General features: G+C 37.5%; 2 protein-coding genes and 1 pseudogene across 2 annotated transcripts; 2 read left to right on the top strand and 1 right to left on the bottom strand.

Annotated features, from left to right (window-relative positions):
* The first annotated feature begins 20229 nt into the window (after positions 1-20229).
* Positions 20230-21640, top strand: LOC150068982 (centrosomal protein of 57 kDa pseudogene; annotated as a pseudogene).
* A 26921-nt stretch (positions 21641-48561) lies between these two features.
* Positions 48562-113251, top strand: Ccdc39 (coiled-coil domain 39 molecular ruler complex subunit). The gene is made up of 20 exons (XM_090342498.1): positions 48562-48769; positions 55884-56003; positions 57891-58037; positions 61064-61222; positions 66372-66464; positions 66559-66687; positions 71326-71517; positions 81870-81973; positions 82776-82908; positions 86348-86542; positions 90311-90475; positions 92971-93108; positions 95077-95285; positions 101725-101848; positions 107341-107500; positions 108359-108465; positions 110568-110708; positions 111055-111234; positions 111443-111525; positions 112989-113251. The coding sequence occupies exons 1-20, from the start codon at positions 48680-48682 to the stop codon at positions 113116-113118; spliced, it is 2799 nt and encodes a 932-aa protein (XP_090198624.1). The 5' UTR covers positions 48562-48679; the 3' UTR covers positions 113119-113251.
* A 3102-nt stretch (positions 113252-116353) lies between these two features.
* Positions 116354-130624, bottom strand: Ttc14 (tetratricopeptide repeat domain 14). Its single transcript, XM_090342493.1, has 12 exons — positions 130363-130624; positions 129566-129690; positions 129276-129475; positions 127113-127197; positions 126796-126925; positions 125818-125973; positions 124949-125020; positions 124395-124514; positions 124168-124290; positions 119683-119800; positions 118738-118847; positions 116354-117738 (listed from the first exon to the last, which is right to left on the bottom strand). The coding sequence occupies exons 1-12, from the start codon at positions 130521-130523 to the stop codon at positions 116829-116831; spliced, it is 2310 nt and encodes a 769-aa protein (XP_090198619.1). The 5' UTR covers positions 130524-130624; the 3' UTR covers positions 116354-116828.
* Positions 130625-144179: the final 13555 nt, after the last annotated feature.

Raw genomic sequence — 144179 nt, 5'->3', positions numbered from 1 at the left:
TTCAGCCCCAGGACTGGCAAAAAAAGAGATATTACTACAAGCCTTTGTAAAATGCCAAATCTCTTCTAGCTCCAGATATTATACAGACTCTACAAAGTAGAGTGATACTCACGTGTATGTTTAGCCCCCCACAATAAATTACAATGTGCCATAAGCTTGCTGATGAGTTTGGATTAGTCATCAATCCTCTGCATCGCTAAACTCACATACTTCCTTCAGGAAAGTTGACAAATCTTTTATGACTGGTCAACCAACTTGAGGCTCAATGCCTATTAAATCTTTAGCTTATTCTTTTTTATGATAAAAATAAATGTGTAGGGCTGGGAGTGTGGCCTAGTGGTAAAGTACTTACTTAGCATACATGAAGCCCTGAGTTCAATTCCTAGGCACCACATACACAGAAAAAGCCAGAAGCAGTGCATTAGCTCAAGTGGTAGAGTAGCTAGTCTTGAGCAAAAAAAAAGCTCAGGGACAATGCCCAGGTCCTGCATTCAAGCCCAATAACTGGCAATAAATAATATATACATGCATACATACATACATACATACATACATACATACGTACGTACGTACGTACATACATACATACATACATACATACATACATACATACATAAATGTGTGTTCTTTAAATATTATTTTGTGCTCTCTTGACCTGTGGGTGCCCATCCAGGAATCTATTGGCTAGATATCAGTTATGAGCTGGTAAAAAAATAAAACACAAACACAACTTATATACAAACCTAAATAATTTTTTCCCTAGAAAAACAGCATGGGAGAACATAACAAAACACATGATAAATTATGCTAGCCGCAATGTTGCCATGAATGTGATGGTCCCTGTTGTTCCTAGACACAGGGATAATTATGAACCTTACAACCACAGTCACTATCACAAAGGAAAGATAGTTAAAGCTAAAGTAGAAACTGAGGCAATGGTAAATCCATGATTACTTCTCCTACTTAAAAATCACAACTAGAAATTGTGCCCATGCATGGTACAAAGCAAAAACCAAAACAAGACAACACTACATCAAGTATTATATTAAATATTTCTCTTTTTATTTTATTTTTTATTATGGATGTAATATATAGAGGGGTTACATTTACCAGAAAGTAGGTGCATTACTTCTCACACATCGATACCCCTTCTTATGTTTTTGTCTCAATTTCCCTCTATATTAAATATTTCCATATCAACTCACAGCAGCAAAATTGAGCTGCTTTTAGATTAAAATAAAAATAGTTACATTCAGATATCTAAATTCTTGACAAGTATAGTCAACCTTAGACTTTCTAAGGACTAAACTTTCAAAACTAAATCCTTCAAATAATTCTTACAATAAATCCTTACAATAATTCTCGGTGGAACTTCCTTTATTCTGAGTTTTACCCATTTACTTAACTATGCAAACATTCACAGACCTTCAGTAGAGGACGCCCCAGAGGCTAAGACCTTTAACTATATCCTTAAAGGTTTGTATATACTTTCCTGTTCTGATCTATTTGTCTTATTTTTGTGGTGATTCTATTTTGCCTTCTTTTATACTGTCATTCTTGCTAATATACCAACGTCTACTCATAAAAAAGGTCCTTCACTTCTTGCCTAATTTGCTGTTCCAAATCAGTTTTGGCCTTGAAACAAGTTAGAATATCCATTTAAAGCTAGATTGATTTAAAAATTAGAAACATATATACATATTTTTTATTGTAAAGGTGATGAACAATGAGTTTACAGTTATGTAAGTAGAGTAATGAGTGCATTTCTTTTTGTTCCTTTTTAAAATTGTAATTAATAGAAGGGTTACAGTTATATTCACCAGATAGAAAGTGCATTACTTCAGACACATTGATACCCTTTCTTATGTTTTTGTCCCCATTTCCTTTCCTCCACCCCTTCTCATCTTGTTTTCCCCCCCCCCGTTCCCTGTCTTAGTTCAAATAAACAAATAAACGTTTATACAATATACCAGATAACAAGGTAAGATACTACAACAATATGAGAGTAACCAAGAGACAACAAAAGAGATGAGAAATAACATAGTACATTAAGAACAATGATCACACATTATACAGCCCTTATTTTCATATTCTGGAGGTCCTTTTATTTAGCTTCATTCTATATGGCCTTATGTATCTAGGTGTTGAGCTATTGTAATCCTCTGCTAAGAGAGTCCAAGATTTGTACTAATTATTACAAATGAGGGAAACCATGGAGCCTATGTTCCTTTGAGTCTGGTTTACTTCACTTGATATGATTTTCCCCAAATCTTTCCATTTCCTTACAAATGGGGCAATGTCATTCTTTCTGACAGCAGCATAGAATTCCATTGTGTATAAATACCACATCTTGTTGATCCACTCATCAACTGAGGGACATCTGGGTTGGTTCCATAACTTTGCTATGGTAAATAGTGCTGCAATGAACATTGTTGTGCTAGTGGCTTTAGTATGTCCTTGTTTCTGGACATTTGGGTAAATGCCAAGTACTGGAATTGCTGGGAGCTCTATGTTTAGTCTTTTGAGGAAAGGCCATACTGCTTTCAATAGTGGTTGAACAAGTTTACACTCCCACAAACAGGGTAGTAGTGATCCCTCCTGGCCACATCCCTGCCAGCATCTGTTGTTATTAGATTTCTTGATCCTGGCCATTCTAACTGGAGTGAGGTGGAATCTCAGAGTTATTTTGATTTGCATTTTGTTTAAGAGTACATTTCTTTTTAAACACTGTTACTCCCTCCCTCATTTCCCACTACTGATACCTCACCTGCAAGTTGTATAGTTCACTTCCAATATCCTGTCAAGTGAGTATCTTTGTTGCATTAGATCATTCTTTGTCCTGCTGTTTTCCCTTCCAGGTATGGGATAAACCTATATACAAGACAAAGAAAACTAAAACAGAAAAAATAGAGTAATAACTGTATTGTACATAATAAGCATCTCTTGTTGGGCCAGGAGTGTGGCTAGTGGTAGAGTGCTTGCTTAGCGTGAGCAAAAGCCCTGCATTTCATTCTTAGGTATCATATATACAGAAAAAGCCAGAAATGGTGCTGTTGCTCAAATAATAGAGTGCTAGCCTTAGGAAGCTCGAGGACACTGCCCAGACTCTGAATTCAAGCCCTAGGACAGGCCAAAAATAAATAAATAAATAAATAGGTGGAGATCATGGCATACTGGTAGAATCCTTGCCTAGCATGCATGAAGCTCTGTGTTCGATTCCTGGGTACCATATACACAGAAAAAGCCAGAAGTGGTGCTGTGCCTCAAGTGGTACTAGCCTTGAGAAAGCCTAAGGACAGTGCTCAGGCCCTGAGTGCAAGCCCTAGGATTAGTGAAAGGAAGAAAGAAAGAAAAAAAGAAAGAATGGAGGTATCTCTTGTGTCCAATTCTCAGAATTCATGTTGATTAAACTTCATTATATATGCACCGTAAGCAAATTGAAAAAGAGCAACAAGCCAAACCCAAACCCAGTAGACATAAACTAATAATTAAAATTAAATAACAATTAAATGAATTAGAGTAAAAAAGCCATAGAAAGAATAAAAACAAAGAGTTGATTCTTTGAAAAAATTAACAAAATTGACAAATCTAACAAAAAAAGAACATATCCAAATAAACAAAATCAATTATGACAACCAAACCGTCATGACAGAAACAAGCAAGAACGTTATAAAGGAATACTTTGCAAATCTTTATGCTAACAAATTCAAGAACTTGGAAGAAATGGAAGAATTTCTAGCAAATATTGATATGCCCTAACTAAACCAAGAAAATTTAAAACAACTAAATACACTCATATCAAGGAATGAAATAGAAACAGCAATAAGAGACCTCCTATTTAAAAAATGTCCAGAACCAGATAGATTCATAGCCAAATTCTGTAAGATCTTCAAAGGGGAATTCATTCTAATACTCCTCAAACTTGTCAATGAATTTGGAAGCGAAAGTTCACTACCAAACTCATTCTCTGAAGCCAGCATTACCTGCATCCCTAAACCAAACAGGGACTCATCAGAGAAAGGGACCTATTCCTTTGATGAACATCAGTGCAAAACTTCTTAATAAAATTCTGGCCAATTGACTTCAACAACTCATCAAGAAAATTAATACGCTTTGAACAAACTGGATTCATTCCAGGGATGCAAAGCTGGTTCAATATACGCAAGTCAGCTAATATAATTCAACACATTAATAGGAGCAAAGACAAAAACTACATGATCATCTCCATAAACATAGAGAAAAACATTTGACAAGATCCAAGCCCCTTTATGATGAAAGCTACATTAGTTTTTATTAATGGCCTAAAACCTCTCTTGAGATCAGAGTGATATAATGAATGTTTTTATCTCACGGCTTTTGTGTCTTGGTTGTGGGATTGATGGAAGGCCAGAGATCAGGCCTCTAAATCGGGGGAAAATCTGGTTCAGTGTTCCCTTCTCTCATGCTGACATTCTATCAATGTATTCCTTCAAACCTGTTGAATCTTGAGGTTGATCATTGAGTTTTAAACTCTTCAGGGTAATTATAACATATCCATTATTTCTTATGTTAATTTTTTTCAGAATAAGGCATTTGAAAAAGTATTAAAACATCCTAAGATATACCAAGGAAATATTCTGCATTGAAAAATGAATGACATCTACAGAATTTTTATAATTCTTTCATTCTAAACCCATTATTGACTAATAATAGACTACAATTTCTTTTCGTTTTTTTGCTTCAGCAACTCAGAGTTGTTCCCTAAATTTTTGGTTGAAATAAGGTGTAAATAAGTGACATACTAAGTGAATAAAATGTGTTTATTTTTAGACCTTCCCTATGATCCAGCCATAACACTCCTAGGCTCTACCCTGAGCATCATAACCCAGAATATGTTAAGGACACCCGTTCAGCCTTGTTTATCTCTGCACTATTCACAATAGCCAAGTGATGGAAAAAAACCCAGATGCCCTACTATGGATGAAAGGATACAAAAAATGTGATCTATAGGTAGATAGATGTTGCTCTCCAGCAACACCGGTATAAGAGGGACACCCAGGGCCAGCCTGTAGTCCCGGGGGAGAAAACAACATTGAGCCAAGAGCTGTGTCAGCCATGAAAGCACAGCAAATCTCTCCTTTAATTGCCATCAAGCACTTAGTTATATACTTTGGGGAAAGAGGAGGTAGGGAAAGGGAAAAGGAACCAATAGAAAAAGGCCACAGTGCTATTACCAAGGGTCAGGGCAAACTTTCAGGTTTTGAAATACTGGGTGGGACTGGTGCAGGAAAGCATGCACAGGCTGAGGACCTGTGCTGGGGAGTTCATGTACATGGAGTACATGAAATACCTCAAGAGAGCTATGCAAGGAATGTAAATACCTTAAGAGAGGTATGCGAGGAATGCAAATACCTCAAGAGAGGTATGCGAGGGATGCCTAGCCAAAGCCCTTTAATGGTGGCTGAGCCGGAATGGTGAACAGGCCCCAGAGAACAGGCCCCTGGCCCCAACAGATAAATAGATCTCTCTCTATACATCAAGCTATCTATCTATATATGTGTATATATAAGCACATATATATGTATATACATATACACATAGGTATAAATATTTATATAGATATCTATTTAAATTTATATATAGATATATTTATAGATAGGTATATGTAGATACGTATAAATATTTATATATCTATATATTTACACACACACACACACACACACACACACACACACACACACACAATGGAGTTCTACACAGCCACCAGACAAGGTAAAATAATGGCATTCACTGGAAAGTAAATGGAACTAGAGCAAATAATGTTGAGCGAGATAAGCCAAAGACCACAGGAACAAAAGGTGTATGGTCTCTTTGATATGTGGGTATTAGATCCAAACGATAAAAGAACTATGACTCAATAATCAGGTACTCCAGGTCACTGATATGAATTTGGAGATACCAATGTATCTATATGCTAGATAGATCGATATGTATCTATGACATACAAAGACTCAGTTTAATTTTAATTATATTCTTAAATTTATGTGCCAGTGATTACACATAGAGTTTCCCTTCTTGAATACTTACTTATCATAGTAACTTTGAATTTTTTGAATACTTAACCAGAACTAGAGTTAATGATGTTGATATTGAGGTATAGTTAATAACAGATTTTTTCAAGCATATTTGTCCATTTGTGTTTGTGGGCGGGGGTAGAGATAGACAGAAAGAGAGAGAGAGAAGTCAGGGCCTAGGTACTATCTCTGAGATTTTTGTTCAAGTCTTCTACCACTTGAGTCACACTTGCACTTCGAGCCTTTTGGTAACTGGAGATAAAAGTGGACTTTTCTAAGTCCACTTTCCTAAGTGGACTGTCTTTGAACCTCAGTCCTTAGATCTCAGCCTTCTTTATTTTATTTTATTTATTGTTGGGGTGATGTACAGAGAGGTTACAGTTACATTCATCACGTAGTGGGTACATTACTTCTTGAACATTGTTCAAGAATTGCTGGTAAGAGTTTCACAGACTTTTCCATCTGAGATGTCTTTAAACTATGATCCCCAGACCTCAGCCTCGTGAGATTACAGAATGAAAGGCAAGATGAGCTGTATGAAGTAGGTGGCTGTGAGACTGATCAGGTCACTCTCACAGTGGTAATTGGCGGAACTGAAGAGGAGTGCTGAATTTAGTCAAATATTTAAGCGTCCCATATGTCATGTTTTGGGTACAGTTTATAAAATTCCTTCATGTACAAAAATGTTTAATTAAAACACACTAATTGATAGCCGACTAATTAAAATTGAAATCAGAAGAGTCTATCAAGGATCTCAGAGTAGGTTTGAATAGGACCTAGTGTGTGACTTATTTTCTTTCTGAACCACTCACTGGTATTTTTTTTTTTTTTTACTGTTCAAGCAATGGGCCCAGGAATATTGTAGACCTGGTAGTGGCAATGCAGTAGCTGTTATGTGTGTATGAACCATCCATTTAACTAGGAATAAGAAGAGATCATAAAAAGGAGTGGAAAGGGGCCTGGTGCAGTAGCTCACGCCTGTAATCCTAGCTACTCAGGAGGCTGAAATCTGAGGATCGAGGTTCAAAGCCAGCCTAGGCACTAAAGTCCATGAGATTCTTACCTCCAATCAACCACCAGAAAAACAAAAGTGGCGCTGTGGCTCAAGGCACATGGTGGTATCCTTGACCTGAAGAGCTCAGGGACAACGCCCAGTCCCAGAGTTCAAGTCCCACGACCAAAAAGAAATAAATAAAAAGGAGTGGAAAGATGAGTCATTTTCCTCCTAAACAGTCTGCAAGATGATTCAAGATTCAGTTTAGGTCTGTAGTTCTTCATCCACAAGGGCAAAGAAGACTAAAACAGATAAGGAATTCTACCTTGTCTCTTTGAATATTGGGGAAATCCTTAGGATGAAATAGCACATATCAATACATATAACATTTATAATAACCAGTCCTTTGTCCTTCAGAACCTAATTTCTTTTTTTATTTAGCACAGGGCATAGTCTAGAAACTTAGTAAAGGACATACTACAATATTAAGAATTCTATAATTAATGTTGGCCAGATTTGAATTTAAATCCTTTACTTTTCAGGGTCTAATTAAAGTCAGACATTATTGTGAATGTAATAAGACATTTTCCTGATCAACCGTATATTAATGGTTTAATGCATAAGGATTTCATGTTAAAAGTTTAAAACATATTTGGAATAATGTGCTTCCCTTTGAAGTCAGGAAACGTGCAAAATTATTTGTCTTGACATAAAAGGAAATCACCTTTGATAAAAAGTAGTTCTATTAGAATAGATATTATTTTTCTATCTTTACAATTCTCAGTAGATTGTAAATATAATTAAAGACAAGTTTAGTGGCCTTTGGTGCTTAATTATTAATTTATTCTAGATGACATTTTTAGCTGTTGAGCTATTTATTTGGGCAACAATGTTAGTATCTACAGAAAGCTTAGCTGCATAATTGAGATATGACAATTATGTATTCAAGTGCTTAATTTTGCTGTTTACTGGGATTATGAATGATAGTTTAATATATGGCTTTAAAAGTATACAAAATAATTGTTGATGCTTACAATGCACTCTAGGAAGGAAATACTATTCATTTTCAAGCAACTTTTTTTCCCAGAACTGTAAGTTGTATGAGTAACATTAATACCTTAAATGATGACTTTATCCTTAATAATTCAGGTGTATCTATATGTATTATTTCATTGTAGCCCAATCTCAAACAAATAAGCTTCATCATATTTCAAACCCATATATCTATGTTCATTGAAAATATCACTGTAGAAACTTAACCTCAAATAAAAATTCATATCAGAAATCTACAAATTGTAAAATCCAGACAAGTGTTTCATTAAGATATTTTCATGCATCCTAATAATGTTCCCATTCAAATTTACTCTTTATCACTCCCCCTCATTCTTCCCTCATGAAATAAAAAAATACAAAAAAGCAAAATCTCTAACACTCATTTAATTAAAGAATATTCTTCAAATTTCACAGAGTGAAAATGTTCTGTAAAACACCAATCATATTAAATGAAATCATTAGGCATAAATAAAATGGCCAAAAATGTTATTAGTTGCATTTTAAATTCTAATATAAATGGTTTTTATGCTTAAGCAAGCTTATAATCTTCTGTCCCACTCCTTCCCTGATCTCAGAAAGAATCAAAGTATTTGCTGTCATCTCTGTTTTGTCAAAATAAAAATCATAATTTCAGAATGGAGCAAGGAAGTAAAATGAAGGGCAAAGCTGATAGCCAAATGATCTGAAAAGAAGGTTAAATTCATTTCTAAAATACTAATGTTCTGTGGAGTTGGCTTAGCAATCTGTAACAATTGTATAATTTCCACTCATTTCTTTCATCTTACTGAAACAAGAGTTGGCTTATTAATTTTCAGAAGACAATAACTGTCACAAAGCGCTGAGATTTTAATCCAGTATACTGGACACACACACACACACACACACACACACACACACACATACGCATTTAGAAATGTGAACATTAAGATCGAACCTGGACAAATTTACCTTTCAATTCTCACTATCAGAAAAAGAAATCCTGATATTGAATCTCTTAAAACATTGCTATATCTCTTTTTAGCAGCACAAAGGTTATGTTTTTTTAAACACCTTGTCCTGAACTAATGCCACTATTCCAAACCCTAGAAAGTTATTTAAGAGAGCATAATGCAGAACTAAATTCTCCTGTTGAACTTATCACAACTCAAAACTATAAAGAAATATAAGAAGGCTGCCAAACTGTTTTGCTGATGCCCTCCTTCCAAGAGAAAAGACACAAATGAGAGATTTACAAAGCAAACTAAAGTCTATGGAATATATAAGTATATATATATGTATATATACATATATATTACTTTTTTAAAACCTCCATTTTGCATTTTTGTCTTATTTTCATAAGCACAAATCACTTTCAAGTTAATGCCAGAGAAAAAGGCAATCTTCCCTGAGATGACTTGCTGGAAAGCTCCTGGTATTTGTTTGATAATGGATTTTAGTCATTGTCATGTACTTCGCTCTTCATCAGCAGGAGCACTTCAGGGTAAAGAAACAGGCTTTTACCACACTGGAACAAAAGCTATATAAGGGAGAAAAAAAATCCAGAGCAGATAGAATATTATTTGCATTTGCACAAATAGTGCTTTTTAGCACAATTCGTATTTCTTCCATTGTGAGCTAAAGTAAGCCAGATGTGTCGACAGCACACTGCAGTCTCAAGAATCGGCTTTTTGTTTGTTAGACTCAGAGGTCCCAACCTTAGGATATCTTCATACTTGTATATCCATTAGTTTTATTTCAGTGACTTATCAGAAATGAAAGGAAGAAAATGGCACTAGGTATTTAAGAGGACCATTGCATAGAGAGCCAAATTAACTTTTTTATTTTTATGAATGAAGTTCAAATAGGTTCCAGGTATCTGAATGTCCATCTAGAGATTTCAATGATAGTGCAAAATTAAAATACAGAATGTGTGATAAATTTCATTTCTTTACAATTCACATTAAAGAATCTTTGACATTTTCTTAAGTGTCCAATGAACAAAGATGAGTGTATGATTTGACAAGTTAAGTAGTCAGGTTGCAAACAAATCTTTAATATGAGCTCTGGCATTTTTACTTTATAAATCAGGAAGTTGAGGTCTGGAGGTGAGAGGAAGGTAAAGATGGCCCAGCAGTATTGGAATCTTATCCTCTAACCCCAAACACAATTATCTCGTCATATTCCAGCACTTTCTAAAATGTCTTACTTGGGGTCCAAGATCAAATGGGTTTAGCAATTCAGACTCCACATATGCTTAACAAACATTTGTGTTATATCTCTCCAAAAGTAAGAATAAAAAATAGCCACATTTTCCTAAGTAACAGACCAGAACTTTCTTTTTCCACAACACATATCAAGGACTTCTTGTTCTGAAGAATGTGAGCTGGGGATTGCAGAACTGAAGTACTGTACTTTTCTGCTTTGAAAAGACAAAAGATATCCATTCAACTCAGAATCTACAAAAGCTACAGAGTCATTAACTCTCATTTTCTTCCTGGAGAGCAAGATATATTTCTATCATTTTTTATTTCTCCCTACTTCAACTCTGTTAGACTAAAATAGATACTAGTTGAAACTAAAAAAAAAAAAAAAAAAGACCTTGAGGGCCGGGAGTTTGGCCTAGTGGTAGTGCTTGTCTAGCATGCACAAAGACCGGGGTTCAATTCCTTGGTACCACATACTTAGAAAAAGCCAGAAGTGGTGCTGAGGCTCAAGTGGTAGAGCTCTAGCTTTGAGAAAAATCCAAGGACAGTGCTCAGGGCCCTGAGCTTAAGCCCAGGACTGGCAAAAAAAAGGACCTTGAATAAAATTAGAGAAACCATGGGGGCTGGGGACAAGAAGCCTTCACATTTTGGTAAAGATGCACTTTACCAAATGTACTTAGTTGAATTAAAAGTGGCATTTGCAAAGATTGCTAGAAATAACTTTATTAATTTACTAGTTCTCGGTTTCTTAATAAGTCCTTAATTTCCAGGTAAGAGAATTCTTTTTATAAAATACTATGTGCCCAACAAATCAAAGAAAGGTTGGACAAATGGAATTGCCTTAAACTGAAAAGCTTCTGCATGGCAAAGGCCATAGCTAGTAAGGTAAATAGAAAGCCCATAGACTGAGCAAAGATCTTCACTAGCCCTATAATAGAGAAGGACCTCATATCTAAAACATATCTGCAACTCAAGAAATTAAATTCCCTAAAAACAACCCCCCAAAGAAACAGCCACTCCCATTGAAAAATGAATTGAAGATTTTAAAGAGACATCTCTGAAGAGCAAATATGAATGGCTAAAAGATACATGAAAAAATGCCCAACATATCTGGAGTTCTATGCTTCCACCAGAAAGAATGACCTTTCCTCATTCATCAGAAAGTAGAATGACTTGGAAAAAATCATTGTTAAGCAAAGACAGCTAGACCCAAAGAAAAGTAGGTTTCACTGTTGTAAGGTGAGAATACAGAGAAGCCACATTTTGAGGGTTTGAATCTTGGGAGTCTTTCTCATAAGAACAGTGACTGCATGGTGGACTTGTGTCTCAAAGTGCAGCAGTCAGAAAATACATTTAAAATAGCTAGGAAACAGGCCAGAGAGGACAGAAATAAACAAATAAACAAAAACAATACCAGCAAGCTAATTCGGCTCCAATGGAGAGCTGAATTGGGATGTCATAGAGACCAGATAACAACCAGGAGTCAAGGCCTAGGACTTGAACATGGAGACAGAAGGCATGGCATAATGGCATTTTCTTTGGTCTAGGCCTAAATATGGTCAGGGCAGGGTCACACGAAACTCCCCATTCCAGGACTGACAGGTCTAGCAACCTATCAGTCAAGTGCTCAGGGATTCAAGCATACCCATTACCTAGGAGGAGGGACATTTATCTTCCCCACTAAGAGGACAAATGCTAGACCTTCATTCTCCATAGGCAAAGCTTTCCTGAGGCTATGTCATCTGCATTTTTCTGAAGCAGAGCCCTCCAAGCTCACTTTGATCTAGGCATGTGCATTTAATGAATAGACTCTCTCACCTCCAGTCTTTTTAGCTCTCTGTGGAGAATTTTTTTCACCCAGCAAGAGGTACCAGGATGGCTACCAAGAAGTTACTCAGGCTAAGCCTCCTTACTTCAGCATAATTCCCTTCATTTGTAAGGACTAAAATACTCCCAAGGTATTCATAACAAGGAATCCGATAACCCAATTGTGTAGTACATAGGACCATATATAATGAAGTATACCGACATGAACTCCATGATATGGAAAACATATCATGGATATAGAGTTTTTTTCTCTTTCTTTTTCATTTCTCTTAGCTTTCTGTACCTTGTGTCTGGCATGTAAGATTATTTGACATGTAGAAGGAAAAGGGAACAGAAAAAGTAGGGCAAAGGATGGAGCAATGCAACATTGATACTCATTTGACTCTATGTTGGATATGAACCCTACAACTTGGGAGGGGAGGAGGGAATAGGGAAGGATAAGAGGGAGAAAATGAGGGATGGGATAACAATGAACACAAAAACGTACTCAACATCTTAACTATGTACCTGGATTACTGAGGAAAGATTTATCATGGGTCTGTATGAAGTTTGAAGTTTGAGCACTGGTCCCCAGTTCCACAGATTACAAATATTGTAAGAGATATTTGTAAAGTGGACCCAGTCCAAAGCCTGTGTATGCCAGGCAAGCGCTCTATCACCAAAACATGCTTCAAGTACTTAAAAATGTATATTAAGTTGTACATAGTAAGGAATTTTGCTATGACCTTTCTATATATGCAGATACTGTACCTTTTTTTTTGAGATAGAGTCTGTTAGAAAATCTGGACTCATCTTCACCTTGTGATCCTCCTGCCATCTCATCCTGAACATTTGGGATTATAGATAGGCATGAACTACTATACTTATTTAACTGCTGTATAAAACCTCAGGGGCTAGATAAATGTTGACATGTCTGTTTCTACAAATAATAAAATATGGAGAAAAAAGAAAACAAAATTGGAAAGGTGAACCAAGCATCATAGAGATAGTATGATTATGCAGTAATGGCTTTTGTTTTATGATAGAGATGATCTATTTCCCATCATCTTTTACTTCTCATTTTGAAATAAGTAACTGTGAATAATCTCATCCATATTAAATGCTTTAAACACTGGTATAGGTATATGTCTTATCTCTATATCTCCTGTGATCTTCCTATAGCAGAACTTTATTCATAACTCTGTCTTGGATATCAATAGGCATTTCAAGTTGAACATGAATTTTACATTTTCAGTCAACTTTTCCTCCTATACTTGCTCAAGTTAACTTGATTTCAGAATCTTTGATGTTTTACTGCTACTTAACATTTAAAATACTTTTTAAAAATCACTTGAGAGGAAAAGTTCTCTTCCTAGAATATTGATTGAATCCTTTTCCTTTGCCTCTCTTCTGCTATTGACTTAATTAAGATTTTCAATTATTTTTAACTTAGAATATTGCTTTCTATTGGTACAGAAGGGAATAGCATAGAAAGGATTTAGTAGAAGAACTTAAGTATTAAAGTTGAACAAAACTTCAGTATATCATTTCTGACACAGTAGCTTACAAAACCTTTAAAATTTACTTAATTCATGGCTTTTGCTTTTGTAAAATAATCAATGACATATTTATGTTTCCAGATTAATAGATTTAATATGATAATTCCCATAGAGTAACCATCACCATATCTAGTAGGAATGAGTGTTTAATGAATGACAGATACTTTTTATATTAGTTGAGCCTTTTTTCCAGTCATTGAGAAAAAGACATGTGGTTCAAGGTCATTTAAATGAAAAAAATCATGAATTTCTGTATGTAACCAGAGATTTCAGATACTATTGGTTCAAGACTGAAGCATTGTCAGGAGAGTTATACCTGTCTCTTCCTTTCACCTTCATTTTTCTTGCTTCTTAGCTTTAATTTAACACAATTTACAGTTGAGATCTCTTACTGTCTAGAATAGCTGTCTAAAGGACACATGTATTAAGCATCAAAAAGAAACTCAGATTTGTGCACTTGTATTGTATGTTACATATCAAAAACATTCACCTCAGCTCGTGCTAGCACAGACACTGTGATTGACATTTCTATCAGCAACTCACAAGTGAAGAAGTTCTCCTTAGGAAATGAAGATGTTCCAAAAAAAAAAATACTACATGCTCACATGAAAGCCAAGAAGCAATGATAATCAGATGGAAAGAGGATAATAGAGTCAGACAACAATGAGAGCCCGGGTTATTCTAGATCTTGCTTCAAGAGTGCCATACCAATGGAAAGTGTTTTTGTTTTGTTTTGTTATGTTTCCCTCAAGTCCTTTGAACAGACCCTCTATCACTTCAAAGAAGCTTCTGGATTCAGTTTAAATATTTCCTCATCTAAAAGGCCTTTCTGGACAATACCTTATACTGTTTACCAACTACCTTTTAGAAGTCAAACACAAGTATTTACACATTCCTCCCTGCCTCCTTCCTTCCCTCTCTCCTTTCCTCCTTCTTCCCTCTCTCCTTCCTTCCTCCTTCTTTCTTTCCTTATTTTTCTTCTCCTTCTTCCCTCCCTTCCTCTTTCATGCTAGCATGTTTGTCTTCATGGTAGACTTTTTTCCTACTGAGTGAGGATAGTAAGTAATAGTTTTCAAAAATGTTCTTGCAATTGAATTGCTAAAAGATATTAAAAGAAATGTGCCTTTTATTTTGCCATGTATTGTTCACTCTCTATCCCAAATCCTGTATTGATGATTGACTCAGAAATGATGCAAAATATTTCACTGAAAATGTAGCCAAAAATTAGAAAATATAAGCTGTACTCAAAGCGGAAAATAGGGTTACATATTTAAATAATGAACTCAAGCCATTTCTATGTCTTACCTCTAAATAGCAGGTACAAATTGGTTTATTTGCATTTTCTTGGTTAATTACACATTTTGGAATGATCTTTCCATGTGGAAGTCATTGATAACAGGATCTAATTCCAGAGACCAAAGTGACATTAGTTTCATTGAATTGAAACATTTTCAAAGGTTGGAGTCAAAGCTTGGGAATTAGAACTCGTGGGTCTTAATTACATCTTGGCCACAGATTGGTTGTTTTCTTGGAAGCACACAACCTCAAAAAATTCAAGTGCCTGGAAAAATGACGATGAGAATATTTGCATTTTCAATATCAGTCCTTTATGTAGTTTAATGAAATATTATCTATAAATGCCTCTGAAATACTAACATGGTGTTGATTACTTTCCTAAGACCTTCAATTTTAGCATCATGGACAAACAGGTAAATGGGTTATGCTTTTATGATCCTCTTTTATTAAAATTATTACTGTCTGCTCTGATTCAGTGGTGTACAAAGTCCAGTTGTTTATAGGAAAACATGTGTGTTTGTGGCAGGAGAGAAATCTATCTTGAACTTGATTCCTACTTTTTGGGCTGGGTATTAGGCTGCACTCTTCATTTACTTTTTTTAATTAAAGAATTTATTAATGTTGATTTTTACATCATATTTTAAATGACAAGTTAAACAAGTGTTCAAGAAGGGAATCTCTATTTACAATCACTGGGACTTAGTATTTAGAACTTAATCAAAATTAAGCTAAGGGTTTGTATGTCATAGTTAATTTACTTTCAATAAGTTAAAAAAAGTGATTTGGAAATGCCTTTGATTCACAATGAAATTGAATCTTAGACACCTTAAGTTATCTTCTTCATGATTGTATAACACAGCAATTGCATCTCTATGACTCTGGGAAGTCTATATGTGATCTTTGGCAGAATTAAGATGCAAAAAGAACTATATTTTTTTATTCTGGCAGACTTGTAATATTTTATTTTGTATCTTTAATAAAAACTAACTACTCAAGTGGTGCCATGGCTCAAGGGGTGGGGCAGTAGCCTTGAGCTGAAGAGATCAGGGACAGCACCCAGGCCCAGAGTTCAAGCCCTATGACCAACAAAAAACAAAAACTAAAACTAAATACTCATTACAAATATCTCATAAAAAGTGATGTTATACATTTTGTGTTAACTATCAGGGCAAACTTTGCACTTCAGGGTATGCTTTGCTCAATCAGAGTGGTTCAGAAATTCAGATGTTGTCCTTTGATTTTCTCTATGTCTTGGCCTCTCTCTCTCTCTCTCTCTCTCTCTCTCTCTCTCTCTCTCTCTCTCTCTCTCTCTCTCTCGTGTGTGTGTGTGTGTGTGTGTGTGTGTGTGTGTGTGTACGTGTGTGTGTACGTGTGTGTGTACGTGTGTGGAGGACAGAGAGAGAGAAAGAGTGAGGGAAAGTGAGAGAGTATACTGGGAGCTTGAACTCTGGTCCTAGTACTGCCTCTTAGCCTTTTCATTCAAGGCTAGTACTCTACCAACTGAGCCACAGCTTCACTTCTGGCTTGTTAATCAATGATAAGAGTTATTTAGATTTGTCTGCTCAGGCTAGCTTCACACCACAATCCTCAGATCTGAGTAGCTAGGATTATAGATGCAAGTCATAAATTCCTGGAGAGTCTGTCTCCTGATGGTACTGTAGGCATGCTGTGGGTAGTCATTCTTAAACTGCAGATCAGATTCACTGGTGAAGCCTATTAAAAGAAAAATCCACGTTGAATCTACTGTTTGTTGTCCGTGGCTTTGCAATGTCTCTGGAGCATATCAACAATTGTTGAAGAATGAAAAACTCTCCATGAGAAAATTAAAGTCAGCCCTGTCCAGGTATATACATATGGAAACCCTACAAAACCTAGGTCCTTCTTATGGACACCTGGAGTCATCCTCAAATCACCCCTTCCTTTACTCTCTCCTAGCTTTTCCCTCCCATCCCCCTATACAAGTTGTATAGTTTATTTCCAACACAGTATCTAGTGAGCACCACTGCTGTGTTGGTCTACCCTTTGTCTCCCTCCTTTTCTGTGCCCCCTTACTCTCCCAAAGAAAAATAAACAGAAAAGGAAAAAAGAAATGGAAACAAAAACAGCAAAAAAGGGGAGAAAACCCTCTTGTTTCCACTTCTTGGAGTGTTCATTTTGATAAAATATTATTTTATGTGGTCAGATCCACAGATGGTACACTAAAGCACAACCATGTTTATTTACTGCAGTATTGTTACACAATAGCCAAGACATGGACTCAACCCAAAGACCCCTCAGTGGATGAATGGATCAAGAAAATGTTGCATATATATATATATATATACACACAATAGAATTCTATTAAATCAGAAAGAATGATATTGAACCATTTGTAAGGAGATGGAAAAAATTAGAGAAATATTAAGTGAAGTAAGCCAGACCCAAAGAAACAGGTTGTATGGTTTCCCTCACTTGTAGTAATTAGAATATATCTGTAAATGTATGAATAAGCATACTGGACGGTAAAGAGGAAAAAAACCCACTGGGGCATGATATAGATCTCTAGGCATTCACATACAATGAGACCAAACAGGATATTCTTAGGAAAGATCACATAGGTGCAATAGCTTTGTGCATCTGACCAAAACCACTTTGCTAGTGGTTTCTCAGTGGCTTCTCAATTGGCTTCTATATTGGCCTGCTGTCCATATAACACAATTGGCAGGGTAATTACTAATTTCAACATATTCTTGTGTCTTTTTCTGGAGCAGGTTGGAGCCAAAACAGTTAACAGAGGTGAGGAGGAAGCACTCATGGTAAATATATGAAGCAGCTAACTGGAGAATCCTTTGGCAACAATCTAAAACCTTACCAGGGAGGCTGCACCCCATTCAACCACTAGATAAGACAGGATAATACCTCCATGTTTCACTTGGCCAGTTCATAATGTGCTACTCAAAAAGAATCCAGTCTGTCAAGCTTGTGTCTGTATTATCTGATTTTCCTCAATCTGCTCCTTCCATCTCCCCATTGTGTCAAAAGTGGATTATATGTTGGAGCAGACAAGCTCAGCCCCCAAGACCAGTGGGTCCTGTTGGATTCCCTTGGAAAGCAGTGAGGCTCAACTAATGTGGGAGCGGGGAGAGGCCCAGAGACGGTTAACAACTCAAGCTCCGCATTGCTCGCACGACCATATGCAGTTGAAAAGCCAGTTCTGATTTGGGTTTAACAATTCTATTGGTAAGAGACAGCCAAAAGTTTCCTCAAGGCTGGTTTCTCTTGAGCTTTAGAGAGTAGTGTTAAGGGGAAGTGAATAACATTCTCTTATTGAAAAGAGATCTTTTGTGTATCCGTGTGTGTTCATTCATCACTATTCCCTATACTAGAATGAAGAAGTTGGTGGTCTCTTTTTGAAATAGCTATAGAGGATAAAGCTGTTTATTTTATTGATAATTATTTCTTGCCTGTATGAAACAAAATTTATCCATGGAAACTGACAGTAGTCAAGCAATATCCCATGGGTTTCTGATGAGAAGTAGAGTATATATGGTTCACGTGGTAATTAAGGAACTGTATTTATGTACAGTTCTCATATACTGTATCTAAGGCACAGTAAAACAATTGGTATATATTGACTCTGAATAATTGACTCTAAAATCTGAATAATTCTATAGAAATAATTTATTTAATACACTGATGATAAAAAAGCTTGCTTTATAAAACCTCCAGAATAATTTTAACTATAGGCAGTCTAATGGATTTAAGCAGATCTTGTTATAGATAATACCTTTTAAAAATGTCATTCCTCAGGCATGAATTTAGGGCCTGGGAGCAGACCCTGAAGAACATTTTTGCTCAAGGCTAGCACTCTACCACTGGATCCACAGCTCCACTTCTAGCTTTTGCGAGGTAAATTAGAGTTTCAAGATCTTTTCTGTCCAGACTGGCTTAAAACCATGATCCTCAGATCTTAGCCTCTTGAGAAGCCAGGATTACAGGCATGAGCCACAGCACCTGATTATGGCTGTTATATGATGTCATACTTTCATACTTCCCCTAAATTAAATTCTTCAGGTAAGAGCTTGGTCACTTTCACTAGAGCATATGCATTCAATAATGAGCGGGTTTATACTGACTAGAGGATCTACTCAAGAGGTGATCTAAATTTTGCAGTTCAAAGCCAGCTTAAGTTGGAAAGTCCAAGAGATTCTCATCTCTGGTTAACCACCCAAAAGCCGAAAGTGTAGTTGTAACTTAAGTGGTAGAACCCTATCCCTGCATGGCAAAGCTAAGGAATAGCACCCAGGGCCTTAGTTCAAGTACAAAAGGAAAAAAAAAGAAAAGAAAAAAACAAAAGACCACTGGAGAATAATAAACAATAATAAAAGTAGCTGCCATTTATCGAGTACTAAGTACACAACACCCAAGTAAGTAGAACTCTACATCCAGTACCTCAATTATTTCAAAATCCTTGTGAACTGAATGAGGAAAATCTTGGTTCTGAAGGTCAAGGTTCTATAGTGTGAATGAGTGGCAGACTTGGGAATGAACAAGGCACTTAACTGTTAGGCTAAAGTTGAATTGCTAAAATCTCCAGCACAACCAGGGTTATGTCAAGAGGAGTTAAATGGCTCTTTTTATTTGTTTTTGTCAGTCATGGGGCTTGAACTCCAGGCCTGGGCACTGTTTCTGAGCTTTTTTTTTGCTCAAGGATAGTGCTCTACCACTTGAGTCACAACTCCATTTTGGAGGGATAATTGGGGATAAGAGTCTTATGGACCATCCTGCCTAGCCTGGCTTTAAACCATGGTCTTCAGGCCTTGGGCTCCTGAGCAGCTAGGATTATAGGTGTGAGCCAACAGGCCTAGCATAAGTGACTTCATCTTATTGATTGATCTAGGGAGAAGTTCTTCAAATTCCTGTTTGTTACTTCTTAAAATCACATCAAATGAAGCAATCTTCTTTACTTGATTGCCTGGCATCAATCAATAGAGGATAGTCCAGGATGATTAGTTTTAACAAACATGTGCTCCAAGCATAGTTGTTCTTATTCAAGGTAACAAGGGGAAAAGGACTCCAGATACACTCAATTATAACCTCTTTACATTGCTTAAAAAATGATACTATGGGCACTGGGCTAGGTCATTCTTGCGGGGTGTGAGGTGGGGGCTCCGGACCCCTCTGGACCTCTCTCCAGCAGGCTGCCCCCTCCACCTGGCGTCTGCTTAGGTCGCCCCTGGCGGGCAGCTCTCAAACCTGGGAGACCGCCCTGGAGCTGCAGAGGCTGGTGAGGGATAGGCAGGAAGATGGCGACGGCGTCGGTCTCCGCGGCTTCGGATGCTCGGTTCTTGAACATCATAGCTCAGCCATCTTCATCTCCAGATGTGTTATACCCACCCGAGAAGCCTTTCCTTCATGGTGATCTGAGACTCTCTCCACATAAGCCCACGCTTGCCTACCCAGAGAGCAACACCAGGGCCATATTTTCTGCGTTGAAGAATCTTCAAGATAAGATTCCACGCTTAGAGCTTGAAAGGATTCAGGCAGAAGAAAGTGTGAAAACTTTGTCTAGAGAAACAATCGAATATAAGAAAGTACTGGATGAAAAGATACAAGAAAGGGAGGATTCACAAAGCACAATCAAGAGCTGGCATCCCAGTTGTTAGCTGCAGAAAATAAATGCAATCCTTTAGAGAAACAATTGGAGTACATGCGGAATATGATTAAGCATGCAGAAATGGAGAGGACATGTGTCTTTGAGAAGCAGGTGTCCCTGGAAAGAGAGAGGCAGCGTGATCAAACACATGTTCTGAGTCAACTTGAAAAGCTGGATCTTCTGGAACAGGAGCGTAACAAACTTACCACATGCAGGCCCTTGCTGAGAAAATAAATGCAAGAGTTGGAAGCAAAACTCCATGAACAAGAGGAGGAAGGAAAACACATGCAAGCAAAGGCAGCTGAGTTGCAGACTGGTCTAGAAACAAGTAGACTGATCTTTGAAGATAAGGTATCTTCATCTGCATGTGTTCCCAGTACAAGAAAAACATTTTTTAAAAAGGCAAAGCCAGCAGATATGAAAGGTCCTAGGAACTATTCTGGTACACAACCACATTATAGATTGTGCTTGGGTGATATGCCATTCGTTGCAGGAAAGTCCACTAGTCCTAGCGAAGCTGTGGTAGACAACATTCAGTACGTCTTGCATCTGATGAAGCAGCACACTAAAGAGCTGTGCAATGATGGGGTAGCCAACAGGGTTCCTTTGGCAAAGCAAGTGTCTTTGAGGAGTTGTTAAGAATAACAAGTTGGGGGCGCTGCCCTCCACCAGCAACATTGCAGGATGAATTTGGGTAAATGAGCTTTGATCACCAGCAGCTTGCAAAACTCATCCAGGAGCCACCAATGGTGGAACTTAGAGTGTGAACTGGAGGCTCTCCCTTGGGGAAGATGGAGGCAAAAGCTAGTCAGATAACTAAAGTTCGAAAATACCAAGCTGAAGAAACAGAAGACTAATAGGTAGAAGAAAGAATCCAAAGCTAACAAAAAGACTGTTGAAGAAGAAGGAAATAGCAGTAACCATTCCCCTGGAATCACAGGGACCACAAGGAAGGGATTTTGCCAGAGACCTGGAAAAAAAGCAGGAAAAATCTGCAGTTACTGAAGGACATGCAAACCATACTGAATTTATTACAAAGCAGTCATTTGTGTTGGGATTAATGATGTACTAGGTCATAAATTTTCTTCAGATAATGTGTACTTCATCAATCAGATGTTGAAAGTTTACTTTCCAAGGTTCACACCTGGCTGATTTGGGATGAAAATCAGGTATCAAAGGGGCCCAAGCTTCATACGTAAGCTTCTTGTGTTACTCAGCATAACTAAATGTTAGACCATTTAAAGGAAAATCAAAGGACTTTTGAAGCTAGGAAAGCCACTGTTTCTTTGAGATGAATTTGCTGTACTGATATTTTGCACTTTCTAAACAAATGACCAGTTTTTTACTTTGGGTGTGGTTTTTTAAAACTAGCTTTTTGTACAGGTAAATTATGTTTAAAATTTGAAAATATGAGGCTGATCTATAGGCAGTGTTTCCTTGAAAAGTCTCATTTTTGAATCTTTCCCTGGCATGAAGTACCCACTTCCCATACTACCTGACTGGAGGATTTTTATATTTTAATATTTATATATTTAAGATGTTTTGTTTTACTTTTTTGATAGCTCAGACATTAATCATTATTAATACATTAATCAGTATTAAATACATTTGTATTGCTTTTTAATCCATTATATTTTTAAAGCCCTGATCATTTTAAGTCACTGCCTATAAAAAGTACAGAATCATTTTTTTGGTAAAGACAAGTTAATGAGATTTTGAAATAGAATGAGGGAAGATGTACAACTTCAGCATTTGCAGTTTTTAGATACCTATTTGTAATGATGCTATTTGAGGCATTGTGGTTTTTATTATTAGTGAACCCCTTGAATTTTTGGTATGCACCATAAACTCTACACACACATTTGTCAGTTGTGTTAATATAAATTATACCTTTGAATAGATCAAGATATGTTAGCTTCTTACAAATTTACTATGGATGGCAATAAAGCAGCTTTTTTTTTAAAGAAAGGAAATACTGAAACTTTCCTTAACAGCCTATTTAACAAAGGCTTTGTTGTAATTTCTCAAGAATGTTATTCTAAGTTAGGATATTTAGTATCTTGATAAGCCTGAGCTATGGTATCCAGTATATAATGTGAATTCTTATTCTTATTACATAGAAGCTAAGCTGAAAAAGCTTAAACTGCCAGGTGGTGTGTAGAGACTGAGTGGGTTTACTTACTAAAGGAACAGCTTTAATGATTCCCTTTCCTGGAACTAACGACACAGAGGATGAAGATTATACAAAGGCAGCCAATATGAATTGTTTCAGATACTAGACAGACAGTAGGTTTGTCAAAACTCTTGAATTAGTCATTCAAGTTGAATTAATGCTTCCCTAGTTAAGAATTACTAATTTAGCATTCTTAGATTTTGAGATATTTGTGAATCTCCTGAAACTGTATGTAAACTTTTGCTTGTGTGTGCAGTTTTCTGATGAGCAGGTTTGCAACACTACTGCATTGACAAGTGAGACCCAGTGAAGGTGAGAAACTACTCTGGTGACATGGTAAATATTTCTTATGTCTCAATCACCATTTTAATCATTAAACTTCTGTTATCTACTTAAAAAATGATACTAGGGTTCAAACTCAGGACTTTGCACTTAATTTGGTTCTGGTTATTTTTGAGATAGGGACTTACTTTTTATACTGCCCCTCCCCACACAATGAAACAAATAAAATTAGAGGGTAACAGTGTTTAAAAGAAATGTATGTCACTGTCGCTAAATGAAAGGACATCCAGGATATAGAAACAAAAGCCATACAATTAGTGATTATTGTCCTTAATGTACTATGTTATCTCTCATCTCTTTTGCTATCTCTTGGTTATCTCATATTGTTACAATATTTTACCTTGTTATCTGATATATTGTATACATATTTATTTGGTTATTTGAAATAGGATAAGGAAGAGGGGAAAACAAGATGAGGGATGGTAGTGGGGAGAGGGAAATGGGGACCAAAACATGAGAAAGGGTATCAATGTTGAATATAATGTAACCTTTCTATTAATTACAATAAAATATATGAAAAATATAAATAGAAAGCAAAAAAGAGAGAAATGTATGTCACTGTAAAGCCTGAATATCATCTTTACAATTAAATAAAATAAAAATTTTTAAAAGCTTAAGGATTTCACTTTTGCCCAAAGTAGCTTGCACTATGAGCCTCCTACTTTCTTCCCTGCTATATCAAAGATAACAGGCATGAGTTGCTGCACACAGCTATTGGCTGAAATAGAGTCTCAGGAGCTTTTGCTCAGGTAGGCCTCAAACCTACCAACTTCCAATCCTGAGGAGCTAACATCAGAGATGTGAGCCACTAACATCTGCTTTACATTGCTTTTGAATTGAATTGTTATTTAGCAATATACTCTCATTATTTTAAACATAAAACAAGCATATTTAAGAAAAAAAATCATCATCATCTAGTCATCCAGAGACCAGGGTTTATTTCTTGCTTTTGTATTTTTCTACTGCATTTTTATGTCCATCCACAGAGGTCTACTTTTGGGAATAAAAATTAAGGTACAGGCTGGGAGCATGGGCTTGTAGTAGAGTGCTTTCCTAGCATGCATGAAGCCCTGGGTTCAATTCCTCAGTACCACATACACAGAAAAAACCAGAAGTGGCACTGTGGCTCAAGTGGTAGAAGGCTAACCTTGAGAAAGTTCAAGGACAGTGCCCAGGTTCTGAGTTCAAGCCCCAGGACTGGCAAAAAAATTAAGGTATGTCATAAGATTTACTATTAACTTCAATAATTCTGTATACTATCAATAATATAAATGACACCATACTTCTTTTATAAGAAAGTGTTCATGGATTTTCCATAAACACATACTACTGGACATTTTTTTCACATTTTGACTACATAAGCAGAGCTATAATGAACATTCTTCTACAGATCTACAATTATTTGTCAAGGATCAGTTCCCAGAATGAAGCACTCTGAAGTATGTAACAAAGGACTTGGATTCTGCAGCCACAAGCTGGCTTCACACCTACTAAGCTGTGACTGGGGGAGGGATTCAGAAAGCTAATTGATTTACTTTGCCTTTCTCCACAATGAAGAGGTTAGTACCTACCTCATAATTCCGACATAAAATTTCTTGCCTTTGTTCCCAAAGTAATTGGCAAAACACTTAGAGCAGTAGTGATGTTTACAAATAGAAGAGTAACTGATGAAATGAAGCAGATGCAGCCTTTTAAGGCCTCTGATACATATTACAAGTCTACCTTTCAGAAATTTAACCCATGTACATGTCTTCTGGCTACGTATAAGTGATGTGTCCATTTTCCTGATGGAGGGCTTAGTGACCAAGAGTATAGGAGATTAGATCATTCTACCATCCAAACCTGTTTCTCACTCAGTAGTTATAATTTCTTGGGAAGGTTTTTTTAATTTTTAAAATTTAAAAAATTTTATTGTCAGGGTAATGTATGGAGGGGTTACAGTTATATTCATCAGATAGTAGGTGTATTACTTCTTGAACATTAATACCCCTTCTCATGCTTTTGTTCCTCTTTCCCTCCTCCCACCTCTCCCAATCATCTTGTTTTTCCCCCTTCCCGTTCCTATTTCAAATGAACAATTGAACAAATATGCAATACACAAGGAAAGATTATTTAACTAAACTTGTGTGTGTGTGTGTGTGTGTGTGTATGTGTGTGTGCTAACAAGGAGGTGACTAAGTATCTACCCCATGAGGTTGTTGAGAAACAACAACAAAATGAAAGAAAACAAAAGGATCAGAAAGTACTATGTCTACCACCGAAGCACTAGGGGTCAGGTCAATATGCCATAAGAAATCAGTTAACAAAAAAGGAGAAATATTTGGTTCTAGGTTGTCAATATTTTTGTTTACTTCATTTTTTTTGTCAGTTGTGGGGCTTAAACTCTGGTCCTGGGTGCTGTCCTTGAGCTCTTCAGCTCAAGGCTAGAACTCTATCACTTGAGTCACAGTGCCACTTCTGGTTTTCTGGTGGTTAATTGGAAATAGGAGTCTCATGGACTTTTGTGCCCAGGCTGGCTTTGAACCTTGATCCTCACATCTTAGCTTCCTGAGTAGCTAGGATTACAGGCATGAACCACCAGCTCCCACCAGAGTGGGGAGCAGGGTTTGGATGGTAGAATGATCTCATCTCCTAGACTTTTAATCACTAGACCTTAGATCAGGAAAATAGACATATCACTTACAAGTAGCCAGAAGACATGTACATGGGTTGAGTTTCTGAAAGGTAGATTTGTAATATGTATCAGAGTCCTTAAAAGAATACATCTGCTAAATTCCATCAGGTACTCTTTTATTTGTATTGTTTGTCAATATTGTTGTGCCTGATCAACCCACATGGGTAATAACTCCAGAACAACTATCCAGCATGCCTTAGTTGTGCTCAGTGTCTAGCATATGTAAAGCAGTGACATAGACAATGGAATGAAATATATGTTCATTAAATTTGTCATTATAAGTGTGGCATGGCAAAAAAACTACATCTTTCACAAAGAATCAATACAACAAAAATTAATGTGGCTGTTTACTTAAAGAGAAAAAGCAGTTTTGCAAGCATCAATTACAAAATGCTATTAATTATTCTGTGGTAGCAAACAAAAAGCCACAAGACTCTGACAATGCCTTTAAGCCAGTAAATGAAAATTAATTAGGACACTTGAGTGGACAGATTAGAAAGTGGGTGCTGTCCTGTCATTTGGGGCACCTTCTATATCACATGAAGAACTCAGTTTCCTAATAAGAGATGATCTCCTAGAATATGGAACTCATGAGGAGATCACTTATACCAATGGCTGAAAGACACAAACTATCTGACATTACTCATTAAAATTTTTAAGAGGGAAAATTTTATTTTTTAAAGGAAAGGCAAGACTGCTAAAGAGGAAAGTGTCGAATTATTTATTTCCACTGAAATGCAACAGTATGAAATGAATATCGAGGTGAAACAGGGAAGATTTAAGCTGGAATAACTGAAAAATGTATTTGCAATGTGCCTTGTAAAACACTACAGATGATTACCAAGAAATAAAGCTGCAAGTATTTAAAATAGTACTTTTTTTTCTTTTTGGTTTCAAATTATTTTAGTGGATTTTAGCTAAAGACAGGAGAATAGACTAGGTAGACGCTCAAGGTTCCTTTATGATTTGATGATAAAAAAAACTTGATCCTATAAAGATTGCTCTGGCTTTTCTATTGCGGCTACCCAAGGAATAGCTGTTGCCTTGACAACAAGGGACCTTCTTAGGTTCCTCGTATGCTAATAGGAAAACGGCCAATTTTCTTGTTCATAAAAGAAAACTGTTGGTTAATGTCTGTCTCTCTCCCTCTCATCATTACTATCCATTCTGCAATGAACCTGAATGAAAAGCAGACAACAAGAAAGGAAAGAATAACTCGCTTGTTTCTTCAGAAATCCTGCATGGAAAACTTAAGAAACTCATATGCAAAAGACTTCGGAATAAAACAGGAGAATAGGAAGAGAAGAATAAATCCACGCCCAGTGTGGGGAGGAAAAAAAATAGCTTAAGATTCTTAATCTGAGGTAGACTATGGGTATGAAACAGATTCCAAGAGGAAGGAGTAGTATACAGGATGATCATCGTAGAACAGGTGTTCGTATAACTACTTCAGCTATTTAGGCACACATAGGCAGATACCATCCGCTTTGGAATAAACTGACTTCACTGTATTGAAATATAGTTTTATGTTGGACATATATCAATAATGCTACAGACAGACAGAATACTGATTCATGAGTGTCAGAAGCGGCCATTACTTCCTTCAGGGCAAAAGCCAATCAATGCTTTCTGCTTTGCTCCTGGAAACATAGCTTAAGAGGGGCTGAGAGATAGATTGACAGATGATAACAAGTGTGGTGAGGAAATGTATCCACATATTATGTGTGGAGAGCTAGAATAAAAGCTACAGTTCACAGAATAAAAAAGTTCACAGAATAAAAGCTAGCCACCTCTCTGTAGTATTTCTTAAAACCTTAACTACTAGCCACGTGCTTCAGCCCAGGGCACGGTTGCTTTCTATGTCTAGCAGTGTGGAAAAGTCAAGCTGCAGTCTGATGGCATACAGAATCATGACAGACATAAACTCTCTTGGATCTTTTCCTCTGTAAAGTTTTCTATATAGTAGTTACACAGCATGCATGCTTTTGGTCTGTTTTTTGAAAGATTTTATTAACATTGATTTTACATCATTATTTCAAATGTCATGTTTAATAAACAATGTCTGGTTTTCTTTTTGCCAGTCCTGGAGCTTAAAATCAGGGCCTGAGCATTGTCCTTGGGCTTTCCTCAAGGTTAGCGCTCTACCACCTGAGCCACAGCACCACTTTCAGCTTTTTTCCATGTATATGGTATGGAGGAATTGAACCCAGATCTTTGTGCATGCTAAGCAAGCACTGTACCACTAGGCCAAACTCCCATGCATGTTTTTTATTTGCTGTTTTCACTACACTTTACTACTTCCAAGGATAATTTTTGTTTTGTTTATTACTATTGTTAAAAAATACTTTTTGGAGCCAGGAGCATGGCCTAGTGGTAGAGTGCCTGGCAAGCATGCAAGAAACCCTGGGTTCGATTCCTTAGTATCACATAATCAGAAAAAGCTGAAAGTGGCCTGTGACTTAATTGGCAGAGCTCTAGCCTTGAGAAAGCCCAACGACAGTTCCTAGGCTCTGAGTTCAAGCCCCAGGACTGGCAACAAAACATAAAAACAGTCTCGAGGCTTGTATCCAATGCCTGGAACTGTTGCTGAGCTCTTTTGCTCAAGGCTACAGCTCTACACTTCGAGCCACGACATCACTTCTGGTTTTCTACTGGTTAACTGGCGGTGAGTCTTATGGACTTTCCCCAACCAGGCTGCCTTCAAACTGTGATCCTCAGCTGTCAGCCTCCTGAGTAGCTAGGGTTACAGGTATGAGCCACGAATGCCTGGATACTTTTAATTTTAAAAGTAATTCAGGCTCATTGTAAAGAATATGAAGAAAGTGCAAAAAAAGAACAAATAATGAAAAATGGCATTATTTTAGTGGAGCAATATTGAAAACAAAGAGGGTTGTTGGCAAGATTTCTTTTGGCATCTGTTAGGGCTGTCAGAGGACAGTCACCATGGACACTGCTGAGGACAGCGCCTTTGAGATGCACTGGCAGCAGCTGCAACTCTGGACATAAGATGGAGTACAGGTCAGGGATATGGGGTCAATGCGGTCTAGTCTCCTCCCGTGGCTCCTATTCTGGATAAAAGTCTTACTGGATTAGACAAGCAGATCTCAATCTGGTTTGTGCACAGCTGCACAGCTGCATCACTGACTTTAGAGAACCTACCACATATCAGGTGCTCCATGACAGGAAGGAAGGAAGGAGGGAAGGAAGGAAGGAAGGAAGAAAGGAAGGAAGGACTCGAGAACCTATCACACATCAGGTGCTCAATGATATGAATGAAGGAATGAATGAATGAATGCATGTCTACACCTAGTGCTAGTGAGCAAAAGTAAAATGGCTTAGATGTCATGATAGTGAAAATATAATGGGTACGGATCATATTTAAGTCAGAGAACATTGACATTAGCAGAGAATATACAGGAAGAGTACCAAGCAGAGAGACAGGTGTTTGAAGTGAGAAGGAAGTTAAGGAAAAGGAAAATGTGTTAGCTGGGCTGGAATTTTCCGCATGAGAGTGGAATTGGAAGCTGAGGAGAGGTGGAGGGCAGTTCACGAGCGCTTTTTAGACATGTTGTGAAGACGTGGAGAACTACAAAGGAGGTTTTTTGGGGTTTTTTTTGAGAAGGCTAATGTGCTTAGCATTGAGGTGTAGTAGAATTACTTGGGTTGAGATTTCTGTAGAGATGGTATCAGTGAGATCAATTAGGGAGTTCGAAACACTAAGGAGACAGATAAACTGTCTCTAATTTTAGTTCCCCACTTTCCCCGAAGGAAAAGAAAATCATGCTTTCAATGTTGTTGAAAAAAATTCTTATTAAAAAAAAAGCAAGAGTAAGACTCTAGTTTAAGCCTGATGTGGTGGCTCACGCCTGTAATCCTAGCTACGCAGGAGGCTGAGATTTGAGGATCGCAGTTCAAAGCCAGCCCGGGCATTAAAGTCCATGAGACTCTTGTCCAATTTTTTTAACCATTAGAAAACTGGAAGTGGCGCTGTGGTTCAAGGGGTAGGGCAATAGTCTTGAGCTGAAGAGTGCAGGGACAACATTCAGACTCAAAGTTCAAGCCCTATGACCAAAAAAAAAAAAAAAACCTCAAACCTGAGCACATTCGAAACCATTGCTTGTTTACTTGTTTACTCAGGATATGACAGCTATAATCACTACTTGATGGAGAAGATAACTGACACTGATGACAACGGAAATGCTCAGTCTCACCATAAATAACTTCAGTTCTAAAAGAACTGAAAGAAGTGAAAGAACCAATTCTAACATAATTAAGGCAATATAAATGGGAGAGAGAAAAAAAAACACAGAGAGAGACAGACAGAGACAGAGATATTGAGAATTACATCAGACTGCCAGTCACTGGATTAAGGCCCTGAGGTTTCTCCAAGTTACGTAACATATAAGGAGTAGAGCTCTGCCTTTTTTAGTTTGTTCAAGGACTGATCAAATACTTAATGAAGACAGGGATGAGGCAAGCATAAATTTCAAAGTGGTTATCTGAAAGGTCACTTGACTTTTTGGAACTTGTACTAGAGTCTGTCTTTAAAAGACTAGAGGATGGGGTAAGGGAAAGGGGGACAAAAACACGAGAAGGATATCAGTGTTCAAGAAGTAATGCATCCATTACCTGATGAATGCAACTGGAACCCCTCTGTATATTACTCTAACAATAAAATACAATAACAAAAGACTATAATTTATTAAGCAAAATTACTTCAGTAAGCCTTAAATTAACAATCTACCCTGTGTATACTACTCATAAATAACCACAGTTCTCACTTTTTTATACAATGAGAAAAATAAACTTTAAAGGACCTCTTGAAATCATATTATAGATAAAAATAAAAATAATGAAATCAAAACAAAATACTAAATAATGAAATAAAAAATAAAAATAATGAAACCAAAATTTAATATAATAAACAATGGTAGTGAAGCTGTTTAATTCTGGCTTTATACAAGTAGTTGATGCTACTCTTATTCTTGATTAACAATGACACTTACAAACATTTTGAATACATGAGATAATAGCACATTACACATCTTCCTGATAAAAAGACAAAAATGGGTAACTTCCAATTCTAATTATATGTTAACTTTAGTTGTTTAGAATTAATAAGTAGCAAAATAATTATGGGTTTCTGGGCTACATGGATTAATTTGTGTTGAAACCTACATGTGGTCCTTATTTTTTATGTTTTTGGTCTTTAATGATTCGTAATGAAACATTAATATGTGTAGTTAGCTTAGTCATTGATTCAACAACAAACTTTATGTTTATAAATTTTTACAGGCCTAGGTTTTTAGGTATATATATATGCATATATATATATGCAATCATCCTAAAAGGTTTATTTACACATTTATCTATTACAATCTTAAATTTAAACTTTGGTCACTAATTATTATCATTATTGTAGTTGCATTTTGACAATAGCAACTAGAAATATTTAGAAGAATAAAAGGGCCTATGATTTTGCATCTGGATGTCCTTTAGCAGAATGATATACTTCTATGTGAAAACCAAAGGAAGGAAGATGTTAATAGGTTTTAGATTGGCATTTCTACTATTTCTAGAGTGTTTTCTTCTTAAGTATATCTCTAATGTTGTACCTAAATATTTGGCTCAGAAGATTCGGAGTTATAATCTTCATTATAATAGCAGACCTTGATGAGATCTCTAGATTAAAAAAAGGGAGAAGGAAAGAATGAAAAAAGAAAAGGCAGGAAAAGAAAAAAAGGCACTTGTGATATTTTACATATACAGACATGTAGCACCATCTACTGGATTCGAGTTTGTGAGTAAAGTATGTGTTTTTATTAGTAAAAGTGTGACCCTCTGAGTATCAAAACTTCTATTTGTGATTATGAATGTCTCAGAAGAAGATTTTTGAAAGTCTGTAATTAGAGTCATCTTTTCTCTACTGTTATTCTACATTAGAAAATGTTTTCTTTAAATATAGCTATGACCTCTTATTATCATTAATGATAATCCACTTATTAATTCAGCAGCTTTACTCAAGAGATCAACAAGAACCAGCAATACTAATTAAAATGCCGCAAACCCAATATGACATCAGAAGTATTTCCTAAGTTTTGGCTGTTGAGTCAGTGCTCCTTTATCAAAAGTTGGATCCATCTTTTTCATCAAACCGATATGACAGAATAGCTAATTTAAAATGTGTTTCCTGGGGCCGGGAGTTTGGCCTAGTGGTTAAAGTGCTTGCCTAGCATGCATGAAGACCTGGGTTCGATTCCTTGGTACCACATACATAGAAAAAAAAAGCCAGAAGTGGTGCTGAGACTCAAGTGGTAGAGCTCTAGCCTTGAGAAAGTCCAAGGACAGTGCTCAGGCCCTGAGCTCAAGCCCAGGACTGGCAAAAAAAAAAAAATAAATAAATAAAATGTGTTTCCTCAGTAGATAGGAAAGCTTAATCAGCAGAAATATAATTCAGATAAATGTCTTGTATTGGGGGGCAGTAGTGGAGGTGTCTTCTAATTCTGAGGTTCCGTAAAATGCCCTGAATCTAATCCTAAGCAACTATATTAAGAAGTACATTCAAAAAGATAAGACTACATAGAAGCATTTAGCATGTTTCTGCTTACTTAGCAAGACAAGAAAATGAAAGTTTTAATTCTTCTTAAATTATTTTGCATATTTATTAAAATTCTCTAACCTCTCACTATTAAAAACAAGAATGGCAATAACAAAAACCTTGCTGGTAGATAATGCCTATAACACTGATAGATAACACTGTAATACTGATAGATAATGCCTCTAATACTAGCTACTAAGGAGACTAAGATCTGCACATTGCAGTCAAAGCCAGCCTGCAGAAGGAAAGTCTGTGAAATTCTTATCTCTAATCTAGCACCAAAAAAGCTGGAAGGGGACCTGTGGCTCAAGTAGTAGAGCACTAACCTTAAGCCTAAGAATCTCAGGGATAGTGTTGAGGCCCTGAGTTCAAGCCTCAGGACTAGCACAAAAAAACAAATAACAACAAAACCACCAAATCAACAGCAACAACAACAAAAAGCCATCCACAACAAAAAGTCAAACTTAACAACTTGATTCCAAAATGTTAAAGTTCATTTGGAAGGATTGAATTGTTGAAAGATAGATGAAAGAGTTGTGATGGTGGTGACAGATGGTAACCTGACCGACCATGTGAAAAAGCCACACTACTCAAATCCATGTGGTACTTTTGCAGAAATAAATCAGACATCCAGAAATGTATTTTTCCATATATGAGAATCAAATACATACAAACAATGCATTTTAATCACAGAGATAAACTATGTGCTAAATAGTCTATTGATATTTGTTTTAAAAACAAGTCATGCATCCATTTCTTTCACAAACATAAATTTCACACAAAATTTTAAAGTCTTTATTTTGAGTGGTTCTGAGTATTGAGCTTAGGGAGTCACATTTGCTGGGAACTATTTTTAACACTTGAGTTTCACCCCTGTCTTTATTTTTTAGTTTGTTTTCCAGTTAGGGTTTCATGCCTTTTCCCCCTGGCTTACCTGAAGTGATTCTCCAGTCCACACCTCTTGAGGAGCTAGAATTACAGTCATGTTCCAGCCATGTTCAGCTTCTTAATTAAAACTTGTAGTATAGAAAATATAATTACAAAAAATAGTAAAAGAATCATCTCAAGCCATTTTGTAGTTTTCTGTGAAAATCCTTCTTTTACTGTGATAAAAACCATAAAAGTCAGTGGGTGCTGTGGCTCATGCTTGTAATCCTAGCTGCTCAGGTCGCTGAGATGTGAGGTTTCAAAGCTAGCATGGATAGGCAAGTCCTTAAGTCTCTTAGCTCTTAACCACCAAAAACCCAGAAGTGGAGCTGTTGCTCAAGTAATAGCGCAGTAGCCTTGAACCAAAAGTGTCAGGGACTATGCTCAGGCCCTGAGTTCAAGTGTTAGTTCTGGCACAAAACAGCACCAAAACATAAAAGTCATTGAAGAACCCAATACATTCCACTCCCAAGCTCTTAGAACTAATAAACCACTTTGGCAAAGTGGCAGGTTACAAAATCAATCTTCCAAAAATCACTAACCTTTCTCGATACCAACAATACACAAACAGAAGGAAAAATCAAGAAAATGATCCCATTTGCAATAGCTTCTGAAAGAATAAAATATTTAGGAATTAACCTAACCAAAGATGTAAAGGAATTATTTAATGGAAACTATAAAAGCCTAAAGAAAGAAATTAAAGAGGATACCAGAAAGTAGAAAGACCTCCCATGCTCATGGATAGAGAGAATCAACATTGTGAAAATAGTATTACTGCCAAAACTGATATACAATTTCAATGCAATCCCCATCAAAATCCCAAGGGTATTCTTTACTGAAATAGAGAAAATAACCCAAAAATTCATTTGGAACAACAAAAGACCTCGAATAGCCAAAGCAATTATAGGCAAAAGAGCAGTGCATGTGATATTACAATACTAGACTTCAAACTCCATTACAGAGCAATAATAACAAAAACAGCATGGCCCTGGCCCCAAAATAGATGAGAAGATCAATGGGACAGAATAGAAGATCCAGAAATAAAGCCAAATATACTTATAAACAAGTTATATTTGACCAAGGAGGTAGACATATGCAGTGGAATAAACAAAGCCTTTTCAATTATTGGTGCTGGAAAAAGTGGGCAGCCAAATGCAGAGAACTAAAAGTTGATGCCAACCTGTCACTATACATGAACATTAACTCAAAATGGCTCAAAGACCTTAATATCAAACCTGAAACTCTGAAACTGCTACATGATAGAGTAGGAGAGGCACTAGCACTCATAGGCACAGGCAAAAAACTTCCTGAAGAGAGCCCCAGAGTCACAACAGATTGGAGAGAGACTTGGCAAATGGAACTATGTAAAAATAAAAGAATTCTGCACAGTGAAAGACATAGTTACTAAAACAGAAAGACAGCCAACCAATTAGGAAAAGATATTTACCAACAGTACATCAGACAAAAACTTAATATTCAATATCTACAGGGAACTTAAAATAACTAATCCCCCCAAACCCAACAAACCAATCACTAAATGGGCAAGGGAACTAAAGAGAGACTTATCAGAGGAAGAGGTAAAAATTGCAAAGAAACATATGAGAAAATACTCATCATCCATGGCCATAAAGGAAATACAAATAAAAACAACCCCAAGATACCACCTTACCTTAATCAGAATAGTCAATATTCTGAATTCAGACAACAACAAATATTGGTGGGGATGTGGAGAAAGAGGAACCCTACTGCACTGCTGGTGAGAATGTAAACTAGTTCAGCCACTGTGGAAGGCAGTTTGGAGGTTTCTCATAGACTTTTCCTATGACCCAGGTATACCACTCCTGGGCATCTACCCTGAGCATCATAACCCAGGATGTGATAAGGACACCTGCTCAGCCATGTTCATCTCTGCACTGTTCACAATAGCCAAGTGATGGAAACAACCCAGATGCCCCACTATAGATGAATGCATACAAAAAATGTGGTACATATACACAATGAAATTCTACATAGACAAGATAAAATAATGGCATTTTCTGGGGAGTGTATGGAACTAGAGCAAATCATGTTGAGTGAGAGCAAAAGAATGTGTCACATGGCTTCCTTGAGATGTGGTTATTTAATCTAAACAATACAAGAGTGATGACTCAATACTCTGATATTCCAGGTCAATGACATGAATTTGGAGATAGAAATATACCTATATAGACATAAAGGTTTATGGTAGGATTTATACTCTATAGACATATATTATTAGATTATATAGATTGATATGTATTTATAAAGTAAAAAGATTCAGCTTAATTTTAATTATGTTCTTAAATTTATGTGCCAGTGATTGCATATAGGGACTTTTTTCCATGAAAACTTTTTTATAGAACATAAAACAATATAAAAATTCAGTTTTAATAAAAAGTTTTAATAAGAAAGATTAAAAAGTCATTGAAAAAAGGGCTAACTTATTTAACTAACTAAAACTCCATCTTCCTCCTCTTATTTCTTTATTCTCTAGAACTATTTTTTGAGCCTTACTGTTGGATTACTTCAGTTTCTGTGGCTAGGTTGTACAAACTGCCTATCATTTCTACTATAATGCATCTTAAAATCTAGGAGTAAAGACAGAAAAATATAAACAAGTGATAAAGATAAAAGATGGCATGAGATATGGGGATGGAAAAATAAGCTGAAGTTGGATCACATAGGATTTAGTCTGGATTTAATTCTAATTAACACAGGAAACCAGTGAAGAATTTTAGCCCGGAAAGAGTTTGGCTTTAGTGCTTTTTAAAGGTAAACCTTAAGCCTGGAATGGTGGCTCATGCCTGTAATCCTAGATACTCAGGAGGCTGAGATGTGAGGATTGAGGTTCAAAGACAGCCTGGCACTAAAAAGTCCATGAGACTCATCTCCAATTAATCACCAGAAAATCGGAAGTGGCATTGTGGCACTTGAGCTGAAGAGCTCAGGAACAGCACCCAGGCCCAGAGTTCAAGTCTAAGGATTGACAAAAAAAAAAAAAAAAGCTAAACCTTAAAATGGGCCAACTGCTTAGGAAAAAATTCTTAAGACTAAACACATAGTTGGTCTTAGGTCAGAAATTGTTCCCCTTAGTATTTACTCAATACAGACATCACTAAGCTAGGGACCAAACTGCTGCTCTCTATTAGTGTTTAGCATATACAGATAGACACAAAATCAGTTATAGAGGTGGATGAATTTGTGGGTTTATATTGCCCAGGTATTATTTAGTTCTTCTAAGTAGTCACTTGTTGTCCCAGAATTTAACATCAGTCTGGCCAACATAATTAGACCTTGTCCTCATATACACAGAGAGGAAGGAAAAGCAACCATATCCTCTTACAATAATGACATCCAGAGCGATTTTGAAGCCCTACTTTCAAGTGTTGGGAACAAGGCTCCTTACAGAAATGGCTGATTCTTCAGATGAGCTAAGAAAAATAAAAGATCAACTTGATCAAAACATCAAAAAGAAAAGATCGATAAAAGACCAAGTTTGGCTATGATAAGAAAGTGAGGAATATTGAGAGCCAAAAATAGAGACAGAAGAAAAGAGGCATATTAAAGCTACACAGACACATGAGCCAATGCTGGTGATGGAACAAATTAAGCAAACAAAACAAACCAATAGCATAGTTTGTATTATAAACCAAAATATAAAATGTACACACCCATATTGGTATACGGAAATACTGTGTCTATTTTTCAAATAATATATGTGTATGAGATATTCTTCCCTTATGCAGCAAGCTCAATCTTTCTCCTTCAAGGGCAGGCTGGACTTCATGGGTTGCTTTCAATGAATAGAGAAGGGAAAGACAAAAATGCTAGTTTTACAGTGGAGAAACCTGGCCAACACTACCTTGGCAAAAGGAAGGTCAAGTCTCCAGAGATGTCACTGAGACTTTTGTGCTCCTTGTATTTTGTGATGAGAAAGACATCTCTGAGATTTCTCTCCAACGTTAGTAAGTTCAGCCAAATCATGAGACAATCATCAGACAAAACTTAATTGACTTATAAGCACCTGAATAGTATTACTCCATATTGTCAGGAAATAAAAAGAAAAAAGGAAAAAGTCTGAAAACTTGTCATAGAGCAGGAGAAACTAAGGAGGTGTGATAATGAAGTACTAGACTGGTTCCTGGAATTGAAAAAAAAAACATTTATGCCAGCCACCAGTGTCCAAGGCCTGCAATCCTGGCTCCTTGGATCATTGTTCAAAGCCAACTTGGACAGGAAAGACTCTTATCTCCTATTAAAGAGAGAGAAAAAAAGTGTCAGAAGTGGAGTTGTGGCTCAAGGGGTTAAATGCTAGCTTTGAGCAGAAAGCTCAGGGAGAATGCTCAGGCTCTGAGTTCAAGCCTCAGGACTGTTGTATGTGTGTGCAACATACAGTCACACACATACCCCTCTAAATTATAGAACCTCTAAATTATAGAACCCTCTCAAAAGAATCAAGCATAGTAAGAAAGAGGCCCCTGTAGGGCTCACTGAATGATGAAAGTTGTTTTGGTGTTGATGAAATCTGTCCTTGGTACTGGGGGTTTTGTGAATGGATGCCCCACAGGAGGCACCTGCTATGAAACTGCCCCGGTTGGTGTGGGTGAGGGAGCTAAGAAAAGCTGCAGGGAGCTGCAGGTGGCAGATACTACAGAGGCAGGGGAACTGGAGAAGCCACACAAGCCAGCCAGACTGCCAGGTGGGACCAGGGTGAGCCAGCCCTTTCCTCCTGCAGTGTCGCTCTTGTGCCCTCTACCGAGACAGCTTGATAGCGTTTACTGTCAGAACTGACAGGAAAACTATGTGAATTTGAATACAAATAACAAGAATCAATAACAGGCTTTGAGGGAGAGAAAAAAATGATTTATGAAATAGCTGCCTCTGATGGTTGAATGAGTCTGGGTAGTCATCTTATATCTTGAGAGATTTCAAGTGGCTAGTTGGAAGAATTTGTCAAAACTCCACATTGGTGAATTTCTTTAAATGTAAATTTTTCTATACAGGAAAAATAGGAACAATAGTAAGTATATGAGTATGTGGGAGAGAGGTGTATTTTGAAATGCTTTGAGAAATAGTGTGAATTAGGCTGGGAGGAGGGATTCAGGTTGCTCAAGTTATAGAGTACCATCTGTTTAGTAAGACAGCAAGAGGTCCTAATTAAACCCTGACACTTTGAAAGACCGGGGGTGGGGGGACAGAGAGAGAGAGAAGAGAGAGAGAGAGAGAGAGAGAGAGAGAGAGAGAGAGAGAGAGAGAGAGAGAGAGACAGACAGACAGACAGACAGACAGACAGACAGACAGAGGGAGACAGAGAGACAGACAGAGACAGACAGACAGACAGAGGGAGACAGAGAGACAGACAGAGACAGACAGAGACAGAGAGAGAGACAGAGACAGAGAGAGACAGAGAGACAGAGAGACAGAGACAGAGAGAGACAGAGACAGAAAGAGACACAGACAGACAGACAGAGAAAGACAGAGAGATAGAGTATGGAGCAGGAGGAAGAGGAGAAGGAGGAAGGGAAGGAAGAGGAGAAGTATGAGGAAGGAGAGTGACGGAGGTGGATGGATACAGAGATGGATGACTAAAATGTCAGAACAGTAAAATGTCAATCTCAAGATATAGGCGCACCTAGATCTAGGAGACACAGGTGCTCCTGGCAAAAATATTTTTGCCCTTCTTGATCTTAGAAATATTAACAGTGAATATGGTGTCCCAGGAGTTCCATGGTTCTTGGGGTACACAGATCTAAGATTAAGATTCTGTACTGGTGCAGCAAAAGAATCACAAAAAATAAGACCATAGGCCAAGAATGGTATTTATTAGGAAGGCAGAATTACTCATTAAGGGTTGAGGCAAGAAGTCTGGGTGAAAATGTGGAGACATGGGGTTTAATCCAGCAGGCCAGATATTTGAGACATCACAGTGAAGCTGCCAAGCAAACAGTTGAATTTGTGTTTGGAAGGCATAGAAGAGATCTGGGCTAGAGAAAATGTTAATGGGAGCCATTAAGAAAATAACAGTTCTGTTGGACTTAATTGTTTTCTTTGCCCCAACCAAAAAATTCACAATTTAAAGTCTGAACTGCTGATGTAATGGGATTTTTTTCTTGTATTGTTTTATTAAAGAATTTATTAACATCGATTTTTACATCATATTTCAAATGATGTGTTTAACAAACAAGTATTCAAGAAGGGAATCTCTACATACAATCACTGGCACTTAGATTTTAGAACATAATTAAAATTAGGCTGAGGATTTGTATGTCACAGATACATATTAATCTATGTAATAAAACATTATGTCTGTAGAGTCATAAATTTTTATGTCTATGTAATTGTGTTTATGTTTCCAATACCATGTCCATAGCATTGGGTACACAAATATTGAGTCGGCGCTCTTACACTGTTTGGAACTAGTAGCCACATATTAAAGATACCATGTGCCTTTTGTTCCTTTGGTCTTGACTTATCTCACTCAACATGATTTGCTCTAGATTCACCCTCTCACTTGCAAATGCCATTATTTTATCTTGTCTGTTGGCTATGTAGAATTCCATTGTGTATATATACCACATTTTTTGTATCCATTCATTTGCAGTAGCGCGTCTGGATTGTTTCCATTGCTTGGCTATTGTGAATAGTGCAGAGACAAACATAGCTGAGCAGGTGTCCTTATGATATCCTGGGTCATGATGTTCAGGATAGATGCCCAGAAGTGGTATGGCAGGATCACAGGGAAAGTCTATTTTCAGTTCTTTAAGAAACCTCCACACTGCTTTCCAGAGTGGCTGAACTAGTTTATAATCGCACCAGCAGTGCAGTAGGGTAATGTAATGGGATTTTGAGAAAAAATCTTTTAGGAGATAATAGAAGTTAAATGCCATCTTATTATGGGGTTCTCATCATAGTACTAATGCATATCCTTAGTGGAAGAGGGGAAGCACGGGGATGAGTGCACGAAGTCAGTGCAGGCATAGTGAGGTTCATTTCTGAGTTGACGAGAGGCCATATCAGAAGCCAGCCCTGCCAGTATCTTTCTTTCTTAAATTTTATTGTTGGGGTGATGTACAGAGCGGTTACAGTTACATTCATCGGGTAGTGATGAACATCTCAGCTCTTCCCAGGTTTTACTCCCACTTCACCCCGCCACCACTGCCCACTCATCTTATTTTTCACTTACCTTCTGTTTTTCAAATAAACAAATAAACATGTATACAATACATCAGGTACCACATTCAGATACAGTAACAACATGAGATAAACCATAAGGGGAAAAGAAAAGAAATAGCTTCACATAGTACATTACGAACAACAATCACAGAGATAAACCTTTTGTGTCCATATCCGAAGTTCATTTTGCTTCCAATTATACTATATGGCCATATGTACATAGCTTTTGGCTATTATGATCCTATGTTTGGAGAATCCTAGATGTATACTAATTGTTACAAATGAGGGAAATCATGGAGCCTATTTCTTTGGGTCTGGATTACTTAATATGATTTTTTCCAAGTCTTTTCATTTCCTTACAAATGTGGCAATGTTATTCTTTCTGATGACAGCACAGAATTTCATGGTGTAAATATACCACATCTTCATGATCCATTCATTTACTGAGGGGCATCTGGGTTGGTTTCATATCTTAGCTCTAGTAAATAATGATGCAATGATCATGGTTGTGCTGGCAGGTTTGGTATGGCCTTGTTTCTGGACATTTGGGTAAATTCCAGGAGTAAGATTGCTGGAGTAAGTTTACTGGGTCATAGAGTAGCCCTATGTTTAGTCTTTTGCTGCTTTCCAGAGTAGTTGAACAAATTTGCACTCCCACCAATAATGCAGTAGCGATCCCTTCTGGCCACATCCCCGCCAGCATCTGTTGTAATTAGATTTCTTGATAATGGCCATTCTAACTGGAATGAGATGAAACCCCAAAGTTGTTTTGATTTGCATTTATTTTATGGCCAGATTATCAAATCATGTATCTATTGGCCATTTTTATATCTTGAGCTAACACAAAACTTTGGTAAAGTAGCAGGGTGTAAAATTAACCAAAGAAGTAAAGAACCTCTATGACAAAAACTTTAAAAATCTGAAAAAGGATTAAGAGATCTAAGGAAGTGGAATAACTTCCCATGAATCTGGATTCGAAGAATTAACATCGTGAAAATGGCAATACTGCCAAAGGCTATGTACAAATTGTATGCAATACACACCAATATCCCAACATCATTCTTTCACAAAATAGAGGAAGCAATCCATAAATTTGTATGGAACAATAAAAGACTCCAAATAGCAAAAGCAATCTTTAGCAGAAAGAACAGCATTGAAGGAATACAAATACCAAACTTCAAACTCTACTACAAAGCTATAGTAATAAAAACAGCTTGATACTGGCACAAGAACAGGCCCAAGGACCAATGGAATAGAACTGAAGACCTAGAAATCACCCACAGACATATATGGCCACCTAATCTTCCATAAAGGAGCCAAGGATACTGGCTGGAAGACAGCCTCTTCAACAAATGGTGCTGGCAGAACTGGCTAAAAACATATAGAAAACTAAAGTTGGATCCTTATCTGTCATCCTACACCAGAATCAACTCCAAATGGATCAAAGACCTTGAGGCAAAAGCTGATACCCTGAATTTTTTACAGGAAGAAATAGGAGACACACTTGGGATCCTTGGCATGGGTTGAAACTTCCTTAATAAAGGCCCAGAAACACAACAAATCAAAGAAAGTTTGGACAAATTGGACTGCATTAAACTGTAGAGCTTCTGTATGGCAAAGGACATAGCCAGCAAGATAAATAGAAACCCACAGATTGGGAAAAGATATTCACTAGCTATACAACAGACAAGGGTCTTATATTTAAAAGATACCCACAACTCAAGAAATTAAATCTCTCAAAAACAAATCCTCAAAAAAGCAACCATCCCATTAAAGGGGGGGGAGGGATGTCAGCAACTTCATCTTGGATTTCTAGACTCTACAAACTTGAGAAAACAAGGTGGTTTCCCCACCCCCCTTTGGTAAGTCACCCAGTTCATGGTATTTTCTTATGGCAGTTCTAGCAAATTAATATCCCAGTATGTAGAGCTATAAAAACAGATATGATCACGCTAAGAACAAGAGGAAAACAAGTTGAGAAAGAAAATTATTGTCTCTAGAAAGACCAATAGTTAGTGGCTCTGAATGAGAAGATAAGACAACAAATGAGACAGATAGGGTCCATGACAAACTTGTTCTTATGACATAGAAAATTTACAAAAGCCAAGAGAAAAAAATGTTTTAGTAGAACAACTGTGTTCAATGTCCCTGGCTATACTGGGTAAATCAATGATGAGTCAGTCCAGTAGTGTAAACTGTATGATGATAACAAGATCAAGAGAACAGAGTGGAATTAAAACATCCAGCCCACACACACACACAGCTATGATTGATATGTTCATCATAGTATCCCATCATGGTATTTCCATCATGGTATTTCTATAGTCCATTAAGGCAAATTAATAGGGAAAAATAGAGAATAGGGACAAAGAGGAAACATAGGACATGTTCTATGATACTACTCTTGGGAGACAATTCAGGAGACCTGGAGAATTATAGCTTAAGGCTAGCCTAGATCAAAAGTTAGAGGGATCTTATATCTCAGTGATATAGGCATCGTGGTACAAACTTGTGATCTTATCTACAGGTATAAAAATCTGAGGTAGAAGAATTGCAATCCAAGGAAAAATTTGACATCCTATTTAAAAAATAACTGAAGCAAAAAAAAAATAGGCCTGGGGATATGGCTCAGGTGCTAGAGTATCTCAAGTTCAAACCCTGTTAACTACCAAGCAAAAATAATTATTTTCCAGCTCAGAATCACTTGAGATGAGTGGAATATCAATGAAATAATACATTTTGCCTTTGGGTTATGGATATGTATTACTTCATGATATATAGAGTACTCAAAGATACACTCATCTTGTTTATGTAAGACTTTCATGAAAGACAATTTATTGTTATCTGTTAAAGCAAAATTATTTATACCTGTTTGCCATTAATTTTAATTATATGAATATATATTGCAGAAACACATAGGTATGTTTCGGGTGATACATCTTTTTTCATATATTTTTATTTGAATAAATAGAAGGGTTAGATTATATTCACCAGATAGAAGGTGCATTACTTCATATACATTGATACCCTTTCTCATGTCATGGACCCCATTACCCTCCCCCCACCCTGTCACTCATGTTGTTTTCCTCCCTTGCCTATCCAATTTCAAACAACCAATCAAGCATATATACAATATATCAGTTAGCAAGGTGAAATACTGTAACAATATGAGATAACCAAAGGACAGCAAAAGAGATGAGAGATAACATAGTACATTAAGGACAACAATCACTCATTATATGTCTTTTGTTTCTATATCCTGGAGGTCCTTTCATTTAGCCTCATCCTATATGGCCTTATGTATCTAGGTTTTGAACTACTGTAGTTCTCTGCTAGGAGAGTCCTAGGTTTGTACTAATTATTAAAAATGAGGGAAACCATTGGGCCTATGTTCCTTTGAGTCTGGCTTACTTCACTTAATATGATTTTTTCTAAGTCTTTTGGAGGGATTCAATTTTTTTAGCTGTTGATATATTTTAGATATGAGGCCTTTGTCTGTTGTATGGTTAGTGAAGATCTTCTCCCACTCTGTAGGCTTTCTAGTTAATTTGTTAGCTATGTCCTAGCCATATTGTTAAGTGAAAAATAAATTTTTAAGAAGAATGTTTAGTTCTATTTCTTTTTTTTTTTTTTGCCAGTCCTGGACTTAGCTCAGGGCCTGAGCCTTGTCCTTGGACTTTCTCAAGGCTAGAGCTCTACCACTTGAGCCTCAGCACCACTTCCAGCTTTTTTTTCTCTGTATGTGGTACCGAGGAATGGAACCTGTGTCTTCGTGCATGCTAGGCAAGCACTCTACCACTACGCCAAACTCCCAGCCCCTATAATAGGATTCTATTTCTGTAGGACAATAATTCATATAATAACATGTACAGCTTCATTTTGAAGAGCACCAACCAGTGGTAATCTTGTGGATCTGCATGCAAGTAAAAGATTTTTTTTTCCTTTTATTTTGTACATGCATGTGTTTTCTATTTTTAAAAAAGATACCATTATTTGGGGTAAACAACAATTCTCTTTGAATTTAGTCTGAACAATCAGATTTGGGAAAAGTTAAATTCATGAAAACAAAAACCTAAATTAGTCTATGTATGTTTAGATCTGAAATTTGAGGTTCAGCAATAAGGCTCACAGAACTGGCCTTGCTTTTGAATTGACATGGGAATGAACTCACATAGAGTTATGATTTAGAACCCACAGAGTTGTAAGAGTGACCACAAGGTAATGCAGGGTGCGGGAACTAGATGTTAAAGTTATGGGTCAGTATCACTAGAAATGTGAACTGTAGAATTTAGAGAAATCATGAACATTTCAGCTAGCAGTATTATATAATCGTCACCCATAAACTGAGGAAATGGGATCCTTGAGTTGTGTGACATGAGCTTCTTGGCAGGGCATCAACTATGAGATGTATGCCTGTGAGGCAAGGGGAGGGACGTGCCTGCAAAGATCTGTAGTCATGCAGTAGAACACTGAGGTAAGGTCACTAATTGGCATCAGATGGCATCTCAGGAGCCACATTATTAACTGGGGATAGACATTAGTAAGGTAATGCTTAAGATGAGCATAACCAACACCAGCAACTTTAAGAAGCATTTTTACAATTAATCTTTCAAGGATAAATAGCCATGTACTAGCTTAATGTAAACTATTAACAGTTTCATCATTATTAGGAATGATTAAACTATTGTAAGTATTGATCATCTGAAAGGCATTTGGATTTTCAAACCCCACTACTTCATAAAAGTTGAGTATTCCTCTACAACCACCTTGGTGATTTAGGTACTGTATAAGTGAGGTATAAAATTCTTGGTTAATCCTAGACTTATTTTAAATTTTTATTATAAAGGTGATGTGCAGAGAAGTTAGTTATATAAATCAGACAAGTACATTTCTTTTTAGACAATGTCACCCCTTCTAATTTTTCCATCCCATCCCCACCCATAAGTTGTACAATTCATTTTCAACATAGTGTCTTAGTGAGTATCACTGCTACATTTGTTTACCCTTTCTTCTTCCATTTCTGTGCTGGTCTTACCTCCCTCAAAGATAGCTAAACAAACAAACAAACAAAAATCAAAAAGAAAAAAAAAACCTTTTGTTTTCATTTTCTTGAATTTATTTCCATAAATATTATTTTATATGATCAGAGGCACATAAGCATTACATCTGTTTCTCCGCTAAGAGTAGTATCTTCTTTGGCTTTACTGTCTGTGAATGCCTAGAGTCCTGTATAAATTATCATATCCCAGTGTAGATCTAACATATGAGAGAAAACATGTCTTTCTGATTTTGTCTGACCTCACTTAACATGATTTGTTCTAGGACCATGCATTTCCCTTCAAATGACATAAAATTATTCTTTCTGATGGCTGTGTAAAATACTATTGTGTATAGCTACCACATTTTTTGGATCAGCTCATCTACTGTAGGGTATCTGGCTGTTTCCATACCTTGGCTATTGTGACTAGCACAACAATGAACATGGATGTGTTTGTGTCTTTATGGTATTGTGACTTGTAATGCTTTGGGTAAATGCCCACCAACATTGCAATAGGGTTCCTCTCTGCCTATATCCTCACCACTATTTGTTGTTGTTCAAGTTCATGATGTTGTACAATCTACCTGGGGGGAGATGGAATCTGAGTTCGTTGATTTGCATTGCCTTTATGGTCAGGGATGTTGAGCACGACCTCAAATATTTCTTTGCTAGTCTTACCGCTTCTTCAGACAAGCATCTCCTTAGCTCCCCTATCCACTTAGAGCTTGGTTTATTAGGTTTTTTTTTTGGGGGGGGTTGTCGTTTCTTGAGCTCCTTGTATAGTTTGGATATTACAGTTATTGGATCTTTTGCTGGTGAAGATCTTTTCCTTGTCTGTTGGCTGTCTTTCTAGTTAAGTAACTATGTCCTTAGCTGTGAAGAAACCTTTTATTTTGATGTAATCCCATCTGTTAAGTCTCTCTCCTATCTGCTGTCCCCTGGGACTTTTTTTCACCAGTCCTGGGGCTTGAACTCAGGGCCTGAGCACTGTCCTTGAGCTTTTCTCAAGGCTAGAGCTCTACCACTTGAGCCACAGCTCCACTTCCAGCTTTTTTCTATGTATGTGGTACAGAGGAATGGAATCTAGGTCTCTGTGCATGCTAGGCAAGCACTCTACCACTAGGCCAAACCTCACCCCGCTGCCCTTCCCCCGGACTCTTTTCAAAAAGTTCCTGTCCTACACTCTCTTGTGATAATTTCAAGGTTTCAGGTCTGACACTGAGTCTTTGACCCACTTTGAGTTGATATTAGTGCATTGTGACAAACAGGCATCCACTCTTGGTTTTCTGCATATAGGTGCCTAGTTTTTTTCAACACCAATTATTGAAGAGGCAATTTATTTCTACCATTATATCTTTGATTCCACTAGCAGATATCAGATAACTCAAAAGTATATTATTTTATATATCTCTTCTGGTAAATACCATTTATCTTTAGGTCTATTTTTGTGCCAGTACCAAGCTGTTTTATTGTTATTACAGCTCTGTAGTAGTGGTTACTGTTTTTTGGCTATTTGAGGTCTTTTGTTGTTCTATATGAAGTTTTAGATTGTTTTGTCACTGGACAGAGACCATGTTTAGTGGCTTGTCTTTAAATATAAGAACTCTTCATTTAGAGTCCTTGACTTCAATTGCAGAATAAGAACTTTTGGACAAGTCACTATGGTAAGAAAACTTAGCAGAGCTCTATTGAGTAAATAAACAAATAGGCAATCATACAATAGACAAAAAGCAGACAGAATGGCAGGGGCATACTTTTACAGAGTGTGGGCTCTCATAGGGAGATAGAGAAGTACACAGCTCCTTGGGTTGCTGGGGTATTTATAGGGTAAAGGCAAGGGGTCTGGCTTCAATAATATATGAAGACAGGTGCTTTGCTCTAATTACATCTGCTGTTACTTTGAGTTTCCAAGTAAGAATGCATCCTGCCATAAAACAGAAGCTTGAGACAAGGAAGTCCCCTGTTATCTGTATTTTAGGAAGGTAGCTTGAATATTCTGTCAGGTAGCTGTTAAGTTGGGTGAGATATACATCCCTCAGGAAGAAATGCATTCTGTTATCTCCCTTTGAGTTTCTGTTATCTCTCTTTGAGTTTCTGTTATCTCTTTTTGAGTTGCCTTCACAGGCCTCAGTTTCCTTAAAGTTATTCTGCTTCATTTTCCCTAAAACGACTTTTATTCCCTTAATCTTTTTTAAACTATTTTTATTAAAGAATTTATTAACATTGATTTTTTACATCATATTTCAAATGGTGTATTGAACAAAGAAGTATTCAAGAAGTATTCCCTTAATCTTAAGGGATGTACATGAAGAAATATCTCCTGTATTTGCTGTGCGCATTTCCTTAGTCTATCTCCCTTCAGTTTTCTCTATCTCTGTAAAGAATATGATTGATATTTTGACAGGAATTGTGTAATTCTGGATTTCAAAGACAGTAACTCCCTGAGATAAAATTCGGAGAAAAAATGTAGACGTAGTCACAAAGCAACTGTAAAAGGATGTTTTCACGACAACAGAGGAGATATGCACATAGGCTGATTCTCAGGTGATAGTAAAGAAGTTAATTTTGTTAGGGAACATTAACCGTAGAGGAGCCCCGTGGCTATTGTTTCGTGTTTTAAGTCGATCTGGAGACTGCACGGGTTACCTTTGTCGTTTTTTTAGTTCCGAGGAACTACAGAGGCCACAAGGCAAAGGCCTGGGCATGAAGTTCAGACGCCATGGGCGAAGTCCTGTGGAGAGGCGCCTTTCTCTGGCCTGGCGGTCTTTTTAGAGAGAGGGGAAGGGAGGCTGGCTTCTCAGTGCACGGTCACATTCTTCCACATTACAGGTGTAGGGGGCGTAGGAGCGTCGGGCACCCAAACCGGGGCCGCGGGGACGTCAATCGGGAAGAGATTGTGGGTGGTGGTGGTGGTGGTGGTGGTGTGTGTGTGTGGATGCAGGTGGAGCACAGGTTGGAACCTGGAACCCACAGCCGGAAGTCCCGCCCTCGGCCCAAGCGAGGGCCTGTTTGGTAACTAAGGACGCCCGGCGGTTGCTAAGGGTCCGGTGGAGACCGCACAGGTTCCCGCCTGGGATTAGGGGAGGCTGCGGGTCCCTCGCGGGGGACCCGGCGCGGTGAGGGGTCCGCTTCCTGTCGGTCTGGGATTCCGTTCGCCATGAGCAGTGAATTCCTGGCGGAGCTGCGCTGGGAGGATGGCTTCGCCATCCCCGTGGCCAACAAGGAGAACCAGCAGCTGGAAGAGCAGGTGAGCGGCCAGCCCGGCCCCTCCTCTCCCTCAGCCTCCACACCTCGCCCCGCGCGCCCATCCCTCCCGGGGTCCGGGGACTCTGAGCCTCCTTTAGCTCAAGGCTAACCCTCCACCACTTGAGCCACCACCCCACTTGCTTTTTCTTTCTTTCTTCTTCTGTTTTGGTGGTGGAAATAATCTCAAGGATTGTCCTGCCTGGGCTGGCTTTGAACTATGCTCCTTAGATCTCAGGCTCCAGAGCAGCTGGATTGCAGGTTGGAGCCACCGTCCCTGGCACACTTGCCTTTTTTTTAATCGAAACTCTAACTGGTACTAATTAGAAACGCAAATTGTCCCTCCTTCACTTCTGCCCCTTCCAGGGTTTCTAGCCTCCTGAGACCGCTTTTTCAGCTTTGCCTTCTCTCAAAATTTAGCGCCTCTTGAAATGGAGCTCAGAGGTTGCCTAGCAATGCCTACTTAAAGCATGTTTATAAACAAAACGCATTATGGCGGGTATTTCTTTCTGGGTAACATTCAGTAAAAATGTCACCTGGGCAGTTTAAATGTTTTTGTAATTCTCGCCATGATATGTATCTCATAAGATTTTATATACATATTACTTAGGTTAACTGTTCAAAAAAATTACACAGTGAAAAGAGGAAAAATGAGGACCATAATTGCTTCACCTCAATAAAGTCTGTCACTAAAAAAGCAGCTCTTGCAAATGCGAGGCAGAATTCAATTCCCAGTGCTTCAAAAACAAAAGAGCAACTCTCTTAAGTCTAAGACTTTCCAAGAAAAGAGGGGACAAAAACTCGAAATATAAAAAATGACTCCAACAAAATATCCACTGTTGGCAGATGTGTTCATCACTGCAATAAACACATATTTCAAATAGTTATAATAGAGCAACAGAGAAAGAAGAGACAAACAGGAGTATTATAAAAATAGAAATGCAAATCCTTGCAAGGAAAGGAAATTTAGGTATTACTTGACTGTAAGAGATATTGATGGTTAAAAACTCCCCTAGCTACTTCACTTGAGAAAAAATAAGTAATTGTTTTGAACTGTTTCAATTATAGACAGTATTTATTGACTATTTTTATTTTTTATGTCAAAATTCTTTTCTTCATGATATTTCCAAGTTTTGTCTACCACATACATGATATAAAAACAGACTCAGAGATAAATGTGCACATGGTGATTTTATTGCCAGGAACATTTCATTTTAAATTTTAAAGGATATGATCAGATTGCCTTTTTAATGCTGTGGCAGTTTACATTCCTATTGTTTGTAATTAACAGAACCGTTCTTCACAACCCGACAAGCAGGTGAATTGGGGTTCACTGACTATTTTTTAAAGACCAAATGATGAGTGCTCTTATGCTTTTTCACATCTTTTCCATACTAAAGTATTCACAACCCGACAAGCAGGTGAATTGGGGTTCACTGACTATTTTTTAAAGACCAAATGATGAGTGCTCTTATGCTTTTTCACATCTTTTCCATACTAAAGTATTATTTTTATATTACCAATATTTCTTAAATGTACATTACATTTATCATATGTCTTTAGTCTTAGTTTTATATTTAAATTAATTTAGTGGTTATCACTGTAGTCATTTTTATTCTTTTTATCTTTTCTTGATGATTTATTTTCATACATCTTTTGGCTGACCTGATTTAATCTTGAAATGAGTGTTTGAAGAGGGCGGAAAGTGTTCTGTTTCGAGTGCCTGCATCCTAGATTGCCAGTCTGATGCCTTGCATTTCTGCTTTAAGTTTATGTACCTAAGTGAAGGTTTCAGACTTTTAAGATACATTAACCACTCTCCCTTCCTACCTGCCCTCCACTGGAGTCTTGTGTTTCTTAATACAGTCTAATTTTCCACAGGTATACTTCCCCAATGTTAACTTGGAGATTTCTTTTATTCCTCTACTGCTTCTCAACTTGAATGCCATTTTCCTTGAATAATTTCTTAACTTCCATAGAATACTTTCTTTATAGTTTCTGTTATAGTTTAGCTGTGAAGTGTATCGCAAAAGGCTTGTGTGTGAGGAAGGTTTGTCCCAGCTGGTGGTGCTATTGACAGGTGATATGATTAGGAAGATGCTAAATTCATCAGTGATTTAACCCCTGGATGAGCTCAGAGCTCAGTGGGCCATGAGGAGGTGGGGTCTGTAGAAAGTAAATCACCATGACTTGCAATGTCTATTTTGCTCTGAACTTTTGCTTACTCTGTTACTGCTTTCTGTCTTCCATGAGCTAAGCAGCTTTGCTTCACCACTTGCTCCCTGACATGTGTTCTGCCTCAACATATCTCCATGTCCTCTTTCTGTCTCTCCCTCTATCTCTCCCCTCCTTCCTCCTTCATTCCTCTCTCCCTCCCTCCCTCCCTCCCTCCCTCCCTCCCTCCCTCCCTCCCTGTCTCTTCTTTTTTCTTTCTTTACCTTCTTGCCTTCTTTCCTTCCATCTTTCCTTTTCTTCCTTTCTTTCTGTCTTTCTCTTATTTCTGTCTTCTCTTGCTCTTTCCTTACTTTTTTTCTTTCTTTCTTTCTTTCTTTCTTTCTTTCTTTCTTTCTTTCTTTCTTTCTTTCTTTCTTTCTTTCTTTCTTTCTTTCTTTCTTTCTCTCTGTCTTCCTGTCTTCTTTTCTCTCCTCCCTTCTCTTTCTTGTAATACTGGGGTTTGAACTTGGTCTCAAGCTTGCTCAGCTGGTGTGCTCACTTGACTGGCGCTCTACCATTTGAGCCTTACCCCCATCAACATTTTTTGATAGTTCTTTTGGAGACAAAGTCTAAGTGGGCTTTTCTGTGAGGACTGGTCTTGAATCCTCATCCTTTGGATGCCAGCCACCTGAGAAGCTTGGATTGCAGATGTGAGACCCTGGAACACACTTGCTTAGGTATTTTGTCACAACAACAGAAAGTGCCTAATGCCCTCCTAAAGAAGGTGCATAGGAAATCAATATTCTAAATTTTTGAACCACAAAAAATACCTTTATTTTCATATTTGATGGAATGGAAAATTTGAAAATATTTTTTTCCTATTGTTGAATAATCTGATTTTCATCTCTGCAGGTTACCTGGAAGCATTTAGAGTTCTTCCTTTCATTTTTTTCCTTAGTACTGGACTACAGTTTATCCTTCTATCCTGCTTTATTTTTGCCAACTATATTGATAAATTGCATTTCTAAAATCTTTGCTTATTTTTACTCTTTGGAACATTATGATCTTATTTTAGCAGTTCAGTAATATTTCTGATTTGTCTCTGTATAGGTGTGTGTGTGTGTGTGTGTGTGTGTGTGTGTGTGTGTGTGTGTAGGTGTGTAAGTACATGCTTACTTCTTGACTTTTGTGTTGTAAATTGTCTTTCCTTGGAATGTTGTTTGCTTATTTTGATATCCTTCAACAAATTCCTGGTGATCTCTATCCATTTATATTTAAGAAAGAAACAATAAAAGTTTGAAAACTCTGTGAGGGAGGGCTTGTCTACTTACAAATTAAATTATGCTTTTGTTCATAGGCAAAGTTTTATTCTACAGACATTATGTCATGATGAAAAGCATGATTGGTGAATAAGTAGAAACTGCAAAGCTGTATGCAAAAATGGCTAATAAAACAGAGCTATTAAAAGTTTAAATACACATTAAAAATGCAGTTATAGTAAATTATTTCATTAATGAACTCCTTAGAGTTAGACAAGCACAATGGACAAAGATAAGAATCTGAGTAGTACAATAAAAGAACATATATCCCTTAAAGAGAATATATTCTTTAAAACATGATCTTGAAACATTTAAGAGTGGACTTTGTTACTACAAAACCTTAATGCTTTAGAAGTGAGTGATAAAAAAGTGAACAGTATACCTTGAAAGCATCATGATAAGCGATATGAATCACACACAAAAGAACAAATATTGAATGGTCACCCTTTCATGAAGCACCTGGAAGGAAAGTAGAATGGTGGGATTGGAAGGAATGGGGATTCGGCATTTCACATCTTTCCCTCCTACAAAAGTGTGAGGTACATGCTTGTGGAGAGTACACAAAATCTTGTAAACACTGTATGGAGTACACAGTTGTGCAGGGTACACCATTGTATGGGGGTATTCACTTTCAATAGGAGAAGATAGAAAAGTTCTGGAGAAGGATTGTGATGTGGCCACACAATAATACAGTTGTTCCTAGTGTCATGGAGCTGGACACTTAAAATGATGAAAATGGCCAATTTTTATTAAGTATGTTTGACAAACTCGTTCAACCACTATGGAAAGTAGTATGGCAGTTACTCAAAAGGCTAAACATAGAGCTCCCCTATGACCCAGCAATTCCACTACTTGGCATTTACCCAACCATCCAGAAACAAGGAACTACTAAAGCCACTAGTACAATGATGTTCATTGCAACACTATTTACCATAACAAAGATATGGAACCAACCCAGATGTCCCTTAGTTGATGAGTGGATTAACAAGATGTGGTATTTATACACAATGGAATTCTATGCTGCCATCAGAAAGAATGACATTGTCCCATTTGTAAGGAACTGGAAAGACTTAGAAAAAATCATATTAAGTGAAGTAAGCCAGACTCAATAGTCTCCCTCATTTGTCATAATCAGTAGAAACCTTGGGCTCTCCTACCAGAGATTTACAATAGAACAAAATCTAGAGACATTAGGCCAAATAGTATGACACTAAATGTAAGGACCTCCAGGATAAGGAAACAAAAGCCATATAACGAGTGACTGTTGTCTTTAATGTACTATGTTATCACTCATCTCTTTTGCTATCCCTTGGTTATCTCATATTGTTACAGTATTTCACCTTGTTATCTGATATATTTTATGTGTGCTTAATTGGTTATTTGAAATTGTATAGGGAAGGGGGGAAATCAAGATAAGCAGGGGGCGGGGAGGAAGGGACCATGTCATGAGAAATGGTATCAATGTTTGTGAAGTTATGCACCATTTATCTGGTGAATATAATGTAACCCTTCTATTAATCACAATAAAATTATTTAAAAAGTATGTTTGACCACAATTAACATATTTACAACCCCTAAGACACTATATAAATACAAATTTCATGGGTCACATTCTTTGAAAGCCTATAGAATTTACAATCAGTAAATTTAAAAAAACTTTAGAGTTTTAAAATGATCCTGTATCATAATTTATGATTTTGGAAAAGGAGTTCAGGGAGAAAAAATATTATATTTGGTACATATCCATTATGTATGCTTAAGATATCTCATGAGTTAGTTATGAAATATATTCCCATTTTTGCCTGACAAGAATGTAGTACTGCCTTATGAAAAATGTAATTTAGTGATGATCCCTAGGATTGCTCTAAACCTAAGGAAGATTTCTGCTTTGTGTAATATGATGTTAATTTCCCCAAGTAACAATGTTACTATTTTATATATTTTTACTTATTTTTATTGAAATGTATAAAAGGGTTACAGTTACATTCACCAGACAGAGGGTACATCACTTCTCACATATTCACACCCCCTCTCTCTCATGTTTTGTACCCATTTCCCTCCCCCCGACACACCTCCCAATCATCTGTTTTCCCATTCCCTTTCCTATTTCAAATAAGTGAATAGACATATATATATATATATAATATATCAGGTAACAAAGTCAGATACAGTAACTGTATGAGATTAATCAAAGGGCAACAAAAGAGAAGAGAAATAACATAGTACATTAAGAACAACAATCACATAATATAAAGCTCTTGTTTCCACATCCTTTCTTTTTAGCTTCATCCTATATGGCCTTATGTATCTAGGTTTTGAATTATTGTAGTTCTCTGCTAGGAGAGTCCTAGGTTTGTACTAATTATTACAAATGAGGGAAGCCATTGAGCCTATGTTCCTTTGAGTCTGGCTTACTTCACTTAATATGATTTTTTCCAAGTCTTTCCATTTCCTTACAAATGGGGCAATGTCATTCTTTCTGATGGCAGCATAGAGTTCTATTGTGCATAAATAACACATTTTGTTGATTCATTCATCTATTGAGGGGTTTGTTCCCTATCTTTGTTATGGTAAATAGTGTTGCAATGAACATCATTGTACTAGTGGCTTTAGTATTTCCTTGTTTCTGGACAATTGGGTAAATGCCAAGTAGTGGAATTGCTGGGTCGTAGGGGAGCTCTATGTTTAGCCTTTTGAGTAACTGCCATACTGCTTTCCATAGTGGTTGAATGAGTTTACGTTCCCACCAACAGTGTAGTAGTGATCCCTCCTGGCCACAACCCTGCCAGCATCTTGATCATGGCCATTCTAACTGGAGTGAGGTGGAATCTCAGAGTTATTTTGATTTGCATTTCTTTTATGGCCAGAGATGTTGAGCATTTTTTCATGTGTCTATAGGCCATTCTTATTTCTTCTTCAGGGAAGACTCTCTTTAAGTCTTTGGCCCATCTTTGAATGGGATGGTTGTTCCTTTAAAAGTTTGTTTTGGAGAGATTCAATTTTTTTTAGCTATAGATATATTTTAGATATGAGGCCTTTGTTGTATGGTTAGTGAGGATCTTCTCCCACTCTATGGGGCTTTCTGTTTAACTTGCTAGCTATGTTCTTTGCCATACATAAGCTCTGCAGTTTAATGCAGTAGCATTGGTCCAAAGTTTCTTTAGTTTATTGTGTTTCTGGGTCTTTATTAAGAAAGTTTCAGCCTGTGCCAAAAAGGCCTAGTATATCTCCTATTCTTTCTTGTAAAGTTTTCAGGGTATCTGCCTTTACTTCAAGGTCTTTGATCCAGGAATTAATCCTGGTTCAGGTGACAAAGAAGGATCCAACTTCAGTTTTCTGTGGTGCTTAACCAATTCTGCTAGCACCATTTGTTGAAGAGGCTGTCTTTCTTCCATTCTATTTATTTTGGCTCCCTTATCAAAGCTTGGGTGGCCATAGGAATGCAGGCTGATTTCTGGGTCTTCAGTTCTGTTTAATTGGTGCTCAGGCCTCTTCTTGTGCCAGTACAAAGCTGTTTTGGTTACTCTAGCTCTGTAATAGTCTGAAGTGAAGTTGAGTGAAGATTTAATTTCCATTGATTTGAGGGTTTTCAATATTGCAAAACTTAATAGAGCTTTGGGTAACCAATGCGTTTATTATTTACAGTTACTAAAGCTGCAGGATGAAAGATCAAGATTGCAAGAGGAGCTACATGTCTTTGAAGAGAGAATTAATGCCATGACTTCCCACTTCAAAAATGTCAAGCAAGAATTCGCATTTACACAGGTACGATAATGTTGAAATTTATGCTGATCATCTCAGGGATAGTCCTGGAACATTTTGTAGTGCTCTTGTATCTGAGATTTAATTTTAGAGATATAACAGGTCAGATCATCATAATCAAACTTTTGGGAATACAACCTTGAGCCTGAAAGTTAATAGAAAAAGGTGTTAAGGAACTAACTACTTGTTACCCATTTGAAACCCAAATTTATTTATGTGGGGGTAGAAATCATCACTTAAAATGTCATGTGGAACAGCAAAAAATAAAGTATGAGAAGCAGCTAATGAAAGCAGTGAGCAGCAGTAGCCACAAGCAGAAACAGAGCTGATGGAATACTAATAGAGATTTATTTTTCTCAGTCCTGGGGCTTATACTCAGAGTCTGGGCACTGTCCCTGAGAATCTTTTGCTCAAGACTATCACTTTACCACTTGAGCCACAGCACCACTTCTGGCTTTTCCTGTGTATGTGGTACCAAGGAATCAAACCCAGGGCCTTGTGCATGTGAGGCAAGCACTCTACCACTAGGCCAAACTCCCAACCCTACTAAAGCTTCTATTTCCCTTGAAACTTCAGGACAACCCACTGGGATGATTTTTAGTGAAGGATAATAGTTTATCCAGTTCAGTTACCTCCGTGGCTGCATTAGTGTAGTTCAATATTGTTTTTTTGAGACACAGTCTCATTATATAGCTGTGGATGGCCTTGAACTCTCAGTTCATATTCTTTAACATCCAAAGTGCTGGGATTATAGTCACGCACTGCGACATCTGGCTTCAGGTCTTTTGAAATTGGTGATGCTACTAAGATTAATAAATTCAAATAAATTTAGGAAATGTGATAATAACAAAAGAAGACAAAATTAATACTAGAAATACAAATGCAAATTAAATTAGAATACAGACATAAATTAGTTTAAATTTGTAAAGTATGTTTTTGTTTTAGAAATAATCCATTTAAGTATAGAACTCTCTCCTCAAAGATGTGAAGCAAACCAGACAGGTGGAATATCAGCACTGGACAGTTTACCAACTTCCATATTAAACTATTTTTTTTCTAAATTCATCCATCTTCCTGAGAAAACAGTAGTAATTTAAAGACAAGAACAAAGCCACCTTTTATTTTATGGCTCCCAAATCGCATTAGAAAGTTACATATTTAATGAGCTTTTAAAAACAATACTCAGGATTCTGGGAATCCTGGTTATCAGTAAATGATTGGAATAATATTTTCCCTAAAGATACTAAACTACTGAGTTGGGGATTTGAAAGATCAAGATTCTCTATATGTTTATTTTATTGCCATCAAACCTGGATTAAATTGACAAATCTGAATTAAATGAACACAAAAGATAATAAACTACCTACAGCAGTGGCATCTTTAGAAATGTAAAATTAGTACTAAAAGTATTAGCTTTGAGCTCTATATGACCATTAATGAAAAAAATGTTCTTTTCGTTAACAGAACCAGATCCAAAGGCAGGATTGCATACTAATATATGTTAGGAAATACTTATAACCATCAGTGCTTAAATATTTAGAAATTATCTCTTATTAGCATATACAATTGATTTGATGTAATTCTATTTGTTGACTGTTTTTAATTGAAATTTTTCATTTATGGCTGAAGAATGAGTTATAGCTTCTAAGTTGGCTTTTTTAGTTTCCTTAAATCAAGGCAGTATCTGAAAATGGATGACAGTCTTTCCTTTGGCAGTTTATTGACTGATTTCCTTACGACGAGTGAGCTATGCCAATTACAGTCTACTCCTGGTGAAATGTGGTGTGGGTTCTATAGTAATGCAGTTAATAGTCCTTGATCTAAGCATGGTGCGGGAACTTTTCTTGTCTGAAGAATTATTATAATAAATGCTTTGCAATTATTTCATAGTGTCTTTACAAAGCAAGGGAACGCGAAATTGAAAGTGAAGAACATTTTAAGGCCATTGCCTTACGAGAATTAGGCCGAGTGAAGGATGAAGTCCAACGACTCAAAAATGAGATGGATATAATACGAGAGAAGAAAAGTGACAAGGAAGTACGTGCTGAAATATGGCCTGATGTTCTAAGCTACTATTGTAGGCCTCTCTTTCTTACTTTCATTGACTTTTTTCCTCTACATGACAGGCATTCATTTCTTTCTTTCTTTCTTTTTTTTTTTTTTTGCCAGTCCTGGGCTTGAGCTCAGTGCCTGAGCACTGTCCTTGGACTTTCTCAAGGCTAGAGCTGTACCACTTGAGCCTCAGCACCACTTCCAGCCTTTTTCTATGTATGTGGTACCGAGGAATGGAACCTGGGTCTTCGTGCATGCTAGGCAAGCACTCTACCACAAGGCCAAACTCCCGGCCCATGGCATTCATTTCTGTGTGTGTGTTTGTATGTGTCTGTGTCTGTGTCTGTGTCTGTATGTCTGTGTGTGTGCCAGTTCTCAGGGCCTGGGCACTGTCCCTGAGCTTTTTGTCTCAAGGATACCTCTCTACTATTTAGCCACAGCTACACTTGCAACTTTTTACTGGTTCATTGAAGGTGAGAGTTTTATAGACTTTCCTGCCTGGAATGAGTTTGTACCATAGAGTCCTCAAATCTCAGCCTCCTGAGTAGCCAGGATTACAGGCTTGAGCCACTGGCACAGGTACTTAGTATACTTACAATGTTTTCTAGACAAAGAAAGTACACGAAGCTGTGATTTCAGTGCAGTTGAGTATTACATTCCCCTCCTAATTACTTATCTACTACCTACTTATGGGTACTTACTAAGTGCAGAGAATCATGCTGACAACCAGGTACAAAATGAACAGCATGGTTTCCTGCCAGTGCTTCATTTTCAAATAAATTTGAAACCTAATATGAGATTACCTTTCTTACTAACTTGTTAAGTTAGTATGTCTAATCTTAAGCTACTTCAACCTATCTCTTATTTTTATTTTCAATGACTTCATTGAGAGCTCATTCTAAATATAGATTTTTCTCTTTGTATGTGTATTCTGAGTATACCATGGAACCACACACACATGTATACATTTACAAGCATGAATATTTTCATACAGTTTTGTAAGGCAATATTTACAAATATAATATAAATAAGCATATGCAATATCTATATATTATATGCAATATTGAAAATAAGGTACATAAGGTAAATAATACCTAAATATACATATGTATTCATTTGTATTTGCTTATATTTTTAAAATCAATGTAGATTCAGCATATGACTTAAGTTTACAGAAATATTTTTATCTCCTTTACTATATTTGCTTCAATTAAGACTGTTCCCAAAATTTCTGTGTAAGAGACCTCTTAAAAGAAGCAAGTATTGCTTGGGAATGGGCAGAAGGGAACTTGGTATGGGTTTTCACTAAGTGTATCAGTGACATTGTTTTGACTAATATTATATATGTCTTTGGGAGCTTAGAGGAGTTATCTGGTGAAATTATTATAGGGAGCTATCCTAAAGCCCCTCCCCCACTTCAATACTAATGTTTGAACTGCTGCTAAGCAAGCACTCTACCCCTTGATGTCCTCTTCTTGTCAGCCCCTTTTGCTTTAGCTGTTTTGGGGGTATGGCGAGTCTTGTACTTTTGCTCATGTTAGTGTGGTCTGAGATCAATTTACAAACTTTTTGCCTAGGATGGTTCTCAATTATGAGCTGTCCTACCTCTACCTACTGAGTAGCTGGGATTATATGAGTAAGCCACCAAACTGAACTTACCTAAAGTCTTTTCAAGACACATTGTTTTGGACAATAAATGAAGTAATAATTTATTTTTAACTCACATGAATTTCTTTATTCCAGATAAAGTGGAGTATAGAAGGTTTTATGAAATAGGAACAGTGGTCAGGAAAACACTTTAGTTAACTACTTTATCTCTTACATGAGCGAATTGAAAGAAAAACTGCCTTACATCCTTAGTTCTTGTGCATGCTGAGAAAAGCAATATGACTTAGAGGAGTAAAATTCCGAAGATAAGGGCTCATCTCTTAGTTTAATGCCTTTGTCTGTGAAGGTGCAAGGTTGACTCATAGGTGTGTCAGAGGGGAAAGATCTAAGAGCCTTGGGTGAGTATACACCAGCCAGCCTCTAATAGCTACAGAGCTTGGCAACCTCGAGTATTATTACTGAAGTCATCTTTGAAAGATGATTTATGATTCCTGGTTTTCTTTCATTTTTTTTGCTAGAAAAATGGGAGAACTGCCCAGATACCTGTAATCAGAACAGTATTTTTTCTGAAATTACAATGAGAAAAAAGTTGGATATTTAAAGGAAATCCTTTCATGCTGCCTGCCTAATAGTACAACTCTCATTCTTTAATTCAGAAGTTCTCAAACTCTAGTTTGAAATTCCATAATGTTAGAGGAACTTGCTAGAATTATGGAAATTTCTACAAAGGGTTGATTTTTTTTCCCCTACAAAATCATACACGAGTAATCCTAGTTACTCAGGAGGCTGATATCTGAGGATCATGGTTCAAAGCCAACCAGGGCACTAAAGACTGTGAAACTGATTAACCACCAGAAAACCGGAATTGGTGCTATGGCTCAATATGGTAGGGTGGTAGCTTTGAGTTGAAGAGCTCCGGAACAGCACCCAGGCTGAGGGTTGAAGCCCCACAACCAACCAAAAAAGAAAAATCATACACATGTGTGAAATCAATTTTTAAATATTCCATGATCTTGAGTAGTTTAAATGTCTTTGTAAGAGGATACATGATCATCTTTGCTATTTATATTGTGAAGACATCTTATATCTGTACCATATTTTTGAAATTTTGTCACCTGACATGGAGTAAAAGCAATGCATGTGCAATTAGAACATTTGTCTATGATCATACCACCCTGAGTGAAGATACTTTTTGACTCAGTTACTGGTCTTGCTATTTTACCCTGAAGAATTGAAATACAAGTATGGTAGTAGTGTACAATGAAATATGGTATATAGTCCCTCTGAAATGTGGGGACAAGATTTCTTATGAATAGATTCTGTAGTGTATAATATTATGTCTCAGTTTGTATAGCAGATAATAGTTTATAATTCGCCTTTCTCTTGTGTTCCTTGGAAATTAGAATAGCATATTTAAGGCAACTCAGAAATTGGATGGTTTGAAATGTCAGATGAACTGGGATCAGCAAGCCCTGGAGGCCTGGCTGGAAGAGTCAGCTCACAGAGACAGCGATGCCCTCACACTACAGAAGTACTCAAAACAAGATGATAACAAGATTAGGGTAAGAAATTGTACATTGTTTCCTCTAAATCTATAATACGTCAACTTTTTAAACCTAAAATTATTTTTTTTGCCAGTCCTGGGGCTTGGCCTCAGGGCCTAGGCACTGTCCTTGGACATGTTTTGCTCAAGGCTAACACTCTGATACTTGAGCCACAATGTCACTTCCACCTTTTTCTATGTATGTGGTACCGAGGAATTGAACCCAGGGCTTCATACATGCTAGGTGTGCACTTTATCACTAGGCTACGCTCCTGGCCCCATTCTTAATGATTTTTAAAAGCAGTAGATATTATTAACATTCTGGAGGGCTAGAACTCCTCTGAAAATTCATTAAAGCCAAGTTCCTTCCTCATAGAAAAAAATGACTATACTAGCTGGGCACGGTGGCTCACGCCTGTAATCCTAGGTACTCAGGAAGCTGAGATCTGAGGATCGAGATTCAAAGCAAGCCTGGACACTAAAGAACATGAGACTTTTTTTTATTGTAATTAGTAAAAGGGTTACATGATATTTGCCAGATAGAAGGTGCATTAATTCACATACATTGATACCCTTTCACATGTCTTGGTACCCGTTTCCCTCCCCCCCCACACCCCCCACCCGTCTTGGTTTTCCCCCCTTCCCTATCAAATTTCAAATATCCAAATACAAATAAATTCAATATATCAGATAACAAAGTGAGATACTATACCAATATGACATAACCAAGGGATAGCAAAGGAGGTGAGAGACAACATACTACATTAAGGACAACAATCATTCATTATATGGCTTTTGTTTCACTATCCTGGAGGTCCTTTCAATTAGCTTCATATTATATGGCCTTATGTATCAAGATTTTGCTCTATTGCAGATCTCTGCTAGTAGAGCCCAAGGTTTCTACTGATTATGACGAATGAGGGAAACCATTGAGCCTAAGTTCCTTTGAGTCTGGCTTACTTCACTTAATATGATTTTTTCTAAGTCTTTCCATTTCCTAACAAATGGGGCAATGTCATTCTTTCTGACAGCAGCATAGAATTCCATTGTGTACAAATACCACAACTTGTTGATCCACTCATCAACTGAGGGACATCTAGGTTGGTTCCATATCTTTGCTATGGTGAATAGTGCTGCAATAAACATTGTTGTGCTAGTGGGTTTAGTATGTCCTTGTTTCTGGGTGGTTGGGTAAATGCCGAGTAGTGGAATTGCTGGGTCATAGTGGATTTCTATGTTTAGCCTTTTGAGGCACTGCCACACTGCTTTCCATAGTGGTTGAATGAGTTTGCACTCCCACCAACAGTGTAGTAGTGATCCCTCCTGGCCACATCCCCTCCAGCATCTGTTGTCATTCGTTTTCCTGATCCTGGCCATTCTAACTGGAGTGAGGTGGAATCTTAGAGTTGTTTTGATTTGCATTTCTTTTATGACCAGAGATGTTGAGCATTTCTTCATGTGTCTATAGGCCATTTTTGTTTCTTCTTCAGAGAAGACTCTCTTTAAGTCTTTGGCCCATTTTTTAATGGGATGGTTGTTACTTTGGAGGTTAGTTTTGGAGTGATTCAATTTTTTGAGTTGTTGATATATTTTAGATATGAGGCCTTTGTCCGTTGTTTGGTTGGTGAAGATCTTCTCCCACTCTGTAGGCTTCCTGATTAGTTTACTAGCTATGTCCTTTGCCATACAAAAGCTCTGCAGTTTAATGCAGTCCCACTTATCCAGCCTTTCTCTGATTTGTTGTGATTCTTGGTCCTTATTAAGAAAGTTTCGACCTGTGCCAAGGAGGCTTAGTGTATCTCCTATTCCTTCCTGTAGAGTTTTCAGTGTGTCAGCTTTTACCTCCAGGTCTTTGATCCATTTGGAGTTAATTCTAGTGCAAGGTGACAAAGAAGGATCCAGCTTTAGTTTTCTGCAGGTGCTTAACCAGTTCTGCCAGCACAACTTGTTGAAGAGGCTGTCTTTCTTCCATTCTATTTTTTTTTGGCTCCCTTGTCAAAGATTAGGTGGCCATAGGTCTGTGGTTTAATATCTGGGTCCTCAGTTCTATTCCATTGGTCTTCAGGCCTGTTCCTGTGCCAGTACCAAGCTGTTTTGAGAATTATAGCTCTGTAATAGAGTCTAAAGTTTGGTATTGAAATTCCTCCAGCGCTGTTCTTTCTGCTAAGAAGTGTTTTTGCTATACAGGGTCTTTTATTATTCCATATGAAATTTTGGATTGCCTCTTCTATTTCTTTAAAGAATGACATTGGGATGTTGATGGGTATTGCATTGAATTTGTAGATAGCTCTTGGCAAGATTGTCATTTTCACAATGTTGATTCTTCCAATCCAGGAGCATGGGAGGTTTTTCCATTTCCTTAGTTCTGCTTTAATTTCCTTTTTTAGGGTTTTAAAGTTTTCGTCAAAAAGGTCCTTTACATTCTTAGTTAAGCTAATTCCTAGGTACTTTATTTTCTTTGAGGCTATTGTGAAAGGAGTTTCTTTCCTGATTATTGCCTCGTTCCTCTCACTGTTGGCATAAAGGAAGGCAGTTGATTTTTGAGGGTTGATTTTATAGCCTGCTACTCTTCCAAAGTTTTGAATCAGCTCAAGGAGCTTGGGAGTAGAGTCTTTAGGATTCTTTAAATACAGAATCATGTCATCTGCAAAGAGGGATAGTTTTATTTCCTCTTTCCCTACTTGGATCCCCTTTATGCTTGCTTCTTGCCTTATTGCTCTGGCAAGGAATTCTAGTACTATGTTAAAGAGGAGTGGAGAGAGTGGGCATCCTTGTCTCATTCCTGATTTTAGAGGGAATGGCTTTAGATTTTCACCATTAAGTGTAATGCTAGCAGTAGGTTCCTCATACACAGCCTTTATTACATTGAGGAATGTTCCATGGATTCCTAGTTTCTCCAGAGCTTTTAACATGAAGGGGTGTTGGATCTTGTCAAATGCCTTTTCCGCGTCTATTGAGACAATCATGTGATTTTTGTCCTTGCTCCTGTTGATGTGTTGAATTATATTAATTGATTTGCATATGTTGAACCAGCTTTGCCTTCCTGTGATGAATCCAGTTTGATCATAGTGTATAATTTTTTTGATGAGTTGTTGTAGACGGTTGGCCAGTATTTTGTTGAGAAGTTTTGCATCGATGTTCATCAAAGATATAGGTCTATAGTTCTCTTTCTTTGATGAATCTCTGTCTGGTTTGGGGATGAGGGTTATACTGGCTTCATAGAATGAGTTTGGTAAGGAACCTTCATTTTCAATTTCGTTGAAGAGCTTGAGGAGTATTGGTGTGAGCTCTGCTTTGAAGACCTTATAGAATTCAGCTGTGAATCCATCTGGCCCTGGGCTTTTCTTAGGTGGAAGTTCTCTAATTGCCATTTCTATTTCAGAGCTTGAAATAGGCCTGTTGAGTTGGCTTAGTTCTTCTTGGTTCAGTGTGGGTATGTTAATATTTGCTAGGAATTCATCCATTTCATCTAGATTCTCAAATTTGTTGGCATAAAGGTTTGAGAAGTATTCCCTCATGATATTCTGGATCTTGGTAATTTCTGTCGTGATATTACCATTTTCATCTGCGATTTTGTTTATTTCGATATACTCTCTTCTTTTTTTGGTAAGATTTGCTAAGGGCTTGTCAATTTTGTTAATTCTTTCAAAGAACCAACTCCTTGTTTTGTTGATTCTTTCTATAGTTTTTTTGGATTCCAAATCATTTAATTCTGCTTTGATTTTAATTATTTGCTTTCTTCTACTGGGATTAGGGTTGGTTTGTTGCTCTTTTTCCAGGAGCTTAAGGTGAGACATTAACTTGTTGGTTTGCAATTTTTCCAACTTGTTGTAGGCACTCAGTGCTATAAATTTTCCTCTGAGTACTGCCTTTGCTTGTGTCCCAAAGGAGTTGGTATTTTGTGTGCTCCTTATTGTTAAATTTCATAAACTGTTGGATTTCTGTTCTGATCTCTTTGATGACCCATTGGTGATTCAACAATGTGTTGTTCAGTCTCCATGAGTTACAGGGTTTTCGTTGGTGGAGATGTGTGTTCAGTTCCAGTTTGATGCCTTTGTGGTCTGAGAGTGTGCATGGAATAATTTCTGTGTTTCTGAATCTGTCCAGGTTTGTTTTATGGCCTAAGATGTGATCTATTTTGGAAACATGAGACTTTTATCTCCAATTAATCTCTAGAAAATGGGAAGTGGGGCTGTGGCTCAAGGGGTAGGTCGGTAGCCTTGAGCTGAAGAGCTCAGGGACAATGCCCAGGCCCAAAGTTCAAGCCCTATGGCCCACAAAAAAAAAGAAAGAAAGAAAGGAAGGAAGGAAGGAAGGAAGGAAGGAAGGAAGGAAGGAAAAGAAAACATGACTATACTAAAAACACACATAAATTTTTACTAACATTGATCAAGATGTCAAGATGCATGGTACTTCACAAACTGAAATGTTGAATTGAAATTCTTTCATACAAGTACTTAAAGATAAAAATAAGGGAGTCAGGTCTTTGGCCTATTGGTAGAGTGCTTGCCTAGCATACACAGAAAAAGCCAGAAGTGGTGCTGTGGCTCAAGTGGTAGATCTCTAGCCTTGAGAAAGCCCAAGGACAATACTCAGGCCCTGAGTTCATGCAAGCCCCAGGATTGGCAAATAAATAAATAAATGAAAATAAGAAACTTTGCTGAATTGGTTGTACAGATCCACTGAAACGTTTTGACCAATTAAGGATCTGTGTAACTCCAAGTTAGAGATAATCTGATTTAGATATAGTCTTCAAAATATTTTAAATTAAAATTTGTACTAGAACTATGTTTTATTGTTGAGCTATTTTTTCAAGTATAATTCGAATATTACTTGTAGGGTTTTTCTTAATTAGAGCCTGTAGTATTGATTCATTTTTTCATAGCCATCAATAAAAATCTACTTACATCTGTTAATATAATAAAGTTACTATCATAAAACATGCCACATCTAGCCAATTGAATACAAGTGTATTATTTTAAGTATTTTCAAATAGATTGTAATTTCACCTTCTTTTTAAAATGTGCTTTAAATGTATTAACAGTCACTTGAGAAACAAGTTAATTTACGGGAACCTATATCCAAACAGTCCTTTGGAGTTAAAAGATAATAAATTATATTACTTCTTAATAACTATTGATAATGAATATTTTCTAATTACACCATAGGTACTGACCCTGAAATTAGAAAGACTAACTTTAGAATGTCATCAGAAAAGAAAGATTCTTGACAGCGAACTCACAGAAACTTTAAGTGCTCAGGTTGGTGTGGTGTGGCTTTTTATTTCTTAATCTTGAAGGAAGTGTTGAAAATCACTTACATTAACAGAGATATTATTTGCTTTCTTCTTGACAGTTACAATTGGATAAAGCAGCACAAGATTTTCGTAGGATTCACAGTGAAAGACAAGAGCTCATTAAACAATGGGAGAACACAATAGAGCAGATGCAGAAGAGAGATGGCGACATAGACAAATGTGCCTTGGTAAAGTAGTTCACTTCTTGTAATGTCAGCTGTATTTGTGTTCTTTCTATTTAAGTCATTATTTCAGATGTAAATCACACTGTTATTTGCAAGTCATTTTTGAAACAGAATGAATAGTTATGATAAATGTTTTTCAAAGCTGAACCAAAAGTCACATTTAGTAATGCAACTTTATGAAGATTATCTACTTAATACTTTATTATTTGTTACAGTTTCCAGAGACTGGATCCTCCCAACTTTGAATTATTGAACAAATATTACTGAAGTAGAACTGATGCCCCAACTTACACGTGGTTACTGTAGTGCCTTAGATTTACTCAGTATGCTACATGGAAGTAAGTCGGTCACACATGTTGACAGGAGAAGGGAGTCAGAAAAAAAATCCCTAGACAGTCAGAGCATTTCATTTTTGAATTGATACAATAATAAAAAAGCTCAGAAAGGAAGGGGATGGTGCAGTGGCAACATGAACCTAGTATTCTCACTTGTTAAATCTAGGGATAATTGAGAAGAATATTTTGGAGATATCATTAAAGAATTAAATATTAGGGACTAAAAGTGAGATCATTAGCAGGAGGGAAGTGAAGAGAAGAAGAAATTGAGGAGAAAAAGAACAAGCAAGAGATGTTTGGTTCTGAATCTACTCCATTCTGGAAAGGCAAGCAGTGAAGTTAACTAGAAATTTAAAATTCTGAAAGACTAGAAATCAGGATATGATTCGTTTATGATTCTTGTAGTTTAAATTTCTGCAAGAAACCAATGTTTTACTGACAAAATGGGATGCCCCCATACCTCATAAAACCAATATTATTATGTGGTCTTCTTAATTTTCAATATCCTATTGATATTGACATCTGTTTCTTAACTTCATATTACTTTCATCATGAAGTTCTTACTGCTGCTTCTGTGGGAATCAGATCTGCCAAAGACAGCTTTACTCTCCAAATTCCCACTGATAAATGGAGGAAACTTGTTGAACTAACAGAAAGCAAAACTGTCTTAGTGACAAAGATTCATTTTTTTCTTTTTTTAACTTAAAACAATTTATTGTTATTATAAAAATGCCATACAGTGGGCTTACAGTTAAATGTCAGGTAAAGGGTATATTTCTTTTTGGACAATATCACTCTCTCACTAATTTTTTTTTCTGTTCATGTAAAATAATATTTATCGAAATTAACTCTGGGAAATGAAAACAAAGCATTTTGTTTTGCTTTCTTTATTGTTGTTTTATTCTTTTCTTTTTGTCTTTTTTGTTGTTTGTTTATCTGACCCTGGGAGGGTAAGTGGAGGCACAGAAGTTGAAAGGACAAAGCTCTCACTAATTTTTGAATTAAATACTATTTCATTTTTTAGAGGTAAGGAAATAAACTAAGTACATGATTGCAGAACTTATTACTCTCTATTAGCCTTTGATATGTCTGTAATTAATACATTAGTGGGATTCACTGTGATATGCCCATGTACACATATTTTTTCATATATTTTTATTGCAATTAACAGAAGGGTTACATTATATTCACCAGATAGAAGGTGCATTACTTCACATACATTGATACCCTTTCTCATGTCTTAGCCCCCATTTCCCTCTCCCTATCCCCACCCCTCATCTTGTTTTCCTCCCTTCCCTATCTTATTTCAAATAACCAAATAAACACATATACAATATATCAGATAACAAGGTAAAATACTGTAAAAATATGAGATAACCAAGAGACAGCAAAAGAGATGAGAGATAACATAGTACATTAAGGACAACAATCACTCATTATATGGCTTTTGTTTCTATATCCTGGAGGTCCTTTCATTTAGCATCATACTACATGGCCTTATGTATCTAGGTTTTGCTCTATCGTAAATCTCTGCTAGGAGAGCCCACGGTTTCTATTGATTATGACAAATGAGGGAAACCATTGAACCTATGTTCCTTTGAGTCTGGCTTACTTCACTTAATATGATTTTTTCTAAGTCTTTCCATTTCCTTATAAATGGGGCAATGTCGTTCTTTCTGACAAAGAATTCCATTGTGTATAAATACCACATCTTGTTGATCCACTCATCTGGGTTGATTCCATATCTTTACTATGGCAAATAGTGCTGCAATCAACATCATTGTGCTAGTGGATTTAGTATCTGGACGATTGGGTAAATGCCAAGTAGTGGAATTGCTGGGTCATAGGGGAGCTCTATGTTTAGTCTTTTGAGGCACTGCCATACTGCTTTCCATAGTGGTTGAATGAGTTTGCACTCCCACCAACAGTGTAGTAGTGATCCCTCCTGGCCACATCCCCTCCAGCATCTGTTGTTATTAGATTTCTTGATCCTGGCCATTCTTACTGTAGAGAGGGGGAATCTTAGAGTTGTTTTGATTTGCATTTCTTTTATGGCCAGAGATGTCGAGCATTTCTTCATGTGCCTATAAGACATTCTTATTTTGGTTTGACATTTCCTTAAATCTGCATGGTCCCAGAGACTTGGAGAAATGGTTTCTTTAGGCAATGGGTTGCTTCTAAGGCTTGAACAACTGTCCTCTAAAGATGAAAAGAAATAAAACATAGAAAATACAACTCCACAGACCTTGCCTACCTGTTCTATTTCTGTGGTACAATGATTTCCACACTAATGTGACATCATTGAACACAAAATTGAGAAGAGATAACAAAATTAGTTGTTGTGAGTCAGCGACTTGATACCATCAGAGGATTTAGATTCTGTAAGAAGCATACATTTTTTTTCTCTTTTAAGGGTTTCTGGGTAGTAATGACCTAAAACAGATTAATAGGTGAAAAGTGTCTGCATATTATTTACACATACAGAGAGAGCCCTCACAAGAAAAGTGAAGACTCTCAGAAGTAGTTCCGCTAAGGGCTATTCCGGTTGAATCTAGGGACAATTGTGGGAAAATAAGAAGAGGGAGATTTGTTTGTCTAAATCTCCTTTGACCTTGATTCACTGCCTTTGGTGAAAAGAAAAAATCAAAGCCCTCCCTGGTACAGGCAGCATCTATCAGAATATAGGAGTTTCCTGTTTTGCTTTCAGAGAGAGAGAGAGGAAAAACACACAAAGAAGATGAGTGTATATCCTCCTTGGGCTTTGCTATTTTTCAAGTGCTTTTAATTCAAAATAGTCACCATCCTGAAGGGGGACTGTTTTGGGATCCTGTAGTTTAGTCCTCTGCTGCTGAGATTGCACTTTTTTATCTCTCGTCCTTCAAAATGACAACTACCTTCTAAGCGCCTGCATGGCAGAAGTGGGCCCACACAATCCCAAAACAATGTTGGGAATAGGAAAGTTAGAATATTAGTTATAAGCATCATCTGTATGAAAAGTTAACCATGAATTGCAGTGTTAAAAAATATGGAATTTAAGCTGGGCACTGGCAGCTCACGCCTGTAATCCTAGCTACTCAGGAGGCTGAGATCTGAGGATTACAATTCAAAGCCAGCCAGGGCCACTAGAATACTAGAAGTGGCGCTGTGGCTCAGGTAGTATATATAATTTCATATATATATATATATATGTATAGTTAATTGCTGCTGGCTCACATACCCAGGCCCTAAGTTCAAGCCGTCTTTAACATGGCATTTGAATTTTTTTGCATTTGTTTTAAATTTAATTTTCTTGTCAGGGTGATGTACAGAGGGGTTACAGTTACATACATAAGGCAGTGAGTACATTTCTTGTTGAACATGGTTACTCCCTCCCATGTTTCTCTCCCACTTTCCCTTCCCTGCACCACCCCCTCCAACTTGTTAAATTCATTTCCAACACATTGTCTTGTGGTACAATGTATTGTCTTGCTATTACATTGGTTTATCCTTTGTCCTTTGTTCATCATGTTTTTACAGTTTTGTCCTAAGTCCTACCTTTCCAGTCTTCTCCCCTTCCCTACCATCCTGTGCTTTACCCATATCCATAGAAACATCCCTATTCATTTTTATAGTTCTGAATTACATAGTACCTCAAATGTCTAGGAACTTCTCTTGGGTAGATTTCATCACCTCTTTGTACCTCCAAATACTTTGCTCACATTTTAGCTACAGTACTTTGGCATTTTGTTTATTATTATATCTTTAAAATCAGAAAGAAAAGCCTATGTTCAAGATATTACTACTGAAATAAATAAATAAAATGTAATTGCTTTTTTGAGGTGGGATCTTATAGTATAGCCCAAGCTAGCCTCAAATTCAAAATCCCTCTGCCTCAGTCTCCCAAGCACTGGGGTCCAGGTATGGGCCACCATACCTAGTAAAGTGTTACATTCCAAAGATGAAAAATATGAGTTGGTAAGATATTTGGAAATTTTCACTGAAACCCAAATCTCTATATGACAAATAAATATTACATTTACTGAGCCTAACACTTCATTCATAAAAGCCTAATTGTTTACATCAGTACTTTAGCAAAGTTTCAGATAGGCAAAAACTAATAAAGAGATCTTCAATGATACGAGTTTCTACATCTTGGTGTACAGCATATTAATGGTTTGTATTTATTCATTTAATAGTCTATCTTTAAAGCTGTTTTCTTAAAGTTTTTCCTGAGAAATGCTGACCATACTAATGGAAAAATAAAAAACTCAATTTCTTTCAGATTTGTCATATTAAAATATAATGCACTCATGTGTTTCAATCCTAGGCATTAGCAAAAGTAAAACATCAAATACGAGAGAAAGAAAATGTGGCGAAACAAAAGATCAAGTTTTTAGAGAATGAGATTGGGAATAACCAAGAATATGAGAAAAGAATTTCTGCTGCTGACCGTAAAGTTTTAAAATGTAGGACAGAATACCAGCAACATGAAGCGAGTAGAAATCAGCTGAAGGATGAGGTAGGTCAATTACAAAGACTGGTTTATGTGTTTGTCATGATACTACAATAGTCATAGCATGATGCCTCTCCTTTGACTAAGAAACTGTCTTCTACTTGGTTTTTGTTGTAATTTTAGGATGCTCCCTTGAGCGCAGGGTGCTGAGGTTGCATGCAGGATCCCCCTAGAAATTGCGCAGTGTTTAACACTGCTGCTAGACATAGTGTCCTGTGAGGGATTCAAGGCTAAGTGCTGTCTGTCTATCTGTCTGTCTGTCTGTCTGTCTGTCTATCTGTCTGTCTGTCTGTCTATCTATCCAGCCCTGGGACTTAGGCTCAGGGCCTTCACATTGCCTTGAGCTTTTGCTCAAGGCTAGCACTCTACCACTTGAACCATAGTTCTACTTCTTTTCTGTTTATGTTGGACTGAGGAATCGAACCCGGGTTTTTGTACATGCTAGGCAAACACTCTACCAATTAAGTCACATTCCCAGCCCACTACCAGTCTATCTTGATGGGAAATCCTAATGATAAAACAATAGGCAAATAGTACTAGGAGTGAATACTTGCAATGTCGTCCAAGTACTCTAGGAGCAGATGTCATTTCTACCTTTCAGAGTCTATTGATACCATGTGACCAAGTTTATTTTCAGTATTTCTAGTAGGGTAATGTGATAAAACATCTTGGAACAAAATAAGAGAATGAATCTTCTGTCTTGTTCTTTTGTGGAGATTTTTGGGAATTAGACTATTTCATGGAGAGGAAGTGATCGTGCTGGCAATAAAGTGATCTTTATGAAATGTCTGTTTTGGAGGCTACAGTTATCCTAACTTACTACTATGAAGGTAGAAACTCAGAGTGTTATAGACCATTTCATTCTCTAAGTCCTTATACTTTTGACCTCTGACAAAAGTATTCTATTTTTTATTATAGAATTTGAAAAATATATAATTTCTTACTTAAATTGTATTTCCCTACTTATAGATTATTCTTTAAGCTCCAGAATTTAAATGAGCTGCAGAAAAATACTACAGTGATTGATGGATTCATTCTGCTTATTGAGATATAATTTGTGTGCCATAATCTATCCTTTTACATTATATACTTCAGTGGTTGTTAGTAGATTTGTGTAGTTGTGGAAACATAACGACTACTTCTATTAGAGTATTTTTCACTTCCTTCCCAAATTCCATGTCCCTTGTTAGTCATTCCTAATCTCTCCTTCTAACCCTGACAACTACTGGTCTACTTTCTGTCTCTACAGTTTGGCCTAATCTGAATATGAATTAAATCATGTACTCTGTAGTGATTGTGTCCTTGGGTATAATATTTTCATGCTTCATCTAGGTTATACCATTTTTTTAAAATGCAGAGTAATATATTCCATTATGGATATTCCTCATGGTTTATAAATTTGTTAGTGGATGACTGTTTAGTAGTTTCTCCTTTTTGAAATGTTTTGAATACTATCACAGAGAACATTCAAGTTTTTATATGGAAAAAAAATTTTGTTGTTTTTTCACCAATATCAGGGCTTGAACTCAAGGCCTCATGCTCACTAGGCTTGCTTGTTTATGGCTAGAACTCTACCCTTTGAACCATACCTTCAGCACAGTGTGGGGGAGGGGTGGTTTTTGCTACTTATTTTGGAGATGGCATCTTGCAGACTTTCCTGTCTGAGATGATCTCAGACGCCTCAGAAGCTAGAATTGCAGATGTGAGCCATTGGCCCCTAGGTATTTTGGAAATAATTTTATCACTAGTGTATTAGAATCTCAGTTTTTTTTTTTTTTTTTTTTTTTGCCAGTCCTGGGCTTGAGCTCAGGGCCTGAGCACTGTCCTTGGACTTTCTCAAGGCTAGAGCTCTACCACTTGAGCCTCAGCACCACTTCCGGCTTTTTTCTATGTATGTGGTACCGAGGAATCGAACCTGGGTCTTCATGCATGGTAGGCAAGCACTTTAACCACTAGGCCAAACTCCTGGCCCCTAGAATCTCAGTTTTATGTTGGGGTAGTTATTTCTTCATACTCTTTAATAGATGGCAAAATTTCTTTAAAAATATATATTTCCCTCTGGGCGCTGGTGGCTCATGCCTGTAATCCTAGCTACTCAGGAAGCTGAGCCTGTGCACAAAACGTCCATGAGACCTTATCTCCAATTAACTGCCAGAAAATGTGGAAGTGGTGCTGTGGCTAAAGGGGTAGGTCAGTAGCCTTGATCTGAACAGCTCAGGGACAATGCCCAGGCCCAGAGTTCAAGTCCTGTGATCAACCAAATATATGTATATATATATATATATATATATGTGTGTGTGTGTGTGTGTGAATCCCTTTTCTAGCAATATTGAGGGTATCACTGACAAATAAAAATTATATATGTATATATTCAGCTGTAAAATGTGAAGTCTGACACACGCATATGTGATGTGAAATGATTATCATAAACAATCATGATTATCTCACAGAACTACTTTTCACTGGTGAGAATACTTATAGTCTATTCTTTAAGACATAAGCATAAAAGGTGGACTGTCTTGGGGGGGGCATTAGTAAGAAGGGAGGTGGGGAGGGAGGAGGAGAAAAGTTCCAGTGGTTGAAGTATACACATACAAAGATAGCATAATGAAATTCACTAAAGCATGTTTGAGAAGGGGTAAGGGGAAGGGAGAAGGCCTGAGGGAATATGAAGAAAGGGGAACTGTACACATCTCTTCAAATATGACACTGGCCCCCCCTGTACAATTGGTGTATATTAAACTCTTCATTCTCTTAGCCAATTTCAAGGATATAATGACTGTTAAGCATACTGTCCTTTAGATTTTGAGAACTTACTCATCTTGTAACTGGAGATTTATAGGTTTTGATCATTATCCCTTCTCTAGTCTACCAATCACCATTTGGTATAGGTGAATATGGGCTTGATTTTATTTTTTTACTTTTAGATTCCATATCTAAGTGAAATCATGAAGCACTAGTATTTCTGTGTTTAGCTTATTTCAAGTAATGTAACGTCTTCAAAGTTTATCCTTGTTATTGCAGATGGAAGGAGTATTTCTTTTTTATTTTTATTTTTATTTATTTAGTTTTGGCCAGTCTTGGGGCTTGAACTCAGGGCTTGAGCACTGTCGTTGGGCTTTTTTAAGGCTAGAGCTCTACCATTTGAACTACAGTACCACTTCTAACTTTTTCTATGTATGTGGTACTGAGGAGTTGAACCCGGGTCTGCATGCATACTAGGTAGGCAAGCACTGTCATTGGGCCAAACTCCCAGCCCAGTATTTCCCTTTTAAAGGTGATCTAATATTCCATTATGTAGGTATGACCATTGCATTATCCATTCATATGTTTATGAACACTTGGCTGGTTCCCCCCTCATGGCTGTCATAAACATCACTATAAGAGGTTCAGATAATATGAAAAAGAAGAGGTTCAGATATTTCTTTGACATAAAATTTAATTTCCTTTGAATATATACTCAGAAGTTGGACTACTGGAACATTTTTTGAGGATCCTCTGTACTGCTTTTCATAATAACCGCATACTTCACATTCCTGCCAGCAGTATCCAAGTGTTTTGTTTTATCCATAACCTTGCCAGCACTTATTTTTGACTTTTTGATAATTGCCATCTTATTATATGTATGGTTATCATTTGATTTACATTTCCCAAATGATTAGTGATCTTTTTCATATTCGTGCTGGCCATTTGGTCTCCTACTCGAAGCAAAAGTCTATTTAAGTTTTGCTCATTTTAAAAGTGTGTTATTGTTTTTGTTATTGTTGCTATGACTTACTTTTATGTATTTAGAGATTAACTATTTTTTAATTTTATTTTTTATTGTCGGGGTAATGGATAGAAGGTTTATAGTTACATTCACCAGATGGTAGGTGCATTACTTCTCACACATTGATACCCCTTCTCGTGTTTTTGTCCCCATTTCCCTCTCCCTGCCCCTCCCAATCATCTTGTTTTCACCCCTTCCATTTCCTATTTCAAATAAACAAATAAATGTATATACAATACGCCAGGTAACAAAGTCAGATACAGTAACAATATGACAATAACCAAAGGGTAAAAAAAGATAAGAGAAATAACATAGTACATTATTAACAACAATCACACAAGATAGAGCTCTTGTTTCCATATCTTAGAGATCCTTTCCTTTAGTCTCATCCTATATGACCTTATGTACCTAGGTTTTGAGCTATTATAATTCTCTGCTAGGAGAGTCCTAAATGTGTACTAATTATTACAAATGAGGGAAACTATGGAGCCTATGTTCCTTTGGGTCTGGCTTACTTCACTTAATATAATTTTTTTCTGTCTTTCCATTTCCTTACAAATGGGGCGATGCCATTCTTTTTGATGGCAGCCTAGAATTCCATGGTGTATAAATGCCACATTTTCTTGATCCATTCGTCAACTGAGGGGCATGTGGGTTAGTTCCATATCTTAGCTTTGCTAAATAATTCTCCAGTAATCATGGTTGTGCTGATAGCTTTAGTATGGCCTTGTTTCTGGATATTTGGGTAAATGCCCAGGAATGGGATTGCTGGGTTATAAAGAAGCTCTATGTTTAGTCTTTTGAGGAATCTCCATATTGTTTCCCAGAGTGGTTGAATAAGTTTACCCTCCCACCAAAAAGGTGGACTAAAGACTTGAAGAGAGCCGGGCCTGGTTGTTCACTCCTGTAATCCTTGCTGCTCAGGAAGCTGGATCTGAGGATCATGGTTCAAAGCCAGCCTGGGCACTAAAAAGTCCATGAGACCCCTATCTCCAATTAATCACCAGAAAATGGGAAGTGGCTCTGTGGCCCAACTGATAGGGTGGTAGCCTTGTGCTGAAGATCTCAGGGATAATGCCCAGGCCCAGATTTCAAGTCCCATAACCAAAAGAGAGAAAGAAAGAGAGACAGAGAGAGACAGACAGAGAGACAGAGAGAGACAGAGAGAGAGAGACAGAGAGAGAGAGACAGAGGACAGAGAGAGAGACAGAGACAGAGAGACAGAGACAGAGAGAGACAGAGAGACAGAGACAGAGAGACAGAGAAAGAGAAATTTAATTGTACTGCTTCTTCTGAGACCTGTGTGTTTAATTCATTTGCTGATATGTTGATTGGATTATTTGCTCCTGGCTGTTAAATTTTTGATTTCTTTATTCTCGATAATTGTTCTTTTTCAGCTGAATAGCTGCAAAGATTTTTTTCCATTCTGTCAGCCATCTCTTACCTTGATCATTGTTTCCATTAGTGTGCAGAAGCTTTGTAATCTCATTCAGTCTCATTAGTTAAAATTTGCTGTTATTTTCTGAGCTTTAGGAGTTCTCTTCAGAAAGTAGTTGCCTATGCTTGATCTTGAAGTGTTTTCCCTGTGGTTTTTTTTGAAATTTTATTTTATTGCCAGGATGATATATAGAGGGTTATAGTTACATTAGTAACTGAGTGAGTAGATTACTTCTTCTTCTTCTTCTTCTTCTTCTTCTTCTTCTTCTTCTTCTTCTTCTTCTTCTTCTTCTTCTTCTTCTTCTTCTTCTTCTTCTTCTTTTTGAGCTCAGGGCCTGAGCACTGTCCTTGTACTTTCTCAAGGCTAGAGCCCTACCACTTGAGCCACAGCACCACTTCTGGCTTTTTTCTATGTATGTGGTATCTAAGAATGGAACCCAGGTCTTTGTGCATATTAGGCAAGCCCTCTACCACTAGGCTAAACTCCTGGCCCTTCCCTATGATTTTCTATTGCAGTTTCAAAGTTTCAAGTCTTACCTTGAAGTCTTTGATCTGATTTGAGATGCTTTTTGTACAGTCATCTGCTTGTAGATATCCAGTTTACCCAGCACCACTTGTCAAGGAGGCTTTCTTTTCTCCAGCATACAATTCTGGCACATATAATGAGAATCAAGTGGCGGAAGCTGTGTGTGTTTATTTCTGGGTTCTCTATTCGATTTCACTGGTCTATGTGTTTATCAATGTGTCAGTGCCATGCTCTAGTATTGCTCTTTTCTGCTCAGGATTGCTTTGGGGTCGTTTGAACATCCATATGAACTTTAGTATTGTATTTTTTTTCTATTTCTGTGAAAAAAGATATTGGAGTTCGATGGGGATTGAATTGGATCTGTAGATCACTTTTGTTATTTAGACATCTGAATATTCTGCCAATTTGTGAACATGGGAGGTCAGCTATCTTATATTGTCATCCAATTTCTTCAATATAGAGTTTTCTTTCATTTTGCAGTTATTTTACTTAGATTTATTCCTATGTAATTTTTTGAGGCCATTGTGAATGAAAATGTTTTCCTCAGCATTCTCCTTATTAAGTAGGAAAGCTGCAAAATCCATGTTTTTTTGTGTGTGGTACATGTGTGGGTCCTGGACTTGAACTCAGGGCCTGAATGCTGTCCCTGAGCATTTTTTTTTTCCTGGAGGCCAGCACACTACCATAGATCCACTTTTGGATTTTTGGTAGTTAATTGGCCAAGTAAGAGTCTCATTAACTTCCCTGCCCGAGCTGGCTTCAAACATCAATCCTCAAATCTCAGCTTTTGAGTAGCGAGGACTGCTGATGTGAGCTGCCACTGCCTTGTAATATATTGATTTTATGTTATCTGCAAGTGAGGATAACTTCCAGGATGCGGTTCTTTTATTTTTTCTTGGCTTATTTCTCTGATTAAGAATTAAAACACTATATTGGTCTGGGATTTAGGCCTAGTGGTAGAAGGCTTGCCCAGCACGCGCAAAGACCCAGGTTTGGTTCCTTGTTACCATATACATAGAAGTGCTGTGGCTCAGGTGGTAGACTACCAGCCTTGAGAAAGTCCAAGGACAGTGCTTAGGCTCTGAGTTCAAGCCCCCAGACTGGCCAAAAAAAAAAAAAAGAATTAAAACACTGTACAGTTGTTCCCTATTTTAAAGGAAATGCTTTCAGTTTTTCCTAACTTAGTATAATGAAGTCTAAAAGTGTGTCGTAACGTCTTGATGTATGTTCCATTTCTAGTATCTTTAGAGTTATTATCATTAAGCAATGTTGGATTTAGGCAAACTTTTTTCTGCATATTTCCACTTGTTGAGCTACTGAGAGTTTTCATATCTTTACTTATCAAGAATAAAATGATGTATGGATTGCACTCCCTTCCCTGAGTTAATCATGTTTGATTCTTCTCTTTTTCTTCATCTATTGTGCTAGTAAGATATATTTTCTCAAGTTTTTATGGTTGTGCACATTTGTCTCCCTCATGTTTGCTTAAGTATTTTCTGCAATACTGGCTTAGTAATCATGAATCAGTTTTTTTATGCACCTCTTGGAAAGTCTTTAGTTTTCTTCTGTTTTAAAGTATAAGTACACTGAATATTATAGTAGTGTTGGATGACCATTATTTTGATTGAGATAAATCAACACATGTTCTCCTAGCCTTTAGGATTTCTGCTATGATGTCTGCTTTATTTTGATGGGTTTTCCCTGTAAGTATCTGAGTGTTTCTTTCTTGCAGGTTGCAGTATTCTTTCTGTTGTTATATTTCTTAGTATTTTAAGTATCATATAACATGTAGGTATTCTTTCTTTCCTATGTTTATTTGATGGTTTTAGTGCCCCACATATGTGGATGTACATTCTTCTCCTTAGGTTTGGGAAATTTTCTGAAATTACTTTATCAAATAAGTTTTTTCTGTGTCTTTTGTTTGTAATTCCCTTCCAGCATCTCTACTGAAAATCCATAGGTTTGATCTCTTAACCATGACCCAGAGATCTTAGATGTTGTGGCCACAATTGTATATTTCTTAATTGATGATTGAATGAAGTAATTCCTCAACCTGAAACTCAATTCCTAATATTCTTTCTTATGCCTAATTTTGTTTACTGGTGATATTTTTTTGAATGGCTCAAGTCTTTGCTTTATTGACAGTCAGAAAAAGAAGCAACTTTGGGGTAGAAGTTTGTTCCAGAAATAGGTGAAATGTTTTTAAGCTGATTCTTCTGGATTGCCAAAGCAATAATATTGATGTCACTCTGCTTTGTTGCACAGTTGTTTTCATAACAGTTTCCCATGGATCTTTTATTATCATTGTTATTATTATTATTATCATCTTCAGGATGATGTATAGAAGAGGGGTTACAGTTACATTTGTAAAATTACATTTGTGAGTATATTACTTCTTGAACATTGTTACCCCTTCCCATGTTTTTCTCCCACTTTCCCTCCCCACACTAGTTTTTAAAATTGGATATATTGAACTTTTTGTTTCCTAATTTCCATTTTGGTTCTTATTTCTAACCTGACTCTCTTTTGGATGAATTTCTCATCTGAGTTGTTTAATTTTGTATTCATGTCTAGAATTTACTTCCTTATGACTGACTTTTGAATTTTTACATTTCACTGAAAATTAATGATGTGTATCTTCTTGTTTTCCTGTTGCCTTTTTGATACCTTCTTTAGAAAAAAAATGTTTTGTCCATTTTAAACTTGTGTTACTGATTTTTTTCTACTGAGCTATGAGTTTCTTTCATATTTGAAATATTAACCCCTTAGTAGACATGTTACTTAAAGATTTTCCCCAACTCTATGGGCTTCCTTTTTATCTTGTTGTTTCCTTTGTTCTTTATTTTCAGGAGTCTTGGTTGTTGTTTTTTTATTTTTGTTTTTGCTTTTGCTTTTGTTGTCTGTACTTTTGATGTCACATCTAAAAACCTGTTACCAAAAGTAATGTCAAGGATGTTTTTCCTTATGATTTCTCCTAGAACTTCTGTGATATTAAGTCTTACATTCAGTCTTTAATCCATTTTGAATTGATTTTTGTGTATGGTGCTATCTTACCATTTTGCATGTAAGCATTCAGTTTCCTCATCATCTTCTATGGAAGAGTCTGCTCTTTCCCTATAGCTAATTCTGGGTGCATTTTGCAAAAAGTAGTTGACCCTGTGTATTTGGATTTATTTATAGTCTATCCATTCTGTTCCATCGGCTTTTATGAAAGTAATTTGATTATGATAGTTTTGTAATGCTGTTAGGAAGGGTGATTATCTTGTGTTTTCTTGGTCAAGATTGCTTTAGCTATTTGGGGGCTTATGTAACATTTTTCCCCTACTTTTGAAAATAATGAGATTAAGCACTTGATAGGGCTGTTTTGAAACTATAGATAGCTGACAGTATCAACACTTTAGCAGAATTATTTCTTCTAGATCTTGAAATGGGATTTCTTCCCATTTATTTGTGTTATCTATAATTTCTTTTATCAAATTTTATAATTCTAGTTTATAAATTTTTCAGCTCATTGGTTAAACTTTGTCCTAAAATTTATACTGCTTTTGTCTCTATTATAACTTAGACTTTTAAAATATCTTCTTTAGATGTTACATTTTAGCATATGAAAATGAATTTTTATTTCCTGTACTTTTTTCTTTTTTACAAGATCTTAGATTATGACAAGAATTCTGCATTTTTTCTTAGAAGTTTTTGGGGTTTGAGCTCAGTGTAGGAAAGCATTTGAGCCACACCTCTCCCCCCCAATTTCACAAAATTTTGTAATCAAGGAGACAATCCATGTTTTCAGATTTTGTCTTAACAATTTAGATTAACTGTAAATCACATACTAGGAGGAGGATGTTGTAGTTAGGAGGATGAAGTATTTGAGTCCCTTGAAAATTGTCATATCCTGCAGTAGTTTTTGTGATTTTCTTCAGCATCTTTTTTCATATATATCAATTTATATTTTTCCTATCCTGGGGTTTGAACTCAGTGTTTCCACTTGTTTGGCAAGAGAAGTACCACTTAAGGCATCAGTTTATTATGACTCTTCCTGAGCACATATAGTGACACTGAAGTTTTCCACATTATTTCCAGCATGTGTATGTAGATCTTTACAGTTTACAGGCATTATAAAACAAAGCCTTCAAAAAATGTAAGAATGGTTTTAATTATACATGGGAAAAGGTCAGTTCATGTGAATGTCACAGATTTCTTGTACATTTCCATCCTACATTGTCTCATAGGAACCCATGCTCCTAGGGAAAGAAAACATTCAAGTTTAAAATACTCGTGTCTGATTTGAACTCAAATGCTACATAACTCATTATTCTTCAGTAATGAAGAATATTGATAATGCACTGAAGAAGCTGAATTTTACCTGAATATGAATGGATCCATGTTTTAAATAAAATATCTAGAGACTTGCCATCATTCTCTGTTCTCCTCTGCCCTCACACTAGCCATTTAAAATATAATCTGAGAATAATTAAGAACATCTATAAATATATATGTTAACTATAAAAATTACCTTTTTATGGATTTAATACCTATTTAGGAGTCAGAATAAAACTTCTCAGAAATGTAATTGATTTATAGGATATTGAATAAATATATAATTTTTGTTTATTAACTAATAACTAGCTGGATTCTTTAAAAGCCACCGTGAGTAGAACGTCCAGTGAATTAGAAGCTCTGAGAAAACATTCCTCTAAAATAAAGAAAGACATTCAGGAAGAAACAATGAGGTAAGAAAAAACTATTTAGATTTTTGTTTGTTCTGATTCTGGGGCTTGAACTAGAGCATTAGGTTCTTGACTTTCTCCATTCAAGGCTAGTGCTCTATCACTTGAGGCACACTTCCATTTCTGGCTTTTTGATGGATAATTGGGAATAACTTTTGTGGACTTTCCTACGTGGCATGGCTTTGAACTGTGCTTCTCAGATTTCAACCTCCTGAGTAGCTAGGATTTCAGGCATGAACTGCGGGTACCCAGAGTATTTAAAATTTTTCACTTCCTCTAGAAAGCTGCTACATACTTAACATTAGTCTTTTGTTGTTGTTCTAGGCCTGGGGCTTGAACTCTGGGCCTGGGTGCTGTCCCTGAGCTTTTGTTCAAGGCTAGTGCTCTATCACTTGAGCCATAGTGCCACTTAAGGCTTTACCTGTGGTTAATTGGAGATAAGTGTCTCATGGACTTTCCTGCCTGGGCTGGCTTTAAACCAGGATCCTCAGATCTCTAGGATTACAGGTGTGAGTCACTGGTGCGCAGTGCATTAGTCTTTCTCAAATAAACTTAACTTTGTTAAAACCTTGTTTTATAGTTTGAGCTGCTACATTAATAAACCTAAAATTTTCTGGCATTTTTGTTTACCACAAAGTCTCAAGAGCTATGTTTTAGGACCTATGAGATATGTAGTGGTAATAAAAATATTAGCAACAAAAGACGTTTTCAAATTATAGAAAGGATTTTTCAGAATAAACTTCCTTTGCTTGTTTTAAATACTTTACATACACATTTTCTCTCTTTCCTTCATAATCTTGTTTAGGTTACACAAAATCAAACAACATAATCAGATTGTGAAAAGAAAATTAAATATGATAACAGAGAAAAACCTGACTGTAGAAGAGAAAGCTACCAACTTGGAAGATCTGTTAAAGGAAGAAGAAAAAAGCATAAAGGTAAAGTTTTATGAAAAAGACTCATAGATGCTGGGTTCCAGTGGCTCACACCTGTAATCCTAGCTACTCAGGATTCTGAGATCTGAGGATCTCAGTTCAAAGCCAGCCTGGACACAAAAGTCCATGAGATTCTTATCTCCAATTAACTATGAGAAAACTGAAAGCGATGCTGTGGCTCAAGTGACAGAGTGCTAGCCTTGAGCTGAAGAGCTCAAGGGCAGGGTCCAGGCACAGAGTTCAAGTTCCACAATGGACCAAAGAGGGAGGGGGAAAGACACATAGCACACTTAGCAAGAGTGACTTAGACTCTCGGGGTCCAGAGACTAGAAAATATTAGAAGAGCCTCTGCACTTCAGTTATGACCTAACTTTGGAGTGTCCTTTGGTTCCCCCTCTGTCCTTTACTTTGTGATGACTACTTGTGCCCGTGGTCCTGTACCCATACGTCTGCTGATGTCTTGCACTCATTATCTCGATGAAAGTGTTTTTGCTCTGTAATTGATTCTCACCTGATTAGCAATTCGTTGTGTATGTTTGTGATCAAATTCTCATGGGCCACATTACTTATACTCTGTCATCACCTACTCTCCCATTAATCTCTTGTAATCTGGCAGTTATTTTTGCAAATTAACTCTAACATACACCACTTCATAAACGTTCCCTTTCCTCCCCCTCTGCATTCCCCCACAGCAGTTTGTGAGGACATGGGAAACTGGCTCACCATTTCTCCTTTGCAAACTTCAGAGAAACCAATAGGTGTCTAATGACACTGCAGGAACTACTTCTTACTCTAGTGTGAAGGGTAGAGGAGAGCAGAGAATGGAGGCAAGTCTCTGGATATTTTATTTTACATATGGATCCATTCATATTTGGGTAAAATTCATATTCTTCAGTGCATTGTAAATATTCCTCAGTGTTAGATAATATGCACACTTTGCCAAGAACCACACAGACACCCAGTTACAGGGAACAAAGGAAGAAGTTTAATGCTAGGGGAAAGCTACCGGCAGACCCCTTCTCACATAAGTGCACACGAGAAGAAGTGTAGGCCATTGTCTGGGGTGACCTGTATAACCTGTGGGGTTTAGGATGTGGAGAGGAGGTGGAGACTCTGGGGTAGACACAAGGACCAGGGGCTTCATCATGGTAGACTAGGATTTATGGATACTGTTCAAATGGTAGATAAGGGGTGTCTGCAGCTGTCCAGGCCTGAAGGTCAGCTGTCCCAGAGAAGGGCCGTCTTGAGGTAAAGGTGTGCAGGCGAGCTACGTACTGCCTTAATGAAAGGGCCTAGTGTTGCTTGTACAGGGGGCACATCGAACTATGGGAGAGGAGGCCCCTGGGCCTACACCATCACCGTCACCCAGTAATGAAATCAAGCAACACTGAGGTAAGTAGCATTGGAGTTCAAATCAGATATTAGTAGTTTAAAGTTGTATGTTTTCTTTCCCTAAGAGCATGGTTTTCTGAGATAGTGTAGGATTGAAACTTACAAGAAGTCTGTGGCAGTCACGTGAACTGGACCTTTTGGTCACATAGAATTCAAAACATTCTTAGATTTTTGAAGATATTAGTGGGCAGTAAATACATTAATGGAACTAGTGAGACCATGTTCATTATGTTTGCTTTAATTGCTGTTGGGTTTCTTTCCCCCCCTTTTTTTTTAACCCTCAGCTCTATTCTTTTCTTTTTGAATTTGAGCTACATTCACTGTTATTTACTACCTAGCACCAACTTTGAAACTCTGCCAACCAATAGTTTAGAAGATCTTAAAATCAATGAATTGCCTATTATATCAAAAAATATGGGGCAGGGTTGGCTGGGAGTTCGGCCTAGTGGTAGAGTGCTTCCCTAGCATGCACAAAAACCCAGGTTTGATTCCTCAATACCGCATACATAGAAAAGCCGGAAGTGGTGCTGTGGCTCAAGTAGCAGACTGCTAGCCTTGAGAAAGCCCAAAGTCAATGCTAAGGCCCTGAGTTCAAGTCCCAGGACTGGCAAAAAAAATGCTGAGAGGGACCAGGAGTTTGGCCTAGTGGTAGAGTGCTTGCCTAGCATGCACGAAGACCCGGGTTCGATTCCTCAGTACCACATACATACAAAAAAGCCAGAAATAGTGCTGAGGCTCAAGAGGTATAGCTCTAATCTTGAGAAAATTCAAGGATAGTGCTGAAGCCTTGAGCTCAAGCCCATGACTGGCAAAAAAAAAATGCTGAGAATATCAAGGATCTCTTGCTTTGTAAAGATCTAAATTTATCAGCCAGAGATTTGTTACATGTGGAGATTCAAGAGGAAATATACTTATCAGTGTGTAAGGACACAGAGGCAAATTATATCAGCATTTAAAAATGATATTTTCAGCGGGTCTGGGTTTGGTAGATCAGTTTAAACCCTAGAATCCATGAGCACTGAGGTCAAGAGAATTCTGCCTCTGAGAGGAACAACAGGAGCAAGGAGGAGAGGCCAACTAGAGTGCAAGGTGCGTGGTAGGTGCACTGTTAAAGGACAGGATGGCCCACAGCTCACAAGAGCCAACACCTTTCCAAGAGTTTTGTATATTGGTTGCTAGGTTCAGATTCCAGTGAAATAAATTTTATTCAAAACAAATATAATACATACTCAGGATTCATTATTTCCAAGTTATTCAGACAATTTTCTCTTCAGGTGAAAGTGACATCATGGATGTTGGAAACATCACATAATGATCTGCTTCTGTGTATCTCTTCCCAACTGAGTATTTAGAGAATTACTGTTAGTAGCTTGGATTTGGTCATTGTAAGAGTATTTCCATATGGAAGCCATATTCTCTCTCTGACCTTCCAGCCAATGGAAAACTGGCTAGTTAAACATCCCACTGGCCAGGCATGGTGGCTCATGCCTGTAATCCTAGCTACTCATGAAGCTGAGATCTGAGGATTGCGGTTTAAAGCCAGCCCAGCACTAAAAAGTCTGTGACACTCTTATTCTTATCTCCAACTAACCACCAGAAAAGCAGAAGTGGCACTGTGGCTCAAGGGCTAGGGCAGCAGCCTTGACCTGAAAAGTTCAGGGACAATGCCTAGGCCCAGACTTCAAGTCCCACAACCAACCAAAAAACAAATCCCACTGCTCAACAGTTGATGATGCCCCCCAAAAGTACATTACATGATGCGATCTTAGTGAGCTTTGTGAACTGACAAGCTATGTATCTTCTGTGGATTTTATTTTCTAAGGATACCAATGAAGAGCTTGGGATTATGTGGGAAGGAATTAAGGTCACAGGAGCTAGTCCAATATAAGAAGCACTGAAAATTTGTTGAAATTATGGGATGGGCTTCTTGTTTTTAAGGGCTAAAATGTTGATGATAATGTCTCATTTGTTTTTGAGTTCCTAAATTGTAATGTTCATGTAACTAAAACATTTCAAGATATTCTAATTGCACTATAACTCATATTTTCAGGAAGTGGAAGTTCAATTGAACATAGTGAAAGATGTGCTATTTAAGAAAGTTCAGGAGCTACAAAATGAGTCAATGAAGGAAAAAGCAATGGTGTCAGAAATTGAAGGAACCCGTTCCTCTCTGAAGCATCTCAACAATCAGTTACATCGACGGGACTTCGAAACCTTGAAGCAGCAAGAAATTATGTACAGTCAAGTATGTGGCATTTGTGAATTTCTTCCACGTCGATTTGTTGTAGTTGTGATGATAAAGATACTCCAGTACAGAATTTGGTGTGGTAGTACGCACCTGTAATCTCAGCACTCAGGAGGCTGAGGCAGGAGGATCATAAGTTTGAGGCAGCTTAGTATATGCAATAAGGTCAAAGTCAGCTTGAACCCTGTCTCGGTAAACAACAAAAAACCAAAGATGTATGTGTGTGTGTGTGTGTGTGTGTGTGTGTGTGTGTGTGTGTGTGTATGTGTCTCGGTCATGCAGCTTGAACTCTGGGCCTAGGCATTGCCCCTGAGCTCTTCAGCTCAAGGCTACTGCTCTACCCATTGAGCCACAGTGCCACTTCCTACTCCAGTATCTTAAGAAAAAAGATATTATAAATAATTTTTGAATAACAACTAGATGCTTAATGTTGTATCACGTATTATGTCAGTACATGGTCAAAGAAACTTAAAAGCTACTTTTCCCCTTAATCTCAAATAAATAGGTAAGAGAAAAAAGCTCTAGCAAGAGAAGGCCATGTTCATAGAAACCTGGGATGTTTGGGCCCAGAGTGAAACACAAGGTGGTGAGCTAGGAACCTTCCCAAAACTGCATGCTGATTCTGACTTACACAAATGTGTGTGCTCCATACTGCCCTCCCCAGACCATAAGTGAAAGTACTATTTGATGTTTTTATATTTTGATACATATATTAATATATATATTTATAGTCATGTTAATTTTTTGCCAGTTCTAGGGCCTGGGCACTGTTTTTGACCTTGCTCAAGACTAGCCCTCTATTGCTTGAGCCACAGCACCACTTCTGGATATTTCTGTGTATGTGGTACTGAGGAATCAACTCAGAGCAAGCACTCTACCTCCAGTCCACACTCTGGGCCGGTCATGTTAATTTCTTAATGCCCTATTTCTCTACATCTTAATTTTCACTACTAACATATTTTTAGTTTCTCCCAAGTACGGATGCTAAGTAAAAATGTTATTTTAAGCACTATTCACTGTAAGTTTACCACATTGCCTTTTATGGCCATCTAGGACATTTCACATCTTATATAGGAAATGTCCCCTCAGAAATCCATTCCATTAAAGCCAATTGACTTTTTTATTTTATTTTTTTTATTGTCAGGGTAATGTATAGAGGGATTTCAGTTACATTTGCCAGATAGTCAGTATATTACTTCTCACACATTGATACCCCTTCTCATGTTTTTGTCCCCGTTTCCCTCTCCCTGCCCCCTCCCAATCATCTTGTTTTCACCCCTTCCCTTTCTATTTCAAGTAAACAAATAAATGTATATACAATATACCAGGTAACAAACTCAGATACAGTAACAATATGAGATTAACCAAAGGGCAAAAAGAGAAGAGAAATAACATAGTACATTAAGAACAACAATTACACAAGATAAAGCTCTTATTTTCATATCCTAGAGGTCTTTTCATTTAGCCTCATCCTATATGAACTTATGTACCTAGGTTTTGAGCTATTGTAATCCTCTGCTAGGAGAGTCCTAGTTTACTGATTATTACAAATGAGGGAAACCATGGAGCCTATGTTTCTTTGGGTCTGGTTTACTAAACTTAATATGATTTTTTCCAAGTCTTTCCATTTCCTTACAAATAGGATGATGTTCTTCCTGATGGCAGCAGCATAGAATTCCATTTTGTATAAGTACTACATCTTGTTGATCCAATCGTCTACTGAGGGGCATCTGGGTTGGTTCCATATCTTAGCTATGGTAACTAGTGCTGCAATGAACATCATCGTGCTAGTGGCTTTACTGTGTCCTTATTTCTGGACATTTCCAAGTAGTGGAATTGCTGGGTCATAGGGGAGCTCTAAGTTTAGTCTTTTGAGGAATCACCATACTGCTTTCCATAGTGGTTGAATGAGTTCACACTCCCACCAACAGTGTAGTAGTAATGCCTCCTATCCACATCTCTGTCAGCATCTGTTGTTATTAGATTTCTTGATCATGGCTATTCTAAACTGGAGTGAGGTGGAATCTCAGAGTTGTTTTGATTTGCATTTCTTTTATGGCTAGAGATGTCAAACATTTCTTCATGTGTCTATAGGTCATTCTTATTTCCTCTTCAGAGAAGTCTCTGTTTAAGACTTTATCCCACTTTTAATGGCATGGTTGTTTTTTGAAGATTTGTGTTGGAGAGATTCAGTTGTTTGAGTGTAAATATATTTTAGATATGAGGCTTTTGTCTGTTGTATGGCTAGTGAAGACCTTCTCCCCCTCTGTGGGCTATTTAGCTTGCTAGCTTTGTCCTTTGCCATACAGAAGCTATGCAGATTAATGCAGTCCCATTTGTCCAAACTTTCTTTAATTTGTTGTGCTTCTGGTTCTTTATTAAAACATTTTTTACCTTTGCCAAGGAGACATAGTGTGTTTCCTATTCCTCCTTATAAAGTTTTCAGGGTATTTACTTTTTCCTTGAGGTCTTTGATCCGTTTGGAGTTAATCCTGGTGCAGGGTGACAAAGAATGATCCAACTTTATTTTTCTGCAGGTGCTTAACCAATTCTGCCAGCACCCCTTATTGAAGAGGCTGTCTTTCTTCCATTCAACTATTTTGGTTGCCTTATCAAAGATTAGGTGGCCATAGGGCAATGGGTTGATTTCTGGGTCTTCAGTTCTACTCCATTGGTCCTCGGGCCTGTTCTTGGGCCAGTACTGCTAAGCTGTTTTGATTACTATAGCTCCTAATAGAGTCTAAAATTTGGTATTGAAATTCCTCCTGAGCTGTTTTTTTTTCTGCTAAGAATTGTTTTTGCTTTATGGGGTCTTTTATTATTCCATATGAAATTTTGGATTGCTTCTTCTATTTCCTTAAAGAATGACATTGGGATTTTGATGGGTATTGCATTGAATTTGTAGATAGACCTTAGCAAGATTGCCATTTTCATGATGTTAATTCTTCCAAGCCAGGAGCATGGGAGGTTTTTTCATTTCCTCAGTTCTGCTTTAGTTTCCTTTTTCAGGCTTTTAAAGTTTTCATCAAAAAGTTCCTTTACATTCTTAGTTAGGTTAATTCATAAATACTTTATTTTTTTTAGGCTATTGCAAAAGGAGTTGTTTTCTTGATTTCCACCTTGCTCCTCTCATTGTTGGCATACAGGAAAGCAGTTGATTTTTGAGAGTTAGTTTTATACCCTGCTATTTTGTCAAAGTTTCACATCAGCTCAAGCAACTTGGAAGTGGAGTCTTATAGGGTTCTTTAAATACATCTGCAAAGGGGGAAAGTTTCACTTCCTTTTTCCCTATTTAGACCACGTTTATTTTTGTTTCTTGCATTAGTGCTCTGGCTAAGAATTCTAATACTATGTTAAAGAAGAGTGGAGAGAGTGGGCATCTTTGATTTTAGAGGAAAGGTAAAGCCAACTGATTTTCATTAAAATAAAGTTTTATTTTAACCGAAAGAAAGAAAGAAACAACAAAAAAACACAGAAAGGAAGGAAGGAAGAAAGGAAAGAAGGAAGGAAGAAAAGAAGGAAGGAATCCATTTCACTGTATTCCTGAGGTTCTCGGGGTGACTTGATTGTATTTTCAGATGGATTGTGTGTCACTGTCATGGACTCTGATTACTGAAGAACAGTTATTGTTCCCCGTAGAATAAGAATTGTATCTTGGATTATTGGAGCACCAAAACTAAAGTCCTTACTGTGTTTTTATTTATAGAGATTCCTTTACTGATCTACATCCCCTCACTAACCTCTTTTTCTTTTTTAAACTGTTAACAGGACTTTTACATACAGCAAGTGGAACGCAGAATGTCACGGCTGAAGGGAGAGATTAATACAGAAGAGAGACAAATTCTTGAAGCCAAAATTGTTGAACTGAAGAAAGCACTGGAAGAGAAGCAGTCTACCTGTACCATTTTGGAAGCACAGATCAAAAAGCTTGATGTAACGTAGCGAGAAACCTTTTTATGTGTTCAATGTCCCATTTCCCAGTTATTTTCTTTCAAGCCAATGTGTTCCTAAAATGTAATTACCAAGGCACCCTCACAACTTCCTTAGCAAGTATGATCTGAATGTCATGTTCCCACCAATGAAGCCGTTTACTTCATGGTAAATGTTGCATTACCTGCCTCTACTATTTCACTTAATCCTTGAAGATGTTCCCTGACATTCATATATATATATATATATGTATATATATAGTATATCACTGCATTACTATGATATATAGTACATATACAACATATGTACACATATTACATAAATATACATGCAGTATTCTGTTCACAGATTAAATAACTTTCTGGAGTAGTTAGCTAGCCCATAGAGAGGTTGCATTTGATTTGTGTTCCACTTGACATATTGCGAACATAGATAAATTCCAGTCTTCTGCCATAACAAAGAATTGGAGGTTTTTAACTTTACCACTGAAGTGTCATCTAAGAGAAGCTACTGTTTATGTGTTATCTATTGTCAACTAATTAGTTAAAATATTTCAAATGACTTCACTTAGTAAGATGATTATGCTCTTTAAGTTCAGGAATTTCATTTTATTTTATTTTATTGCCAGTCCTGGCTTAAACTCAGGGCCTGAGCATTGTCCTTGGGCTTTCTTAAGGCTAGAACTCTACTACTTGAGCCACAGCACAATTTCTAGCTTTTTCTATGTAGGTGGTACTGAGGAATCTTCGTGCATGCTAGGCAAGCACTCTACCACTAGGGCAAACTCCGGGCAAGGAATTTTATTTTAAGACCTGAACAGGCTGGGTTGAAATGATTACATATTTTCAGTGGGTAGGACTGGTGATGAGTGTCCCCTTGTGGTTGTTGCTGGAATTGCCTGTGCGTTATTTAAAGTCTGCTAAAGATAAGCACATTTTGGTTTGGAGTAGTTCATGCCTTGATAAAATATTGATTCACTATTGTCTTGGCTTACTGGAAAATGATACCAGCTTTGGGACTAGATAAAACCTATTCTGGATTTTCACTAAGACTATTTTAACTTTCCCACACCCTGGTACAATCAGAAAAGAAGATAATATTATTTTAGGGAATTTGGGAAAACTAGACATGTTGTATGTCTTAGTGCTTTCAGTAGATATGCAATAACCAGCATGGCTTTGAGTATTTAGAATACTAGACTACAAGAACATTATGCTAGAGAACAGGAAAAGAATATTCGTATGTGCACATGCTTCCTGAGTGACCAGGATCCTGTGTGTGTGGTCGTACGGGGGACACTGCTGACTCCTTCTTCTTCTACCTCCCCTAACACTGAGTCTCCATTATCCACAGAGCTAGTACCTAAGCCCCTTCCAGTGCTGCCTTTAATAGACAAAAGAAATACAATGATTTTTTTTAAGTTAAAGCTAGTTAACTTAATATTTGCTCTTCTCAATAGTAGCATTTGATGGCAAGCTCATTCTGTGGGTCCTTTGCCATGGCATTCCAACTCTTATTTGTACAGAAACCTAGCTTGTTTTGTTCCAAATGTAGTTTTCTGACACACTTTTTGTTTTCTTTTTTTTTTGGCCTGGGCCTAGGTGCTGTCCCTGAACCACCAGCTCCTGGCTGACTTCACACTTTTGTGCCAATAATTTTACTCTTATTACTGTCTGTCTACCACAAGGAGGTGGGAAGAGATGGTGGGGGTGGGGGTCAAGAGACCCTCCTGTATCTCACACTGGTAATCACTGCATAATCTGGGCCTTTGGTAAAATCAGTGGACTGTAGAATGGCAACAATGAGCTCTGTACAGCTATCAGCTATCCATGTACATTTCACTAGAGGCATTAGCAGGATTGTAGAGATGAAAGTTTTGGTTATTAAATGCTGGCATAAAAATAGTACATGAGAAACAATATAGTAATATGAGAAACAATTATAAATATGAGAAACAATTTAAGATGTCTTCATTATACTGTGTACTTAGTGTGGTTATTTAAAACAAACTTTCGCTGGGCACTGGTGGCTCACACCTATAATCCTCACTACTCATAAGGTTGAGATCTGAGGCTCTAGGTTCAGTGCTAGCTTGGGCAGGAAAATCTATGAGATCCTTATCTCCAATTAACCACCAGAAAACTGGAAACAGCACTGTGGCTCAAGGGGTAGAGTGCTAGCCTTGAGCTGAAGTGATCAGAGACAGCACCCAGGCCCAGAGCTCTAGCCCCAAGACTGTTAAAAAAAAAGATAGGCGGGGTTTGGCCTAGAGGTAGAGTGTTTGCCTAGCGTGCATGAAGACCCAGGTTCAAGTCCTCGGTACCACATATGTAGACAAAAGCTGGAAGTGGTGCTGTGATTCAAGTGGTAGAGTACTAGCCTTGAAGAAAACCCAGGAACAGTGCTCAGGCCCTCAGTTCAGTCACCAGGACTGGCAAAAAAAAACAAAACAAAAAAAAACAGAAATCAACTTTCATGAACCTTTTGTCTTCCTACAGAATGACCTTTATTTTATCAAGAAGTCAAACGTTAAAAATGCTGGTGAAAAACAAGTTTTCATGGATAAAATAAATGAACTAACACTTTTCATCAACAGATCAGAGAAAGAACTTCAGAAGGCCAAAAGTTTTAAAGAGGTGCGGTAAACTTGTTTGCATAATTTTTAGAGTGATGCCTTTCCATGCTAACTGTAGAAAAAATCAAAATACAACCAATAAGAAAAAAATACATAATTATGATCACTCTACTTAAAGTATTAAGGTCTATTATTTCCTTCTGGTCTTTTAATCAAAACCGACTTTATCTGTTGGATTTACAGATATTTAATTCATTGTAATACAGACATTTAATGTATTATACATGTTTTCTAAACATGAACTGTTATTTAAAAGTCTTAGAAGACTGTCTTTGAGTACATTGCATGAAGTTAGTATAGCTCAAGCAATTTCTGTTCCTGGGTATGATTGTTTTCACTGTTTCATTGTGCACTATTTTAGTTCTGTGTCATTCTGTCTTTGTTCAATTAACTTCTTGAGCTACATTTCTATATTCGTAGTTATGATTCAAAAAACAAATACTCATGCCTCAAAATGATTGTTTTGAAGTGTTAGTGTGGTAGAGCACTAGTCTTGTACTGACAAACTCAGGAACGGTACCCAGGCCCAGAGTTCAAGCCTTACAACCAGCCCCTGCCCCCCCCCCCACACCCCCCCCCGAAAAAAAGTCTATCCTCAAAATGTTTTTTTAACCAGTTCTGGAGCTTGAACTCAGGGCCTGAGCACTGTTCTAGGAACAGAGGAATCCAACACAGGTCTTTGTGCATGTTAGACAAGCAGTCTACCAGTCGGCCAAACTCTTGACCCTCAAAATGATTTTTAAAACAAATTATCCTCTTGGGGGTTCATACCTTCCCTCAGTCATATTATTAAAATACTTCTCTTTTTGTTAACCACCACTGAGACTATTTTAATTTATCAAATTGTTGCCAATTTAATAAGTGTCATATCTCATTATTTTAGTTTGCATTTTATAAGCATGCAGTAATTATACAAAGGTACTTATGAATACAATCCATCATGGTCCATCATTCTGAGACTTTTTAAAAAATTTTTTGCCAGTCCTGAGCTTGGGCTTTCTCAAGTATCGTGATCTATCACTTGATCCACAGCACCACTTCTGGCTTTTTTCAATGTATGTGGTCCTGAGGAATCGAATCCCGGTCTTTGTCCATGCTAGGCAAGCACTCTACCACTGGGCCAAACTCCCGGCCCCACCTTTTCCATCATTTTTCCCCACCTTTCCCACCCATCGCTACCCACAAGTTACACAGTGTACATTATTTACGTAATTCACATTAAATATAGTGACTGTATTTGTTAACCTTTCCTCCCTCCACTCCTCACTTCTCCTTTCTCCACCCCAACAAAAAATCTGTTAGCACTCTATTCATGATTACATTATTTTAAAAATAAAAGTGCATTTCAATGTTTTTATAATTTATTTTAGAGTATAAACTGTTTACCCATAGTACTCTGTATGTTTTCTAGACATTGTAAGTTTCAATTTTAGGTGTGAGCTTTTCCTTTTTTTAAAATAACACTTGAATTTGAAATTGAATTATTAAAAATGATTTGAAATAACTACTCTTTTATTATGAAGAAAAGTTAAAATCTTGACTTTGAACACATTAACATCTTGTTAATGTCTGAGTCAATGGTCACATTTTTAGAAAGTTGCCTTTTCAAGTATGACATGCATGTGTGTGTGTGCGCGCACACGCACACACATGCGCGTGCACCAGTACTGGGACTTGAACTCAGGGCCTGCCCCTTAGCTTTTTTGTTTAAGGCTGCTGCTCTACTACTTAAGTCACAACTGAATTTCTAGCTTTTTTACTTTTTTTTTTTGAGGTGGTTAACTAGAGTCTCAAGGACTTTCCTTCCTGGCCTGGCTTTGAACCATGATCTTTAGATCTCAGCCTCCTGAGTACCTAGGATTACAGGCATGACCACCAGCACCTGGCTAACTTTGAATTTTATAGCAATACAAAACTATTTTGTTGTAAGAGTAAATATTCCAACATTTGAAAATTGTTATGTCAATAGGAATTGATGATAGAGGACAGTCTTTTAAAACTAGAGGTTAAACGCACTCGAGAACTGCTGCACAGTAAGGCTGAAGAAATTGTTTCACTGGAAAAGAGAAAACAGCAATTGCGTACAGCCATGGAAGAACGAAGTGAAGAAATTAAGGTCCACAAAACCATGCTGGCTTCCCAGATACGATGTGTGGATCAGGAGCGGCAAATCATAAGGTGATTGTTCAGGCTTTGAAACATTACTGAAAGACTGGGAAAATGAAACATGAGGGTGATGAGAGCAGAGCTTCTGTTTCCACGGCTCACTGGATGCCCTTCTCTTTCTTTCTCCCTTGCAAAGGCTTTTCCTAATGACATGACACTTAGGGTGTATTGTAGCTGTCTAGGGTGTTTCTTCTCTCTTTCCTGTGATCTTTAGAATCTTTGTTTTACTTTTCTCATATATTTTTATTGTAATTAATAGAAGGGTTACATTATATTCACCAGATAGAAGATGCATTACTTCACATACATTGATACCCTTTTCCCTCCCCCCCAGCCCCATCCTTCATCTTGCTTTCCTCCCTTCCCTATCTGACTTCAAATAACCAAACACCCATATATACAATTTATCAGATAACCAGGTGAAATACTGTAACAATATGAGATAACCAAGGGACAGGCAAAAGAAATGAGAGATAACATAGTACATTAAGGACAACAATCACTCATTATATGGATTTTGTTTCTATATCCTGGAGGTCCTTACATTTAGGGTCATACTATGTGGCCTTATGTATCAAGATTTTGTTCTATTGTGAATCTCTGCAAGGAGAGGCCAAGGTTTCTATTGATTACGACAAATGAGGGAAAACATTGAGCTTATGTTCCTTTGAGTCTGGCTTACTTCACTTAATATGATTTTTTCCAAGTCTTTCCATTTCCTTACAAATGGGGCAATGTCTTCCTTTCTGACAGCAGCATAGAATTCCATTGTGTATAAATACCACATCTTGTTGATCCACTCATCAACTGAGGGGCATCTGGGTTGGTTCCATATCTTTGCTATGGCAAATAGTGCTGCAACGAACATCGTTGTGCTAGTGGATTTAGTATGCCCTTGTTTCTGGACAATTGGGTAAATGCCAAGTAGTGGAATTGCTGGGTCATAGGGGAGCTCTATGCTTAGTCTTTTGAGGAACTGCCATACTGCTTTCCCTAGTGGTTGAATGAGTTTGCACTCCCACCAACAGTGTAGTAGTGATCCCTCCTGGCCACATCCCCTCCAGCATCTGTTGTTATTAGATTTCTTGATCCTGGCCATTCTAACTGGAGTAAGGTGAAATCTTAGAGTTGTTTTGATTTGCATTTCTTTTATGGCCAGGGATGTTGAGCATCTCTTCCTGTGTCTATTGGCCATTCTTATTTCTTTGTTTTACTTTTACGATCACTGATCTATGATTTTTATCTTGTATATACCACACTTACTGAAACATTTTCTTATCGAAGTATTCAACAGCTTCACCAAATCTCTAATTCACGTACAGATTCTGATTTTCCTAAATATCTTTTCATATTAAATTTGAATTTTCATAGTTATGCTACTTTCTTTCCAATCTATACTTTTTCTTTTTCTTTCTATATTGTACTTGCTAGAACCTCTAGTTCAGTTCTCAGTAGTGGTGATTACAGCAACTTTTTTTTTCTTATTTCTGTTCTCACTAGAAAAATCTGTTGTTTTGCCATTAACTCTAAGAATGGCGTATTTTCCATATGTCTAATTTTAGCTATGCTGGGGATCAACCCAGGGCCTTATGTTTTCTGAACAAGCTGTGCTACTTCCCTCATCCCTGTTGGTTTGTTTTGAGATATCCTTTTCCATTTTCTTTGATAGCAATTTATTTGTTTAACTGGAATATGGGTGTTGAAATTGTCTGCACTCATTAGCATGAACACATTAACAGTCCAGTCTGTTCATGTAATTGATTATATTGATTGGTTTTTCAAAGTTAAACCAAGCTTACATTCCTGAACTTATATTTTATGTATACTTGTGTGTGTGTGTGTGTGTGTGTGTGTGTGTGTGTGTGTGTGTGTGTATTAGCAGTAGGGCTTGAACTCTGGGCTTGGGTGCTGTCCAAGCTCTTCAGGCTAGTGCCACAGCGCCACTTCCATTTTTCTGGTAGTTAATTGGAGATAAGGGTCTCGTGGACTTTCGTGTCTGGACTGGCTTTGAGGCACAATCTTTAGATCTCAGCCCCTGAGCTGCTACTAGTACAGGCATGAGTGAGTGTCTGTACTTGTGGGTACAAATGCTTCATAGTTTTCTTTGCTCTAATGCCCTTTTAGGTTTTCAAGTTATTAAGGTTATGTATACCTACATAAAATGTTTTATATCTCATACTTTTTTCTATTTTGTGTGTATGTTTATAAAAAATAGAATATCTTGAATGTTTAAAGACTATTGGCAAAGCCTCTAGGGCCCTAGAGCCTTCTCACAGAGGAAGATTTTCAACCACCAGTTCCATTGATTTATTACTATGGAAAACTGCAGAGTTTGTATTTCTAATAGAATCAGAGTTTGTATTTCTAATAGAATCAGTAAATTGGGTAAATCATATTTTTCTTTGTGAAAAACTTTCCAACTCATCTAAAATTCCAAATGATTGCCATACAATAGTGTATAATATATTATTTAAAGCCCAAAGTCTTTGTTTTTTTTAATATAATTTTATTGTAATTAATAGAAGGGTTACATGATATTTGCCAGATAGATGGTGCATTAATTCCCATACATTGATACCCTTTCACATGTCTTGGTCCCCATTTCCCTCTCCCCCACCCCCACCCCCTATCCAATTTCAAATAACCAAATACAAATATATCCGATATATCAGGTAACAAAGTGAGATACTGTACCAATATGAGATAACCAAGGGACAGCAAAAGAGATGAGAGATAACATAGTATATTAAGAACAACAATCATTCATTATATGGCTTAAGTTCTATATCCTAGAGATCCTTTCATTTAGCATCCTACTATATAAGCCCAAAGTCTTTGTAAAAGTGCCTTTTGTTCTTGACATTAATCATTTGTGTCTTTCCTTTCTTAAGTATAATCAGTTTTATCAGAAATTAAGTAAGTAGTCTTATCAAGATTTGAAGGAAAACAAATCTTCCTAATCTTTTGCAGTTTGTATATTTATTCATCTTTTCATTATTTCTAATCTCATCTTTACTACTTTTTTCTTACTTGTGACACTTGAATATTCTTATTACAGTTTCTTAAGATAGACATGCAATTTATTAATGTTCAACTTTAAAGGCTAAAAAGGTCCTGTATTATTTGAATTTCATCCCACAAAATTTGATATTAGCACTGTGCTTTTTCTAAGCTTTCCTATCTTTCAGTGCTTTAATTGAAATTTCATTTATAAAATAACTTTGAAGATGAGAAGGCTATCCGTCTTGGAGAAGTAATGCACCCACTACCTGAAAAATGTAACTGTATCCTCTCTATAAATTACCCCAACAATAAAATACAATAAAAAAAACTCTGTAGGGGAAAAAAACTGAGATACAATAAATAACATACATAGAAATATAATTTAAATTCCTTACCAAAAAACATCACCACAGACCAGGCAATTAATGCATCCTTATAACCTTTATAATTTATTTCTCCAATCCATTCCCATGTACTACTACTGATCTACTTTCTATCTATATAGTTGAGATCACATTTTCAAGTGTTTATATAGGTGAGATCCATTGGTAAATCTTTTTATATTTGAGACTTATTCATGCCTTTTATCTATGTCAGTGACATGTCTTCTCATCAGAGGTTTGCACACTTTTCCATAGGGTTTAGACAGGAAATATTTTAGTCCTTTGCAGGTCTGTGGTCTTTGTTTCAGTAGCTTGACTTTACCATTGAGTAAAATCATCCATAAAAATCATGTAAATATAACTGTGAACTTTCAATCTGTTGTATGCTTTCATTTTGACAACTACATCTTGATTTGACATTTCCAGTTGTATCACTCAATTACACTTTGCAATTTTTGACAGTCCTTGATATTTAAAAATATCTGGATCATGAAAACTAAAATAACTAAAGCCTGGCATTGGTGGCTCACGCCTGTAGTCCTAGTCCCCAGAAGTCCCTGAGAATCCAATTAACTACCAGAAACCCAGAAGTGGCACTGTAGCACTAGCCTTGAGCTGAAGATCTCAGGGACAGTGCTGAGGCCCAGAGTTCAAGCCCCATGACTGATAAACAAACAAACAAACACAAACAACAACAACAAAAAAAAACAGAAAAAAACAAGCAAGAAATACAAAAGAACTAAAGTTGAGGCACCAAAAAAAAGAAAATATGTAAATGAATGATCATGGCTGTGATCTAATAAAATTTAGGAAGGTTTAGGGTTATGAAAGGTTAGGTAGTGTTTATTTTGAATAATGAAGGTATTTCATTTCTAAGTGAGACTATGTTTCTTCTTATTTGCCTCCACTGTTTTGGACATTACTGCATATTCCTTTTTTACTTCTCTCTCTCTCTTTCTAGCTGCAGTATTTGTGCTTGAAACTCTAGTAATTGTCTAGTTATTATTGGAGATGAAACCAATCTCCATATATGTCCAGGGATTGAGGAAATGGCCTAAATTGTGTGCACACAAGTCTTTTTTAAACTTCTTATTGATAATGAACTCACAGTTCACTGGTGCTCTTTTATTTCATACTCTTCAGTTTGGGTTTCATCCCTACTTCTGGTGGACGATAGCTTCTGCTATTATTGTAATTCTCTAGGGGTCTACCTGTTTTGTTTTGCCAATCCTGGGGCTTGAATTCAGGGCCTGTGCACTGTCCTTTGGTTTTCTCAAGGCTAGAGCTCTACCACTTGAGCCACAGCACCACTTCTGGCTTTTTTTCCCTATGAATGTGGTACCAGGGAATTGAACCCAGGTCTCTGTGCATGCTAGGCAGCGCTGTACCACTAAGCTAAACTCCTGACCCTCTACCTGTTTTTATTTTGTTGATCTTACCCCATCTGCTTTCCATTTATTTTTTTTTGAACTCATGAATAAATTCTTATCTTTCTTGTTCCAGAGTTTTTCTTTTCCTTTCCTTTTTCTTTTTTTTTTTGCTGATACTAGGGCTTAAACTCAGGGCCATGCACTCTTGCTTGGCTCTTTTTTTTTTTTTTTTGCTAGTCCAGGCCTTGAGCTCAGGGCCTGAGCACTGTCCATGAGTTTCTCAAGGCTAGAGCTCTACCACTTGAGCCTCAGCACCACTTCCAGCTTTTTTCTATGTATGTGGTACCGAGGAATTGAACCTGGGTCATCATGCATACTAGGCAAGCACTCTACCACTAGGCCAAACTCCCGGCCCATCTTGCTTAGCTCTTTTGCTCAAGGTTGGCACTCTACCACATGAGCCTACCTTTACTTCCAGAGTTTATATTTCATTTATTCATTCATTCATTTGGAGGTACTGGGGCTTAAACAAAGGCCTAAATAAGTGTCCTTTTGTTTTCTTTTTGTTTTATCTATTTCCATATTGTTTTGTGTTTTATATATGTATGTATAAATATGTATGTATATATGTGTATTTCCCCCTACTTTAGAAAGGAGGAAAGATATAGATAGCTCTGCTCTGTCTGTCATGAGTATATATTTTCAGATAACAACACTGACAATGTAAAATAAGAAGAAATGTCACTTCTGATATTAAATGTATGTTTGTATCAGATCTCTGTAAGGGTCAGAAAGTGATAGGTTGATTGCTCTTCCCCATTTTTGGCAATTTGCTTTCATGAGATTGTAGCAGTTACCTCCATATTCCTGTGTAGATATGGAGTAGTAATGGAATTATCATAGTTCCCCAAATACAAATATGGAAGAAAGATGAAGCTAACATTTAAGAATTGAATGTTGAAAGAAAATTATCTATCATCTATCATTTTTACCTTCCTTGCAGAAAAGGCAAGGGAGGCATTAATTTTCTTATTCTGCTGTGTGTGTGTGTGTGTGTGTGTGTGTGTGTGTGTGTGTGTGTGTGTGTGTGTGTATGTGTTGTGGTTTGAGCTCAAGGCCTGGGCACTGTCCCTGAGCATTTTTCTCAAGGCTAATGCTTTACCAGTTGAACTACAGCTTCACTTATGGCTTTAAATTTTGTTTGTTAGTTTAGTTTAGTTTTGATGCTTTGGTGGAGATGAGTCTTGAGTCTTGGCAACTTTACTGCCTGAGCTGGCTTCAAACCTCAATCCTCAGATCTCAGCCTCTTGAGTAGCTAGGATTACAGGCATGAAACACTGGTGCTGGCTCATGTTCTGCTTTTTGAACAGCAAAAGCTAGAGGTCTTCTAAAGAAATAGCACAGCTCTACTGTGTTTGTCCAGCCCTCCTGGCTGGGCTGGGACATAGGCAAAAGAGACACTAAGCTTGCAGGGTTGTGAGTGATGAAGTCACTCTGTCACCAGGAGTTGATGTCTTCTGCCAGCATCCACAAAGCGCTGGCATGTTAACTTGTTGCTATTCACGTAGGGTAAACCTTCATCTGAATTATTACGAAGTAAAAACACATTTACCATGTGTGCCTTTAGTAGCAACACAACCCGCTTGTTTTCAGGAAGAACACATGATAGTTCTTTATGTCTTCCTTTCCTATTAGTGCGGAGTTCCATGACAGGATTAGTAAAATCGATAAGCTGAAGAATCGATATGAAATCTTCACGGTTGTGATGCTGCCTCCTGAAGGAGAAGGGGAGAGAACGCAGACCTATTATGTCATAAAGGTACTCTTCAATGATTTACAGTTGTGGTAGTGTGAAGTCTCTTTGCTTTGCTAAGCCACTCATAGTAATCATGTGCTAGCCAGCTCTTTTGTTCTTGTAACAAATATGCAAAGGAAACAGTTTAAATGGAGAAAGGATTTGTTTTCACTCATGGTTTCAGAGTTTTCAGTCATGGTCGGCTGTTGCCACGATACCTAGGCCTTGGTGCTGCAGACATCATGACAGAAGGGTGTGGAGGACCAGAGATGCTCACCTCATGCCACTTGGGGAGATGGGGGACCAGGAACAAGATGACACATCCTCAGCTGCCACTTCCTCCAGCCAGGTGTACATCCTATACTCCGTACCACCTCCTGCTGGAGAGTGCCATCAGCCTGACTAAGCTGCCCTATGCCAGATGTTTCAGGTTAAAACCATAGAAAGTGCTCTGGAATTTTTTTGTGGGTGCATTGGTCCTGGAGCTTGAACTTGCAGCCTGGACACTGTCCCCAAATTGCTTTTGCTCAAAGATAGCACTCTAGTATTTGAGCCACAGTTCCACTTCTGGCTTTTTTGGGGGCGGGACGGGGGGAGTTGATTTTGGAGATAAGCATCTCATGGACTTTCCTGACTGGGTTGGCTTTGAACTGTGATCCTCAGATCCAACCTTCTGAGGAGGCTGGCTACTCTGGATTTTAAAAAAGAACCTAATTTTTTCCACCTAAAACAAAGCAACTTACTTAATTTGCTTTACAGCCATTACATATTGAACTTGACAAGAGACTACAACTGTAGTACTCAAGCACTATTAGGTTATTTTTTCAAATGTGTATTGTTGTTAAAGCTGATTTACAGAGCGTTTGCAGTTACATAAGTATGAGTACATTTCTTTTTGGACAATGTCATCCCTCCCCTGGCTTTCTGCCAGTTTTCCCCTCCCATCCCCACCCACAAGCTGTAGAGTTCATTTTCAGCATAGTGTCCAGTGGATACCACTGCTGCATTTGGTCACCCTTTGTCTCCCCATTTCTGTGCCTCCCCTTGCCCTTCCAAAGGCATAGAAATGAACAAACAAGATAAAAGAAAACCAAAACAGCAACAAAGAAAAAAAAACACCTCTTGTTTCTATTTCCTAGAGGTCATTTCCTGAGGCACTACTAGTTTTACAGATTCCCAGTCCTTAAAGCAAGTGAGCTGAACCATTCTCAAAATAAGTATGAAGGCCAACAATGACATGCTTAGCATTCTTAGCTATGAAACAAAGCAAATCAAAATGACATGGAGACTTCATCTCTCCCCAGTCAGAATTATTTTAAAGAAAACAAATAATGAATGTTGACAAGGTCAAAAGGGAGAAGGAACCCTCACATACTACTGGTGGGAATGTAAACTTGTGCAGTCACCATGGAAAACAGTGTAGAAGTTTCTCCGAAGAATTAACATTAGAACTTATTCCATGACCCTGTTTTATTGAACTTGGGTACATATCAACACACCTGGCATACCCATGTTTATCCCAACACTGTTCACAATAGCCAAGTAATTTCACTAGTCTGAGTGCCTATCAGCAGATGAGTGGATAAAGGAAATGGAATATTAGCCATAAGGTAGAACACATTATGTCATTTGCAGAAAAATGAATGAAGATGGTGATCATATGATGATTGATATAAGGCATATTCAAATACTACCTATTTTTCTCCCATGTGCAGAAGCTACAGTTAAAGATAAAGGACGTGAATCTAAATGTGGGGACTATTTGGGGGCCATATAGGAGGGTGAGGCAAGAGGAAGGAGAACATGGTCGACCTATTTTGCATGCAAAGTCATAATGAAATTCTCTTTTTTAAAAAAATTCAAGTAAGATGAAAATTGCATGGAAGAGGGATAAGGAAGAAAAACAGGGTGAATATTGATGGAAGCACATTACACACATGGATTTACCAATGTGAACCATCTCATGCTGTACAATTGTGCTAGTAAAAAGGTGAAAAAGGCCTGGTGTTGGTGACAAATACCTGTAATTCTAGCTACTTGGAAGGTTAAAATCAGGAAGATTGAAGGTCTTGGCTAGCCGGCATGGGCAAAAAATTCACAAGATCCTGTGTTACCAGAAAAGCAGGATGTGATGGCATGAGCCTACTGTGGTAATAAGCTGTGGTAGTACACAGAAATAGAACATGTAGGGCCAGACTGGTCATTACCTCAAAAGCAGCCAGAGCAAAAAGAGCTGGAGGCATGGCTCAAGGGATGGTAGAGTGCCTATATAAGTAAATTGAAGTCCTGAGTTCAAACTTTAGTACTTCTCCAGCACCCCCTTTCCTACACACACACACACACACACACACACACACACACACACACACACACACACACACTCAAAACCAGAAAAGGAAAAATTATCTACTCCGTGAGGTAGAGAAAATACTCCTTTCTGGCTTTCCAAATTTGCTTTTTACTTTCCCTAAAATCATTCATCTTCTTTGAACTTAATTTTATTGTCAAAGTGATGAACAGAGGGGTTATAATCACATACGTAAGGTAATAAGTACATTTCTTGAAGAACGTTGTTAGCCCCTCCCTTGCTTTTCTCCCATTTTCCCTCCCCCCAGAATCCTGGCCCTCCAGGTGGTGAAGTTCATTTTCAATGTGTTGTCTTGTGAGTATTGCTGTTGCACTCGTTCATCCTTTGCTCTTTGTCTCACCATGTTGCTGCTCTCTTTCCCTTTCCCAATTCAGATAAACATAGATACAATATACAAGGTACTGAAATCAAATACAAGGGATAAACTAAAGAAAAAAGAAAGAAGAAATAACTTCACATAGTACATTAAAAACAACAAAGAAAAACCTCTTGTTTCCATATCTTGGAGTTCATTTCACTTATCTTTTTTTTTTTTTTTTTTTCCAGTCCTGGGCTTGAGCTCAGGGCGTGAGCACTGTTCTTGGGCTTTCTCAAGGCTAGAGCTCTACCACTTGAGCCTCAGCACCATTTCCAGCTTTTTTCTATGTTTGTGGTACTGAGGAATCGAACCCGGGTCTCTGTGCATGCTAGGCAAGCACTCTACCACTAGGCCAAACTCCTGGTCCTTCACTTATCATCTTATATGGTCATGTGTACATAGCTATTGAGGTGTTGTGTCCTCTTTTAGGACTACCCTAGGCATATATTCTAATTATTGCAAATAAGGAACCAGCCTTTAAGGTATTTTTAGGTCTCTGTTCAGACATATTTTTCATGTCTTCATTTTTGTTAGGGCATATTAATTAGGCAATTTAGTGGACTAATTATTATGATGTTTTCATACATGGGTGGTATTTACCTTTCAGTTAGCCTTTCTTGTCCCCTTCCCCATCTCTCCTGCTGGCTGCCTTCATCCCAAATAGCCCTCTTGTACATTTTAAAAATGTATATCGATTTCTCATATGAGAGAAAACATGCAATATTTGTTTTCCTGAATCTGGCTTATTCCTCTTCAAAGGATAATCTCCACTGCCATTTTTCCATAAGTGACATAATTTTATTCTTGTTAATGGCAAAATGGTACTTTGCTATATATCTTCATCACATTTCCTTTGTCTCTCTTTTGATGGGCACATGAGCTGATTGCCTAACATGGCTATTGTGAATAATGCCACAGAAAATACAGGTGGATAGAGATCTTCCGTGTACCATAACTAAGATTTCTTTAGAAATATGCCCAGGAGTGGCGCAGTTCTAGTTTTAGCTTTGTGAGTGACCTGAACACTGATTTCCACAATGGCTGCACCAGCGCATCTTCCAAAGACCCACTTCCTTCATCCACACCCTTCTCCTTGTAATCATCATCACCTAATTACTCACTCAATTATGAGCCAAACACTGGATTAATACCTTTGTGCTTCAGTCTCTTCCTCTGAATATGGCTACATTGGAGATCACATCTTTAACAGGAGCCTTTTGAGGGACATTGCAGACCCTTAAATTTCTTGGTCCCTAACCAAATGCTGCTCACCAGTGTTTAAAATTGGCCTCGTCAGATACAATATACAAACTCATTCATTTATATATATATATCATTTGTGGCCACGGCCTTGCTACAATAAATTCCATTTATAAATTTTAACACAGTTTCTATCTGACCTTTACATAAAAAGCTTCTTGACTGGGGCTGGATGCATGGCTAAGTGGTAAAGTACTTGCCTAGCATGCACGAAGCCCTGGGTGTGATTCCTTGTTACCACATACACAGAAAAAGCTGGAAGTGGTGCTGTGACTCAAGTGGTAAAGTACTAGCCTTGAGAAAGCTCAAGGACAATGCCCAGCCCCTGAATTCAAGCTCCAAGATTAGCAAAAGAGAAAAAAAAGCTTCTTGACCCCTTTTGCCAGCAATTTCCTAGACTTCAAAATGCTACAAACTAGACACTTTAAAGAACAGAACTTTCTTTTCTCATGCTCAGGTGTCTATAAATCCAAGAGAAGATATTGGCAGGGTTAGATCACTCTTATCACTCTGCCAGAAAAATCTCTCCTATGTCTTTACATTTCTGAGGATGTCTTGGCAGTCATTGGGCTTATAATGGGTCATTCCCATTCCCGTAGGAGCCTTCACCATTACAGTCTTCCTCATCTTTCCTCTGTCCATGCTGTGCCCAAGTTTCCTATTTGCACAGGGAGGCCAATGGTACTGGATTGACTACTGTCCTCAACCTCGTGCTGACCACATTTACAAATGACCTTATTCCCAATAAGCTCACATTCTAAGTACCAGTAGTCAGGAAGTCATTCCCCTTTCTCAAGGACACAGTTCTGTGAGAGCCTATCCTTAGTCCTGTAGTGGACTCTGTTCTATGAAGTCATACATGGTTTCTTTTTCCTTCTCCTTATATAGACCTTCGTGTCTTTTAGCATCTGATTCTTCAAAACCAGACTGAAAAAAAAATCAAGAGCCAATGAAGAGCTGGCATCTTTCAAATCTTCCTTTCCCATAAAATCAATTTTATTTAAAAGCAGTTTTATTCAGTCACTGGATACAAAACTATAATGTACTCTGTGAGAACTAATTTATTAGAAACACTTCAGTTCTTAACATTGTACTCTAACAGTTGTATCATTATTACTCAGAGAGTGAGTTAGACACTTTTCTGTAACAGATGTCACCATGGAGCCAAACTTCCTTTGCCATGACTAAATACTCCTACACCAACACCTTAGGTGGAAAGGCTCACGTTACTCAGGTTCACGTTTTAGTCTTGGATCACCAGCAAGGGTTTTGGACTATAGTGATACAAAACAACCTGTCCAGGAGCATAAGGAAGAACTAGCTGCATCCTGCACAGCAGCTGGGTAGCAGACAGACAGACAGAGAGACACAAGACTAACTTTCCAAGGCACATGCCTGGATCCTGCTTCCTCCAGCTGGGTACCTCAGCCCAAACATCCATTTAAAACACATTGGAACTCTCTGGCCTTTAGTTGTGGGTTAACTCGCAGTGAGTTAGTATCTTAAATAATTCCCTTCTCTTCTGCTCAGGCTGCTCAAGAAAAAGAAGAACTTCAAAGGGAAGGTGACAGTTTGGATGCTCAGATCAACAAAGCTGAAAAGGAAATCTATGCCCTTGAAAACACCCTGCAAGTTCTAAGCAATTGCAATGATCACTACAAACAGTCTTTTAAAAAAGTGACGCCAATGAGTACGTAGGAATCAGAGAAATATATGTACTGAAGGCCCAATAGTTAAGAAGAGGACCCCTGAATTATGGAAAAGAATATGTCATGTTTATCTTGTCAGAAGAAGCAATCACCCTTCCTTTCCTTTCTCTTCTTGTAATTATTCTGTTAACATATTATTTCCCGTATTAGACTAGTGGCTATGTGACATTATTCTCTATAGAATTAACTTCAATCTGAAAAATATGCTGTATATTGCTACTCTGTGGTGAGTAAAAAAGTTACTATAGGAACTGGAAATGTGGCTTAGTGGTAGAGTGCTTGCCTAGGATGAATGAAGCCTTGGGTTCAATTTCTTAGTACCACATACACAGAAAAAGCTGGAAGGGGTGCTGTGACTCAAGTGGTAGAGTGTTAGCCTCGAGCAAAAGAAGATAAGGGACAGTGCCCAGGCCTTGAGTTCAAGCCCCAGAACTGGCAAAAAAAAAAAAAAAACGCACAGAGTGCATACAACATGATTTGCTGGCAACAGTGGTGACACCTGTAATCTTAGCTACTTCAGGAGGCTGAGATCTGAATATCCATGGTTCAAAGCCAGCCTGGTGGGAAAGTCCATGAGACTCATCTCCAGTTGACCACCAGAAAACTGGAAGTGGTGCTGTGGCTCAAAGTGGTAGAGAGCTAGCCTTGAGCAGAAGAGTTCAGGGACAGCACCCTGGCCCAGAGTTCAAGTCCCATGACAAAACATGTATGCTCACACTGCTTTTCAAGTAGATATAATGAATTTAACCTTTAATAACAAAACATTTAATATATGTAACACCTAATATTATTTTCTAGATAGTATATCAAAATCAAACTAAAAGCTCTCTGAATTGTAGGTGATGAATATGGGCTAAAAATTCAACTAGAAGAACAAAAGAGAATTGCTGATGAAAAATATAGATACAAACAAAGACAAATCAGAGAGATTGAAGAAGACATCCAGGTAAATTGCATAAGCTTCTTAGTAATAAACTCTTAATAAAAGTCATCAATCTGGGTCTGGGAGTTTGGCCTGGTGGTAGAGTGCTTGCCTAGCATGCACAAAGACCCGGGTTCAATTTCTTGGTATTACATATGTAGAAAAAGCCAGAAGTGGTGCTAAGGCTCAAGTGGTAGAGCTCTAGCCTTGAGAAAGTCCAAGGGCAGTGCTCAAGCCCTTAAGCTCAAGCGCAGGACTGGCAAAAAAAAGTCATCAATCTGTACCATTGCCTTTTAGTCTCTCTGTATTTCATTTATTTTTATTAATACTATTTTTTAAATCTCTTATTCCTGCACAAAGAAAGCAGTTTTTTTGGACCATTTTTAGGAAACTAGTAAGAGATAAAGTGATTCAAATATTTAGTAAATCAGTTAAAATGCTTTAATAATGCTCAACACTAACAGTTATATGTTATTACTTGATGACTCACCACTGCTATATTATGGCATATCTATTATTTAATAAATTCTGCAAGACCCTTAATTTAATGCCTTAAGATCACATTGAGATTGCTTCTTTAGAAAAGCTTAGCTGGGTGCAATCGATCTTGCTTCGAATTCTATCTACTCGGGAGGTTGGTGAGCACCTGGGAGATTCAGGAGGATCAGAGTTCCAGGTCAATTCAAACAGATAAGAAATCATGTCTTATTCAATAAGTTGAGCATGGTACTGCGGGCCTGTCTTTCCAAGCTATGAAGGAGACATAAACTGGAGAGGCACAGTCTGAGGTCCGTCCCAAGCAAAAACACCAGGCCTTTATACAAAAATGGAAAAGGGCTGGAGGCATACCTTAGGTGGTAGAGCACCTGCCTACCAAGTGTGAGGTCCCATACTTCCAAAAACAGATGGGAAAATTGAGGTCACATTTTGAGCACAGAAACAACAGTTTTTTAAAAAGTTGTTTTAGAAGTGAATTGCTGGGTCCTGCAGTTTTTACACATTTGATTAAGTTTGATGAGCATTGTACCCATTCACAGCCCATCATTGTGCACAAATGTGCCCTTTTCTCCTCTTTATCAACACTAGGTGAGAGCAGACTGTTCAAGTTCTGCTAGTTTGATGGATACATATTGAGCACTCCTCTTTTGCATGCCTCTGAAAAATGGTGAGATAGTGTATGTATTTACTGCATACATATATCTTCCAAGATTGAATTGCCCCTCTGTATCCTTTTACTTTTTCCTCTTTCTTGTTGGTATTTTGTGGGGGAGAGGTCAGCTCCGGGGTTTGTGGTTTGAACTCAGCATCTGGGCACTATCTCTGAGCTTCTTTTGCTCAGGGATAATGTTCTATCATGTAAGCCACAACTTTATTTCTGGCTTTTTAGGTAGTTTATTGGAGATAAGAATCTCTTACACTTTCCTGACCAGACTGGCTTTGAACTGAGATCCTCAGATCCAGCCTCCTGAGTAGCTGGGATTACAAACATGAGCTACAGCTAGCCCAGTGAGGGACTTTACCTGCGGTGGGGCTTGAACTTGGGACCTGGCTCTCTCAAGGATGGTGCTCTTGAACTAGAGCTCCACTCTGGCTTCTGGCTGGCTAATTGGAGATAAAAGAGTCTTACAGGCTTTTTTTTTTTCTAGTCCTAGGCTTGAGCTCAGTGCCTGAGCACTGTCCTTGGATTTTTTCAAGGCTAGAGCTCTACCACTTGAGCCTCAGCACCACTTCTGGCTTTTTTCTATGTATGTGGTACTGAGGAATTGAACCTGGGTTTTCGTGCATGCTAGGCAAGCACTCTACCACTAGGCTAAACTCCAGGCCCTCTTACAGGCTTTTCTGTCCTGGCTGGAAGTCCTCAGATCTCAGCCTCTTGAGAAGTTAACATTACAGGCTTGAGCCACTGTTCCTGGTTCATATCCATTATTTTTTCTCAAGTACCAAAATAAAAGTTTTCTTGGGGTTATATAAAAAATAAAGTCCACAAGACCACTATACTTATTATTGACCAATAAAATACATGCAACTACACACAAATAAAAAATTAGAATTAAGTGAATACTTGACAAATAGTGAACACTGTAATTGGTTTATTCTAACCACTAAGTATATTTTCTTTTCTACAGAGCATGGAAAATACTTCAGAAGTTCTAGAACATTTAACAAAAACTGCTAAGGAAAAATTGTCAGGGAAACAAGATTATTTGTTCCAACTACGTAAAGATACTGAGGAACAGAAGCCAAAATTAGAGAGAGTCACTAAGCAGGTAATGATATTTAAAAAATAACCTGACCTGAGCCAGGAGTTTGGCCTAGTGGTAGAGTGCTTGCCTAGCATGCACGTAGACCCGGGTTCGATTCCTCGGTACCACGTAGCAAAAAAGAAATGCTGGATGTGGTGCTGTGGCTCAAGTGGTAGAGCACTAGCCTTGAGGAAAGCCCAAGGACAGTGCTCAGGCCCTGAGTTTAAGCCCCAGGACTGGACTGGCACTAAAATATAACCTGACCTGGAATATGTACATTTTTTGAAATCTCAAATCATTAATTCATATCCTTATCTGTAAGCAGTGTGGAACAGAGGTCTATTTAATAACTGACTACTTTTACCTACAGTGTGAGAAACTCATAAAAGATCTCCGTGTTCTGAAGAACACAAGAGATGAAACTCTAGAGGAACAAGATATAAAACTTCGTGAAACAAAACAGTTTCACAAAGACATTGATGAAATGTTAGTTGAGATAGCAGAAAAAAATCCGGACCTCCAAATTGTTCTTCAAACATACTTTCAGCAGGTAACACATACAGTACTGACTAAGTTGTGTGTATGCTTGTAGATCTTTCTCTGGTACTGGAAATTGAACTTTGCTCAGGACTTGTGCAAGTGCTTTGCCTTAGTGGTTCTTAAACCCTTGACGAAATGTGCATTCATCATAAAATCTCATTAAGAATATTTTTCTCTGAAAATACAGAAATAATGATTGCTGTTAAATACTCTTGTAGAATGGGCTGGAATTCCCTGTAGCCAGTACACGCAGTCTTCACAGTTCCAGGTCCTCTTCAGATTCTTCCCTGCGATCAGGAAGGTAAGTGGGGTGTGGAAAACATTGTAACGCAGCTGCTAAAGGAACCGGCTAATTGCACACCTTGCAGTTGTTGTCCAGCAAACATACTGCCTGCTTTCCTCTGCCCCACTCCCTCACTACTCCAGCACCATGAAGGTTATAAGCAGAAACATTTGTGTGTGTAAGCCAGTACTAAACTTGAACTCAGAGCCTGGGCACTGTGCCTTGGCTTATTTTGCTCAAGGCTGATACTCTATCACTTGAGCCACAGACTTACTTCTGGTTTCTTCCTCCTCCCCCTCTTCCTCCTCCTTCGTTTCTTCTGAGTGTCATAGACTTTGTCTAGGTTGGTATGTGATCCTTAGATCTCAGCATCCTGAGTACCTAGAACAACAGGTGTGAACCACAGGTAGAAGCACTTCTGATGTAATCACTTCTGAATTGTGTACAGGCCATGACTAACAACTATTTTAGTAGGATAAAACAGATATTTGTGGGGTACAACTAGGATCTGGAGTGGACTAAGTTGGAGAAAATCTTTTAAAACTATAGCAACTAGATGTAGATATGTGGAGTGTGATTTTTGATTAAAGCTGCATTTTCGAAATTTTATATAATTAGGATTTAATGTTGTTCCTCCCCCCCCCCCACCTCCTCAGTCCTGGGGCTTGTACTCAAGGCCTGGGCACTGTCCTGGGACTTTCTCCAAGCTAGTGATCTACCACTTGGCCACAGCACCACTTCTGGCTGTTTCTGCGTATGTGGTACGGTGGAATCAAACCCAGGGCTTCATGAATGCTAGGCATGCTAGGCAAGCACTCTACCACTAGGCCATGCTCTTGGCCTAATTTTGTTTTATCCTGATAAAAGTATAAGCATTTTTTTTTTGACCTCTGTAATCAATTTAATAGTGTTCTGAATCTACCACTGAGGACACTTTCAAAACTAGTGCTTTGTGGACAAACTTCTAGATTCTAGGTTTAGGACTTCTAATCTCCTATGATCAACAGCTACATTTTATTTGTTCAGAGAATTCAGCATTAATGTGCTATTAATGCTTAATGCTCCCAACTCTTAAGAAACTATAGTTGAGGGACCAGGAGTTTGGCCTAATGGTACAGTGCTTGCCTAGCATTCATGAAGCCCTGGGTTCAATTCCTCAGTACCACATACACAGGAAAGGCTGGAAGTGGTTCTGTGGCTCAAGGTAGAGTGTTAGTCTCGAGAAAGCCCAAGAATAGTGCTCAGGCTGAGTTCAAGCCCCAGGACTACAATAAAATATAGTTGAAAACATTTTTCTCATATAGAAATATATTTATGATTTATCTATAGAAGCTGTTCTTTTAAAGAAAGGTTTTATTATTAATACTTTTAGACTTTGTTAACATGAACTTTTAAGCTCTACTTATTGAATTATAATTGCTAATAATGAAAGGGGTCTATATTAAATATAAACTTGGCATTTAACTTATTTTTCCCCCTAGGTCAGCCAGGAGCCCTGCTGGCTCTCAGTCTTCGATTAAAGTGGTAGAGCTCAGCTTCCCTGACTCAGCATCAGAGGACAGTCACTCCAGGCCACATAGTTCTGATGACAAAAACAAAAAGAGCAAGTAGACCTTCACCTTCATTCAACTTTTATGGCAAGAAGAACCTCACACTTAGCAGTAAATATATTTTCATATCATACTCTAAGTCATCTCACAAGATAGTCTTTGAACTAATAAAAGGACCAAACTGAAAGTAAAAAGGCGTAAAGGTAACCTGCTTTTCGTATGTAGTTGGAAGTCAGTTGTTGATTCCTAACCAAGCTATGTTAAAAAGAGAAAAAGGAGAATTCTGTCTATAACCTTGATGTGTGAGAAGTTGGCTTTGTTGCAGGCAATTTTCTGGTAATTTACTCTAGATCCCAAAACTAGATTTGGCAGATGGGGAGGAGACATCTGCCAAACATAATTTTTTCCTTTGGCATAATTTGTAACCAAATGAAACCATTGTAATGATAAACAAAACTACAGCTTCAATGACTTTGAAAGTCAACTATAGCCAACTATGTATAAAAAATGTATTTTTAAAATTTCCTTAATAAACACATGAAAGAAAGCCAGGTGTACAATTTGAATTTATTATTTATTTGCAAGTAGAATTATACACATTTACACTGGAGCTAAGCTATTAGTTTAGACCATTTTTCTAGTTAATACTTGGTATTTAGCATTTCCAAGTTACTGGGAGTGTGAAATAATGTAAAACTTTGGTTTCAAATAAAGGCATTAGAATTCATGTGTATGAATGAAACCTTGGAAAAAGCATTCTTCACGATTGTCTTAGAACCACTACTCACAGCTACTTCTGAAAAGCAGCAGTGGCAGAAAATTAGCTTCTCATTCTTTCATAAACTGCCAGGGAAAGGCAGAGTAGTGAAGTCCAGGGATTAAGACGAGTGCCAAGGTGACTTACATCTATAACTATATACTTAGGAGACTGAGATCTGAGGATCCTGCTTTGAAGCCAGCCCAGGTAAGAGTCTATATGAGACTCTTACTTCCAATTAAGAGCTAAAAAACCAGAAGTGGTGCTGTGGCTCAAGTGGTAGAGTGCAAGTTTGAGCAAAAAAGTTCATGGGACAGTGCCAGAGTTCAAGCCCCAGTATGTGTACATGTACATGTACACACACGCGCGTGCGCACATGTGCACACACACACACTCGAGACTGAGTAATTTTTGGACCCCAAATTACACCTATAGGAAATTTACAGGCCTACAACTGATAAATTTGGGTAATTTCCCAAAGTCCTTACTACCAGCTTTGTATTACTTTGTAAATAACTTAGAATTTGAGATTAAGGTATGTTCTGAGGTCAAGATATTTGTCCAGCTCTGTAACCTTGGGCAATAACTACCCCCCTCTCATTTATAATAGACATAGTACTTCATGGTTATTGAAGCAACTAGGTAATACAAATGAAATGCTGAAAGCTTGACACGGCAATTATACTACAACTAGTTAATTTCTACCTATTAAGTCACGTCTTATAGCCTAACATAAAGTAGGTTCAGCTAGCACGTGAAACAGCCCCATATGAAACATTTTTTATTTTAGTGTAGTAGTGCTATAAATACTAAGGGTTAAATCTATACTTACAGAAACAAATACACAGCTGGCTGTGTACACACTGATACTGAGAATTGAAGATATCACTGGATATTCCTGAAATGTTAATCCCTAGCGGCATAGGGCTTTCCAAGAATTCTCTTACAATTGCATCATGCATTCTGCTTAAAACTATGCCCAGGAAAGACAAGAGGGCATTTTGAAAATGCAGGCAAGAGAAGGCATACTGTCGCTTTTAAATAAAACAGCAATATGTGTAAAATTAAAGTATTATGGAGAGTCCCAATGGTCAAGTACTATATGGTAAATACTTTTTACTGTTTAAAAACCTCAATTATAAAACTACAGAGATGGTGCTGGAGTTAACAGTAATAACTCTTAGAATGAGACCTGCTGGTGAGTATGCTTGAATGACTACCCTATTTCTATTGCCATTACTTATGGTTCTTATCTTGGCAATATTGGAGCTTGAACTCAGGGTTTCATTTGCTAGACAGGCACAGTAACACTTGAGCCACACATCTGTATTGTTCCTAAGGGTTTTCCCCTACCTCATTGAAAAATGAACTTAAAATTTTCTATTATTCTAGCATTACAATCTGAAGGATGAAAATAATACACAACAGTATCCAAGTTTTGCTGTATTTCTGTTGGCAAGAGCTGCAAGACACATGAAGTAATGAAGTTCCTGTCATTCTCAGCTTGCATATACTCATCTACCCATCAGCCTGCACATATCCTGAGTGTTAAGATGTTACAAAGTCCAATGCCAATTACATCTCCCAGAATCTTGAACTGATTTTCAAAACAATACATATACCTATGATTCCAACTGACACTCAGTGTACTATACCATTTGCAGTCATCTTGGGAGTATCTTTTAAAATCTAAGTCCCTTCTTTCTTTAATTCTAGCTGCTGTATTCACTCTTGAATAAAACAAGGCTCTAGTCAGTACAATTTTTTATTTAAGACTGAAAGGGTGGCAATGACAAATGAAGTAATGCAAGCCAACCTAGATTATTCAAGAATATGCCTAGAGATTTACTACTGAACATTTGCAATGTAGAGAAACTTTACTAATTTCTTTCCCCAGAAAAACCAAAACCAAACCAAAACAACAAAAAAAAAACCCTACACTTAAAGATAATCCTGGGCCATTGCCTTTTCACTGTTAAGAATTACTTTCTACTCTAATCTATTCTTAACTAAGAGATAGTCTCTAAAGGTCTATCAATATTTATAGTTAAAAAATGTCTTACATCCATAATGCTAGCTAAAAGTAAAAATAATGGAGAAAACCAAACAGGGTCCCAAATAAACTTCCATGGTATTATTCCTAAGGTATTTGTTAGGCCGGACACACACTAATAGCTGTTTACCAACTACTTCAATTAAAGTAGGCGTTAGAGACAAGTGTAATTAACATTTTAAAATAAGGTTGTAATGGATATGAAATACAGTACTCAGAAAAAGTAAAATATAGGACCAGTAGTGTGGCCCAATGGTAGAGTGCTTGCCTAGCATGCACAAAGACCCAGGTTTGATTCCTCGGTACTACATCAGAAAAAGCTGGAAGAGGTGCTGTGGCTCAAGTGGTAGAGCTCTAGTCTTGAGAAAGACAAAGGACAGTGCTCAGGCCCTGAGTTCAAGCTCCAGAACTAGAAAAACAAAAACAAAAATGTAAAATATATAAATGTTCAGGACTTCTGTTAAAAAAAAAGTAAAAATTGATGAAAACAAACCAATGTTCAATGCACGAATTTAATTTTCTCTCAGATTAGATTAGGTGGATCTTGGGATTCTCAGACATCGTAACAGTGAAATAAGAAAAGTATCCTTAGGTGAAGTTTATATCGAGTAAGAAATACAACGTACAGGAATATTCCCGTGAAAAGATGAAAATGAAAACTCAAGCTGTGACAAGGAGATGAGAAGATCAATGTGGAAAATGACTTGTATAACTTGTGGACAGGGATGGGAAGGGGAAGCTGGGGGACAGCAAAGGAAAGGAAGGGATGGCATTGTCTAAAAGAAGAACTGTATCCATTACCTAACTTATAAACAACAGTAACAATAAAGTTAAATTTTGAAAAAGAAAAAAAAATCTGAGAAAATTTCTATAAATATTTCTGCATCATACTCTCAGGACTACAGCACTTCAACTTTATTAACAGTGTTAACAGTATAACAATGTGCAAATTTTCTTGACATTAATTTTTTGGCTTATTTCCTTTTTCTTTCTCAAATTCAGCTATCTGGTTAAATATATTGAGTAAATTTTGAGGTAAATTTTTTTTAACTCTGCTTTCTGATTGCTCTGTGCTACTTAGTCCATCTTTCTCTGGAATCTCTCTTTTACTTTCCTCCCCGGAATTGTCCCCTTTTTCATAGTCGTCTTGATTTGTATTTAATCGGTATCTTTGCTCATGTCTACTGAAATCACGGGATCCAGGAAAAGTGTGTTTTTTATGTCTTTCAAGTGACTTCCAAGAATAGTCTGAACTTGCTGGTGATGTGGAATGCCTAGTGGAGCCTGGCTCCCACCTTCTGTAGTGCTCTTTTCTTCCCTCTGTGTCCTTTTCACATCTCCTGTAGCCGTACATCCTTATTTTGTCCTCTGAATTTCTACAGAAGGAATCTGAGGAATTTCTTCTACTGGAAAAATGTCTTTCTGATTTATATGGCTTTTCTGTTTTGCTACTTCCTGCCTGAGTTTTATAGCTATTGTAAACATCTCTTGGATCTTCAGACCTACCTCCAAAATCATCTGCTACTTCAGATGAAGAAAGAGGGCATCGATCTTTCTCTTTTACCTGAATCTTTTGGTACTGTGACCTCTCTTGCTTTTCCAGCAGTTTTTCCACTTCTTGTTTCTGGTTAAGAAAAGATGCTGAAGTATTTGCTGGAACTGGGTAGCACTCATCTTTCCTATTCTGCTCTATGTGACTTGAAGATGCCCTTGATGAATGCCTTTTGGAACTTCGAGAAGATTCTGAACGGGTCCTCTTATGTTTCTTATGTCTTTTGTGACAAGACGAAGAGGATGAGGAAGAAGAAACTGACTCATCATTAGAAGAAACACTAGAAGAGGAAGAGGATTTTCTTCTTTTCTTCTTTAGCCTGAAAAAAAAAAGTAATTAACTCATCAGATATGCTAACTACAAAAATGTTAGTAAATGATCCATAAATCTTATTTTCTTTTAAAGATTTCCTATAAGCTATAGCTCAGAATCTCAGTAGCTGCAAGGTCCAGTTATAACATAATTTGTGACGCTTAGGAAAAATATTGGTGGAAGTAGTTGGTATTCAATAGGCAAGTCCATAATCTACCCTCCCCCCCTCGGCCCCCCCCCATTTTTGGTGGTGCTAGGGTTTGAACTTAAGGCCTTCTAATTGAGCTATGTGACCAGATCAGCAAACCTATCATTTCTGGAAGACACAGTGAGACTTCCAAATTAATTTTCTCCTTAAGAATCAAGAAAACATGTTTGTACATGCCTACTCTAGTTTCATAGGTCTTTTGCCTCAGTATTACTGATAACATTAGTGGCTCTCTTACACACTGTACAACGTTTAACAGGACCTTCACCCTCTACATATCACCAGTTATGAAACTAAAAATCTCTTGACATCATCAAATATTTTCTTGGCAATAAAAACAAATGGTGATAGTTATTGCTCTAATTCTAAAATACTTCTCCCTGCCATATAGATAATTAAAATGATTGTTTAACTATATATAACTTATATAACTTATTATATCATATAAATTATATATAAATATTAGAATTTTAATCTTAAGATTCCACTAAGCTTAACTTCCTTCATAGAAAAACATGAGGCATACATATTTAATAATTCATTTCTGGTGCCAGAACAAGGGCTTGAACACAGGGGCTCATACCCTTGCACAGCTTTCTTGCTCACAGCTGACACTTTACCACTTCTCAGCTTCTTGTGCAGGTAGGTTTATAAATATGGGCCACCAGTTCCTGACTTATTAAGAATTGTAAATTATCACCTGAAATACTTTTTAAATATACTTTACCTCCATATGGCACTTTGGGTTCAACTCAGTAGTTGCTTTAAGTTAAAAAAGTAATGCATATTATAGTTTACCTTTTTTCCTCTTTTAAGAGCTTACGCAACTTTTCTGCACTTGTTTCTATTTTCTTTGTTTTCTGCTTTTCTTCCTTTTCAGCTTGTTTTTCTCTTAATTCCAAAGATTTCTTTTAGAACCCAGATATCGGAAAAAACCACACGTTAAAAATTGTAGAATACACAAACCACAGTATTTAAAAGACCATCCCCCAACCAGAAATCCAATTTAGTATAATGAAATCACCATAGAGCCAGTATTGAGCAAGGTGTTTTTTGTTTCATTTTAACATAAAAGGTTAGTTATACAGTTGTTTGGCATTAATCATTGGAATGGCCAGAACAATATTGAGGACCATATTGCAGTTGGTATCCCATGAAAAGAGGGGAAGCCATTGCAGTGAACCAATGAACCACAGTGTAAAAAGGGACACAAATTTACAAGTAAAATTCAAATAATGACATTCCATAGAGGTGAACCAAGGGGGAAATCACCATGTTCGAATACAAACCATTTAAAAAATAGCACAGCCCAGTTGGATGCATGATTACATAAGAAATCATTTTCCAGTTTGTGGATGGGGATGAGCAGCATCAGATGTCACAGACACAGCAGCAATGGTCCAATTCAGAAGAAAATGCATGAGAAAACATCATCATCAGTATTACAGGAACAGACAGATAAAACAGTGTCTCAAAAAGGTTTCTATAATCAGCTCAGTTACAGTACCAACAATGGTGATTTTATAATCACCACTTTATCTCACTACAAAGGACTGTTCTCAAACACACATGCCAACTGTCTTTTAAAATAAATTTTAAAAAGTACTACAGAACAATGTCAAATTCATCAGGAAAAGTTAATGCTAATGCTTTACTTAGATGAGCTACAGATTTTTTCTTAGAGGAAAATTATATCTTGCAGTAATTTTAAATGTCACTAAATAAGAGGAAATAAAGAATCACCTGCATAGATTGATGGAGCCTCTGCAGAGCATCCTCTGCATCCTTAAAAGTCTCATCCAGAGCCAAAGCTTTCTTATAGTAACTTTCAGCATTTAAAAACTTTTCTTCTTCTTCTAGCCTAAATTTGAAAGGAAGACTTAGCATTTTTGTAAAAACAAAAGTATCCAAGCACACATATTGGTCCGAGGCTAATAATGGCAAAACTTACTAGGTAAAAACAATGTTTACCAGTTTTGTTTTTACTTTTTTACCAAAATGAATACTTAAATCATGTGCCTCACTGTGATTTATTTGATAAAGAGACCACTTAACAAATGAAAAACCATTTCAAGGTGACTAAATACTATTGTTTGTTTTTATAGATATGAAATAAAAAACCTGATATCTGAAAATTCAGTCTTCCTTTGTAGTTTATAGTACTTTTACACCTTTCTACAGATATAGTTCTTTGGGAGAAAACACACACACACACACACACACAGTTTTTTGAAAGGATAATCATTAGAAAATGTTTACAAATCTTTCTTATGAGAAGCTAAAACTAGAAAGTGTAGATTAGAGATGTAGTTTATAAAAGGGACATGTAATTACTGCAAAACAAACAATGGCTATCATTTTTTGTGTAAGTGAACTAACTAGACATGAGGAGTACAGGACAAGTCAAAGATAAACAATACTTGTGCCTTGGATAATTGGTAGTAACTCAGCTAACAGAGAGTAATACATAGGTAATAACAGGATCATTATCTCGGCCCTGGGTATTTAGTGAGAAAACACAAAGGTGCTCCAGCCATTAATTAGAAGTTAACATAAATTAAAGACATGTAGTATAAAAATCTCATTTAATTTAATTTAGAATGTATGAGAAGTCAAGCTGGAATGATCATCCAATTAGGAATGATAGTCATCAAACAGAAACATGACTCATCTATTTTTAAAAATAGCAAATGCCGGGGCCGGAAGTTTGGCCTAGTGGTAGAGAGCTTGCCTAGCATGCATGAAGACCCGGGTTCGATTCCTTGGTACCACATGCATAGAAAAAAGCTGGAAGTGGTGCTGAGGTTCCACTGGTAGAGCTCTAGCCTTCAGAAAGTCCAAGGACAGTGCTCAGGCTCTGAGCTAAAGCCCAGGACTGGCAAAAACAAACAAAAAAAGAATAAAAATAGCAAATAGTCCTCAGTCACGAACTGCCTTTAATAAAGTAAGTTGCTACCAAATTATTTCACTTATTTAAAATATTCTATAAATGAGACCAAACTAATTAGCGACTATGACACAACTAACTCTGTCAGGTGTTATGCTAGCATTATCATTAAATGTATTTTCTTATTTGCCCTAAAATTTACTCTAAATGTGTAAGCTTTACAGACCAAGTAGTTAGAAGATGAATATAACAGCAAACTGTTATATGAACTAGAGAACACTCAATTCACACTTCCCACATTGTACTACCAGAATGGTGAAATGGATCAGAAATGAACTTCTTCCTATAAGAATGAAAACTTAGTATATGTTCCTAAAAGGAATACTTCTCTTGTACTTTTTCATTTTTATTTCTCTGTAATGAGAAATTCAGAGCAATGAACATCAAAAATATCTGTCTTAAAGACTCATCAATAAGGTAGGAAAAAGGCCTTGAAGATTAAGAGAGACTATATTTAGAAAATATTATCAGGATTTACGTTAAACCTGATGGGGTTTCAGGCTCACCCTTTCTAGGTCAACCTTACTGGTTTGGGAGAAAGGCAACTAACCGCAGGGACATGCTAGGCTCCACTTAACCAGGGAAGAAGAAGGAACAGCTACTTCAGTCAGAACTGGAACTATCGCTGAACTCATGAAGATCTTTAGGGTTAATGGGCTCGAATAAGAGTCATCTGTGCAAACCAGTTTCTCCACATTCATTGTACTGCGAGATAACAGATTCTAAGGAGCCAAGTATTTGCAATAGCTAAATAGGCGCACACACACACATGCGCACACACATATACACGATAAGACTGAACTAGAGATTTACCAATGATGGGCAAAAATGTTTATTTAGGAGAGAGGACTGCACTGGGATGAACTAAGGTTAGAAATGAGATGATGCACTTGGTTTTACAAGGGAGACAACAAACAGTGTATGTTTCCTATTCTGCTTCAGTCCAGTGTCAGAAACTTGGATGCTTGCTGTGACTCTAGAAGAATGGAAAAGGAAACTGCAATTTCCCAACAAAGAAATTATATTACACAATCCAAAGCTCATGGTGCACTACCAGCCAACTACAGGGTCTGATGAATGTAGTTCACATTCACTGTGTGAGATCTTCATTATTTGGTGTTTTTTGATATTTTATGGGGCTGGCCAACTGTGATCTCTGCTTTTGAAACATTAGTGTGGTAATGATTTTCTAAGTGCTTTCTTGAGCTTGCAAGAGACCAATTTTTAAAAAGACCAAGAATCTCAGTTACTCAGGAGATACAGCAAAAAGGAAGACCGGGCCTGCAACAAAACCCAAAACCAAACCAAAACAAAAAAACAAAAAGGGCAAGAGTGTGGCCGGCGGACCTAGCAAGCAAGGGCAAAGCCTTGGGTTAAAAGTGAAGTATTTACTGTACCCCACACCAAATAAAATTAATTTAAAAAGATAACCCCCCTTCCCTGCCAAAAACTGAACAGCCTGGAAAAGTACAGTTGTTCCTCCCAGTTAATGGAAGAATGCACACTAGAGTGGATGTAGATTTGAAACAGACTGAAACAGATAAGCATGGCCAGGATTAACCACCACCTTAGGAACATTACCAAAGGCATAATTCTGGACGTTTGCTGTTAATAACATTACTGTCAGCCTAGTGAATGAATGCTGTTGTTTCTGATATGAACCTAGTGTATACATATTTCTTCAGGAAAACCTTTATTTAAAGCCTGATTTTAATGCCATCTTATAGGCTTGCTTATATTGTTTATTATCCTAAAATATCAGAGATCCTTTGTGGGATATGAGTAGTGAAAAAGAATTCACTATTGTTATAGATCAAAGAGATATACCAACACTAGAAGACTTAAAGATCTTTCAACCCTGAATCCTTTAATTTGGCTTTATGTACAGATAGATTAGGAAATAGGAATTCTTTGGGAACAAGAAAAGAAGTTACTCAAGGATTTTAAAACCAGAAAAAAATACCTATGACCTAGGTATTTAAAGATCATTAATAAACTTGGGAGCTAATGGCTCATGCCTATAATCATGGCTACTGAGGAAGATGAGATCTGAGGATCACAGTTCAAAGCCAACCTAAGCAGGAAATTCTGAGACTCTTACCTCCAATGAACCACCAATAAATAAATAAATAAATAAATAAATAAATAAATAAATAAAGTTTTAAAACAACAACAACAAAAAAACCAGTGGAACTGTGGCTCAAGTGGTAAAGTATCAGCCATGAGCAAAAAACACAGGGATAACATCAAAACAAAACAGACCAACATAGTAGTGTCAAAGGTAAAAATTCCCAAAGACTCAAACTTGGCAGAAGATACTAAAAATGGCAACTACCTATAAACTGGTATTGGACAGGTGTCCATAAAATATTCCCAGCTCAATCATAAACCAGAAATACTCTTTGATTCTCCCCTTGGAATGTCCCTTAGTTCCCAAGGACTACAAAGCAATTCCAACTTCAAATTTCCAACAGGTAAAGGCTTTTTTTTCTTCCAATATTATTATCCTTCTAACTTACAGCCTACAGGATGCCCCAAAAGTAGAATTTGAGCCAATAATAATCATATATCGTAAAGACAAAAAAATGGATGTACTCACTACTGAGATAGCTTGAACAGGATGAGATTTTAAAAACAAGTTGCTAGGTTTACTGTAGATGGCCTAAAAATTTCTTACCAGCTCCTTAACCATCCCTTACAAGCTTTAGAAAAAGAAGGAACTAAAGCAGAACATGAATCAAGTTCCTAAAGTCCAATGATGTTAACGAAGAGATGCTCAGGATAGTTAAAGAAGTCCCAACATCAATGTGGGAATGGTTAATGGAGGCCAACAGTCTGATTGTGTTACTGGAGAAACTCCTTGAAAACTTTACCCAATATTTATTTGCCTTGAGTAGCCATCTACATTACTGCTAACACTCAAAAACATACCAAACTCAGGCTATATCTCTTAATCATCCCTTAGAGTTAAAATGACTCATTTATGGCTATTTAATCAAGCTTTAAAATGGTCATATGGCATCTCAAGCTATATATTTATATGCCTTTATGTTGCCTCTTAAAAAAAGTATTGTCCAGAATTGAAGCAACAAATGAATTGTGAGAGCTAAAGATGCTCACACTATATGTGTGTGTGTGTGTGTGTGTGTGTGTGTGTGTGTGTGTGTGTGTGTGTGTGTGTGTGTGTGTGTGTGTGTATTGTTTCCTTATATACCGTTCAAGATTTCACAGAAGTTGGTTTAACATTAGCTTTCTACTATTAAAACAAAGTCAATACTTACTGTCCTCCTCTTTCTACAAGTGTCTGGCAGAGGTATTTTCTTGCATTCCTGTGAGTTGGACAGTTTTCTAATGCAAGCTCAAAATCTTCTATTGCTTTGTTCAGACTTCCTTTTGTGGCATATCTAAAAATGTTACGTAAAATTAGAGGAACTTAATCTAGTGAACTTAACTTTACATCTTTTTCAGATATAACTACATTATATACATTAAAATCCAGTTTACTTACAATGCTCCACGAGCTACCAAAGCTTCCACATTTTGTTTGTCTATTTCCAGAGCTTTATTGTATTCATTCATAGCATCCACATGGCGTCCAACCTTAAAGTAATCAACTCCAGTCTTCACACTAAAAATATTTCACAAAATAGCTAAATAAAATATTAGGATGAATAAATGTATTCTGAACTTTGAACGAGTGTATAAGTGGTTACAATTTAACATGTCCATCTAAGTGTATGAATAAATTATTTTCATAAGCACATGTCTTCAAACTCTGTACTTACTGTAAAAATGTCTCTTACAAACCCTAAAAGCACTTCTTTCAAGATTTTCCTAAGTATTTTTATGAAACTCAGACATCAATATGCTAATTTTTTGAAAAACAATTGAAAATTCTGGACAAAAGTATGTTTATAACATAATACAGCCTATCAGAAGCTTTATTTTGTCAAAAGCTTTTTAAAAATTCACTAGCACAAATTCTAGTGATGATAAAATACTTGGTTTATCCTAACCTTTCAACTAGATAATGCAATTGTTGAAACAAAACAATCTTCATACCATTTTAAAGCCCACGATGCAGACTGCTTCTTTCTTAATGCAGAAGCATAATCATCTTCAGAGAAGCTTTGGCTATGAAAGAAAATAAAAAGTCAATCTGTAAGTATGATAACTGTTCTTCATTCTGACACATGGGCACCATACGTTGAAAAAGTAAATCCCAAGAAGAAATCTGTGTTCCACTGACATAGCAAAATCCTTCAACTCTCTGAAGTATTATTAGTAAGGGATATTCTTATTAGGTGTACCCACACCACCTTTGCATGTGTGTGCTAGTCCTGCGTTTGAACTCAGGGCCTAGGTGCTGTCGCTGATCTTTTTTTTTTTTTTTTTTTGCCAGTCCTGGGCTTGAGCTCAGGGCCTGAGCACTGTCCTTGGACTTTCTCAAGGCTAGAACTCTACCACTTGAGCCTCAGCACCACTTCCGGCTTTTTCTATATATGTGATACCAAGGAATCGAACCCGGGTCTTCGTGCATGCTAGGCAAGCACTTTAACCACTAGGCCAAATTCCTGGCCTGCTGATCTTTTTTTATTGCTCAAGGCCAACAGTGTTCTATCACCTGAGCCAGAGCTTCATTTTTGGTTTTCTAATGGTTAACTGAAGGTGAGTCTCTTGGATTTGTCTGCCTAGGCTAGTTTCAAACTGTGATTCTCAGATCATAGCTAGGATTACAGGTGTGAGCCACTGGTGCTTGCAACATATAATTGTTATACAAAATTTTTATCCCTTTTCCCACTAGATCATGTCTAATCATTATCAAGCACCCAGTCTAGATGGGGCCACTTAATTCATTCACTCTTTGGCATGTTCTTGTTGATATGATCTAGTATTATTTTCTATATGAGAATAATACTGGTATACTGTACCTCTGTAGGCCTCTCATTAAAGATGGTGGATTAGATTCGTCAATTCCTAGTTTCTCTAGGAGGAATTCAACTACTCCTGGATTAACAAATCCGAGGGAACTCTGCATAATATTTTCATAGGACTCCAAAGAATTGGTGTTTAGTTCAATACTCCTCCTTTAGGAAAACAAACACATACACACACACACACACACACACAAACATAAAATGAAAGAATGACTAAAACAAAGGACATTTTTTTACCAGAGAAATAACATTATTGTATTAGGTTTTGATACCAATACCATTTTGTACACAAAGGCGTAGGACATAATAGTGCCAAACTACAATATTACATATTCTTTCTTCTACTATGTCTGTAGAAATTTTTTTAGTATGTCTGTAGAAATTTCTTGTTTGGTGGTACTAGCGTTTGAATTCAAGGCTCTGAGTTTGCTAGGCTAGCTACCAAACTGTTAAGCCATGACTCTAAGCATAGAAACTTAAAGAATTAAGAAGTAAAAACATGCCAGGAGCTGGTGGCTCACACCTGTAACCCTAGCTACTGAGAAGCAGAGCTATGAAGATCTCCCATGGTTTAAAGCCAGACCAAAAAAGAGAGCCTGTGAAACTGTTTTTTTTCCTACCAATTAAAAAACGATGTCATTATTAAGATGTTATACAGAGAAGTTATTGTTTCGTAAGTTAGGTAATAAATGTATTTTGTTTTGACCGATATCACCCCTTTCTTCATTTCCCCCATTTTATCCTTCCTATGGATTGAACTGTTATCTCTGATTAACCACCAAAAAGCTAAAAGTGGAGCTGTAGCTCAAGTGGTAGAGTACCTTGGGCAAAAAGCTCAGGGACAGTGCCCCAGGACTATCCTATACACAAAAAGTAAATACACATTATACAATAAAATAAAATTCCACTTTATTATCAGAATCTTAACATCATTTGTTCTTTTAATCCTAAAAATGTACGAAGGATAAATACCTGTAATATATAGGAAGCTCTTCAGAAGTAATTACACCAAGTTTAATACTTGACAGGTGTGGCGGAAGAGATGAACTATATAGGGACACTGCAAGCTTTTCATGGTATCTATCAATATCCTTGATTCCAGCTTAAAAAAAAGGAAATAAAATGTAAAAGAAAATTAAGTTTATTAGAAAATTAAATTTACTAGAAATTTATTAAGCTTATTAAAAAGTACATAAAAATTTTCTAAATACCACCCTCATTATACTTTTAAAATAATTAAAAATTTAACAACTTTTCAGTTTTAAATTAGTAATTGTAAAAATGATCACCTCGAATGATGTCACCAGTTTGGTAATATGATAAAGGATCTCCATGGTTACTGTGAGAAGGCACATCTCTTAATGGACAAAGAGCCTGTAATGAGAAATTTCTGAATATACCACATACTTGACTCTTTAGCAAGAAGAGTTATCTTTTTAAAAATCTTTTTCTTAATTGCAATTAATAGAAGGGTTATATTATATTTTCCAGACAGAAGGTGTATTACTTCACAAACATGTGATAACCCTTCTCATGTTTTTGCTCCCGTTTCCCTGCCTCTACCCCCTCCCTTTGTTTTTCCCCTTTCCTATTTCAAATAAACAAATACACAATATACCAGATAATAAGGTAAGATACTGTGACAATATGGGAATAACCAAGGGACAACAAAAGAGATGAGAAATAACATAGTACATTAAGGACAACAATCACTCATTATATGGCTCTTCTTTTATCCTAATCGTTCAGTACGAACAGATAATGATGAATATGAATATTAAGTAGTAACCATTATCCTAAAGCTTAATTTTGTTTCTTTTTAACAGACACATACTAGCTATCTTTATAGAGTACAATGGATAAACCCAATGTATGTACACAACAAACATTATCAAGTCAGAATAACTAGCATTCCATTTCATTTCTTTGTAATTCCAGTCTTTGAATTCTTCTCTCACAGTTCTTCACAGAACAGTTTTTCTGCTGTGCAGCAGAACACTAGAACTTACTCTTCTTAACTAACTGTATGGAATTGTTATCCAAACCTTACCAGCCTCTGCTACCTACTCTTTAACGATTCTTTAAAATAAGCTTTCTAGGTTCTACAAATGAATTGAGAATATGTAAGCTTTCATCTTTCTGTATTCAGCTTAGTTCATTTACCATAATGGTCTGCAGTTTCACCTATTTTATCACAAATGATAAAAAATTTATTCCTTTTTCATGGTTAAAGAGTTCACTGGGATGCTGTTTTTTCTTTATTCACTTGCTAATACACAAGTAACAAGCTAAAATCTCAATTTAAGAATTTTAGGAATAATTTTCTATATTTCAACGACTTCTTTGGTTGAGGTCAAAAACTAAAATCTCAGCTGGAAGCTGGTGGCCCATGCTTGTAATTGTAATCCTAGCTACTTAGGAGGCCAATATCTGAGGGTTGTGGTTCAAGCTAGCCAGGGCAGGAAAACCCATGAGACTCATCTACAATTAACCATCAGAAACCAAAAGCAGAGCTCTGGCTCAAGGTGACAAGAGTGTCTGTCTTAAGCTAAAAAGCTCAGGGATAGTGTCCTGAGTTCAAGCCCTTCAACTGACATAAACAAAAAACTAAAATCTCCATTAGCTTAGGAACCAAATATAGATTTTGCATTTGTTAAAATTAAGACTCAAATTTATCTACAAAGTATAGGGATTCCAATGAAATAATGAAATGAGAGTTCTACAAAGTTCTGTTTTACTTCTTTCTCATTGGTCTGGACAGGCAGCAAATAGCAAATATTTAAAAATGATACATTACTTCAAATTCAGGGCTATTTATATTAGGCAAAATAAATTATAATATATCTTATAACTGTAAATATACAGATGATGAGAATTTTTCTCTAAGTTATCTCTAATGCCAAATGTTAGTTAAGAATATGTTCAACTAGTGGATTTAAGTCCAGAATATCTGATCAACCTCACCATGCCCACAAATGAATCTTTGAACATGTAAAAAAGTAAAGTGCTGGCTATGCACAGTTGCTAATGCCTGTAATCCTAGCTACTGAGACTGAGATCTGAGGATTCTGGTTCAAAACATGAGACTCATCTCCAATTAGTCACTAGAAAAGGGGAAAGGGACTATGTGGCTCAAGGTGTAGGGTGGTAGCCTTGAGATGAAGAGCTCAGGGACAGTGACCAGATCCAGAGTTCAAGGCCCACCACCCACCAAAAAAAATAAATAAATAAAAATAAAGTGCTCCTGTAACCAGAATGCAATCTCCTTTCCCCCTCCCCAAAAGGAACAGAAATGGAGGAAGAAACTAATATTTTTACAAGAGAAAACCTATTTTTCTCTAACACTCATTTAATTCCCCAAGCATTTCAGCAGATAGTTAGGTACAATTGAATGCATTTTTTTTTTTTGCATAAGATGACTATCAAATGTGACTAAATGGTGAATAACTTACTGTGATTTCTAAGTGGGATATATCTCTCATGATGCCACTTCCTAAACAAATTAACACCATGAAAAATCCAAATTCTCGAATGGAACTAATTCTTCCAATCACTATATCACCTCGTTCAATATCTCGGAAAAACAGCTCTCTTCGGTCCACACTAGGTATCTCCATAAATTGCTCTAAGGGTGGCATGACTGCATAGTGAGCTGAAAAATAATTAAAACCACTAATGGTTACTTTGAATCTTTCCATTAAACCAAATGGCCAATTTTAAAAACATACAAATCAAAACTCACCTTCACTGTCTTCATTAGCTTCCGAAATCGCCGGTGCATCTGATTTCCAGGAAAGCGCAAAAAGCAAATCTGCTTTTCTGGAGATGAACTTCTGTATTTCGATGTTGTCAACTCTCTTTTCTTTTCTTAAAAGACACAGAATTTGTGAAAGCTGATTTTAAAACTGCAATGCCTTTTTAAGTGTAATTTTCTGTTTGTGACATTCATTGTCCAATCCCTTGCCAGGCTCCAGGCTGGAGAGTTTTGTGTTTTTTTTAATTAAAGTTATTACTTTTTAAGTAGTTTATGCAAAGGGATTTTGAATTCAACATGTCAGGTTAGGAGTACAACGCATCTTGTCTAACGTCACCCCTTTCATCACGTTCCTCCGTCTGGGAAGTTTTTAACGAGGCAGTTCCCCCTTTGGGTCAACCTGGAGATCGAGGGCAGGCAATCTTACATGGTGGAGTCTCCAGCTTTAGATAGGGAAGGCCTGCAGGATTTTACTCAGGAACCGCACCTCGGTCTGGCAGGGCCGGAAAGTTGGGATAGCATTGCATGGCACACGCACACCCGCAGCGGCGTGGAGCCTCAGCTCCCCGGAACCCCGAATCCCAGACCCCCGACGCGGACCAGGAACCCCAGTGGCTCAGCCCCCAGTGACTCCGGCCGCAACGGCTGGGCCTTCACCTGCCCCGACTCCTCCCGCCCTACCTGCAAAGGCTCCGGCCCGCACTTGCCCCTGACCCCGGCCCGCACTCGCCCCGGCTGGGCAGTCGCCGGGCCATCACCGGTCCCGACCCCGGGCCCGCCCTCACCTGCCCGGGCCGTGCGGCGAGGGCGGCGGGCCCCGGGCCGGCTCCGCCGCCGACCCCAAGAAGCTCCGGAAATGCGGGTTGTCTTGCTGCTCGCTCCGAAGCAAGGAGAGCAAGGACGGCCCGTGACAGTTCAGCGACTGGCGCAGAAGGTCCCGGTCCATGACGGCCGGCAGGCGGCGGGGCCCCGTTCCGTGCCCCGTTCCGAGCGGGTCCGGCCCGGCCGCGAGCGGGCTGAGGCAGCGCAAACTCCGGCCCCGTTCCCCCGTCGTCCCCCGGAAGTACTTGGCAGCGGGCGTCGGAGCCCAGGGCGTGGGCTTCGCGATATCCGGCGAGATTACGGAAGCAGGAAGGGATGTGAGCGCGTTCTTAGCCCCGGGCTGACTGAGGTAGCCGCGGGCGGGCTAAGCGCGCTTCCTGGAGGTTTTAAAATGTCTGTATCGCTTCCCGGAGGTTTTAAAATGTCTGTGTCACCTCAGAATCGCTCAGGCCCGGTGTAGGGAAAAGAATCACTCGCGCTCCCGTTGATGGACGTGCTCCCCAGTGCCCACGCCGGACTGAGAGTCCCCAAGGCGTCGCAGCGGCCATGGCCTCGGCGCACTGGTGCGGGACTCCGCGTGGCGCCGCCGCGCTGCGAGGCTTCCGGGCCGACCCGAGTCCAGAAGCGAGCTGGGAGCGGAGACCCGGGTTGAGATCTTCACTGCTGGGGATCCGGCTACGAAGCCCGGTAGGCCAGGTGCTGGTGGCTCACGCCTGCAATCCTGGCTACTCTGGAGGCTGCGACCTGAGGATCCGGGGTTCTAAGTCAGCCCTGGACAGAAAATCTGTGAGACTCTCATCTCCAGTTAACCAGCTAAACAGCCGAAAGGGCTCAAGTGGTAGAGCACCAGCCTTGACGGAAAGCCAGAGGAGAGCATGAGTCCCCCTCTCTCCCCTTAAGAGCAAAAGTGAGTAGTAGAAGGTACAAAACTCTTCCAGTTGCACATCTTTCTGGTATACAAGCACAGTGTCCCATTACTGCCCAGTATAATACATTTGTTGCAACTAATGAACCTGCACAGAAATACATCATAGCATTCAAGTTCTATGGCTTACCTTAAAGATCACTTTATTTTATTTTATTTCTTCTTCTTCTTCTTCTTCTTCTTCTTCTTCTTCTTCTTCTTCTTATTATTATTATTATTATTATTATTATTATTATTGCCAGTCCTGGGCTTCAGCTTAGGGCCTGAGCACTGTCCTTGGACTTTCTCAAGTCTAGAGCTCTACCACTTGAGCCTCAGCACCACTTCTGGCTTTTTTCTATGTATGTGGTACCGAGGAATCAAACCTGGGTCTTCATGCATGCTAGGCAAGCACTCTACCACTAGGCTAAACTCCCGGCCCCTGAAGATCACTCTTGTACTTTCTGTATAAAGACGTGTTTGCCATCCAAGCATAGTTTTAACTGTTCTTCCTTTTCTTGCCAGTACTCCTGGAAAACTGTGTGTGTGTGTGTGTGTGTGAATACTGTCTCCCTAGTATTTCCTTTTCTAGAACATCAAATAGTTGGGATTATAAACAATATCCCTTAGTAATATGTGTTTTTCTTGCATGTCTTTCCTTGGCTTGATACCTCACTTTTTTTTTGTTTAGTGCTGAATTATCTGGGCACTTATCTGGGTTCCATATCTGGATATTCCATAAGCTTATTTGCCCATCTACCAAAGGGTTTAGTTGCTTCCAAGTTTTGGCAATTTGCATAAAATTGCTATCAACAGCTGTGTGTGAACTAAGTTTTTCCATCTCTTTTTGGAAGATAAGATGGTGTATGATTGGTAGGTCATATGGAAACAGTATATTTGGGGTTTTATGAGAAAGCTCCAAACTCTTTTCCAAAGTAAACATTTTTGCATTCACACCAACAGTGAATGAGAATTCCTGTTGCTTCACATCATCACTAATATTTGGTGTTGTTAGTTACAATAAATCTAGAAGATTTGCAGTAATATCTCATTGTTTTAATTGGCATTTCTCTGATGAAATATGTGAATACCCTTATAAGCTTTTATGTTATCTGTATATCTTCTTTGGTGTCTGTTAAGCTCTTTTGACTGTTTAAATTGAATTCCTCCTTCCCTTTCTCTTCCCCCTTTTTCCTCCTCCCTTTCTTTCTCTCCTTCATCCTCCCCTTCCTGCTCCTTTTCTTCTTTGGATGTACTAGGAATTTGAACTCAGACCATCGTGGTTTTCACATTTTGAATGAGGGCTAGCTTTCCACCTAGTCATATACTTAAGTTATGATACACCTACTTTTTGGTTTCCTGTCTTCCCTGAGATTATAGGCACATACCACCCTGTCTAGTTTCTCTCCATGGAGACTCAATTTTCTGCTTGGGCTGTCCTGGCACCACAATCCTCCCACTTTTGAGCCTTCCCTGTAGCTTGGGAAGACAGTTGGCACCACTGTTCCTACCCCTTGGTGAGAAGGGCTGTCTCAGTCTTTGCAAGAACCTAGTATTGCAGACAAAAGCCCCGCCTGTCCACCTGATTAGTTGCATCTCCTTTCTTTTTTTATATTGTGCCAGTCCTGGGGCTTGAACTCAGGGCCTGGCCTTAGTCCCTTAGCTTCTTTTGGCTCATACGCTCTTTTGCTTGAGCACAGCAACACTTTTGACTTTTTCTGAGTAGGTTTTATTGGATATGAGAGACTGTGGAGCAGCTCTATAATTTGAATCTGCAACACATAATAACTGAATTCAATAAAACCTTAGTTTTATGTTAGCTATTAAGATTTTCTTGATGAAAGTTATTCCTCTTTCCTCCAAACCTACCCAAGTTTCTCAGACCATATACTGATGGTAAAAGCCTCTGGTAGCAATAAAAGTTGTCCTTTAAAACAAAAAAGAGTCACAAACTTTCTGTCTTTCTAGTTTTGAACTGCAATCTTCAGATCTCAGCCCCCTAGGTAGCTAGGATCATAGGTATGAGCCACTAGGGCCTGACTTGTTGGTTTTCTTATTATTTAGTTGTTGTTGTTGTTGTTGTTTTAATTCGTTGTAGAGCTTGAACTCTGGGCTTGGGCACTGTCCCTGAACTCTTCAGCTCAAGGCTAGCACTCTACTACTTGAGCCAAAGCACCACTTCCAGTTATCTAGTGGTTAAGACTCTCAAGGACTTTCATGCCTGGTCTGGCATTAAACTGTGATCCTCAGATCTCAGCCTCGTGAGTAGCTAGGATTACAGGCGTAAGCTGCCAACTCTGGCTTATTGTTCAGTTTTAAGTATTATTTGTATATTTTCTGTTTTTTTTTTTTTTTCCAGTCCTGGGCTTCAGCTCAGGGCCTGAGCCTTATCCTTGGACTTTCTCAAGGCTAGAGCTCTACCACTTGAGCCTCAGCACCATTTCCAGCTATTTTTCTATGTATGTGGTACTGAGGAATCGAACCTGGGTCTTCGTGCATGCTAGGCAAGCACTCTACCACTAGGCCAAACCCCCGGCCCTATTTGTATATTTTCTTTGCACATATTTTCCATCTCCTTAACCCTCCAAAACACATGAGAGTCACTATATATATGTATGTATATGTAATCAGACATATATAGAGACATATGACATATATAACTTACGCTAAATATGTAGATGTAATATATACATGTAATATTATCTTGTTCTATTTTTTCTATAGAGCCTAACAAAAATGTTGAAAGATAGTTTGAGCCCTTTTTTTCTGTTATTATTCTATTAGCTTTCATTCCTAAGTAAATGGTAAGAAAGATGTTAGACTTTTTTTGCTATCATTATATGGAGCTAGCTAGGTTATATTTAAATTCTATTCCAAACTACCCTGCACTGAATCAAGAAGCAGTAAGGACTACTAATGGAAAGTATAGTTAATAAACCCAAATTATCCCATTATTAGAGGAATAATGCAAACCACATGCCTTTAGATAAAGGTTGGTACATCCTCATTCAGTCAAATATTCCTTGTTTGAAAGGATTTTTTTATTTTCCATCATAGAACACATCTCTTTTCAAAAATAAAAACATTGTCAGTCTAATCCACTTGAGGGTGCTATAAGATCACTGTGGTATCAAGCTGAATATTCTTTACCAGAAAATCTGTCAGCTAAACCAGAAATTAGGAATGGAGAACTATTTGAGGATAATTCTATCTCTAACATCTTCCTTATGGGATTTTTGTGACTGCTAGGTGTTTGGGAATATTATTTTAATATAAGTGAGTTTATATTACAGTATCCAAGTTGATTGGCTTAGTACTTGAAATTTTTCCCTCTTACACAAAAATTGTAGCTTTTGCTCCAATGTAGGCTGGTTAATTCTGAAGAGTTCCAGAGTTAATATTGTACAGCTGTTGGGTACAGTGGTGGTACATGTATGTCATAACCTGCGTATGATGCATATTGCACCCCTGGAGATGTGTGATGTTTGACCATATGTAGGGACCATCTGCAATGCTAACTAGTCTCAGCCAGAATGGCTCCCATGTTTGCCTTTATTTATAAAAAGGACGAGAAGCAGAATGAAGATATTTCAGAACAAATTCAGCATGTTTATTTGATAATGTTGAAGGATTATACAATGCTGATACAGAGTAGATTGTATACTTATCTTCAGCTTCTCATTCATGACTGCTCCTAAAGATATACACATACACACTCACGTGCACAGGACCACACACATACACACATGCACACACTTCCTAAAGGCATTGTTTTTTGAAAAAGGGAATCCATATTACAAATGGACTAAAGGTGCCTTTGGACAGGTGCAGGGAACATGATGGCTGGACACTCTAGAAGCATGTAGTTTGATTGTTTCTAAAATGGAAAGGAGTTCATTATTTTAAAAATAAGCTTGGGTAGGGTAAAGTACTCTCAAAACAAACAAAAAGTATCTGTACTCTTTTACTTTTTTCCTTTCATATCTCATCACAGATTTCCAGTTTTACAGTTAGTTTTTTTGTTGTTTTTTTAAAAAATTGTAATTACTAGAGGGATTACAGTTATATTCGCCAGATAGAAGAAGATGATGCATTACTTCACATACATTAATACCCTTTCTCATGTTTTTGTCCCCATTTCTCTACCCCTACCCCTCCCCTCATCTTGTTTTCCCCTTCCCTTTCCTATTTCAAATAAATAAACGTATACATAATATACCAGATAACAAGGTAAGATACTGTAACAATATGAGAGTAACCAAAGGACAACAAAAGATATGAGAAATAACATAGTACATTAAGAACAATAATCACACATTATATCCTGGAGGTCCTTTCATTTAGCCTCATGTATCTAGGTTTTGAGCTATTGTAATCCTCTGCTAGAAGAGTCCAAAGTTTTACAGTTAGTTTTTATCTTATGTTAATAGTTGATTTCATTGTATTTGTCAGTAAGTATAGTTTCTCTGCAATGTTCTTTGCTTATAGAGAAAAGTAGCCTCTTGTTTTTTGCATTAGAGTTATCCAGAGAAACAGAATTAATAGGATGTGTATGTGTATATTAAAAAGAATAATTTTTAAAGAATTGGCTCATGTGATTATGGTGATTGGTAAATCAAAGTATAGAAAATGGGCCTGTAAACTGAATGTCAAAGAAGAGCTAATGCTGCCTCTGAAGGCTGCTGACATATTTTCCTCTTGTTATGGAGATATCAGTCTTTGTTCTACTCAGATCCTCATTCCATTGAATGAAGTCAACCCATGAAGGGAACCTGTCACACTCAAAATGTGCCAATTTAAATATTTATTCCATCTGAAGTATTATCACAGAAACATCCAGAATAATGGTTGACTACCTGTTAGGGCACCATAGCCCAGCCAAGTGAACACATAAAATAAATCATTACAATTTTGTTCTATTTCAGTGCCATATTTCAAGACAATGGAGCAGTGCTACCCCATGATTATGAAGTAACCAAATAATAGAGGGAATAGAAGAAAGAACTGGGAATTGTTAGGAATTCTTCATTCAGCCTACTAGCTTGCGAGCATGTCTATATGTATTATTAGTCTGGGCAAAACCATCACTTCTTATAAAAGAATTACATTATTGAAGAGATTTAAAAGTGTTAGATCTAAAATTATGTTAATTTTAGAGGCCTTTATCAACAGCATTTCTAAACTTGCAGGATTTTTACTTTGCAATTTCCAAAATCTAGGACTTAAGATTATTCCTTATTCTTGATGGAGGTTTCAAAAACTAACACCCATGCTGAACACAGTGTAAAGAATAATTCCCAGTTTTCATGGATGTTGACTCCAATTAACTTTATTTATTGTCTGTGTGCAGGACTAGGGCTTGAACTTAGAGTCTGGGCACTATTCCTAGCTTTTCCACTACAGGCTGGCACATTACCACCCCAGTCACATCTCACCTTCCAGCTTTTTGGTGGTTAATTGGAAATGCAAATTTCATGGACTTTCCTGCTGAGGTTGGTTTTGAACCTCTAGCCTCAAATCTGTGTCCTGAGTAGCTAGGAGTACAGATGTGAGCCACTGATACCCAGCAGTAACCTCATTTTTTTGAGCTATTAAACATCATTCATAATGGTATCAGTCTAGACTTTTGCTGCTAACCATTTCATTTTCATCTCTGGCCACATTTCAATTCTGTCTCCAGTAACAGTGAACAAACCCCAAGCCATCATGTGAAGCAAATATTTTGGCTAAGCTTTTATAAGAGCTATTTTTTTCTGTGACTTTTCACTAGCTGATAATTCAGAGTTCATTATATTCATTTTCATTGGCATCATGCCAACTAGTATAGATATGAGAGCTGTAATTCATGCTTTCATCCAATGTTTATTAAATACCTTTTTATTCTAAACAACTCAAAGTGTTGGAAATTCAGTGATGAAAAAAAATCATAGAAAAATTCCAGTAGAAGCCCAGCACAGTGGCTCACGCCTGTAATCCTAGCTATTCAGGAGTCTCAGGTCTGAGGATCAACTTCAGAGCCAGCCTGGCACAAAGGGACCTGAGACTCTTATCTCCAGTTAACCTCTAGAAAATGGGAAGTGGAGCTTGGCTCAAAGGTAGGGTGGCAGCCTTGAGCTGAAGAGCTCAGGGACAATGCCCAGTCCCAGGGGTAGGGCGGTAGCCTTGAGCTGAAGAGCTCAGGGACAGCTCCCAGTTCAAGCCCCATGAGCCACACAAAAAAAAAAAAAAGAAGGAAAGAAAGAAAAATTCCAGTTGAGAGCTGGGATATAGCTCCATGGCAAAACATTTGCTTAGAAAGTACAGTGCCCTGGGTTTCATTGCAAGCAAGCAAGCAAGAAAATCCCAAAGTGACAAAATGTAGTATGAATGGTTATTGGAAATGTTTTCTTATAATTTGAAGAATCTCTCATAATTATAACCTCATAGACTTAGATATTAAAATCCTATATTATAGCTTCTATTAGTTCAACAGAAAAAGCGAGTATCCTTGTTTTAATTTTAAAGTTTAGCGAAGAGAAAAATCACAACAGCATGTAATTTAATTTCACAATGATAAATACCATCACACTGATTATGTTTGAGTAATTAAAACATTGTCAAGCCTTTGCCATGCCCACCCACCCCTCCCCGTTTTTCTTGGTACTTGGTACCAGACCTGGACCTTGAACTCAGGGCCTGGTAGCTTTCCCTTGAGCTTTTTTGCTCAAGGCTAGCACTCTACCAATTGAGCCATAGCTCTACTTCCAGCTTTTTGATAGTCGATTGGAGATCAGAGTCTCACAGACTTTCTTGCCCAGGCTGGCTTTGAGCTGTGATCCTCAGCTCTCAGCCTCCTGAGTAGTTAGGGTTACAGACATGTGCCACTGATGCCTAGCTTCTTTTCATTGCTAGCCAAATATTAAATATATAATTTATTTCCTGAACTAAACAACAAATCTCTGTAGGGCCCTTGAAGTTACTAGCACTATTAATGAAAGTTTTATATCATTTTGTAGAAATTGCCTTTTATGAAATATATTGAGTTTGTATAATCCTTTCCCCAAGTGTTCATGCATCAGAAAAGTTGAACTGCAAAGATACGTGTTTTTATGGTTGACTTTGTCAAAACTAAATAAATGTAAGTATATTTTAAGAGGATAGTAAAAAAATAGCATGTTATTGTTGTGGATTTTCTGGGAAACTAGTGTAATAAAAGTATTTTTCTTTTCAGTACACAATACCATATGTGTATACATGAGACTTCTTGGCATACTTGTTCATTTAGGTAGTACACTTTGAAATTTTCCTGAAATTACTAGGTATCCATTTCAGGTTTTTTTTTTCCTACAACTTATACAAGATTTGTTTACTGGGAGCATTTGATAAATCTTCTCCGAGGCTAGCACTACCCTACTGATGGGGCTACGAAGTCTTTTATCTCTCACATGCTCAAATTTCCATTTATCTCATTCAGTTTATTATATTAAATTTCCAAAGTCCATGCAATGGGCAAATACCTGCTCCTTAAATATGATCAGGAGAGGAGATTGTAATCCCTCTTTTATTCTTTAGGAAGTTGCCTTTCTTTTTCTTCAAGAAATCATGTCAAGGTTCTATGTCTACCTTCTGTTCTAAAAAACTTCCATTTATCCTGTTTTGCCAATCAGTTTTCTGGCACTCTGCCTCACATATTTAGATTGCAATCATTTCAGTAGTAATACATTTTGACTATACAATCTAGTTTACACAGCTGAGGACATTGGGGGTAAGGTATGGAGTGTGACATATGAATTATTAAATTGTTTATTTCCTATCAAAATGGTTAAATGGTGATCCTTGCTTTCAATGAGGCTTAACCCAAAGGTACAACCATAGTTTTAGGTACTGTAATCAAAATGATGGAGAAAACTAAAAGTGTTGACTTCTACTTGAAGCTATGACTAAGTAGCTGGTACCAACAAAACCTTCTATCATTGCCTCCCTTCTCCCCACTCCCTAAAATATACAGTTCTAGACAAAACATAAATTGGCTGTTTTCAGACCCAGGACAATAGTCAATAGAAGGTTACAAGCCAGAGAGAAGGAAAACTAAATAATTCCTATAATTGCCCACTTTTATGGCAATTACATCTCTTATTTTGTTTTCACAGAGTTAGGGATTGACCTCGCTCATGTTAGGCAACCACTCTACCATTGAACCACATCCACTGAACTACTACTATTGAACTGCATGTAGTAGATAAACAGTGATGCAGAGAGCTTGAACCCAGACAGCATGGCAGCCTTTTTAAGATGAGGAGTCCAGACATCAGAGTTTGAGGAGGCTTATGGGATTTGAGTTTATAGGGCAGATGACCAAAATGGAGAGAGCTAAACAGGGAAAGACTCCAGATATTTCAGAGGTGTTCCTTTAAGTATTTGACCAAGCCACACATACACGAGACCCTACAAAGGTAGACAAAAAAATCCAATCCAGTTATCTGGGAAAGAGTAAGTACTGGGAAGCTGTAAGCTATCAGTTTGATGAGGTGTGGAGATGAATTTTGGCCATAGTGTATAAAGACCTTGTTGACCATTAGAGGTCTCTGAAAGTTTGTCTTTTAAAATCTTGTCCCAGGAAGACAGGATAAAAGTAGCCCTAAAGTAAAATTTGCTCTAGACTAAGTTGACAAGAAGCTTCAAAAGTCATCAAGCTGATCTCTGAGTAAATTCATTGCCTGCCAAAATAAAACTCAGCTCTCTTTAAAAAAACAAAAACAAAAAACAGGGTGGGGTGAGGGAAATGGGGAACAAGACATGAAAAAGGGTATCAATGTTTGTGAAGTAATACACCTTCTACCTGGTGAATATACTATAACCCTTCTATTAATTACAATAAAACATACATGAAAAAAAACCCTTAAAACTCACTCAGTAATGTCTGACATTTACCCACCATCCATAAAAAAAAATCACTGAGCATATTAAAAAAACTTGAAAATTGTGACTTATTACCAGGTGAAATTGTAGAAACAACCATATGAACAATAAATGAGGTGCTGGAATTAAAAGACTTGAACCTTTGCATCCACTGTTACAAATAAGGTATGAGATAAGCATTGTAGGTATCATTCCCTCCAAGACACCCCACCACCCCTCCAAGTGGTACTATTGTGAGATAATTGAATCCTAGGGACAGTTTCTTCATGAAAGTAGTGGTAACTTCATACTGAATGGACTGTTAGGAGGTGTTGCCTGTTGGAGGAGTTGGATCACTGGGGACATCCTTGTACTTGGCTCCGCCTACCTCTGTCTTCTCTCCTCCCTCCCTCTGCTTCCTGGCTGACATGAGGTAAGCAGTGGCCTCCTCCATACACTCCTGCAGACATACTGTTCTGTTTTGTCTGGACACCAAGTACTAGAGAATCGGGGTGGGTGGGGGCCGGGGGCAGCTATGAATTGAAGCTCTGAGATTATTGGCCAAAATAAATCATCCTTTTCAGTTGTTGCTCAGGTACTTGCTTACAGGTGAAAGATGACTAACACAAATGGAGATGGAAGCAAGGAAAGGAAGTCTTGGCATTTTATTTTCCCCTCTTCTCCCTTGGGAGGAATCCTGGTGCCAGTACAGGGAAGGCAGTGGAGTCATCTCTTCTTCCACCAATGACTTTGCTCTTCATCCTCACTATTTCTCCCTAGAACTGTGGCTTACTGAGATTCTTATAGTTACTGAAAAACAGTGGAGCAGAGAATACTGAATGATGATTTGGCACCATGATGAATATGAGGAACTTTTATAGTCTAAGAGGTACATGAAAAAGTCATAGACATTTGAACAAATTTATCAGATCTATTGAAGGTTTATCAGTTTCATCCAGGGAGAAGGGACCCCTCAGGAAGACGATGGGCAATCAGAAGAATGTGCTGTGGCATCTCGGTAGACGATCAATGCAGAGGAGAATCACCATCTTCAAGGATACTAACTAGCTCCCAAGGGTAAGACCAGTTGCTATCTTCCATCCAGAAGTCAGAGTTAGACTTATCTCCCCACCTCCAAGCTAATAACGAGAGAAGTGGGGAGAGAGAGGGAGAGAGATTAGTTTTATTTTGACTTTTTATCCTGGTGCATTGGTTCAGTTTGTTTCTTGTTAAACAGGCTAAAATAAAATATGTTCCTGCTCCCCATTTGATTTTCTAAATGTGTAGCTTCCCCTTTGTTACTGGATAATTTTAGAGATGTGCTTAGGTAGAAGAATGAACATGAAGCCATCCTGCAAACCTATGAAAAGCTAATACAATTTGTGTAGGTAAGCAATTTGAAACCTAATATGTAGTACATTATTGAGAGGAAAGGTGAAAAGAAAGTGCTGTAGACAGCTAAAAATAAATGATGTTCCCTATCATTTCATAGAAGATGTGATGATTAAGTACTTGCATACTTCACTTTGTCTTATCAGCAAATATACAGCTGCAATAAAAATTATCCATCTCCCCTATCAATGTGATCTGAGAGAATTGTGCATTTTGTCAAAGCTTTTCATCCCCTAAATATCAAGGTGATTTAAAGGAAATACATATCAAAATCATCCCTCATAGTCTCTTGCTATTCATTTGATGGTGACAATGAGTTGTAAATTCATTTAGTGTCTCCAGTTAAAATAAACCAAGTTATGTTCTTGTTATTTTATCCTGGTGTAAATTCTGTGGGAAATAAATGTATTTCTTCAATATGTTAAAAAATGTTCTCTAGTTTTATTGATTCTGATGTTAATTCCTAAAATGATCAGAATTTTTCCAGCTTTAAATTTCTATGATTGTGTGATTCTTTAGGCTTTAAAACCATTTATTATTCATCATGAAATATGACAATTTTTTGTTAACATTAAATTGACTCATTAATTTATTTTCCTAAGCTTGTTGTTTGTGAAGAGACTTTAACAATGAAAGCAGAAAGTACTACTCTTTTTCAGGATTTAGTAGCCTGAAGAGACTGCTTACGTTGTGGGAAATACATATAGAGTCTAGAAAGCAAGCTTAGTAGTTAGTAGCACAATGAATCAAATAGTTGCATAATGAGCATTATGTACATTCATATAGATGCATCTCTCTCTATATATATATCTCATAGTTTCATTGTCCTAAAATATGAAAATTAAAAGTTGGAAGTTATATTTTTAAATGGTATTTAGACAAAGATAATAGGGTGATCGATTTCTGAACATCAAGATAATAGAGAGCCAAGAAATGAATGGCATTAATAAATGGACCTTAATGGATATTTGTTATCATTGCTTTGGTAATTTCTCTCAAAGAATATCCTTCCCTTACTGTTATTTTTATTTTAATTGTATTTTATTGTCGGGGTAATGCATATGTCGGGGTTACAATTACATTCGTCAGGTAGTGGGTACATTACTTCCTAAACATTGATATCCCTTCCAATGTTTTTTTCCCACTTACTCTCCCCTCACTTTCTTCCAATCATCTTGTTTTTCCCCTTCCCTTCCTTATTTTAAATAAACAAATAACTCTATATACAATATACCAGGTACCAAAGTCAGATATAGTGACAGCATAAGATAAACCATAAAGGGAAACAAATGAGAAAAGGAATAACTTCACATAATACATTGAGAACAATCACAAATATATACCTCTTGTTTCTATATTTACTGATATTTTTAAAATAATAGATACGTGTCAACCACACATGGTGGCACACACACTCTCTGAAGCTAGAGATGAGAGATTTACTTGAGTTTAGAGTGTTGAGACCAGTTAGGGAAAGAAAGTGACAACACAAAACAGAAAAAAAATAGACAGGAGATCCAATATGGATCAATTATGCTTTACTTGTATGACTATACTGACTGGTATAGTAATGGGCAGATGACCTGATTTAGACATATGTCAAGTTCATGAACTCCCATTATGCTATTTAAATAACCTCAATTTTATTTATATTTATTTATTTTTGTACTGGTCTTGGGTCTTGAACCTGAGCACTGTCCCTAAACTTTTGTAATCAAGAATACCACTCCACTACTCAAGCCATAATACCACTTCCTACTTGTTGGTGATTAATTGGAGATAAGGGTCTTACAGAATTTCTGATCTAGGCTGACTTTGAATCACAATCCTCAGATCTCAGCCACTTGAGTAGCTAGGATTATGGTTATGATCCACCAGCGTCCAACCACTTTTTATTTTTGTTTTATTTTCTTACTTTGTTTCTTAGGTAAGGAGAGAGGTCTAAAGCAAAGGCTACATTGAAGGAACCCAGACTAAAGAGATAGAAAGATACTACTGAGTCCCAGTGTCTAGAAGATACTAGATCAAGGTGGATATGAAGATACTTAATAAGTTCCTTTATTTGCTTAGACTACCCTGCTTTTTTTTTTGTTTCATGTAGCAAAAATGTACTGCCTTTTATATTTTCCATTTGCCTTCCCTGTTTACTCTCTGCTCTTCTCCAGTGTTCTCTGTGCCCCAGGGTACTGACTTACAGGAACTACATCAAAGAACTTGTTTTCCTTCTGGCTTTTGATTGCATTCATCCAATGCAATCAGTGTCCTCTAAAAAGTAGGTCAGCAAATATTCTTTCTGCCAGATCTCAGTGGATTGACTGATCCTGCTCCTATGGCTAGAGGTCCTGTCGAGTGCCCTTTCCTCTCTACATCCAGGAAGCCATTCCATATCTTCCCACCATCAGACCTGGAAGAGTAATACCTTTTACAGATGCTAGCCCTGGCTTAAAACATTACCTCTAATAGATTTCCCATAACCATTTCCATACTGAATCCTCCTTAATCATACATTTTACACAATACATCTTTTTCTATTAGGACCCAGGACAACACATACTTAATTTGTCTTTAATCTTTAAAATAAATGGAAAAGAACTTGAAAGTCATAAT

Source organism: Megascapheus bottae, chromosome 1 (genome assembly GCF_031878675.1).
Source record: "Megascapheus bottae isolate mThoBot1 chromosome 1, mThoBot2.hap1, whole genome shotgun sequence".
In the NCBI taxonomy this organism is placed as follows: domain Eukaryota; kingdom Metazoa; phylum Chordata; class Mammalia; order Rodentia; family Geomyidae; genus Megascapheus; species Megascapheus bottae.
Note: the sequence above shows the minus strand (reverse complement) of the source record. Positions and strands in the feature narration are given on the sequence as shown.

Bases quoted from the DNA above. Each gene is read 5' to 3' on its own strand.
- Ccdc39 (XM_090342498.1), top strand. From the start codon at position 48,680: ATGAGCAGTGAATTCCTGGCGGAGCTGCGCTGGGAGGATGGCTTCGCC. The intron at 66,688-71,325 runs GTAAAGTAGTTC...TTTCAATCCTAG, and splicing joins ACATAGACAAATGTGCCTTG to GCATTAGCAAAAGTAAAACA. The intron at 71,518-81,869 runs GTAGGTCAATTA...ACTAATAACTAG, and splicing joins GAAATCAGCTGAAGGATGAG to CTGGATTCTTTAAAAGCCAC.
- Ttc14 (XM_090342493.1), bottom strand. From the start codon at position 130,523: ATGGACCGGGACCTTCTGCGCCAGTCGCTGAACTGTCACGGGCCGTCC. The intron at 129,476-129,565 runs GTGAGTTTTGAT...ATTATTTTTCAG, and splicing joins AGCTAATGAAGACAGTGAAG to CTCACTATGCAGTCATGCCA. The intron at 119,801-124,167 runs GTAAGTATTGAC...TTTCAAATTTAG, and splicing joins CTTGTAGAAAGAGGAGGACA to GCTAGAAGAAGAAGAAAAGT.